Genomic DNA, 144,179 nt, shown 5'->3' on the forward strand with positions numbered 1-144,179 from the left:
TCGAATGAAGGCTTGTCATTTCAAAGAAAGAAGAGGAAACCAAAACCCAGGTAGTGAAACGAGCACACCAGCATGGGAGATGTGCATGTGTACAGTTTCAAGCAGCAGCTCTTTGTGGACACTTGGAAACAGCGCTGTGAAAAAATTTCGTACGAAGCGTCATTTGGCCAAAGTTGAAAGACCTTCCAAAACCAACCCTAAAGAACTTAGCCAAACAATGAATGTTGCAATGAGCTCCTGCAGGAAAGGTGCTTCTATGACACAACCCCCGAGCAGGTAGCTACATTCTGCACAGTACAAAACGCATATGAATTCCAGGCTGAAAACTCACTCCAGAAGGATGAAATGCATGTGTTTCTCTCTGAAAGAACACTCAGCCACCAGGCTTTTGCTTGCTCCTTCAAGGTCTTTGTAGAAACGTGTGTTTTCACTGCTGGAATACGTTTTGGGATTCATTGTTTCAATCTCTTGCAAGCTTCATGCTGTTTCTTACACAATGTGGAAATACAAGGAATATGTTTCCCAAATCACTTGAAAATCAGGAAAACGCACACTGCATCACTCTTGCTCAAACACGCTCTTTCACCTAATGCGTTGAGAACATTCAAGAAAGTAGAAAAGAAGGGCATTTTGCAGTGAATTTCAAACGGGCATGTACAAAAAGTCATTTCTATCGGTTGCAGAGTGCAAAAGCATGATTGACTTCATGTTCTCGAAGAAACCCTTACATTTCCAAGTGACCTGAATTAGGACTTTCCCAAAAAGATGTGTTTCCGTGTCTGTGGGGAATGGAGCTCTAAGTTGTGTATTTAGTATTGTAGAGTGATTCACTCTTCACAGGATACACAGGTTTATGAGAGCACCAACATGCTTAACACTGATACTGCTACAAGGTGTGTGTAGCATGGCGAATGAAGGCTTGTCATTTCAAAGAAAGAAGAGGAAACCAAAATCCAGGTAGTGAAACGAGCACACCAGTATGGGAGATGTGCATGTGTACAGTTTCAAGCAGCAGCTCTTTGTGGACACTTGGAAACAGCGCTGTGAAAAAATTTCGTACGAAGCGGGATTTGGCCAAAGTTGAAAGACCTTCCAAAACCAACCCTAAAGAACTTAGCCAAACAATGAATGTTGCAATGAGCTCCTGCAGGAAAGGTGCTTCTATGACACAACCCCCGAGCAGGTAGCTACATTCTGCACAGTACAAAACGCATATGAATTCCAGGCTGAAAACTCACTCCAGAAGGATGAAATGCATGTGTTTCTCTCTGAAAGAACACTCAGCCACCAGGCTTTTGCTTGCTCCTTCAAGGTCTTTGTAGAAACGTGTGTTTTCACTGCTGGAATACGTTTTGGGATTCATTGTTTCAATCTCTTGCAAGCTTCATGTTGTTTCTTACACAATGTGGAAATACAAGGAGTATGTTTCCCAAATCACTTGAAAATCAGGAAAACGCACACTGCATCACTCTTGCTCAAACACGCTCTTTCACCTAATGCGTTGAGAACATTCAAGAAAGTAGAAAAGAAGGGCATTTTGCAGTGAATTTCAAACGGGCATGTACAAAAAATCATTTCTATCGGTTGCAGAGTGCAAAAGCATGATTGACTTCATGTTCTCGAAGAAACCCTTACATTTCCAAGTGACCTGAATTAGGACTTTCCCAAAAAGATGTGTTTGCGTGTCTGTGGCGAATGGAGCTCTAAGTTGTGTATTCAGTGCTGGAGAGTGATACACTCTACACAGAATACACAGCGATTTGAGAGCACCAACATGCTTAACACTGATACTGCTACAAGGTGTGTGTAGCATGGCGAATGAAGGCTTGTCATTTCAAAGAAAGAAGAGGAAACCAAAATCCAGGTAGTGAAACGAGCACACCAGTATGGGAGATGTGCATGTGTACAGTTTCAAGCAGCAGCTCTTTGTGGACACTTGGAAACAGCGCTGTGAAAAAATTTCGTACGAAGCGGGATTTGGCCAAAGTTGAAAGACCTTCCAAAACCAACCCTAAAGAACTTAGCCAAACAATGAATGTTGCAATGAGCTCCTGCAGGAAAGGTGCTTCTATGACACAACCCCCGAGCAGGTAGCTACATTCTGCACAGTACAAAACGCATATGAATTCCAGGCTGAAAACTCACTCCAGAAGGATGAAATGCATGTGTTTCTCTCTGAAAGAACACTCAGCCACCAGGCTTTTGCTTGCTCCTTCAAGGTCTTTGTAGAAACGTGTGTTTTCACTGCTGGAATACGTTTTGGGATTCATTGTTTCAATCTCTTGCAAGCTTCATGTTGTTTCTTACACAATGTGGAAATACAAGGAGTATGTTTCCCAAATCACTTGAAAATCAGGAAAACGCACACTGCATCACTCTTGCTCAAACACGCTCTTTCACCTAATGCGTTGAGAACATTCAAGAAAGTAGAAAAGAAGGGCATTTTGCAGTGAATTTCAAACGGGCATGTACAAAAAGTCATTTCTATCGGTTGCAGAGTGCAAAAGCATGATTGACTTCATGTTCTCGAAGAAAACCTTACATTTCCAAGTGACCTGAATTAGGACTTTCCAAAAAAGATGTGTTTCCGTGTCTGTGGGGAATGGAGCTCTAAGTTGTGTATTTAGTATTGTCGAGTGATTCACTCTTCACAGGATACACAGCTTTATGAGAGCACCAACATGCTTAACACTGATACTGCTACAAGGTGTGTGTAGCATGTCGAATGAAGGCTTGTCATTTCAAAGAAAGAAGAGGAAACCAAAATCCAGGTAGTGAAACGAGCACACCAGTATGGGAGATGTGCATGTGTACAGTTTCAAGCAGCAGCTCTTTGTGGACACTTGGAAACAGCGCTGTGAAAAAATTTCGTACGAAGCGTCATTTGGCCAAAGTTGAAAGACCTTCCAAAATCAACCCTAAAGAACTTAGCCAAACAATGAATGTTGCAATGAGCTCCTGCAGGAAAGGTGCTTCTATGACACAACCCCCGAGCAGGTAGCTACATTCTGCACAGTACAAAACGCATATGAATTCCAGGCTGAAAACTCACTCCAGAAGGATGAAATGCATGTGTTTCTCTCTGAAAGAACACTCAGCCACCAGGCTTTTGCTTGCTCCTTCAAGGTCTTTGTAGAAACGTGTATTTTCACTGCTGGAATACGTTTTGGGATTCATTGTTTCAATCTCTTGCAAGCTTCATGTTGTTTCTTACACAATGTGGAAATACAAGGAATATGTTTCCCAAATCACTTGAAAATCAGGAAAACGCACACTGCATCACTCTTGCTCAAACACGCTCTTTCACCTAATGCGTTGAGAACATTCAAGAAAGTAGAAAAGAAGGGCATTTTGCAGTGAATTTCAAACGGGCATGTACAAAAAGTCATTTCTATCGGTTGCAGAGTGCAAAAGCATGATTGACTTCATGTTCTCGAAGAAACCCTTACATTTCCAAGTGACCTGAATTAGGACTTTCCCAAAAGATGTGTTTCCGTGTCTGTGGGGAATGGAGCTCTAAGTTGTGTATTTAGTATTGTAGAGTGATTCACTCTTCACAGGATACACAGCTTTATGAGAGCACCAACATGCTTAACACTGATACTGCTACAAGGTGTGTGTAGCATGGCGAATGAAGGCTTGTCATTTCAAAGAAAGAAGAGGAAACCAAAATCCAGGTAGTGAAACGAGCACACCAGTATGGGAGATGTGCATGTGTACAGTTTCAAGCAGCAGCTCTTTGTGGACACTTGGAAACAGCGCTGTGAAAAAATTTCGTACGAAGTGGGATTTGGCCAAAGTTGAAAGACCTTCCAAAACCAACCCCAAAGAACTTAGCCAAACAATGAATGTTGCAATGAGCTCCTGCAGGAAAGGTGCTTCTATGACACAACCCCCGAGCAGGTAGCTACATTCTGCACAGTACAAAACGCAGATGAATTCCAGGCTGAAAACTCACTCCAGAAGGATGAAATGCATGTGTTTCTCTCTGAAAGAACACTCAGCCACCAGGCTTTTGCTTGCTCCTTCAAGGTCTTTGTAGAAACATGTGTTTTCACTGCTGGAATACGTTTAGGGATTCATTGTTTCAACCTCTTGCAAGCTTCATGTTGTTTCTTACACAATGTGGAAATACAAGGAGTATGTTTCCCAAATCACTTGAAAATCAGGAAAACGCACACTGCATCACTCTTGCTCAAACACGCTCTTTCACCTAATGCGTTGAGAACATTCAAGAAAGTAGAAAAGAAGGGCATTTTGCAGTGAATTTCAGACGGGCATGTACAAAAAATCATTTCTATCGGTTGCAGAGTGCAAAAGCATGATTGACTTCATGTTCTCGAAGAAACCCTTACATTTCCAAGTGACCTGAATTAGGACTTTCCCAAAAAGATGTGTTTGCGTGTCTGTGGCGAATGGAGCTCTAAGTTGTGTATTCAGTGCTGGAGAGTGATACACTCTACACAGAATACACAGCGATTTGAGAGCACCAACATGCTTAACACTGATACTGCTACAAGGTGTGTGTAGCATGGCGAATGAAGGCTTGTCATTTCAAAGAAAGAAGAGGAAACCAAAATCCAGGTAGTGAAACGAGCACACCAGTATGGGAGATGTGCATGTGTACAGTTTCAAGCAGCAGCTCTTTGTGGACACTTGGAAACAGCGCTGTGAAAAAATTTCGTACGAAGCGGGATTTGGCCAAAGTTGAAAGACCTTCCAAAACCAACCCTAAAGAACTTAGCCAAACAATGAATGTTGCAATGAGCTCCTGCAGGAAAGGTGCTTCTATGACACAACCCCCGAGCAGGTAGCTACATTCTGCACAGTACAAAACGCAGATGAATTCCAGGCTGAAAACTCACTCCAGAAGGATGAAATGCATGTGTTTCTCTCTGAAAGAACACTCAGCCACCAGGCTTTTGCTTGCTCCTTCAAGGTCTTTGTAGAAACGTGTGTTTTCACTGCTGGAATACGTTTTGGGATTCATTGTTTCAATCTCTTGCAAGCTTCATGTTGTTTCTTACACAATGTGGAAATACAAGGAGTATGTTTCCCAAATCACTTGAAAATCAGGAAAACGCACACTGCATCACTCTTGCTCAAACACGCTCTTTCACCTAATGCGTTGAGAACATTCAAGAAAGTAGAAAAGAAGGGCATTTTGCAGTGAATTTCAAACGGGCATGTACAAAAAGTCATTTCTATCGGTTGCAGAGTGCAAAAGCATGATTGACTTCATGTTCTCGAAGAAACCCTTACATTTCCAAGTGACCTGAATTAGGACTTTCCCAGAAAGATGTGTTTCCGTGTCTGTGGCGAATGGAGCTCTAAGTTGTGTATTTAGTATTGTGGAGTGATTCACTCTTCACAGGATACACAGCGTTTTGAGAGCACCAACATGCTTAACACTGATACTGCTACAAGGTGTGTGTAGCATGTCGAATGAAGGCTTGTCATTTCAAAGAAAGAAGAGGAAACCAAAACCCAGGTAGTGAAACGAGCACACCAGCATGGGAGATGTGCATGTGTACAGTTTCAAGCAGCAGCTCTTTGTGGACACTTGGAAACAGCGCTGTGAAAAAATTTCGTACGAAGCGGGATTTGGCCAAAGTTGAAAGACCTTCCAAAACCAACCCTAAAGAACTTAGCCAAACAATGAATGTTGCAATGAGCTCCTGCAGGAAAGGTGCTTCTATGACACAACCCCCGAGCAGGTAGCTACATTCTGCACAGTACAAAACGCATATGAATTCCAGGCTGAAAACTCACTCCAGAAGGATGAAATGCATGTGTTTCTCTCTGAAAGAACACTCAGCCACCAGGCTTTTGCTTGCTCCTTCAAGGTCTTTGTAGAAACGTGTGTTTTCACTGCTGGAATACGTTTTGGGATTCATTGTTTCAATCTCTTGCAAGCTTCATGTTGTTTCTTACACAATGTGGAAATACAAGGAGTATGTTTCCCAAATCACTTGAAAATCAGGAAAACGCACACTGCATCACTCTTGCTCAAACACGCTCTTTCACCTAATGCGTTGAGAACATTCAAGAAAGTAGAAAAGAAGGGCATTTTGCAGTGAATTTCAAACGGGCATGTACAAAAAGTCATTTCTATCGGTTGCAGAGTGCAAAAGCATGATTGACTTCATGTTCTCGAAGAAACCCTTACATTTCCAAGTGACCTGAATTAGGACTTTCCCAGAAAGATGTGTTTCCGTGTCTGTGGCGAATGGAGCTCTAAGTTGTGTATTTAGTATTGTGGAGTGATTCACTCTTCACAGGATACACAGCGTTTTGAGAGCACCAACATGCTTAACACTGATACTGCTACAAGGTGTGTGTAGCATGTCGAATGAAGGCTTGTCATTTCAAAGAAAGAAGAGGAAACCAAAACCCAGGTAGTGAAACGAGCACACCAGCATGGGAGATGTGCATGTGTACAGTTTCAAGCAGCAGCTCTTTGTGGACACTTGGAAACAGCGCTGTGAAAAAATTTCGTACGAAGCGGGATTTGGCCAAAGTTGAAAGACCTTCCAAAACCAACCCTAAAGAACTTAGCCAAACAATGAATGTTGCAATGAGCTCCTGCAGGAAAGGTGCTTCTATGACACAACCCCCGAGCAGGTAGCTACATTCTGCACAGTACAAAACGCATATGAATTCCAGGCTGAAAACTCACTCCAGAAGGATGAAATGCATGTGTTTCTCTCTGAAAGAACACTCAGCCACCAGGCTTTTGCTTGCTCCTTCAAGGTCTTTGTAGAAACGTGTGTTTTCACTGCTGGAATACGTTTTGGGATTCATTGTTTCAATCTCTTGCAAGCTTCATGTTGTTTCTTACACAATGTGGAAATACAAGGAGTATGTTTCCCAAATCACTTGAAAATCAGGAAAACGCACACTGCATCACTCTTGCTCAAACACGCTCTTTCACCTAATGCGTTGAGAACATTCAAGAAAGTAGAAAAGAAGGGCATTTTGCAGTGAATTTCAAACGGGCATGTACAAAAAATCATTTCTATCGGTTGCAGAGTGCAAAAGCATGATTGACTTCATGTTCTCGAAGAAACCCTTACATTTCCAAGTGACCTGAATTAGGACTTTCCCAAAAAGATGTGTTTGCGTGTCTGTGGCGAATGGAGCTCTAAGTTGTGTATTCAGTGCTGGAGAGTGATACACTCTACACAGAATACACAGCGATTTGAGAGCACCAACATGCTTAACACTGATACTGCTACAAGGTGTGTGTAGCATGGCGAATGAAGGCTTGTCATTTCAAAGAAAGAAGAGGAAACCAAAATCCAGGTAGTGAAACGAGCACACCAGTATGGGAGATGTGCATGTGTACAGTTTCAAGCAGCAGCTCTTTGTGGACACTTGGAAACAGCGCTGTGAAAAAATTTCGTACGAAGCGGGATTTGGCCAAAGTTGAAAGACCTTCCAAAACCAACCCTAAAGAACTTAGCCAAACAATGAATGTTGCAATGAGCTCCTGCAGGAAAGGTGCTTCTATGACACAACCCCCGAGCAGGTAGCTACATTCTGCACAGTACAAAACGCATATGAATTCCAGGCTGAAAACTCACTCCAGAAGGATGAAATGCATGTGTTTCTCTCTGAAAGAACACTCAGCCACCAGGCTTTTGCTTGCTCCTTCAAGGTCTTTGTAGAAACGTGTGTTTTCACTGCTGGAATACGTTTTGGGATTCATTGTTTCAATCTCTTGCAAGCTTCATGTTGTTTCTTACACAATGTGGAAATACAAGGAGTATGTTTCCCAAATCACTTGAAAATCAGGAAAACGCACACTGCATCACTCTTGCTCAAACACGCTCTTTCACCTAATGCGTTGAGAACATTCAAGAAAGTAGAAAAGAAGGGCATTTTGCAGTGAATTTCAAACGGGCATGTACAAAAAGTCATTTCTATCGGTTGCAGAGTGCAAAAGCATGATTGACTTCATGTTCTCGAAGAAACCCTTACATTTCCAAGTGACCTGAATTAGGACTTTCCCAAAAAGATGTGTTTCCGTGTCTGTGGGGAATGGAGCTCTAAGTTGTGTATTTAGTATTGTAGAGTGATTCACTCTTCACAGGATACACAGGTTTATGAGAGCACCAACATGCTTAACACTGATACTGCTACAAGGTGTGTGTAGCATGGCGAATGAAGGCTTGTCATTTCAAAGAAAGAAGAGGAAACCAAAATCCAGGTAGTGAAACGAGCACACCAGTATGGGAGATGTGCATGTGTACAGTTTCAAGCAGCAGCTCTTTGTGGACACTTGGAAACAGCGCTGTGAAAAAATTTCGTACGAAGCGGGATTTGGCCAAAGTTGAAAGACCTTCCAAAACCAACCCTAAAGAACTTAGCCAAACAATGAATGTTGCAATGAGCTCCTGCAGGAAAGGTGCTTCTATGACACAACCCCCGAGCAGGTAGCTACATTCTGCACAGTACAAAACGCATATGAATTCCAGGCTGAAAACTCACTCCAGAAGGATGAAATGCATGTGTTTCTCTCTGAAAGAACACTCAGCCACCAGGCTTTTGCTTGCTCCTTCAAGGTCTTTGTAGAAACGTGTGTTTTCACTGCTGGAATACGTTTTGGGATTCATTGTTTCAATCTCTTGCAAGCTTCATGTTGTTTCTTACACAATGTGGAAATACAAGGAGTATGTATCCCAAATCACTTGAAAATCAGGAAAACGCACACTGCATCACTCTTGCTCAAACACGCTCTTTCACCTAATGCGTTGAGAACATTCAAGACAGTAGAAAAGAAGGGCATTTTGCAGTGAATTTCAAACGGGCATGTACAAAAAATCATTTCTATCGGTTGCAGAGTGCAAAAGCATGATTGACTTCATGTTCTCGAAGAAACCCTTACATTTCCAAGTGACCTGAATTAGGACTTTCCCAAAAAGATGTGTTTGCGTGTCTGTGGCGAATGGAGCTCTAAGTTGTGTATTCAGTGCTGGAGAGTGATACACTCTACACAGAATACACAGCGATTTGAGAGCACCAACATGCTTAACACTGATACTGCTACAAGGTGTGTGTAGCATGGCGAATGAAGGCTTGTCATTTCAAAGAAAGAAGAGGAAACCAAAATCCAGGTAGTGAAACGAGCACACCAGTATGGGAGATGTGCATGTGTACAGTTTCAAGCAGCAGCTCTTTGTGGACACTTGGAAACAGCGCTGTGAAAAAATTTCGTACGAAGCGGGATTTGGCCAAAGTTGAAAGACCTTCCAAAACCAACCCTAAAGAACTTAGCCAAACAATGAATGTTGCAATGAGCTCCTGCAGGAAAGGTGCTTCTATGACACAACCCCCGAGCAGGTAGCTACATTCTGCACAGTACAAAACGCATATGAATTCCAGGCTGAAAACACACTCCAGAAGGATGAAATGCATGTGTTTCTCTCTGAAAGAACACTCAGCCACCAGGCTTTTGCTTGCTCCTTCAAGGTCTTTGTAGAAACGTGTGTTTTCACTGCTGGAATACGTTTTGGGATTCATTGTTTCAATCTCTTGCAAGCTTCATGTTGTTTCTTACACAATGTGGAAATACAAGGAGTATGTTTCCCAAATCACTTGAAAATCAGGAAAACGCACACTGCATCACTCTTGCTCAAACACGCTCTTTCACCTAATGCGTTGAGAACATTCAAGAAAGTAGAAAAGAAGGGCATTTTGCAGTGAATTTCAAACGGGCATGTACAAAAAATCATTTCTATCGGTTGCAGAGTGCAAAAGCATGATTGACTTCATGTTCTCGAAGAAACCCTTACATTTCCAAGTGACCTGAATTAGGACTTTCCCAAAAAGATGTGTTTGCGTGTCTGTGGCGAATGGAGCTCTAAGTTGTGTATTCAGTGCTGGAGAGTGATACACTCTACACAGAATACACAGCGATTGGAGAGCACCAACATGCTTAACACTGATACTGCTACAAGGTGTGTGTAGCATGGCGAATGAAGGCTTGTCATTTCAAAGAAAGAAGAGGAAACCAAAATCCAGGTAGTGAAACGAGCACACCAGTATGGGAGATGTGCATGTGTACAGTTTCAAGCAGCAGCTCTTTGTGGACACTTGGAAACAGCGCTGTGAAAAAATTTCGTACGAAGCGGGATTTGGCCAAAGTTGAAAGACCTTCCAAAACCAACCCTAAAGAACTTAGCCAAACAATGAATGTTGCAATGAGCTCCTGCAGGAAAGGTGCTTCTATGACACAACCCCCGAGCAGGTAGCTACATTCTGCACAGTACAAAACGCAGATGAATTCCAGGCTGAAAACTCACTCCAGAAGGATGAAATGCATGTGTTTCTCTCTGAAAGAACACTCAGCCACCAGGCTTTTGCTTGCTCCTTCAAGGTCTTTGTAGAAACGTGTGTTTTCACTGCTGGAATACGTTTTGGGATTCATTGTTTCAATCTCTTGCAAGCTTCATGTTGTTTCTTACACAATGTGGAAATACAAGGAGTATGTTTCCCAAATCACTTGAAAATCAGGAAAACGCACACTGCATCACTCTTGCTCAAACACGCTCTTTCACCTAATGCGTTGAGAACATTCAAGAAAGTAGAAAAGAAGGGCATTTTGCAGTGAATTTCAAACGGGCATGTACAAAAAGTCATTTCTATCGGTTGCAGAGTGCAAAAGCATGATTGACTTCATGTTCTCGAAGAAACCCTTACATTTCCAAGTGACCTGAATTAGGACTTTCCCAAAAAGATGTGTTTCCGTGTCTGTGGGGAATGGAGCTCTAAGTTGTGTATTTAGTATTGTCGAGTGATTCACTCTTCACAGGATACACAGCTTTATGAGAGCACCAACATGCTTAACACTGATAGTGCTACAAGGTGTGTGTAGCATGGCGAATGAAGGCTTGTCATTTCAAAGAAAGAAGAGGAAACCAAAATCCAGGTAGTGAAACGAGCACACCAGTATGGGAGATGTGCATGTGTACAGTTTCAAGCAGCAGCTCTTTGTGGACACTTGGAAACAGCGCTGTGAAAAAATTTCGTACGAAGCGGGATTTGGCCAAAGTTGAAAGACCTTCCAAAACCAACCCTAAAGAACTTAGCCAAACAATGAATGTTGCAATGAGCTCCTGCAGGAAAGGTGCTTCTATGACACAACCCCCGAGCAGGTAGCTACATTCTGCACAGTACAAAACGCAGATGAATTCCAGGCTGAAAACTCAGTCCAGAAGGATGAAATGCATGTGTTTCTCTCTGAAAGAACACTCAGCCACCAGGCTTTTGCTTGCTCCTTCAAGGTCTTTGTAGAAACGTGTGTTTTCACTGCTGGAATACGTTTTGGGATTCATTGTTTCAATCTCTTGCAAGCTTCATGTTGTTTCTTACACAATGTGGAAATACAAGGAATATGTTTCCCAAATCACTTGAAAATCAGGAAAACGCACACTGCATCACTCTTGCTCAAACACGCTCTTTCACTTAATGCGTTGAGAACATATAAGAAAGTAGAAAAGAAGGGCATTTTGCAGTGAATTTCAAACGGGCATGTACAAAAAGTCATTTCTATCGGTTGCAGAGTGCAAAAGCATGATTGACTTCATGTTCTCGAAGAAACCCTTACATTTCCAAGTGACCTGAATTAGGACTTTCCCAAAAAGATGTGTTTCCGTGTCTGTGGCGAATGGAGCTCTAAGTTGTGTATTCAGTGCTGGAGAGTGATACACTCTACACAGAATACACAGCGATTTGAGAGCACCAACATGCTTAACACTGATACTGCTACAAGGTGTGTGTAGCATGGCGAATGAAGGCTTGTCATTTCAAAGAAAGAAGAGGAAACCAAAATCCAGGTAGTGAAACGAGCACACCAGTATGGGAGATGTGCATGTGTACAGTTTCAAGCAGCAGCTCTTTGTGGACACTTGGAAACAGCGCTGTGAAAAAATTTCGTACGAAGCGGGATTTGGCCAAAGTTGAAAGACCTTCCAAAACCAACCCTAAAGAACTTAGCCAAACAATGAATGTTGCAATGAGCTCCTACAGGAAAGGTGCTTCTATGACACAACCCCCGAGCAGGTAGCTACATTCTGCACAGTACAAAACGCAGATGAATTCCAAGCTGAAAACTCACTCCAGAAGGATGAAATGCATGTGTTTCTCTCTGAAAGAACACTCAGCCACCAGGCTTTTGCTTGCTCCTTCAAGGTCTTTGTAGAAACGTGTGTTTTCACTGCTGGAATACGTTTTGGGATTCATTGTTTCAATCTCTTGCAAGCTTCATGTTGTTTCTTACACAATGTGGAAATACAAGGAATATGTTTCCCAAATCACTTGAAAATCAGGAAAACGCACACTGCATCACTCTTGCTCAAACACGCTCTTTCAACTAATGCGTTGAGAACATACAAGAAAGTAGAAAAAAAGGGCATTTTGCAGTGAATTTCAAACGGGCATGTACAAAAAGTCATTTCTAGCGGTTGCAGAGTGCAAAAGCATGATTGACTTCATGTTCTCGAAGAAACCCTTACATTTCCAAGTGACCTGAATTAGGACTTTCCCAAAAAGATGTGTTTGCGTGTCTGTGGCGAATGGAGCTCTAAGTTGTGTATTTAGTATTGTCGAGTGATTCACTATTCACAGGATACACAGCGTATTGAGAGCACCAACGTGCTTAACACTGATACTGCTACAAGGTGTGTGTAGCATGGCGAATGAAGGCTTGTCATTTCAAAGAAAGAAGAGGAAACCGAAATCCAGGTAGTGAAACGAGCACACCAGTATGGGAGATGTGCATGTGTACAGTTTCAAGCAGCAGCTCTTTGTGGACACTTGGAAACAGCGCTGTGAAAAAATTTCGTACGAAGCGGGATTTGGAAAAAGTTGAAAGACCTTCCAAAACCAACCCTAAAGAACTTAGCCAAACAATGAATGTTGCAATGAGCTCCTGCAGGAAAGGTGCTTCTATGACACAACCCCCGAGCAGGTAGCTACATTCTGCACAGTACAAAACGCATATGAATTCCAGGCTGAAAACTCACTCCAGAAGGATGAAATGTATGTGTTTCTCTCTGAAAGAACACTCAGCCACCAGGCTTTTGCTTGCTCCTTCAAGGTCTTTGTAGAAACGTGTGTTTTCACTGCTGGAATACGTTTTGGGATTCATTGTTTCAATCTCTTGCAAGCTTCATGTTGTTTCTTACACAATGTGGAAGTACAAGGAGTATGTTTCCCAAATCACTTGAAAATCAGGAAAACGCACACTGCATCACTCTTGCTCAAACACGCTCTTTCACCTAATGCGTTGAGAACATTCAAGAAAGTAGAAAAGAAGGGCATTTTGCAGTGAATTTCAAACTGGCATGTACAAAAAGTCATTTCTATCGGTTGCAGAGTGCAAAAGCATGATTGACTTCATGTTCTCGAAGAAACCCTTACATTTCCAAGTGACCTGAATTAGGACTTTCCCAAAAAGATGTGTTTCCGTGTCTGTGGCGAATGGAGCTCTAAGTTGTGTATTTAGTATTGTCGAGTGATTCACTCTTCACAGGATACACAGCGTTTTGAGAGCACCAACATGCTTAACACTGATACTGCTACAAGGTGTGTGTAGCATGGCGAATGAAGGCTTGTCATTTCAAAGAAAGAAGAGGAAACCAAAATCCAGGTAGTGAAACGAGCACACCAGTATGGGAGATGTGCATGTGTACAGTTTCAAGCAGCAGCTCTTTGTGGACACTTGGAAACAGCGCTGTGAAAAAATTTCGTACGAAGCGGGATTTGGCCAAAGTTGAAAGACCTTCCAAAACCAACCCTAAAGAACTTAGCCAAACAATGAATGTTGCAATGAGCTCCTGCAGGAAAGGTGCTTCTATGACACAACCCCCGAGCAGGTAGCTACATTCTGCACAGTACAAAACGCAGATGAATTCCAGGCTGAAAACTCACTCCAGAAGGATGAAATGCATGTGTTTCTCTCTGAAAGAACACTCAGCCACCAGGCTTTTGCTTGCTCCTTCAAGGTCTTTGTAGAAACGTGTGTTTTCACTGCTGGAATACGTTTTGGGATTCATTGTTTCAATCTCTTGCAAGCTTCATGTTGTTTCTTACACAATGTGGAAATACAAGGAATATGTTTCCCAAATCACTTGAAAATCAGGAAAACGCACACTGCATCACTCTTGCTCAAACACGCTCTTTCACTTAATGCGTTGAGAACATATAAGAAAGTAAAAAAGAAGGGCATTTTGCAGTGAATTTCAAACGGGCATGTACAAAAAGTCATTTCTATCGGTTGCAGAGTGCAAAAGCATGATTGACTTCATGTTCTCGAAGAAACCCTTACATTTCCAAGTGACCTGAATTAGGACTTTCCCAAAAAGATGTGTTTGCGTGTCTGTGGCGAATGGAGCTCTAAGTTGTGTATTCAGTGCTGGAGAGTGATACACTCTACACAGAATACACAGCGATTTGAGAGCACCAACATGCTTAACACTGATACTGCTACAAGGTGTGTGTAGCATGGCGAATGAAGGCTTGTCATTTCAAAGAAAGAAGAGGAAACCAAAATCCAGGTAGTGAAACGAGCACACCAGTATGGGAGATGTGCATGTGTACAGTTTCAAGCAGCAGCTCTTTGTGGACACTTGGAAACAGCGCTGTGAAAAAATTTCGTACAAAGCGGGATTTGGCCAAAGTTGAAAGACCTTCCAAAACCAACCCTAAAGAACTTAGCCAAAGAATGAATGTTGCAATGAGCTCCTGCAGGAAAGGTGCTTCTATGACACAACCCCCGAGCAGGTAGCTACATTCTGCACAGTACAAAACGCATATGAATTCCAGGCTGAAAACTCACTCCAGAAGGATGAAATGCATGTGTTTCTCTCTGAAAGAACACTCAGCCACCAGGCTTTTGCTTGCTCCTTCAAGGTCTTTGTAGAAACGTGTGTTTTCACTGCTGGAATACGTTTTGGGATTCATTGTTTCAATCTCTTGCAAGCTTCATGTTGTTTCTTACACAATGTGGAAATACAAGGAGTATGTTTCCCAAATCACTTCAAAATCAGGAAAACGCACACTGCATCACTCTTGCTCAAACACGCTCTTTCACCTAATGCGTTGAGAACATTCAAGAAAGTAGAAAAGAAGGGCATTTTACAGTGAATTTCAAACTGGCATGTACAAAAAGTCATTTCTATCGGTTGCAGAGTGCAAAAGCATGATTGACTTCATGTTCTCGAAGAAACCCTTACATTTCCAAGTGACCTGAATTAGGACTTTCCCAAAAAGATGTGTTTCCGTGTCTGTCGGGAATGGAGCTCTAAGTTGTGTATTTAGTATTGTCGAGTGATTCACTCTTCACAGGATACACAGCGTTTTGAGAGCACCAACATGCTTAACACTGATACTGCTACAAGGTGTGTGTAGCATGGCGAATGAAGGCTTGTCATTTCAAAGAAAGAAGAGGAAACCAAAATCCAGGTAGTGAAACGAGCACACCAGTATGGGAGATGTGCATGTGTACAGTTTCAAGCAGCAGCTCTTTGTGGACACTTGGAAACAGCGCTGTGAAAAAATTTCGTACGAAGCGGGATTTGGCCAAAGTTGAAAGACCTTCCAAAACCAACCCTAAAGAACTTAGCCAAACAATGAATGTTGCAATGAGCTCCTGCAGGAAAGGTGCTTCTATGACACAACCCCCGAGCAGGTAGCTACATTCTGCACAGTACAAAACGCAGATGAATTCCAGGCTGAAAACTCACTCCAGAAGGATGAAATGCATGTGTTTCTCTCTGAAAGAACACTCAGCCACCAGGCTTTTGCTTGCTCCTTCAAGGTCTTTGTAGAAACGTGTGTTTTCACTGCTGGAATACGTTTTGGGATTCATTGTTTCAATCTCTTGCAAGCTTCATGTTGTTTCTTACACAATGTGCAAATACAAGGAATATGTTTCCCAAATCACTTGAAAATCAGGAAAACGCACACTGCATCACTCTTGCTCAAACACGCTCTTTCACCTAATGCGTTGAGAACATTCAAGAAAGTAGAAAAGAAGGGCATTTTGCAGTGAATTTCAAACTGGCATGTACAAAAAGTCATTTCTATCGGTTGCAGAGTGCAAAAGCATGATTGACTTCATGTTCTCGAAGAAACCCTTACATTTCCAAGTGACCTGAATTAGGACTTTCCCAAAAAGATGTGTTTCCGTGTCTGTCGGGAATGGAGCTCTAAGTTGTGTATTTAGTATTGTCGAGTGATTCACTCTTCACAGGATACACAGCGTTTTGAGAGCACCAACATGCTTAACACTGATACTGCTACAAGGTGTGTGTAGCATGGCGAATGAAGGCTTGTCATTTCAAAGAAAGAAGAGGAAACCAAAATCCAGGTAGTGAAACGAGCACACCAGTATGGGAGATGTGCATGTGTACAGTTTCAAGCAGCAGCTCTTTGTGGACACCTGGAAACAGCGCTGTGAAAAAATTTCGTACGAAGCGGGATTTGGCCAAAGTTGAAAGACCTTCCAAAACCAACCCTAAAGAACTTAGCCAAACAATGAATGTTGCAATGAGCTCCTGCAGGAAAGGTGCTTCTATGACACAACCCCCGAGCAGGTAGCTACATTCTGCACAGTACAAAACGCAGATGAATTCCAGGCTGAAAACTCACTCCAGAAGGATGAAATGCATGTGTTTCTCTCTGAAAGAACACTCAGCCACCAGACTTTTGCTTGCTCCTTCAAGGTCTTTGTAGAAACGTGTGTTTTCACTGCTGGAACACGTTTTGGGATTCATTGTTTCAATCTCTTGCAAGCTTCATGTTGTTTCTTACACAATGTGGAAATACAAGGAATATGTTTCCCAAATCACTTGAAAATCAGGAAAACGCACACTGCATCACTCTTGCTCAAACACACTCTTTCACCTAATGCGTTGAGAACATATAAGAAAGTAAAAAAGAAGGGCATTTTGCAGTGAATTTCAAACGGGCATGTACAAAAAGTCATTTCTATCGGTTGCAGAGTGCAAAAGCATGATTGACTTCATGTTCTCGAAGAAACCCTTACATTTCCAAGTGACCTGAATTAGGACTTTCCCAAAAAGATGTGTTTGCGTGTCTGTGGCGAACGGAGCTCTAAGTTGTGTATTTAGTATTGTAGAGTGATTCACTCTTCACAGGATACACAGCGTTTTGAGAGCACCAACATGCTTAACACTGATACTGCTACAAGGTGTGTGTAGCATGGCGAATGAAGGCTTGTCATTTCAAAGAAAGAAGAGGAAACCAAAATCCAGGTAGTGAAACGAGCACACCAGTATGGGAGATGTGCATGTGTACAGTTTCAAGCAGCAGCTCTTTGTGGACACTTGGAAACAGCGCTGTGAAAAAATTTCGTACGAAGCGGGACTTGGCCAAAGTTGAAAGACCTTCCAAAACCAACCCTAAAGAACTTAGCCAAACAATGAATGTTGCAATGAGCTCCTGCAGGAAAGGTGCTTCTATGACACAACCCCCGAGCAGGTAGCTACATTCTGCACAGTACAAAACGCATATGAATTCCAGGCTGAAAACTCACTCCAGAAGGATGAAATGCATGTGTTTCTCTCTGAAAGAACACTCAGCCACCAGGCTTTTGCTTGCTCCTTCAAGGTCTTTGTAGAAACGTGTGTTTTCACTGCTGGAATACGTTTTGGGATTCATTGTTTCAATCTCTTGCAAGCTTCATGTTGTTTCTTACACAATGTGGAAATACAAGGAGTATGTTTCCCAAATCACTTGAAAATCAGGAAAACGCACACTGCATCACTCTTGCTCAAACACGCACTTTCACCTAATGCGTTGAGAACATTCAAGAAAGTAGAAAAGAGGGGCATTTTGCAGTGAATTTCAAACGGGCATGTACAAAAAGTCATTTCTATCGGTTGCAGAGTGCAAAAGCATGATTGACTTCATGTTCTCGAAGAAACCCTTACATTTCCAAGTGACCTGAATTAGGACTTTCCCAAAAAGATGTGTTTCCGTGTCTGTGGCGAATGGAGCTCTAAGTTGTGTATTTAGTATTGTAGAGTGATTCACTCTTCACAGGATACACAGCGTTTTGAGAGCACCAACATGCTTAACACTGATACTGCTACAAGGTGTGTGTAGCATGGCGAATGAAGGCTTGTCATTTCAAAGAAAGAAGAGGAAACCAAAATCCAGGTAGTGAAACGAGCACACCAGTATGGGAGATGTGCATGTGTACAGTTTCAAGCAGCAGCTCTTTGTGGACACTTGGAAACAGCGCTGTGAAAAAATTTCGTACGAAGCGGGATTTGGCCAAAGTTGAAAGACCTTCCAAAACCAACCCTAAAGAACTTAGCCAAACAATGAATGTTGCAATGAGCTCCTGCAGGAAAGGTGCTTCTATGACACAACCCCCGAGCAGGTAGCTACATTCTGCACAGTACAAAACGCATATGAATTCCAGGCTGAAAACTCACTCCAGAAGGATGAAATGCATGTGTTTCTCTCTGAAAGAACACTCAGCCACCAGGCTTTTGCTTGCTCCTTCAAGGTCTTTGTAGAAACGTGTGTTTTCACTGCTGGAATACGTTTTGGGATTCATTGTTTCAATCTCTTGCAAGCTTCATGTTGTTTCTTACACAATGTGGAAATACAAGGATTATGTTTCCCAAATCACTTGAAAATCAGGAAAACGCACACTGCATCACTCTTGCTCAAACACGCTCTTTCACCTAATGCGTTGAGAACATTCAAGAAAGTAGAAAAGAAGGGCATTTTGCAGTGAATTTCAAACGGGCATGTACAAAAAGTCATTTCTATCGGTTGTAGAGTGCAAAAGCATGATTGACTTCATGTTCTCGAAGAAACCCTTACATTTCCAAGTGACCTGAATTAGGACTTTCCCAAAAAGATGTGTTTCCGTGTCTGTGGCGAATGGAGCTCTAAGTTGTGTATTTAGTATTGTAGAGTGATTCACTCTTCACAGGATACACAGCGTTTTGAGAGCACCAACATGCTTAACACTGATACTGCTACAAGGTGTGTGTAGCATGGCGAATGAAGGCTTGTCATTTCAAAGAAAGAAGAGGAAACCAAAATCCAGGTAGTGAAACGAGCACACCAGTATGGGAGATGTGCATGTGTACAGTTTCAAGCAGCAGCTCTTTGTGGACACTTGGAAACAGCGCTGTGAAAAAATTTCGTACGAAGCGGGATTTGGCCAAAGTTGAAAGACCTTCCAAAACCAACCCTAAAGAACTTAGCCAAACAATGAATGTTGCAATGAGCTCCTGCAGGAAAGGTGCTTCTATGACACAACCCCCGAGCAGGTAGCTACATTCTGCACAGTACAAAACGCATATGAATTCCAGGCTGAAAACTCACTCCAGAAGGATGAAATGCATGTGTTTCTCTCTGAAAGAACACTCAGCCACCAGGCTTTTGCTTGCTCCTTCAAGGTCTTTGTAGAAACGTGTGTTTTCACTGCTGGAATACGTTTTGGGATTCATTGTTTCAATCTCTTGCAAGCTTCATGTTGTTTCTTACACAATGTGGAAATACAAGGAATATGTTTCCCAAATCACTTGAAAATCAGGAAAACGCACACTGCATCACTCTTGCTCAAACACGCTCTTTCACCTAATGCGTTGAGAACATTCAAGAAAGTAGAAAAGAAGGGCATTTTGCAGTGAATTTCAAACGGGCATGTACAAAAAGTCATTTCTATCGGTTGCAGAGTGCAAAAGCATGATTGACTTCATGTTCTCGAAGAAACCCTTACATTTCCAAGTGACCTGAATTAGGACTTTCCCAAAAAGATGTGTTTCCGTGTCTGTGGGGAATGGAGCTCTAAGTTGTGTATTTAGTATTGTCGAGTGATTCACTCTTCACAGGATACACAGCGTTTTGAGAGCACCAACATGCTTAACACTGATACGGCTACAAGGTGTGTGTAGCATGGCGAATGAAGGCTTGTCATTTCAAAGAAAGAAGAGGAAACCAAAATCCAGGTAGTGAAACGAGCACACCAGTATGGGAGATGTGCATGTGTACAGTTTCAAGCAGCAGCTCTTTGTGGACACTTGGAAACAGCGCTGTGAAAAAATTTCGTACGAAGCGGGATTTGGCCAAAGTTGAAAGACCTTCCAAAACCAACCCTAAAGAACTTAGCCAAACAATGAATGTTGCAATGAGCTCCTGCAGGAAAGGTGCTTCTATGACACAACCCCCGAGCAGGTAGCTACATTCTGCACAGTACAAAACGCATATGTATTCCAGGCTGAAAACTCACTCCAGAAGGATGAAATGCATGTGTTTCTCTCTGAAAGAACACTCAGCCACCAGGCTTTTGCTTGCTCCTTCAAGGTCTTTGTAGAAACGTGTGTTTTCACTGCTGGAATACGTTTTGGGATTCATTGTTTCAATCTCTTGCAAGCTTCATGTTGTTTCTTACACAATGTGGAAATACAAGGAGTATGTTTCCCAAATCACTTGAAAATCAGGAAAACGCACACTGCATCACTCTTGCTCAAACACGCTCTTTCACCTAATGCGTTGAGAACATTCAAGAAAGTAGAAAAGAAGGGCATTTTGCAGTGAATTTCAAACGGGCATGTAGAAAAAGTCATTTCTATCGGTTGCAGAGTGCAAAAGCATGATTGACTTCATGTTCTCGAAGAAACCCTTACATTTCCAAGTGACCTGAATTAGGACTTTCACAAAAAGATGTGTTTCCGTGTCTGTGGGGAATGGAGCTCTAAGTTGTGTATTTAGTATTGTAGAGTGATTCACTCTTCACAGGATACACAGCTTTATGAGAGCACCAACATGCTGAACACTGATACTGCTACAAGGTGTGTGTAGCATGGCGAATGAAGGCTTGTCATTTCAAAGAAAGAAGAGGAAACCAAAATCCAGGTAGTGAAACGAGCACACCAGTATGGGAGATGTGCATGTGTACAGTTTCAAGCAGCAGCTCTTTGTGGACACTTGGAAACAGCGCTGTGAAAAAATTTCGTACGAAGCGGGATTTGGCCAAAGTTGAAAGACCTTCCAAAACCAACCCTAAAGAACTTAGCCAAACAATGAATGTTGCAATGAGCTCCTGCAGGAAAGGTGCTTCTATGACACAACCCCCGAGCAGGTAGCTACATTCTGCACAGTACAAAACGCATATGAATTCCAGGTTGAAAACTCACTCCAGAAGGATGAAATGCATGTGTTTTTCTCTGAAAGAACACTCAGCCACCAGGCTTTTGCTTGCTCCTTCAAGGTCTTTGTAGAAACGTGTGTTTTCACTGCTGGAATACGTTTTGGGATTCATTGTTTCAACCTCTTGCAAGCTTCATGTTGTTTCTTACACAATGTGGAAATACAAGGAGTATGTTTCCCAAATCACTTGAAAATCAGGAAAACGCACACTGCATCACTCTTGCTCAAACACGCTCTTTCACCTAATGCGTTGAGAACATACAAGAAAGTAGAAAAGAAGGGCATTTTGCAGTGAATTTCAAACGGGCATGTACAAAAAGTCATTTCTATCGGTTGCAGAGTGCAAAAGCATGATTGACTTCATGTTCTCGAAGAAACCCTTACATTTCCAAGTGACCTGAATTAGGACTTTCCCAAAAAGATGTGTTTGCTTGTCTGTGGCAAATGGAGCTCTAAGTTGTGTATTCAGTGCTGGAGAGTGATACACTCTACACAGAATACACAGCGATTTGAGAGCACCAACATGCTTAACACTGATACTGCTACAAGGTGTGTGTAGCATGGCGAATGAAGGCTTGTCATTTCAAAGAAAGAAGAGGAAACCAAAATCCAGGTAGTGAAACGAGCACACCAGTATGGGAGATGTGCATGTGTACAGTTTCAAGCAGCAGCTCTTTGTGGACACTTGGAAACAGCGCTGTGAAAAAATTTCGTACGAAGCGGGATTTGGCCAAAGTTGAAAGACCTTCCAAAACCAACCCTAAAGAACATAGCCAAACAATGAGTGTTGCAATGAGCTCCTGCAGGAAAGGTGCTTCTATGACACAACCCCCGAGCAGGTAGCTACATTCTGCACAGTACAAAACGCAGATGAATTCCAGGCTGAAAACTCACTCCAGAAGGATGAAATGCATGTGTTTCTCTCTGAAAGAACACTCAGCCACCAGGCTTTTGCTTGCTCCTTCAAGGTCTTTGTAGAAACGTGTGTTTTCACTGCTGGAATACGTTTTGGGATTCATTGTTTCAATCTCTTGCAAGCTTCATGTTGTTTCTTACACAATGTGGAAATACAAGGAGTATGTTTCCCAAATCACTTGAAAATCAGGAAAACGCACACTGCATCACTCTTGCTCAAACACGCTCTTTCACCTAATGCGTTGAGAACATTCAAGAAAGTAGAAAAGAAGGGCATTTTGCAGTGAATTTCAAACGGGCATGTAGAAAAAGTCATTTCTATCGGTTGCAGAGTGCAAAAGCATGATTGACTTCATGTTCTCGAAGAAACCCTTACATTTCCAAGTGACCTGAATTAGGACTTTCACAAAAAGATGTGTTTCCGTGTCTGTGGGGAATGGAGCTCTAAGTTGTGTATTTAGTATTGTAGAGTGATTCACTCTTCACAGGATACACAGCTTTATGAGAGCACCAACATGCTGAACACTGATACTGCTACAAGGTGTGTGTAGCATGGCGAATGAAGGCTTGTCATTTCAAAGAAAGAAGAGGAAACCAAAATCCAGGTAGTGAAACGAGCACACCAGTATGGGAGATGTGCATGTGTACAGTTTCAAGCAGCAGCTCTTTGTGGACACTTGGAAACAGCGCTGTGAAAAAATTTCGTACGAAGCGGGATTTGGCCAAAGTTGAAAGACCTTCCAAAACCAACCCTAAAGAACTTAGCCAAACAATGAATGTTGCAATGAGCTCCTGCAGGAAAGGTGCTTCTATGACACAACCCCCGAGCAGGTAGCTACATTCTGCACAGTACAAAACGCATATGAATTCCAGGTTGAAAACTCACTCCAGAAGGATGAAATGCATGTGTTTTTCTCTGAAAGAACACTCAGCCACCAGGCTTTTGCTTGCTCCTTCAAGGTCTTTGTAGAAACGTGTGTTTTCACTGCTGGAATACGTTTTGGGATTCATTGTTTCAACCTCTTGCAAGCTTCATGTTGTTTCTTACACAATGTGGAAATACAAGGAGTATGTTTCCCAAATCACTTGAAAATCAGGAAAACGCACACTGCATCACTCTTGCTCAAACACGCTCTTTCACCTAATGCGTTGAGAACATACAAGAAAGTAGAAAAGAAGGGCATTTTGCAGTGAATTTCAAACGGGCATGTACAAAAAGTCATTTCTATCGGTTGCAGAGTGCAAAAGCATGATTGACTTCATGTTCTCGAAGAAACCCTTACATTTCCAAGTGACCTGAATTAGGACTTTCCCAAAAAGATGTGTTTGCGTGTCTGTGGCGAATGGAGCTCTAAGTTGTGTATTCAGTGCTGGAGAGTGATACACTCTACACAGAATACACAGCGATTTGAGAGCACCAACATGCTTAACACTGATACTGCTACAAGGTGTGTGTAGCATGGCGAATGAAGGCTTGTCATTTCAAAGAAAGAAGAGGAAACCAAAATCCAGGTAGTGAAACGAGCACACCAGTATGGGAGATGTGCATGTGTACAGTTTCAAGCAGCAGCTCTTTGTGGACACTTGGAAACAGCGCTGTGAAAAAATTTCGTACGAAGCGGGATTTGGCCAAAGTTGAAAGACCTTCCAAAACCAACCCTAAAGAACTTAGCCAAACAATGAATGTTGCAATGAGCTCCTACAGGAAAGGTGCTTCTATGACACAACCCCCGAGCAGGTAGCTACATTCTGCACAGTACAAAACGCATATGAATTCCAGGCTGAAAACTCACTCCAGAAGGATGAAATGCATGTGTTTCTCTCTGAAAGAACACTCAGCCACCAGGCTTTTGCTTGCTCCTTCAAGGTCTTTGTAGAAACGTGTGTTTTCACTGCTGGAATACGTTTTGGGATTCATTGTTTCAATCTCTTGCAAGCTTCATGTTGTTTCTTACACAATGTGGAAATACAAGGAATATGTTTCCCAAATCACTTGAAAATCAGGAAAACGCACACTGCATCACTCTTGCTCAAACACGCTCTTTCAACTAATGCGTTGAGAACATACAAGAAAGTAGAAAAGAAGGGCATTTTGCAGTGAATTTCAAACGGGCATGTACAAAAAGTCATTTCTAGCGGTTGCAGAGTGCAAAAGCATGATTGACTTCATGTTCTCGAAGAAACCCTTACATTTCCAAGTGACCTGAATTAGGACTTTCCCAAAAAGATGTGTTTGCGTGTCTGTGGCGAATGGAGCTCTAAGTTGTGTATTTAGTATTGTCGAGTGATTCACTCTTCACAGGATACACAGCGTATTGAGAGCACCAACGTGCTTAACACTGATACTGCTACAAGGTGTGTGTAGCATGGCGAATGAAGGCTTGTCATTTCAAAGAAAGAAGAGGAAACCGAAATCCAGGTAGTGAAACGAGCACACCAGTATGGGAGATGTGCATGTGTACAGTTTCAAGCAGCAGCTCTTTGTGGACACTTGGAAACAGCGCTGTGAAAAAATTTCGTACGAAGCGGGATTTGGCCAAAGTTGAAAGACCTTCCAAAACCAACCCTAAAGAACTTAGCCAAACAATGAATGTTGCAATGAGCTCCTGCAGGAAAGGTGCTTCTATGACACAACCCCCGAGCAGGTAGCTACATTCTGCACAGTACAAAACGCATATGAATTCCAGGCTGAAAACTCACTCCAGAAGGATGAAATGCATGTGTTTCTCTCTGAAAGAACACTCAGCCACCAGGCTTTTGCTTGCTCCTTCAAGGTCTTTGTAGAAACGTGTGTTTTCACTGCTGGAATACGTTTTGGGATTCATTGTTTCAATCTCTTGCAAGCTTCATGTTGTTTCTTACACAATGTGGAAATACAAGGAGTATGTTTCCCAAATCACTTGAAAATCAGGAAAACGCACACTGCATCACTCTTGCTCAAACACGCTCTTTCACCTAATGCGTTGAGAACATTCAAGAAAGTAGAAAAGAAGGGCATTTTGCAGTGAATTTCAAACTGGCATGTACAAAAAGTCATTTCTATCGGTTGCAGAGTGCAAAAGCATGATTGACTTCATGTTCTCGAAGAAACCCTTACATTTCCAAGTGACCTGAATTAGGACTTTCCCAAAAAGATGTGTTTCCGTGTCTGTCGGGAATGGAGCTCTAAGTTGTGTATTTAGTATTGTCGAGTGATTCACTCTTCACAGGATACACAGCGTTTTGAGAGCACCAACATGCTTAACACTGATACTGCTACAAGGTGTGTGTAGCATGGCGAATGAAGGCTTGTCATTTCAAAGAAAGAAGAGGAAACCAAAATCCAGGTAGTGAAACGAGCACACCAGTATGGGAGATGTGCATGTGTACAGTTTCAAGCAGCAGCTCTTTGTGGACACTTGGAAACAGCGCTGTGAAAAAATTTCGTACGAAGCGGGATTTGGCCAAAGTTGAAAGACCTTCCAAAACCAACCCTAAAGAACTTAGCCAAACAATGAATGTTGCAATGAGCTCCTGCAGGAAAGGTGCTTCTATGACACAACCCCCGAGCAGGTAGCTACATTCTGCACAGTACAAAACGCATATGAATTCCAGGCTGAAAACTCACTCCAGAAGGATGAAATGCATGTGTTTCTCTCTGAAAGAACACTCAGCCACCAGGCTTTTGCTTGCTCCTTCAAGGTCTTTGTAGAAACGTGTGTTTTCACTGCTGGAATACGTTTTGGGATTCATTGTTTCAATCTCTTGCAAGCTTCATGTTGTTTCTTACACAATGTGGAAATACAAGGAATATGTTTCCCAAATCACTTGAAAATCAGGAAAACGCACACTGCATCACTCTTGCTCAAACACGCTCTTTCACCTAATGCGTTGAGAACATTCAAGAAAGTAGAAAAGAAGGGCATTTTGCAGTGAATTTCAAACGGGCATGTACAAAAAGTCATTTCTATCGGTTGCAGAGTGCAAAAGCATGATTGACTTCATGTTCTCGAAGAAACCCTTACATTTCCAAGTGACCAGAATTAGGACTTTCCCAAAAAGATGTGTTTCCGTGTCTGTGGGGAATGGAGCTCTAAGTTGTGTATTTAGTATTGTCGAGTGATTCACTCTTCACAGGATACACAGCGTTTTGAGAGCACCAACATGCTTAACACTGATACGGCTACAAGGTGTGTGTAGCATGGCGAATGAAGGCTTGTCATTTCAAAGAAAGAAGAGGAAACCAAAATCCAGGTAGTGAAACGAGCACACCAGTATGGGAGATGTGCATGTGTACAGTTTCAAGCAGCAGCTCTTTGTGGACACTTGGAAACAGCGCTGTGAAAAAATTTCGTACGAAGCGGGATTTGGCCAAAGTTGAAAGACCTTCCAAAACCAACCCTAAAGAACTTAGCCAAACAATGAATGTTGCAATGAGCTCCTGCAGGAAAGGTGCTTCTATGACACAACCCCCGAGCAGGTAGCTACATTCTGCACAGTACAAAACGCATATGTATTCCAGGCTGAAAACTCACTCCAGAAGGATGAAATGCATGTGTTTCTCTCTGAAAGAACACTCAGCCACCAGGCTTTTGCTTGCTCCTTCAAGGTCTTTGTAGAAACGTGTGTTTTCACTGCTGGAATACGTTTTGGGATTCATTGTTTCAATCTCTTGCAAGCTTCATGTTGTTTCTTACACAATGTGGAAATACAAGGAGTATGTTTCCCAAATCACTTGAAAATCAGGAAAACGCACACTGCATCACTCTTGCTCAAACACGCTCTTTCACCTAATGCGTTGAGAACATTCAAGAAAGTAGAAAAGAAGGGCATTTTGCAGTGAATTTCAAACGGGCATGTAGAAAAAGTCATTTCTATCGGTTGCAGAGTGCAAAAGCATGATTGACTTCATGTTCTCGAAGAAACCCTTACATTTCCAAGTGACCTGAATTAGGACTTTCACAAAAAGATGTGTTTCCGTGTCTGTGGGGAATGGAGCTCTAAGTTGTGTATTTAGTATTGTAGAGTGATTCACTCTTCACAGGATACACAGCTTTATGAGAGCACCAACATGCTGAACACTGATACTGCTACAAGGTGTGTGTAGCATGGCGAATGAAGGCTTGTCATTTCAAAGAAAGAAGAGGAAACCAAAATCCAGGTAGTGAAACGAGCACACCAGTATGGGAGATGTGCATGTGTACAGTTTCAAGCAGCAGCTCTTTGTGGACACTTGGAAACAGCGCTGTGAAAAAATTTCGTACGAAGCGGGATTTGGCCAAAGTTGAAAGACCTTCCAAAACCAACCCTAAAGAACTTAGCCAAACAATGAATGTTGCAATGAGCTCCTGCAGGAAAGGTGCTTCTATGACACAACCCCCGAGCAGGTAGCTACATTCTGCACAGTACAAAACGCATAGGAATTCCAGGTTGAAAACTCACTCCAGAAGGATGAAATGCATGTGTTTTTCTCTGAAAGAACACTCAGCCACCAGGCTTTTGCTTGCTCCTTCAAGGTCTTTGTAGAAACGTGTGTTTTCACTGCTGGAATACGTTTTGGGATTCATTGTTTCAACCTCTTGCAAGCTTCATGTTGTTTCTTACACAATGTGGAAATACAAGGAGTATGTTTCCCAAATCACTTGAAAATCAGGAAAACGCACACTGCATCACTCTTGCTCAAACACGCTCTTTCACCTAATGCGTTGAGAACATACAAGAAAGTAGAAAAGAAGGGCATTTTGCAGTGAATTTCAAACGGGCATGTACAAAAAGTCATTTCTATCGGTTGCAGAGTGCAAAAGCATGATTGACTTCATGTTCTCGAAGAAACCCTTACATTTCCAAGTGACCTGAATTAGGACTTTCCCAAAAAGATGTGTTTGCTTGTCTGTGGCGAATGGAGCTCTAAGTTGTGTATTCAGTGCTGGAGAGTGATACACTCTACACAGAATACACAGCGATTTGAGAGCACCAACATGCTTAACACTGATACTGCTACAAGGTGTGTGTAGCATGGCGAATGAAGGCTTGTCATTTCAAAGAAAGAAGAGGAAACCAAAATCCAGGTAGTGAAACGAGCACACCAGTATGGGAGATGTGCATGTGTACAGTTTCAAGCAGCAGCTCTTTGTGGACACTTGGAAACAGCGCTGTGAAAAAATTTCGTACGAAGCGGGATTTGGCCAAAGTTGAAAGACCTTCCAAAACCAACCCTAAAGAACATAGCCAAACAATGAGTGTTGCAATGAGCTCCTGCAGGAAAGGTGCTTCTATGACACAACCCCCGAGCAGGTAGCTACATTCTGCACAGTACAAAACGCAGATGAATTCCAGGCTGAAAACTCACTCCAGAAGGATGAAATGCATGTGTTTCTCTCTGAAAGAACACTCAGCCACCAGGCTTTTGCTTGCTCCTTCAAGGTCTTTGTAGAAACGTGTGTTTTCACTGCTGGAATACGTTTTGGGATTCATTGTTTCAATCTCTTGCAAGCTTCATGTTGTTTCTTACACAATGTGGAAATACAAGGAATATGTTTCCCAAATCACTTGAAAATCAGGAAAACGCACACTGCATCACTCTTGCTCAAACACGCTCTTTCACCTAATGCGTTGAGAACATATAAGAAAGTAAAAAAGAAGGGCATTTTGCAGTGAATTATAAACGGGCATGTACAAAAAGTCATTTCTATCGGTTGCAGAGTGCAAAAGCATGATTGACTTCATGTTCTCGAAGAAACCCTTACATTTCCAAGTGACCTGAATTAGGACTTTCCCAAAAAGATGTGTTTGCGTGTCTGTGGCGAATGGAGCTCTAAGTTGTGTATTCAGTGCTGGAGAGTGATACACTCTACACAGAATACACAGCGATTTGAGAGCACCAACATGCTTAACACTGATACTGCTACAAGGTGTGTGTAGCATGGCGAATGAAGGCTTGTCATTTCAAAGAAAGAAGAGGAAACCAAAATCCAGGTAGTGAAACGAGCACACCAGTATGGGAGATGTGCATGTGTACAGTTTCAAGCAGCAGCTCTTTGTGGACACTTGGAAACAGCGCTGTGAAAAAATTTCGTACGAAGCGGGATTTGGCCAAAGTTGAAAGACCTTCCAAAACCAACCCTAAAGAACTTAGCCAAACAATGAATGTTGCAATGAGCTCCTACAGGAAAGGTGCTTCTATGACACAACCCCCGAGCAGGTAGCTACATTCTGCACAGTACAAAACGCATATGAATTCCAGGCTGAAAACTCACTCCAGAAGGATGAAATGCATGTGTTTCTCTCTGAAAGAACACTCAGCCACCAGGCTTTTGCTTGCTCCTTCAAGGTCTTTGTAGAAACGTGTGTTTTCACTGCTGGAATACGTTTTGGGATTCATTGTTTCAATCTCTTGCAAGCTTCATGTTGTTTCTTACACAATGTGGAAATACAAGGAATATGTTTCCCAAATCACTTGAAAATCAGGAAAACGCACACTGCATCACTCTTGCTCAAACACGCTCTTTCAACTAATGCGTTGAGAACATACAAGAAAGTAGAAAAGAAGGGCATTTTGCAGTGAATTTCAAACGGGCATGTACAAAAAGTCATTTCTAGCGGTTGCAGAGTGCAAAAGCATGATTGACTTCATGTTCTCGAAGAAACCCTTACATTTCCAAGTGACCTGAATTAGGACTTTCCCAAAAAGATGTGTTTGCGTGTCTGTGGCGAATGGAGCTCTAAGTTGTGTATTTAGTATTGTCGAGTGATTCACTCTTCACAGGATACACAGCGTATTGAGAGCACCAACGTGCTTAACACTGATACTGCTACAAGGTGTGTGTAGCATGGCGAATGAAGGCTTGTCATTTCAAAGAAAGAAGAGGAAACCGAAATCCAGGTAGTGAAACGAGCACACCAGTATGGGAGATGTGCATGTGTACAGTTTCAAGCAGCAGCTCTTTGTGGACACTTGGAAACAGCGCTGTGAAAAAATTTCGTACGAAGCGGGATTTGGCCAAAGTTGAAAGACCTTCCAAAACCAACCCTAAAGAACTTAGCCAAACAATGAATGTTGCAATGAGCTCCTGCAGGAAAGGTGCTTCTATGACACAACCCCCGAGCAGGTAGCTACATTCTGCACAGTACAAAACGCATATGAATTCCAGGCTGAAAACTCACTCCAGAAGGATGAAATGCATGTGTTTCTCTCTGAAAGAACACTCAGCCACCAGGCTTTTGCTTGCTCCTTCAAGGTCTTTGTAGAAACGTGTGTTTTCACTGCTGGAATACGTTTTGGGATTCATTGTTTCAATCTCTTGCAAGCTTCATGTTGTTTCTTACACAATGTGGAAATACAAGGAGTATGTTTCCCAAATCACTTGAAAATCAGGAAAACGCACACTGCATCACTCTTGCTCAAACACGCTCTTTCACCTAATGCGTTGAGAACATTCAAGAAAGTAGAAAAGAAGGGCATTTTGCAGTGAATTTCAAACTGGCATGTACAAAAAGTCATTTCTATCGGTTGCAGAGTGCAAAAGCATGATTGACTTCATGTTCTCGAAGAAACCCTTACATTTCCAAGTGACCTGAATTAGGACTTTCCCAAAAAGATGTGTTTCCGTGTCTGTCGGGAATGGAGCTCTAAGTTGTGTATTTAGTATTGTCGAGTGATTCACTCTTCACAGGATACACAGCGTTTTGAGAGCACCAACATGCTTAACACTGATACTGCTACAAGGTGTGTGTAGCATGGCGAATGAAGGCTTGTCATTTCAAAGAAAGAAGAGGAAACCAAAATCCAGGTAGTGAAACGAGCACACCAGTATGGGAGATGTGCATGTGTACAGTTTCAAGCAGCAGCTCTTTGTGGACACCTGGAAACAGCGCTGTGAAAAAATTTCGTACGAAGCGGGATTTGGCCAAAGTTGAAAGACCTTCCAAAACCAACCCTAAAGAACTTAGCCAAACAATGAATGTTGCAATGAGCTCCTGCAGGAAAGGTGCTTCTATGACACAACCCCCGAGCAGGTAGCTACATTCTGCACAGTACAAAACGCAGATGAATTCCAGGCTGAAAACTCACTCCAGAAGGATGAAATGCATGTGTTTCTCTCTGAAAGAACACTCAGCCACCAGACTTTTGCTTGCTCCTTCAAGGTCGTTGTAGAAACGTGTGTTTTCACTGCTGGAATACGTTTTGGGATTCATTGTTTCAATCTCTTGCAAGCTTCATGTTGTTTCTTACACAATGTGGAAATACAAGGAATATGTTTCCCAAATCACTTGAAAATCAGGAAAACGCACACTGCATCACTCTTGCTCAAACACACTCTTTCACCTAATGCGTTGAGAACATATAAGAAAGTAAAAAAGAAGGGCATTTTGCAGTGAATTTCAAACGGGCATGTACAAAAAGTCATTTCTATCGGTTGCAGAGTGCAAAAGCATGATTGACTTCATGTTCTCGAAGAAACCCTTACATTTCCAAGTGACCTGAATTAGGACTTTCCCAAAAAGATGTGTTTGCGTGTCTGTGGCGAACGGAGCTCTAAGTTGTGTATTTAGTATTGTAGAGTGATTCACTCTTCACAGGATACACAGCGTTTTGAGAGCACCAACATACTTAACACTGATACTGCTACAAGGTGTGTGTAGCATGGCGAATGAAGGCTTGTCATTTCAAAGAAAGAAGAGGAAACCAAAATCCAGGTAGTGAAACGAGCACACCAGTATGGGAGATGTGCATGTGTACAGTTTCAAGCAGCAGCTCTTTGTGGACACTTGGAAACAGCGCTGTGAAAAAATTTCGTACGAAGCGGGATTTGGCCAAAGTTGAAAGACCTTCCAAAACCAACCCTAAAGAACTTAGCCAAACAATGAATGTTGCAATGAGCTCCTGCAGGAAAGGTGCTTCTATGACACAACCCCCGAGCAGGTAGCTACATTCTGCACAGTACAAAACGCATATGAATTCCAGGCTGAAAACTCACTCCAGAAGGATGAAATGCATGTGTTTCTCTCTGAAAGAACACTCAGCCACCAGGCTTTTGCTTGCTCCTTCAAGGTCTTTGTAGAAACGTGTGTTTTCACTGCTGGAATACGTTTTGGGATTCATTGTTTCAATCTCTTGCAAGCTTCATGTTGTTTCTTACACAATGTGGAAATACAAGGAGTATGTTTCCCAAATCACTTGAAAATCAGGAAAACGCACACTGCATCACTCTTGCTCAAACACGCTCTTTCACCTAATGCGTTGAGAACATTCAAGAAAGTAGAAAAGAAGGGCATTTTGCAGTGAATTTCAAACTGGCATGTACAAAAAGTCATTTCTATCGGTTGCAGAGTGCAAAAGCATGATTGACTTCATGTTCTCGAAGAAACCCTTACATTTCCAAGTGACCTGAATTAGGACTTTCCCAAAAAGATGTGTTTCCGTGTCTGTCGGGAATGGAGCTCTAAGTTGTGTATTTAGTATTGTCGAGTGATTCACTCTTCACAGGATACACAGCGTTTTGAGAGCACCAACATGCTTAACACTGATACTGCTACAAGGTGTGTGTAGCATGGCGAATGAAGGCTTGTCATTTCAAAGAAAGAAGAGGAAACCAAAATCCAGGTAGTGAAACGAGCACACCAGTATGGGAGATGTGCATGTGTACAGTTTCAAGCAGCAGCTCTTTGTGGACACCTGGAAACAGCGCTGTGAAAAAATTTCGTACGAAGCGGGATTTGGCCAAAGTTGAAAGACCTTCCAAAACCAACCCTAAAGAACTTAGCCAAACAATGAATGTTGCAATGAGCTCCTGCAGGAAAGGTGCTTCTATGACACAACCCCCGAGCAGGTAGCTACATTCTGCACAGTACAAAACGCAGATGAATTCCAGGCTGAAAACTCACTCCAGAAGGATGAAATGCATGTGTTTCTCTCTGAAAGAACACTCAGCCACCAGACTTTTGCTTGCTCCTTCAAGGTCGTTGTAGAAACGTGTGTTTTCACTGCTGGAATACGTTTTGGGATTCATTGTTTCAATCTCTTGCAAGCTTCATGTTGTTTCTTACACAATGTGGAAATACAAGGAATATGTTTCCCAAATCACTTGAAAATCAGGAAAACGCACACTGCATCACTCTTGCTCAAACACACTCTTTCACCTAATGCGTTGAGAACATATAAGAAAGTAAAAAAGAAGGGCATTTTGCAGTGAATTTCAAACGGGCATGTACAAAAAGTCATTTCTATCGGTTGCAGAGTGCAAAAGCATGATTGACTTCATGTTCTCGAAGAAACCCTTACATTTCCAAGTGACCTGAATTAGGACTTTCCCAAAAAGATGTGTTTGCGTGTCTGTGGCGAACGGAGCTCTAAGTTGTGTATTTAGTATTGTAGAGTGATTCACTCTTCACAGGATACACAGCGTTTTGAGAGCACCAACATGCTTAACACTGATACTGCTACAAGGTGTGTGTAGCATGGCGAATGAAGGCTTGTCATTTCAAAGAAAGAAGAGGAAACCAAAATCCAGGTAGTGAAACGAGCACACCAGTATGGGAGATGTGCATGTGTACAGTTTCAAGCAGCAGCTCTTTGTGGACACTTGGAAACAGCGCTGTGAAAAAATTTCGTACGAAGCGGGACTTGGCCAAAGTTAAAAGACCTTCCAAAACCAACCCTAAAGAACTTAGCCAAACAATGAATGTTGCAATGAGCTCCTGCAGGAAAGGTGCTTCTATGACACAACCCCCGAGCAGGTAGCTACATTCTGCACAGTACAAAACGCATATGAATTCCAGGCTGAAAACTCACTCCAGAAGGATGAAATGCATGTGTTTCTCTCTGAAAGAACACTCAGCCACCAGGCTTTTGCTTGCTCCTTCAAGGTCTTTGTAGAAACGTGTGTTTTCACTGCTGGAATACGTTTTGGGATTCATTGTTTCAATCTCTTGCAAGCTTCATGTTGTTTCTTACACAATGTGGAAATACAAGGAGTATGTTTCCCAAATCACTTGAAAATCAGGAAAACGCACACTGCATCACTCTTGCTCAAACACGCTCTTTCACCTAATGCGTTGAGAACATTCAAGAAAGTAGAAAAGAAGGGCATTTTGCAGTGAATTTCAAACGGGCATGTACAAAAAGTCATTTCTATCGGTTGTAGAGTGCAAAAGCATGATTGACTTCATGTTCTCGAAGAAACCCTTACATTTCCAAGTGACCTGAATTAGGACTTTCCCAAAAAGATGTGTTTCCGTGTCTGTGGGGAATGGAGCTCTAAGTTGTGTATTTAGTATTGTCGAGTGATTCACTCTTCACAGGATACACAGCGTTTTGAGAGCACCAACATGCTTAACACTGATACTGCTACAAGGTATGTGTAGCATGGCGAATGAAGGCTTGTCATTTCAAAGAAAGAAGAGGAAACCAAAATCCAGGTAGTGAAACGAGCACACCAGTATGGGAGATGTGCATGTGTACAGTTTCAAGCAGCAGCTCTTTGTGGACACTTGGAAACAGCGCTGTGAAAAAATTTCGTACGAAGCGGGATTTGGCCAAAGTTGAAAGACCTTCCAAAACCAACCCTAAAGAACTTAGCCAAACAATGAATGTTGCAATGAGCTCCTGCAGGAAAGGTGCTTCTATGACACAACCCCCGAGCAGGTAGCTACATTCTGCACAGTACAAAACGCATATGAATTCCAGGCTGAAAACTCACTCCAGAAGGATGAAATGCATGTGTTTCTCTCTGAAAGAACACTCAGCCACCAGGCTTTTGCTTGCTCCTTCAAGGTCTTTGTAGAAACGTGTGTTTTCACTGCTGGAATACGTTTTGGGATTCATTGTTTCAATCTCTTGCAAGCTTCATGTTGTTTCTTACACAATGTGGAAATACAAGGAGTATGTTTCCCAAATCACTTGAAAATCAGGAAAACGCACACTGCATCACTCTTGCTCAAACACGCTCTTTCACCTAATGCGTTGAGAACATTCAAGAAAGTAGAAAAGAAGGGCATTTTGCAGTGAATTTCAAACTGGCATGTACAAAAAGTCATTTCTATCGGTTGCAGAGTGCAAAAGCATGATTGACTTCATGTTCTCGAAGAAACCCTTACATTTCCAAGTGACCTGAATTAGGACTTTCCCAAAAAGATGTGTTTCCGTGTCTGTCGGGAATGGAGCTCTAAGTTGTGTATTTAGTATTGTCGAGTGATTCACTCTTCACAGGATACACAGCGTTTTGAGAGCACCAACATGCTTAACACTGATACTGCTACAAGGTGTGTGTAGCATGGCGAATGAAGGCTTGTCATTTCAAAGAAAGAAGAGGAAACCAAAATCCAGGTAGTGAAACGAGCACACCAGTATGGGAGATGTGCATGTGTACAGTTTCAAGCAGCAGCTCTTTGTGGACACCTGGAAACAGCGCTGTGAAAAAATTTCGTACGAAGCGGGATTTGGCCAAAGTTGAAAGACCTTCCAAAACCAACCCTAAAGAACTTAGCCAAACAATGAATGTTGCAATGAGCTCCTGCAGGAAAGGTGCTTCTATGACACAACCCCCGAGCAGGTAGCTACATTCTGCACAGTACAAAACGCAGATGAATTCCAGGCTGAAAACTCACTCCAGAAGGATGAAATGCATGTGTTTCTCTCTGAAAGAACACTCAGCCACCAGACTTTTGCTTGCTCCTTCAAGGTCTTTGTAGAAACGTGTGTTTTCACTGCTGGAATACGTTTTGGGATTCATTGTTTCAATCTCTTGCAAGCTTCATGTTGTTTCTTACACAATGTGGAAATACAAGGAATATGTTTCCCAAATCACTTGAAAATCAGGAAAACGCACACTGCATCACTCTTGCTCAAACACACTCTTTCACCTAATGCGTTGAGAACATATAAGAAAGTAAAAAAGAAGGGCATTTTGCAGTGAATTTCAAACGGGCATGTACAAAAAGTCATTTCTATCGGTTGCAGAGTGCAAAAGCATGATTGACTTCATGTTCTCGAAGAAACCCTTACATTTCCAAGTGACCTGAATTAGGACTTTCCCAAAAAGATGTGTTTGCGTGTCTGTGGCGAACGGAGCTCTAAGTTGTGTATTTAGTATTGTAGAGTGATTCACTCTTCACAGGATACACAGCGTTTTGAGAGCACCAACATGCTTAACACTGATACTGCTACAAGGTGTGTGTAGCATGGCGAATGAAGGCTTGTCATTTCAAAGAAAGAAGAGGAAACCAAAATCCAGGTAGTGAAACGAGCACACCAGTATGGGAGATGTGCATGTGTACAGTTTCAAGCAGCAGCTCTTTGTGGACACTTGGAAACAGCGCTGTGAAAAAATTTCGTACGAAGCGGGACTTGGCCAAAGTTGAAAGACCTTCCAAAACCAACCCTAAAGAACTTAGCCAAACAATGAATGTTGCAATGAGCTCCTGCAGGAAAGGTGCTTCTATGACACAACCCCCGAGCAGGTAGCTACATTCTGCACAGTACAAAACGCATATGAATTCCAGGCTGAAAACTCACTCCAGAAGGATGAAATGCATGTGTTTCTCTCTGAAAGAACACTCAGCCACCAGGCTTTTGCTTGCTCCTTCAAGGTCTTTGTAGAAACGTGTGTTTTCACTGCTGGAATACGTTTTGGGATTCATTGTTTCAATCTCTTGCAAGCTTCATGTTGTTTCTTACACAATGTGGAAATACAAGGAGTATGTTTCCCAAATCACTTGAAAATCAGGAAAACGCACACTGCATCACTCTTGCTCAAACACGCACTTTCACCTAATGCGTTGAGAACATTCAAGAAAGTAGAAAAGAGGGGCATTTTGCAGTGAATTTCAAACGGGCATGTACAAAAAGTCATTTCTATCGGTTGCAGAGTGCAAAAGCATGATTGACTTCATGTTCTCGAAGAAACCCTTACATTTCCAAGTGACCTGAATTAGGACTTTCCCAAAAAGATGTGTTTCCGTGTCTGTGGCGAATGGAGCTCTAAGTTGTGTATTTAGTATTGTAGAGTGATTCACTCTTCACAGGATACACAGCGTTTTGAGAGCACCAACATGCTTAACACTGATACTGCTACAAGGTGTGTGTAGCATGGCGAATGAAGGCTTGTCATTTCAAAGAAAGAAGAGGAAACCAAAATCCAGGTAGTGAAACGAGCACACCAGTATGGGAGATGTGCATGTGTACAGTTTCAAGCAGCAGCTCTTTGTGGACACTTGGAAACAGCGCTGTGAAAAAATTTCGTACGAAGCGGGATTTGGCCAAAGTTGAAAGACCTTCCAAAACCAACCCTAAAGAACTTAGCCAAACAATGAATGTTGCAATGAGCTCCTGCAGGAAAGGTGCTTCTATGACACAACCCCCGAGCAGGTAGCTACATTCTGCACAGTACAAAACGCATATGAATTCCAGGCTGAAAACTCACTCCAGAAGGATGAAATGCATGTGTTTCTCTCTGAAAGAACACTCAGCCACCAGGCTTTTGCTTGCTCCTTCAAGGTCTTTGTAGAAACGTGTGTTTTCACTGCTGGAATACGTTTTGGGATTCATTGTTTCAATCTCTTGCAAGCTTCATGTTGTTTCTTACACAATGTGGAAATACAAGGAGTATGTTTCCCAAATCACTTGGAAATCAGGAAAACGCACACTGCATCACTCTTGCTCAAACACGCTCTTTCACCTAATGCGTTGAGAACATTCAAGAAAGTAGAAAAGAAGGGCATTTTGCAGTGAATTTCAAACGGGCATGTACAAAAAATCATTTCTATCGGTTGCAGAGTGCAAAAGCATGATTGACTTCATGTTCTCGAAGAAACCCTTACATTTCCAAGTGACCTGAATTAGGACTTTCCCAAAAAGATGTGTTTGCGTGTCTGTGGCGAATGGAGCTCTAAGTTGTGTATTCAGTGCTGGAGAGTGATACACTCTACACAGAATACACAGCGATTTGAGAGCACCAACATGCTTAACACTGATACTGCTACAAGGTGTGTGTAGCATGGCGAATGAAGGCTTGTCATTTCAAAGAAAGAAGAGGAAACCAAAATCCAGGTAGTGAAACGAGCACACCAGTATGGGAGATGTGCATGTGTACAGTTTCAAGCAGCAGCTCTTTGTGGACACTTGGAAACAGCGCTGTGAAAAAATTTCGTACGAAGCGGGATTTGGCCAAAGTTGAAAGACCTTCCAAAACCAACCCTAAAGAACTTAGCCAAAGAATGAATGTTGCAATGAGCTCCTGCAGGAAAGGTGCTTCTATGACACAACCCCCGAGCAGGTAGCTACATTCTGCACAGTACAAAACGCATATGAATTCCAGGCTGAAATCTCACTCCAAAAGGATGAAATGCATGTTTTTCTCTCTGAAAGAACACTCAGCCACCAGGCTTTTGCCTGCTCCTTCAAGGTCTTTGTAGAAACGTGTGTTTTCACTGCTGGAATACGTTTTGGGATTCATTGTTTCAATCTCTTGCAAGCTTCATGTTGTTTCTTACACAATGTGGAAATACAAGGAGTATGTTTCCCAAATCACTTGAAAATCAGGAAAACGCACACTGCATCACTCTTGCTCAAACACGATCGTTCACCTAATGCGTTGAGAACATTCAAAAAAGTAGAAAAGAAGGGCATTTTGCAGTGAATTTCAGACGGGCATGTACAAAAAAACATTTCTATCGGTTGCAGAGTGCAAAAGCATGATTGACTTCATGTTCTCGAGGAAACCCTTACATTTCCAAGTGACCTGAATTAGGACTTTCCCAAAAAGATGTGTTTCCGTGTCTGTGGCGAATGGAGCTCTAAGTTGTGTATTCAGTGCTGGAGAGTGATACACTCTACACAGAAAACACAGCGATTTGAGAGCACCAACATGCTTAACACTGATACTGCTACAAGGTGTGTGTAGCATGGCGAATGAAGGCTTGTCATTTCAAAGAAAGAAGAGGAAACCAAAATCCAGGTAGTGAAACGAGCACACCAGCATGGGAGATGTGCATGTGTACAGTTTCAAGCAGCAGCTCTTTGTGGACACTTGGAAACAGCGCTGTGAAAAAATTTCGTACGAAGCGGGATTTGGCCAAAGTTGAAAGACCTTCCAAAACCAACCCTAAAGAACTTAGCCAAAGAATGAATGTTGCAATGAGCTCCTGCAGGAAAGGTGCTTCTATGACACAACCCCCGAGCAGGTAGCTACATTCTGCACAGTACAAAACGCAGATGAATTCCAGGCTGAAAACTCACTCCAGAAGGATGAAATGCATGTGTTTCTCTCTGAAAGAACACTCAGCCACCAGGCTTTTGCTTGCTCCTTCAAGGTCTTTGTAGAAACGTGTGTTTTCACTGCTGGAATACGTTTTGGGATTCATTGTTTCAATCTCTTGCAAGCTTCATGTTGTTTCTTACACAATGTGGAAATACAAGGAGTATGTTTCCCAAATCACTTGGAAATCAGGAAAACGCACACTGCATCACTCTTGCTCAAACACGCTCTTTCACCTAATGCGTTGAGAACATTCAAGAAAGTAGAAAAGAAGGGCATTTTGCAGTGAATTTCAAACGGGCATGTACAAAAAGTCATTTCTATCGGTTGCAGAGTGCAAAAGCATGATTGACTTCATGTTCTCGAAGAAACCCTTACATTTCCAAGTGACCTGAATTAGGACTTTCCCAAAAAGATGTGTTTCCGTGTCTGTGGGGAATGGAGCTCTAAGTTGTGTATTTAGTATTGTAGAGTGATTCACTCTTCACAGGATACACAGCTTTATGAGAGCACCAACATGCTTAACACTGATACTGCTACAAGGTGTGTGTAGCATGGCGAATGAAGGCTTGTCATTTCAAAGAAAGAAGAGGAAACCAAAATCCAGGTAGTGAAACGAGCACACCAGTATGGGAGATGTGCATGTGTACAGTTTCAAGCAGCAGCTCTTTGTGGACACTTGGAAACAGCGCTGTGAAAAAATTTCGTACGAAGCGGGATTTGGCCAAAGTTGAAAGTCCTTCCAAAACCAACCCTAAAGAACTTAGCCAAACAATGAATGTTGCAATGAGCTCCTGCAGGAAAGGTGCTTCTATGACACAACCCCCGAGCAGGTAGCTACATTCTGCACAGTACAAAACGCATATGAATTCCAGGCTGAAAACTCACTCCAGAAGGATGAAATGCATGTGTTTCTCTCTGAAAGAACACTCAGCCACCAGGCTTTTGCTTGCTCCTTCAAGGTCTTTGTAGAAACGTGTGTTTTCACTGCTGGAATACGTTTTGGGATTCATTGTTTCAATCTCTTGCAAGCTTCATGTTGTTTCTTACACAATGTGGAAATACAAGGAGTATGTTTCCCAAATCACTTGGAAATCAGGAAAACGCACACTGCATCACTCTTGCTCAAACACGCTCTTTCACCTAATGCGTTGAGAACATTCAAGAAAGTAGAAAAGAAGGGCATTTTGCAGTGAATTTCAAACGGGCATGTACAAAAAGTCATTTCTATCGGTTGCAGAGTGCAAAAGCATGATTGACTTCATGTTCTCGAAGAAACCCTTACATTTCCAAGTGACCTGAATTAGGACTTTCCCAAAAAGATGTGTTTCCGTGTCTGTGGGGAATGGAGCTCTAAGTTGTGTATTCAGTGCTGGAGAGTGATACACTCTACACAGAATACACAGCGATTTGAGAGCACCAACATGCTTAACACTGATACTGCTACAAGGTGTGTGTAGCATGGCGAATGAAGGCTTGTCATTTCAAAGAAAGAAGAGGAAACCAAAATCCAGGTAGTGAAACGAGCACACCAGTATGGGAGATGTGCATGTGTACAGTTTCAAGCAGCAGCTCTTTGTGGACACTTGGAAACAGCGCTGTGAAAAAATTTCGTACGAAGCGGGATTTGGCCAAAGTTGAAAGTCCTTCCAAAACCAACCCTAAAGAACTTAGCCAAACAATGAATGTTGCAATGAGCTCCTGCAGGAAAGGTGCTTCTATGACACAACCCCCGAGCAGGTAGCTACATTCTGCACAGTACAAAACGCATATGAATTCCAGGCTGAAAACTCACTCCAGAAGGATGAAATGCATGTGTTTCTCTCTGAAAGAACACTCAGCCACCAGGCTTTTGCTTGCTCCTTCAAGGTCTTTGTAGAAACGTGTGTTTTCACTGCTGGAATACGTTTTGGGATTCATTGTTTCAATCTCTTGCAAGCTTCATGTTGTTTCTTACACAATGTGGAAATACAAGGAGTATGTTTCCCAAATCACTTGAAAATCAGGAAAACGCACACTGCATCACTCTTGCTCAAACACGCTCTTTCACCTAATGCGTTGAGAACATTCAAGAAAGTAGAAAAGAAGGGCATTTTGCAGTGAATTTCAAACGAGCATGTACAAAAAATCATTTCTATCGGTTGCAGAGTGCAAAAGCATGATTGACTTCATGTTCTCGAAGAAACCCTTACATTTCCAAGTGACCTGAATTAGGACTTTCCCAAAAAGATGTGTTTCCGTGTCTGTGGCGAATGGAGCTCTGAGTTGTGTATTCAGTGCTGGAGAGTGATACACTCTACACAGAATACACAGCGATTTGAGAGCACCAACATGCTTAACACTGATACTGCTACAAGGTGTGTGTAGCATGGCGAATGAAGGCTTGTCATTTCAAAGAAAGAAGAGGAAACCAAAATCCAGGTAGAGAAACGAGCACACCAGTATGGGAGATGTGCATGTGTACAGTTTCAAGCAGCAGCTCTTTGTGGACACTTGGAAACAGCGCTGTGAAAAAATTTCGTACGAAGCGGGATTTGGCCAAAGTTGAAAGACCTTCCAAAACCAACCCTAAAGAACTTAGCCAAAGAATGAATGTTGCAATGAGCTCCTGCAGGAAAGGTGCTTCTATGACACAACCCCCGAGCAGGTAGCTACATTCTGCACAGTACAAAACGCATATGAATTCCAGGCTGAAAACTCACTCCAGAAGGATGAAATGCATGTGTTTCTCTCTGAAAGAACACTCAGCCACCAGGCTTTTGCTTGCTCCTTCAAGGTCTTTGTAGAAACGTGTGTTTTCACTGCTGGAATACGTTTTGGGATTCATTGTTTCAATCTCTTGCAAGCTTCATGTTGTTTCTTACACAATGTGGAAATACAAGGAGTATGTTTCCCAAATCACTTGGAAATCAGGAAAACGCACACTGCATCACTCTTGCTCAAACACGCTCTTTCACCTAATGCGTTGAGAACATTCAAGAAAGTAGAAAAGAAGGGCATTTTGCAGTGAATTTCAAACGGGCATGTACAAAAAATCATTTCTATCGGTTGCAGAGTGCAAAAGCATGATTGACTTCATGTTCTCGAAGAAACCCTTACATTTCCAAGTGACCTGAATTAGGACTTTCCCAAAAAGATGTGTTTGCGTGTCTGTGGCGAATGGAGCTCTAAGTTGTGTATTCAGTGCTGGAGAGTGATACACTCTACACAGAATACACAGCGATTTGAGAGCACCAACATGCTTAACACTGATACTGCTACAAGGTGTGTGTAGCATGGCGAATGAAGGCTTGTCATTTCAAAGAAAGAAGAGGAAACCAAAATCCAGGTAGTGAAACGAGCACACCAGTATGGGAGATGTGCATGTGTACAGTTTCAAGCAGCAGCTCTTTGTGGACACTTGGAAACAGCGCTGTGAAAAAATTTCGTACGAAGCGGGATTTGGACAAAGTTGAAAGACCTTCCAAAACCAACCCTAAAGAACTTAGCCAAAGAATGAATGTTGCAATGAGCTCCTGCAGGAAAGGTGCTTCTATGACACAACCCCCGAGCAGGTAGCTACATTCTGCACAGTACAAAACGCATATGAATTCCAGGCTGAAAACTCACTCCAGAAGGATGAAATGCATATGTTTCTCTCTGAAAGAACACTCAGCCACCAGGCTTTTGCTTGCTCCTTCAAGGTCTTTGTAGAAACGTGTGTTTTCACTGCTGGAATACGTTTTGGGATTCATTGTTTCAATCTCTTGCAAGCTTCATGTTGTTTCTTACACAATGTGGAAATACAAGGAGTATGTTTCCCAAATCACTTGAAAATCAGGAAAACGCACACTGCATCACTCTTGCTCAAACACGCTCTTTCACCTAATGCGTTGAGAACATTCAAGAAAGTAGAAAAGAAGGGCATTTTGCAGTGAATTTCAAACGAGCATGTACAAAAAATCATTTCTATCGGTTGCAGAGTGCAAAAGCATGATTGACTTCATGTTCTCGAAGAAACCCTTACATTTCCAAGTGACCTGAATTAGGACTTTCCCAAAAAGATGTGTTTCCGTGTCTGTGGCGAATGGAGCTCTGAGTTGTGTATTCAGTGCTGGAGAGTGATACACTCTACACAGAATACACAGCGATTTGAGAGCACCAACATGCTTAACACTGATACTGCTACAAGGTGTGTGTAGCATGGCGAATGAAGGCTTGTCATTTCAAAGAAAGAAGAGGAAACCAAAATCCAGGTAGAGAAACGAGCACACCAGTATGGGAGATGTGCATGTGTACAGTTTCAAGCAGCAGCTCTTTGTGGACACTTGGAAACAGCGCTGTGAAAAAATTTCGTACGAAGCGGGATTTGGCCAAAGTTGAAAGACCTTCCAAAACCAACCCTAAAGAACTTAGCCAAAGAATGAATGTTGCAATGAGCTCCTGCAGGAAAGGTGCTTCTATGACACAACCCCCGAGCAGGTAGCTACATTCTGCACAGTACAAAACGCATATGAATTCCAGGCTGAAAACTCACTCCAGAAGGATGAAATGCATGTGTTTCTCTCTGAAAGAACACTCAGCCACCAGGCTTTTGCTTGCTCCTTCAAGGTCTTTGTAGAAACGTGTGTTTTCACTGCTGGAATACGTTTTGGGATTCATTGTTTCAATCTCTTGCAAGCTTCATGTTGTTTCTTACACAATGTGGAAATACAAGGAGTATGTTTCCCAAATCACTTGGAAATCAGGAAAACGCACACTGCATCACTCTTGCTCAAACACGCTCTTTCACCTAATGCGTTGAGAACATTCAAGAAAGTAGAAAAGAAGGGCATTTTGCAGTGAATTTCAAACGGGCATGTACAAAAAATCATTTCTATCGGTTGCAGAGTGCAAAAGCATGATTGACTTCATGTTCTCGAAGAAACCCTTACATTTCCAAGTGACCTGAATTAGGACTTTCCCAAAAAGATGTGTTTGCGTGTCTGTGGCGAATGGAGCTCTAAGTTGTGTATTCAGTGCTGGAGAGTGATACACTCTACACAGAATACACAGCGATTTGAGAGCACCAACATGCTTAACACTGATACTGCTACAAGGTGTGTGTAGCATGGCGAATGAAGGCTTGTCATTTCAAAGAAAGAAGAGGAAACCAAAATCCAGGTAGTGAAACGAGCACACCAGTATGGGAGATGTGCATGTGTACAGTTTCAAGCAGCAGCTCTTTGTGGACACTTGGAAACAGCGCTGTGAAAAAATTTCGTACGAAGCGGGATTTGGCCAAAGTTGAAAGACCTTCCAAAACCAACCCTAAAGAACTTAGCCAAAGAGTGAATGTTGCAATGAGCTCCTGCAGGAAAGGTGCTTCTATGACACAACCCCCGAGCAGGTAGCTACATTCTGCACAGTACAAAACGCATATGAATTCCAGGCTGAAAACTCACTCCAAAAGGATGAAATGCATGTTTTTCTCTCTGAAAGAACACTCAGCCACCAGGCTTTTGCCTGCTCCTTCAAGGTCTTTGTAGAAACGTGTGTTTTCACTGCTGGAATACGTTTTGGGATTCATTGTTTCAATCTCTTGCAAGCTTCATGTTGTTTCTTACACAATGTGGAAATACAAGGAGTATGTTTCCCAAATCACTTGAAAATCAGGAAAACGCACACTGCATCACTCTTGCTCAAACACGCTCTTTCACCTAATGCGTTGAGAACATTCAAGAAAGTAGAAAAGAAGGGCATTTTGCAGTGAATTTCAGACGGGCATGTACAAAAAAACATTTCTATCGGTTGCAGAGTGCAAAAGCATGATTGACTTCATGTTCTCGAGGAAACCCTTACATTTCCAAGTGACCTGAATTAGGACTTTCCCAAAAAGATGTGTTTCCGTGTCTGTGGCGAATGGAGCTCTAAGTTGTTATTCAGTGCTGGAGAGTGATACACTCTACACAGAAAACACAGCGATTTGAGAGCACCAACATGCTTAACACTGATACTGCTACAAGGTGTGTGTAGCATGGCGAATGAAGGCTTGTCATTTCAAAGAAAGAAGAGGAAACCAAAATCCAGGTAGTGAAACGAGCACACCAGCATGGGAGATGTGCATGTGTACAGTTTCAAGCAGCAGCTCTTTGTGGACACTTGGAAACAGCGCTGTGAAAAAATTTCGTACGAAGCGGGATTTGGCCAAAGTTGAAAGACCTTCCAAAACCAACCCTAAAGAACTTAGCCAAAGAATGAATGTTGCAATGAGCTCCTGCAGGAAAGGTGCTTCTATGACACAACCCCCGAGCAGGTAGCTACATTCTGCACAGTACAAAACGCAGATGAATTCCAGGCTGAAAACTCACTCCAGAAGGATGAAATGCATGTGTTTCTCTCTGAAAGAACACTCAGCCACCAGGCTTTTGCTTGCTCCTTCAAGGTCTTTGTAGAAACGTGTGTTTTCACTGCTGGAATACGTTTTGGGATTCATTGTTTCAATCTCTTGCAAGCTTCATGTTGTTTCTTACACAATGTGGAAATACAAGGAGTATGTTTCCCAAATCACTTGGAAATCAGGAAAACGCACACTGCATCACTCTTGCTCAAACACGCTCTTTCACCTAATGCGTTGAGAACATTCAAGAAAGTAGAAAAGAAGGGCATTTTGCAGTGAATTTCAAACGGGCATGTACAAAAAGTCATTTCTATCGGTTGCAGAGTGCAAAAGCATGATTGACTTCATGTTCTCGAAGAAACCCTTACATTTCCAAGTGACCTGAATTAGGACTTTCCCAAAAAGATGTGTTTCCGTGTCTGTGGGGAATGGAGCTCTAAGTTGTGTATTTAGTATTGTAGAGTGATTCACTCTTCACAGGATACACAGCTTTATGAGAGCACCAACATGCTTAACACTGATACTGCTACAAGGTGTGTGTAGCATGGCGAATGAAGGCTTGTCATTTCAAAGAAAGAAGAGGAAACCAAAATCCAGGTAGTGAAACGAGCACACCAGTATGGGAGATGTGCATGTGTACAGTTTCAAGCAGCAGCTCTTTGTGGACACTTGGAAACAGCGCTGTGAAAAAATTTCGTACGAAGCGGGATTTGGCCAAAGTTGAAAGACCTTCCAAAACCAACCCTAAAGAACTTAGCCAAACAATGAATGTTGCAATGAGCTCCTGCAGGAAAGGTGCTTCTATGACACAACCCCCGAGCAGGTAGCTACATTCTGCACAGTACAAAACGCATATGAATTCCAGGCTGAAAACTCACTCCAGAAGGATGAAATGCATGTGTTTCTCTCTGAAAGAACACTCAGCCACCAGGCTTTTGCTTGCTCCTTCAAGGTCTTTGTAGAAACGTGTGTTTTCACTGCTGGAATACGTTTTGGGATTCATTGTTTCAATCTCTTGCAAGCTTCATGTTGTTTCTTACACAATGTGGAAATACAAGGAGTATGTTTCCCAAATCACTTGGAAATCAGGAAAACGCACACTGCATCACTCTTGCTCAAACACGCTCTTTCACCTAATGCATTGAGAACATTCAAGAAAGTAGAAAAGAAGGGCATTTTGCAGTGAATTTCAAACGGGCATGTACAAAAAGTCATTTCTATCGGTTGCAGAGTGCAAAAGCATGATTGACTTCATGTTCTCGAAGAAACCCTTACATTTCCAAGTGACCTGAATTAGGACTTTCCCAAAAAGATGTGTTTCCGTGTCTGTGGGGAATGGAGCTCTAAGTTGTGTATTTAGTATTGTAGAGTGATTCACTCTTCACAGGATACACAGCTTTATGAGAGCACCAACATGCTTAACACTGATACTGCTACAAGGTGTGTGTAGCATGGCGAATGAAGGCTTGTCATTTCAAAGAAAGAAGAGGAAACCAAAATCCAGGTAGTGAAACGAGCACACCAGTATGGGAGATGTGCATGTGTACAGTTTCAAGCAGCAGCTCTTTGTGGACACTTGGAAACAGCGCTGTGAAAAAATTTCGTACGAAGCGGGATTTGGCCAAAGTTGAAAGACCTTCCAAAACCAACCCTAAAGAACTTAGCCAAACAATGAATGTTGCAATGAGCTCCTGCAGGAAAGGTGCTTCTATGACACAACCCCCGAGCAGGTAGCTACATTCTGCACAGTACAAAACGCATATGAATTCCAGGCTGAAAACTCACTCCAGAAGGATGAAATGCATGTTTTTCTCTCTGAAAGAACACTCAGCCACCAGGCTTTTGCCTGCTCCTTCAAGGTCTTTGTAGAAACGTGTGTTTCCACTGCTGGAATTCGTTTAGGGATTCATTGTTTCAACCTCTTGCAAGCTTCATGATGTTTCTTACACAATGTGGAAATACAAGGAGTATGTTTCCCAAATCACTTGAAAATCAGGAAAACGCACACTGCATCACTCTTGCTCAAACACGCTCTTTCACCTAATGCGTTGAGAACATTCAAGAAAGTAGAAAAGAAGGGCATTTTGCAGTGAATTTCAGACGGGCATGTACAAAAAATCATTTCTATCGGTTGCAGAGTGCAAAAGCACGATTGACTTCATGTTCTCGAAGAAACCCTTACATTTCCAAGTGACCTGAATTAGGACTTTCCCAAAAAGATGTGTTTCCGTGTCTGTGGCGAATGGAGCTCTAAGTTGTGTATTCAGTGCTGGAGAGTGATACACTCTACACAGAATACACAGCGATTTGAGAGCACCAACATGCTTAACACTGATACTGCTACAAGGTGTGTGTAGCATGGCGAATGAAGGCTTGTCATTTCAAAGAAAGAAGAGGAAACCAAAATCCAGGTAGTGAAACGAGCACACCAGTATGGGAGATGTGCATGTGTACAGTTTCAAGCAGCAGCTCTTTGTGGACACTTGGAAACAGCGCTGTGAAAAAATTTCGTACGAAGCGGGATTTGGACAAAGTTGAAAGACCTTCCAAAACCAACCCTAAAGAACTTAGCCAAAGAATGAATGTTGCAATGAGCTCCTGCAGGAAAGGTGCTTCTATGACACAACCCCCGAGCAGGTAGCTACATTCTGCACAGTACAAAACGCATATGAATTCCAGGCTGAAAACTCACTCCAGAAGGATGAAATGCATATGTTTCTCTCTGAAAGAACACTCAGCCACCAGGCTTTTGCTTGCTCCTTCAAGGTCTTTGTAGAAACGTGTGTTTTCACTGCTGGAATACGTTTTGGGATTCATTGTTTCAATCTCTTGCAAGCTTCATGTTGTTTCTTACACAATGTGGAAATACAAGGAGTATGTTTCCCAAATCACTTGAAAATCAGGAAAACGCACACTGCATCACTCTTGCTCAAACACGCTCTTTCACCTAATGCGTTGAGAACATTCAAGAAAGTAGAAAAGAAGGGCATTTTGCAGTGAATTTCAAACGAGCATGTACAAAAAATCATTTCTATCGGTTGCAGAGTGCAAAAGCATGATTGACTTCATGTTCTCGAAGAAACCCTTACATTTCCAAGTGACCTGAATTAGGACTTTCCCAAAAAGATGTGTTTCCGTGTCTGTGGCGAATGGAGCTCTGAGTTGTGTATTCAGTGCTGGAGAGTGATACACTCTACACAGAATACACAGCGATTTGAGAGCACCAACATGCTTAACACTGATACTGCTACAAGGTGTGTGTAGCATGGCGAATGAAGGCTTGTCATTTCAAAGAAAGAAGAGGAAACCAAAATCCAGGTAGAGAAACGAGCACACCAGTATGGGAGATGTGCATGTGTACAGTTTCAAGCAGCAGCTCTTTGTGGACACTTGGAAACAGCGCTGTGAAAAAATTTCGTACGAAGCGGGATTTGGCCAAAGTTGAAAGACCTTCCAAAACCAACCCTAAAGAACTTAGCCAAAGAATGAATGTTGCAATGAGCTCCTGCAGGAAAGGTGCTTCTATGACACAACCCCCGAGCAGGTAGCTACATTCTGCACAGTACAAAACGCATATGAATTCCAGGCTGAAAACTCACTCCAGAAGGATGAAATGCATGTGTTTCTCTCTGAAAGAACACTCAGCCACCAGGCTTTTGCTTGCTCCTTCAAGGTCTTTGTAGAAACGTGTGTTTTCACTGCTGGAATACGTTTTGGGATTCATTGTTTCAATCTCTTGCAAGCTTCATGTTGTTTCTTACACAATGTGGAAATACAAGGAGTATGTTTCCCAAATCACTTGGAAATCAGGAAAACGCACACTGCATCACTCTTGCTCAAACACGCTCTTTCACCTAATGCGTTGAGAACATTCAAGAAAGTAGAAAAGAAGGGCATTTTGCAGTGAATTTCAAACGGGCATGTACAAAAAATCATTTCTATCGGTTGCAGAGTGCAAAAGCATGATTGACTTCATGTTCTCGAAGAAACCCTTACATTTCCAAGTGACCTGAATTAGGACTTTCCCAAAAAGATGTGTTTGCGTGTCTGTGGCGAATGGAGCTCTAAGTTGTGTATTCAGTGCTGGAGAGTGATACACTCTACACAGAATACACAGCGATTTGAGAGCACCAACATGCTTAACACTGATACTGCTACAAGGTGTGTGTAGCATGGCGAATGAAGGCTTGTCATTTCAAAGAAAGAAGAGGAAACCAAAATCCAGGTAGTGAAACGAGCACACCAGTATGGGAGATGTGCATGTGTACAGTTTCAAGCAGCAGCTCTTTGTGGACACTTGGAAACAGCGCTGTGAAAAAATTTCGTACGAAGCGGGATTTGGCCAAAGTTGAAAGACCTTCCAAAACCAACCCTAAAGAACTTAGCCAAAGAGTGAATGTTGCAATGAGCTCCTGCAGGAAAGGTGCTTCTATGACACAACCCCCGAGCAGGTAGCTACATTCTGCACAGTACAAAACGCATATGAATTCCAGGCTGAAAACTCACTCCAAAAGGATGAAATGCATGTTTTTCTCTCTGAAAGAACACTCAGCCACCAGGCTTTTGCCTGCTCCTTCAAGGTCTTTGTAGAAACGTGTGTTTTCACTGCTGGAATACGTTTTGGGATTCATTGTTTCAATCTCTTGCAAGCTTCATGTTGTTTCTTACACAATGTGGAAATACAAGGAGTATGTTTCCCAAATCACTTGAAAATCAGGAAAACGCACACTGCATCACTCTTGCTCAAACACGCTCTTTCACCTAATGCGTTGAGAACATTCAAGAAAGTAGAAAAGAAGGGCATTTTGCAGTGAATTTCAGACGGGCATGTACAAAAAAACATTTCTATCGGTTGCAGAGTGCAAAAGCATGATTGACTTCATGTTCTCGAGGAAACCCTTACATTTCCAAGTGACCTGAATTAGGACTTTCCCAAAAAGATGTGTTTCCGTGTCTGTGGCGAATGGAGCTCTAAGTTGTTATTCAGTGCTGGAGAGTGATACACTCTACACAGAAAACACAGCGATTTGAGAGCACCAACATGCTTAACACTGATACTGCTACAAGGTGTGTGTAGCATGGCGAATGAAGGCTTGTCATTTCAAAGAAAGAAGAGGAAACCAAAATCCAGGTAGTGAAACGAGCACACCAGCATGGGAGATGTGCATGTGTACAGTTTCAAGCAGCAGCTCTTTGTGGACACTTGGAAACAGCGCTGTGAAAAAATTTCGTACGAAGCGGGATTTGGCCAAAGTTGAAAGACCTTCCAAAACCAACCCTAAAGAACTTAGCCAAAGAATGAATGTTGCAATGAGCTCCTGCAGGAAAGGTGCTTCTATGACACAACCCCCGAGCAGGTAGCTACATTCTGCACAGTACAAAACGCAGATGAATTCCAGGCTGAAAACTCACTCCAGAAGGATGAAATGCATGTGTTTCTCTCTGAAAGAACACTCAGCCACCAGGCTTTTGCTTGCTCCTTCAAGGTCTTTGTAGAAACGTGTGTTTTCACTGCTGGAATACGTTTTGGGATTCATTGTTTCAATCTCTTGCAAGCTTCATGTTGTTTCTTACACAATGTGGAAATACAAGGAGTATGTTTCCCAAATCACTTGGAAATCAGGAAAACGCACACTGCATCACTCTTGCTCAAACACGCTCTTTCACCTAATGCGTTGAGAACATTCAAGAAAGTAGAAAAGAAGGGCATTTTGCAGTGAATTTCAAACGGGCATGTACAAAAAGTCATTTCTATCGGTTGCAGAGTGCAAAAGCATGATTGACTTCATGTTCTCGAAGAAACCCTTACATTTCCAAGTGACCTGAATTAGGACTTTCCCAAAAAGATGTGTTTCCGTGTCTGTGGGGAATGGAGCTCTAAGTTGTGTATTTAGTATTGTAGAGTGATTCACTCTTCACAGGATACACAGCTTTATGAGAGCACCAACATGCTTAACACTGATACTGCTACAAGGTGTGTGTAGCATGGCGAATGAAGGCTTGTCATTTCAAAGAAAGAAGAGGAAACCAAAATCCAGGTAGTGAAACGAGCACACCAGTATGGGAGATGTGCATGTGTACAGTTTCAAGCAGCAGCTCTTTGTGGACACTTGGAAACAGCGCTGTGAAAAAATTTCGTACGAAGCGGGATTTGGCCAAAGTTGAAAGACCTTCCAAAACCAACCCTAAAGAACTTAGCCAAACAATGAATGTTGCAATGAGCTCCTGCAGGAAAGGTGCTTCTATGACACAACCCCCGAGCAGGTAGCTACATTCTGCACAGTACAAAACGCATATGAATTCCAGGCTGAAAACTCACTCCAGAAGGATGAAATGCATGTGTTTCTCTCTGAAAGAACACTCAGCCACCAGGCTTTTGCTTGCTCCTTCAAGGTCTTTGTAGAAACGTGTGTTTTCACTGCTGGAATACGTTTTGGGATTCATTGTTTCAATCTCTTGCAAGCTTCATGTTGTTTCTTACACAATGTGGAAATACAAGGAGTATGTTTCCCAAATCACTTGGAAATCAGGAAAACGCACACTGCATCACTCTTGCTCAAACACGCTCTTTCACCTAATGCATTGAGAACATTCAAGAAAGTAGAAAAGAAGGGCATTTTGCAGTGAATTTCAAACGGGCATGTACAAAAAGTCATTTCTATCGGTTGCAGAGTGCAAAAGCATGATTGACTTCATGTTCTCGAAGAAACCCTTACATTTCCAAGTGACCTGAATTAGGACTTTCCCAAAAAGATGTGTTTCCGTGTCTGTGGGGAATGGAGCTCTAAGTTGTGTATTTAGTATTGTAGAGTGATTCACTCTTCACAGGATACACAGCTTTATGAGAGCACCAACATGCTTAACACTGATACTGCTACAAGGTGTGTGTAGCATGGCGAATGAAGGCTTGTCATTTCAAAGAAAGAAGAGGAAACCAAAATCCAGGTAGTGAAACGAGCACACCAGTATGGGAGATGTGCATGTGTACAGTTTCAAGCAGCAGCTCTTTGTGGACACTTGGAAACAGCGCTGTGAAAAAATTTCGTACGAAGCGGGATTTGGCCAAAGTTGAAAGACCTTCCAAAACCAACCCTAAAGAACTTAGCCAAACAATGAATGTTGCAATGAGCTCCTGCAGGAAAGGTGCTTCTATGACACAACCCCCGAGCAGGTAGCTACATTCTGCACAGTACAAAACGCATATGAATTCCAGGCTGAAAACTCACTCCAGAAGGATGAAATGCATGTTTTTCTCTCTGAAAGAACACTCAGCCACCAGGCTTTTGCCTGCTCCTTCAAGGTCTTTGTAGAAACGTGTGTTTCCACTGCTGGAATTCGTTTAGGGATTCATTGTTTCAACCTCTTGCAAGCTTCATGATGTTTCTTACACAATGTGGAAATACAAGGAGTATGTTTCCCAAATCACTTGAAAATCAGGAAAACGCACACTGCATCACTCTTGCTCAAACACGCTCTTTCACCTAATGCGTTGAGAACATTCAAGAAAGTAGAAAAGAAGGGCATTTTGCAGTGAATTTCAGACGGGCATGTACAAAAAATCATTTCTATCGGTTGCAGAGTGCAAAAGCACGATTGACTTCATGTTCTCGAAGAAACCCTTACATTTCCAAGTGACCTGAATTAGGACTTTCCCAAAAAGATGTGTTTCCGTGTCTGTGGCGAATGGAGCTCTAAGTTGTGTATTCAGTGCTGGAGAGTGATACACTCTACACAGAATACACAGCGATTTGAGAGCACCAACATGCTTAACACTGATACTGCTACAAGGTGTGTGTAGCATGGCGAATGAAGGCTTGTCATTTCAAAGAAAGAAGAGGAAACCAAAATCCAGGTAGTGAAAGGAGCACACCAGTATGGGAGATGTGCATGTGTACAGTTTCAAGCAGCAGCTCTTTGTGGACACTTGGAAACAGCGCTGTGAAAAAATTTCGTACGAAGCGGGATTTGGCCAAAGTTGAAAGACCTTCCAAAACCACCCTAAAGAACTTAGCCAAACAATGAATGTTGCAATGAGCTCCTGCAGGAAAGGTGCTTCTATGACACAACCCCCGAGCAGGTAGCTACATTCTGCACAGTACAAAACGCATATGAATTCCAGGCTGAAAACTCACTCCAGAAGGATGAAATGCATATGTTTCTCTCTGAAAGAACACTCAGCCACCAGGCTTTTGCTTGCTCCTTCAAGGTCTTTGTAGAAACGTGTGTTTTCTCTGCTGGAATACGTTTTGGGATTCATTGTTTCAATCTCTTGCAAGCTTCATGTTGTTTCTTACACAATGTGGAAATACAAGGAGTATGTTTCCCAAATCACTTGAAAATCAGGAAAACGCACACTGCATCACTCTTGCTCAAACACGCTCTTTCACCTAATGCGTTGAGAACATTCAAGAAAGTAGAAAAGAAGGGCATTTTGCAGTGAATTTCAAACGGGCATGTACAAACAATCATTTCTATCGGTTGCAGAGTGCAAAAGCACGATTGACTTCATGTTCTCGAAGAAACCCTTACATTTCCAAGTGACCTGAATTAGGACTTTCCCAAAAAGATGTGTTTCCGTGTCTGTGGCGAATGGAGCTCTGAGTTGTGTATTCAGTGCTGGAGAGTGATACACTCTACACAGAATACACAGCGATTTGAGAGCACCAACATGCTTAACACTGATACTGCTACAAGGTGTGTGTAGCATGGCGAATGAAGGCTTGTCATTTCAAAGAAAGAAGAGGAAACCAAAATCCAGGTAGTGAAACAAGCACACCAGTATGGGAGATGTGCATGTGTACAGTTTCAAGCAGCAGCTCTTTGTGGACACTTGGAAACAGCGCTGTGAAAAAATTTCGTACGAAGCGGGATTTGGCCAAAGTTGAAAGACCTTCCAAAACCAACCCTAAAGAACTTAGCCAAAGAATGAATGTTGCAATGAGCTCCTGCAGGAAAGGTGCTTCTATGACACAACCCCCGAGCAGGTAGCTACATTCTGCACAGTACAAAACGCATATGAATTCCAGGCTGAAAACTCACTCCAGAAGGATGAAATGCATGTGTTTCTCTCTGAAAGAACACTCAGCCACCAGGCTTTTGCTTGCTCCTTCAAGGTCTTTGTAGAAACGTGTGTTTTCACTGCTGGAATACGTTTTGGGATTCATTGTTTCAATCTCTTGCAAGCTTCATGTTGTTTCTTACACAATGTGGAAATACAAGGAGTATGTTTCCCAAATCACTTGGAAATCAGGAAAACGCACACTGCATCACTCTTGCTCAAACACGCTCTTTCACCTAATGCGTTGAGAACATTCAAGAAAGTAGAAAAGAAGGGCATTTTGCAGTGAATTTCAAACGGGCATGTACAAAAAGTCATTTCTATCGGTTGCAGAGTGCAAAAGCATGATTGACTTCATGTTCTCGAAGAAACCCTTACATTTCCAAGTGACCTGAATTAGGACTTTCCCAAAAAGATGTGTTTCCGTGTCTGTGGGGAATGGAGCTCTAAGTTGTGTATTTAGTATTGTAGAGTGATTCACTCTTCACAGGATACACAGCTTTATGAGAGCACCAACATGCTTAACACTGATACTGCTACAAGGTGTGTGTAGCATGGCGAATGAAGGCTTGTCATTTCAAAGAAAGAAGAGGAAACCAAAATCCAGGTAGTGAAACGAGCACACCAGTATGGGAGATGTGCATGTGTACAGTTTCAAGCAGCAGCTCTTTGTGGACACTTGGAAACAGCGCTGTGAAAAAATTTCGTACGAAGCGGGATTTGGCCAAAGTTGAAAGACCTTCCAAAACCAACCCTAAAGAACTTAGCCAAACAATGAATGTTGCAATGAGCTCCTGCAGGAAAGGTGCTTCTATGACACAACCCCCGAGCAGGTAGCTACATTCTGCACAGTACAAAACGCATATGAATTCCAGGCTGAAAACTCACTCCAGAAGGATGAAATGCATGTGTTTCTCTCTGAAAGAACACTCAGCCACCAGGCTTTTGCTTGCTCCTTCAAGGTCTTTGTAGAAACGTGTGTTTCCACTGCTGGAATTCGTTTAGGGATTCATTGTTTCAACCTCTTGCAAGCTTCATGATGTTTCTTACACAATGTGGAAATACAAGGAGTATGTTTCCCAAATCACTTGAAAATCAGGAAAACGCACACTGCATCACTCTTGCTCAAACACGCTCTTTCACCTAATGCGTTGAGAACATTCAAGAAAGTAGAAAAGAAGGGCATTTTGCAGTGAATTTCAGACGGGCATGTACAAAAAATCATTTCTATCGGTTGCAGAGTGCAAAAGCACGATTGACTTCATGTTCTCGAAGAAACCCTTACATTTCCAAGTGACCTGAATTAGGACTTTCCCAAAAAGATGTGTTTCCGTGTCTGTGGCGAATGGAGCTCTAAGTTGTGTATTCAGTGCTGGAGAGTGATACACTCTACACAGAATACACAGCGATTTGAGAGCACCAACATGCTTAACACTGATACTGCTACAAGGTGTGTGTAGCATGGCGAATGAAGGCTTGTCATTTCAAAGAAAGAAGAGGAAACCAAAATCCAGGTAGTGAAAGGAGCACACCAGTATGGGAGATGTGCATGTGTACAGTTTCAAGCAGCAGCTCTTTGTGGACACTTGGAAACAGCGCTGTGAAAAAATTTCGTACGAAGCGGGATTTGGCCAAAGTTGAAAGACCTTCCAAAACCACCCTAAAGAACTTAGCCAAACAATGAATGTTGCAATGAGCTCCTGCAGGAAAGGTGCTTCTATGACACAACCCCCGAGCAGGTAGCTACATTCTGCACAGTACAAAACGCATATGAATTCCAGGCTGAAAACTCACTCCAGAAGGATGAAATGCATGTGTTTCTCTCTGAAAGAACACTCAGCCACCAGGCTTTTGCTTGCTCCTTCAAGGTCTTTGTAGAAACGTGTGTTTTCACTGCTGGAATACGTTTTGGGATTCATTGTTTCAATCTCTTGCAAGCTTCATGTTGTTTCTTACACAATGTGGAAATACAAGGAGTATGTTTCCCAAATCACTTGAAAATCAGGAAAACGCACACTGCATCACTCTTGCTCAAACACGCTCTTTCACCTAATGCGTTGAGAACATTCAAGAAAGTAGAAAAGAAGGGCATTTTGCAGTGAATTTCAAACGGGCATGTACAAAAAATCATTTCTATCGGTTGCAGAGTGCAAAAGCACGATTGACTTCATGTTCTCGAAGAAACCCTTACATTTCCAAGTGACCTGAATTAGGACTTTCCCAAAAAGATGTGTTTCCGTGTCTGTGGCGAATGGAGCTCTGAGTTGTGTATTCAGTGCTGGAGAGTGATACACTCTACACAGAATACACAGCGATTTGAGAGCACCAACATGCTTAACACTGATACTGCTACAAGGTGTGTGTAGCATGGCGAATGAAGGCTTGTCATTTCAAAGAAAGAAGAGGAAACCAAAATCCAGGTAGTGAAACGAGCACACCAGTATGGGAGATGTGCATGTGTACAGTTTCAAGCAGCAGCTCTTTGTGGACACTTGGAAACAGCGCTGTGAAAAAATTTCGTACGAAGCGGGATTTGGCCAAAGTTGAAAGACCTTCCAAAACCAACCCTAAAGAACTTAGCCAAAGAATGAATGTTGCAATGAGCTCCTGCAGGAAAGGTGCTTCTATGACACAACCCCCGAGCAGGTAGCTACATTCTGCACAGTACAAAACGCATATGAATTCCAGGCTGAAAACTCACTCCAGAAGGATGAAATGCATGTGTTTCTCTCTGAAAGAACACTCAGCCACCAGGCTTTTGCTTGCTCCTTCAAGGTCTTTGTAGAAACGTGTGTTTTCACTGCTGGAATACGTTTTGGGATTCATTGTTTCAATCTCTTGCAAGCTTCATGTTGTTTCTTACACAATGTGGAAATACAAGGAGTATGTTTCCCAAATCACTTGGAAATCAGGAAAACGCACACTGCATCACTCTTGCTCAAACACGCTCTTTCACCTAATGCGTTGAGAACATTCAAGAAAGTAGAAAAGAAGGGCATTTTGCAGTGAATTTCAAACGGGCATGTACAAAAAATCATTTCTATCGGTTGCAGAGTGCAAAAGCATGATTGACTTCATGTTCTCGAAGAAACCCTTACATTTCCAAGTGACCTGAATTAGGACTTTCCCAAAAAGATGTGTTTGCGTGTCTGTGGCGAATGGAGCTCTAAGTTGTGTATTCAGTGCTGGAGAGTGATACACTCTACACAGAATACACAGCGATTTGAGAGCACCAACATGCTTAACACTGATACTGCTACAAGGTGTGTGTAGCATGGCGAATGAAGGCTTGTCATTTCAAAGAAAGAAGAGGAAACCAAAATCCAGGTAGTGAAACGAGCACACCAGTATGGGAGATGTGCATGTGTACAGTTTCAAGCAGCAGCTCTTTGTGGACACTTGGAAACAGCGCTGTGAAAAAATTTCGTACGAAGCGGGATTTGGCCAAAGTTGAAAGACCTTCCAAAACCAACCCTAAAGAACTTAGCCAAACAATGAATGTTGCAATGAGCTCCTGCAGGAAAGGTGCTTCTATGACACAACCCCCGAGCAGGTAGCTACATTCTGCACAGTACAAAACGCAGATGAACTCCAGGCTGAAAACTCACTCCAGAAGGATGAAATGCATGTGTTTCTCTCTGAAAGAACACTCAGCCACCAGGCTTTTGCCTGCTCCTTCAAGGTCTTTGTAGAAACGTGTGTTTTCACTGCTGGAATACGTTTTGGGATTCATTGTTTCAATCTCTTGCAAGCTTCATGTTGTTTCTTACACAATGTGGAAATACAAGGAGTATGTTTCCCAAATCACTTGAAAATCAGGAAAACGCACACTGCATCACTCTTGCTCAAACGCGCTCTTTCACCTAATGCGTTGAGAACATTCAAGAAAGTAGAAAAGAAGGGCATTTTGCAGTGAATTTCAGACGGGCATGTACAAAAAAACATTTCTATCGGTTGCAGAGTGCAAAAGCATGATTGACTTCATGTTCTCGAGGAAACCCTTACATTTCCAAGTGACCTGAATTAGGACTTTCCCAAAAAGATGTGTTTCCGTGTCTGTGGCGAATGGAGCTCTAAGTTGTGTATTCAGTGCTGGAGAGTGATACACTCTACACAGAATACACAGCGATTTGAGAGCACCAACATGCTTAACACTGATACTGCTACAAGGTGTGTGTAGCATGGCGAATGAAGGCTTGTCATTTCAAAGAAAGAAGAGGAAACCAAAATCCAGGTAGTGAAACGAGCACACCAGTATGGGAGATGTGCATGTGTACAGTTTCAAGCAGCAGCTCTTTGTGGACACTTGGAAACAGCGCTGTGAAAAAATTTCGTACGAAGCGGGATTTGGCCAAAGTTGAAAGACCTTCCAAAACCAACCCTAAAGAACTTAGCCAAACAATGAATGTTGCAATGAGCTCCTGCAGGAAAGGTGCTTCTATGACACAACCCCCGAGCAGGTAGCTACATTCTGCACAGTACAAAACGCATATGAATTCCAGGCTGAAAACTCACTCCAAAAGGATGAAATGCATGTTTTTCTCTCTGAAAGAACACTCAGCCACCAGGCTTTTGCCTGCTCCTTCAAGGTCTTTGTAGAAACGTGTGTTTTCACTGCTGGAATACGTTTTGGGATTCATTGTTTCAATCTCTTGCAAGCTTCATGTTGTTTCTTACACAATGTGGAAATACAAGGAGTATGTTTCCCAAATCACTTGAAAATCAGGAAAACGCACACTGCATCACTCTTGCTCAAACACTCTCTTTCACCTAATGTGTTGAGAACATTCAAGAAAGTAGAAAAGAAGGGCATTTTGCAGTGAATTTCAGACGGGCATGTACAAAAAAACATTTCTATCGGTTGCAGTGTGCAAAAGCATGATTGACTTCATGTTCTCGAGGAAACCCTTACATTTCCAAGTGACCTGAATTAGGACTTTCCCAAAAAGATGTGTTTGCGTGTCTGTGGCGAATGGAGCTCTAAGTTGTGTATTCAGTGCTGGAGAGTGATACACTCTACACAGAATACACAGCGATTTGAGAGCACCAACATGCTTAACACTGATACTGCTACAAGGTGTGTGTAGCATGGCGAATGAAGGCTTGTCATTTCAAAGAAAGAAGAGGAAACCAAAATCCAGGTAGTGAAACGAGCACACCAGTATGGGAGATGTGCATGTGTACAGTTTCAAGCAGCAGCTCTTTGTGGACACTTGGAAACAGCGCTGTGAAAAAATTTCGTACGAAGCGGGATTTGGCCAAAGTTGAAAGACCTTCCAAAACCAACCCTAAAGAACTTAGCCAAAGAATGAATGTTGCAATGAGCTCCTGCAGGAAAGGTGCTTCTATGACACAACCCCCGAGCAGGTAGCTACATTCTGCACAGTACAAAACGCAGATGAATTCCAGGCTGAAAACTCACTCCAGAAGGATGAAATGCATGTGTTTCTCTCTGAAAGAACACTCAGCCACCAGGCTTTTGCTTGCTCCTTCAAGGTCTTTGTAGAAACGTGTGTTTTCACTGCTGGAATACGTTTTGGGATTCATTGTTTCAACCTCTTGCAAGCTTCATGTTGTTTCTTACACAATGTGGAAATACAAGGAGTATGTTTCCCAAATCACTTGAAAATCAGGAAAACGCACACTGCATCACTCTTGCTCAAACACGCTCTTTCACCTAATGCGTTGAGAACATTCAAGAAAGTATCAAAGAAGGGCATTTTGCAGTGAATTTCAGACGGGCATGTACAAAAAATCATTTCTATCGGTTGCAGAGTGCAAAAGCATGATTGACTTCATGTTCTCGAAGAAACCCTTACATTTCCAAGTGACCTGAATTAGGACTTTCCCAAAAAGATGTGTTTCCGTGTCTGTGGCGAATGGAGCTCTAAGTTGTGTATTCAGTGCTGGAGAGTGATACACTCTACACAGAATACACAGCGATTTGAGAGCACCGACATGCTTAACACTGATACTGCTACAAGGTGTGTGTAGCATGGCGAATGAAGGCTTGTCATTTCAAAGAAAGAAGAGGAAACCAAAATCCAGGTAGTGAAACGAGCACACCAGTATGGGAGATGTGCATGTGTACAGTTTCAAGCAGCAGCTCTTTGTGGACACTTGGAAACAGCGCTGTGAAAAAATTTCGTACGAAGCGGGATTTGGCCAAAGTTGAAAGACCTTCCAAAACCAACCCTAAAGAACTTAGCCAAACAATGAATGTTGCAATGAGCTCCTGCAGGAAAGGTGCTTCTATGACACAACCCCCGAGCAGGTAGCTACATTCTGCACAGTACAAAACGCATATGAATTCCAGGCTGAAAACTCACTCCAGAAGGATGAAATGCATGTGTTTCTCTCTGAAAGAACACTCAGCCACCAGGCTTTTGCTTGCTCCTTCAAGGTCTTTATAGAAACGTGTGTTTTCACTGCTGGAATACGTTTTGGGATTCATTGTTTCAATCTCTTGCAAGCTTCATGTTGTTTCTTACACAATGTGGAAATACAAGGAGTATGTTTCCCAAATCACTTGAAAATCAGGAAAACGCACACTGCATCACTCTTGCTCAAACACGCTCTTTCACCTAATGCGTTGAGAACATTCAAGAAAGTAGAAAAGAAGGGCATTTTGTAGTGAATTTCAAACGGGCATGTACAAAAAGTCATTTCTATCGGTTGCAGAGTGCAAAAGCATGATTGACTTCATGTTCCCGAAGAAACCCTTACATTTCCAAGTGACCTGAATTAGGACTTTCCCAAAGAGATGTGTTTCCGTGTCTGTGGCGAATGGAGCTCTAAGTTGTGTATTCAGTGCTGGAGAGTGATACACTCTACACAGGATACACAGCGATTTGAGAGCACCAACATGCTTAACACTGATACTGCTACAAGGTGTGTGTAGCATGGCGAATGAAGGCTTGTCATTTCAAAGAAAGAAGAGGAAACCAAAATCCAGGTAGTGAAACGAGCACACCAGTATGGGAGATGTGCATGTGTACAGTTTCAAGCAGCAGCTCTTTGTGGACACTTGGAAACAGCGCTGTGAAAAAATTTCGTACGAAGCGGGATTTGGCCAAAGTTGAAAGACCTTCCAAAACCAACCCTAAAGAACTTAGCCAAACAATGAATGTTGCAATGAGCTCCTGCAGGAAAGGTGCTTCTATGACACAACCCCCGAGCAGGTAGCTACATTCTGCACAGTACAAAACGCATATGAATTCCAGGCTGAAAACTCACTCCAGAAGGATGAAATGCATGTGTTTCTCTCTGAAAGAACACTCAGCCACCAGGCTTTTGCTTGCTCCTTCAAGGTCTTTGTAGAAACGTGTGTTTTCACTGCTGGAATACGTTTTGGGATTCATTGTTTCAATCTCTTGCAAGCTTCATGTTGTTTCTTACAAAATGTGGAAATACAAGGAATATGTTTCCCAAATCACTTGAAAATCAGGAAAACGCACACTGCATCACTCTTGCTCAAACACGCTCTTTCACCTAATGCGTTGAGAACATTCAAGAAAGTAGAAAAGAAGGGCATTTTGCAGTGAATTTCAAACGGGCATGTACAAAAAGTCATTTCTATCGGTTGCAGAGTGCAAAAGCATGATTGACTTCATGTTCTCGAAGAAACCCTTACATTTCCAAGTGACCTGAATTAGGACTTTCCCAAAAAGATGTGTTTCCGTGTCTGTGGCGAATGGAGCTCTAAGTTGTGTATTTAGTATTGTAGAGTGATTCACTCTTCACAGGATACACAGCGTTTTGAGAGCACCAACATGCTTAACACTGATACGGCTACAAGGTGTGTGTACCATGGCGAATGAAGGCTTGTCATTTCAAAGAAAGAAGAGGAAACCAAAATCCAGGTAGTGAAACGAGCACACCAGTATGGGAGATGTGCATGTGTACAGTTTCAAGCAGCAGCTCTTTGTGGACACTTGGAAACAGCGCTGTGAAAAAATTTCGTACGAAGCGGGATTTGGCCAAAGTTGAAAGACCTTCCAAAACCAACCCTAAAGAACTTAGCCAAACAATGAATGTTGCAATGAGCTCCTGCAGGAAAGGTGCTTCTATGACACAACCCCCGAGCAGGTAGCTACATTCTGCACAGTACAAAACGCATATGAATTCCAGGCTGAAAACTCACTCCAGAAGGATGAAATGCATGTGTTTCTCTCTGAAAGAACACTCAGCCACCAGGCTTTTGCTTGCTCCTTCAAGGTCTTTGTAGAAACGTGTGTTTTCACTGCTGGAATACGTTTTGGGATTCATTGTTTCAATCTCTTGCAAGCTTCATGTTGTTTCTTACACAATGTGGAAATACAAGGAGTATGTTTCCCAAATCACTTGAAAATCAGGAAAACGCACACTGCATCACTCTTGCTCAAACACGCTCTTTCACCTAATGCGTTGAGAACATTCAAGAAAGTAGAAAAGAAGGGCATTTTGTAGTGAATTTCAAACGGGCATGTACAAAAAGTCATTTCTATCGGTTGCAGAGTGCAAAAGCATGATTGACTTCATGTTCTCGAAGAAACCCTTACATTTCCAAGTGACCTGAATTAGGACTTTCCCAGAAAGATGTGTTTCCGTGTCTGTGGCGAATGGAGCTCTAAGTTGTGTATTTAGTATTGTCGAGTGATTCACTCTTTACAGGATACACAGCGTTTTGAGAGCACCAACATGCTTAACACTGATACTGCTACAAGGTGTGTGTAGCATGGCGAATGAAGGCTTGTCATTTCAAAGAAAGAAGAGGAAACCAAAATCCAGGTAGTGAAACGAGCACACCAGCATGGGAGATGTGCATGTGTACAGTTTCAAGCAGCAGCTCTTTGTGGACACTTGGAAACAGCGCTGTGAAAAAATTTCGTACGAAGCGGGATTTGACCAAAGTTGAAAGACCTTCCAAAACCAACCCTAAAGAACTTAGCCAAACAATGAATGTTGCAATGAGCTCCTGCAGGAAAGGTGCTTCTATGACACAACCCCCGAGCAGGTAGCTACATTCTGCACAGTACAAAACGCATATGAATTCCAGGCTGAAAACTCACTCCAGAAGGATGAAATGCCTGTGTTTCTCTCTGAAAGAACACTCAGCCACCAGGCTTTTGCTTGCTCCTTCAAGGTCTTTGTAGAAACGTGTGTTTTCACTGCTGGAATACGTTTTGGGATTCATTGTTTCAATCTCTTGCAAGCTTCATGTTGTTTCTTACACAATGTGGAAATACAAGGAATATGTTTCCCAAATCACTTGAAAATCAGGAAAACGCACACTGCATCACTCTTGCTCAAACACGCTCTTTCACCTAATGCGTTGAGAACATTCAAGAAAGTAGAAAAGAAGGGCATTTTGCAGTGAATTTCAAACGGGCATGTACAAAAAGTCATTTCTATCGGTTGCAGAGTGCAAAAGCATGATTGACTTCATGTTCTCGAAGAAACCCTTACATTTCCAAGTGACCTGAATTAGGACTTTCCCAAAGAGATGTGTTTCCGTGTCTGTGGCGAATGGAGCTCTAAGTTGTGTATTCAGTGCTGGAGAGTGATACACTCTACACAGGATACACAGCGATTTGAGAGCACCAACATGCTTAACACTGATACTGCTACAAGGTGTGTGTAGCATGGCGAATGAAGGCTTGTCATTTCAAAGAAAGAAGAGGAAACCAAAATCCAGGTAGTGAAACGAGCACACCAGTATGGGAGATGTGCATGTGTACAGTTTCAAGCAGCAGCTCTTTGTGGACACTTGGAAACAGCGCTGTGAAAAAATTTCGTACAAAGCGGGATTTGGCCAAAGTTGAAAGACCTTCCAAAACCAACCCTAAAGAACTTAGCCAAACAATGAATGTTGCAATGAGCTCCTGCAGGAAAGGTGCTTCTATGACACAACCCCCGAGCAGGTAGCTACATTCTGCACAGTACAAAACGCAGATGAATTCCAGGCTGAAAACTCACTCCAGAAGGATGAAATGCATGTGTTTCTCTCTGAAAGAACACTCAGCCACCAGGCTTTTGCTTGCTCCTTCAAGGTCTTTGTAGAAACGTGTGTTTTCACTGCTGGAATACGTTTTGGGATTCATTGTTTCAACCTCTTGCAAGCTTCATGTTGTTTCTTACACAATGTGGAAATACAAGGAGTATGTTTCCCAAATCACTTGAAAATCAGGAAAACGCACACTGCATCACTCTTGCTCAAACACGCTCTTTCACCTAATGCGTTGAGAACATTCAAGAAAGTAGAAAAGAAGGGCATTTTGCAGTGAATTTCAGACGGGCATGTACAAAAAATCATTTCTATCGGTTGCAGAGTGCAAAAGCATGATTGACTTCATGTTCTCGAAGAAACCCTTACATTTCCAAGTGACCTGAATTAGGACTTTCCCAAAAAGATGTGTTTGCGTGTCTGTGGCGAATGGAGCTCTAAGTTGTGTATTCAGTGCTGGAGAGTGATACACTCTACACAGAATACACAGCGATTTGAGAGCACCAACATGCTTAACACTGATACTGCTACAAGGTGTGTGTAGCATGGCGAATGAAGGCTTGTCATTTCAAAGAAAGAAGAGGAAACCAAAATCCAGGTAGTGAAACGAGCACACCAGTATGGGAGATGTGCATGTGTACAGTTTCAAGCAGCAGCTCTTTGTGGACACTTGGAAACAGCGCTGTGAAAAAATTTCGTACGAAGCGGGATTTGGCCAAAGTTGAAAGACCTTCCAAAACCAACCCTAAAGAACTTAGCCAAACAATGAATGTTGCAATGAGCTCCTGCAGGAAAGGTGCTTCTATGACACAACCCCCGAGCAGGTAGCTACATTCTGCACAGTACAAAACGCATATGAATTCCAGGCTGAAAACTCACTCCAGAAGGATGAAATGCCTGTGTTTCTCTCTGAAAGAACACTCAGCCACCAGGCTTTTGCTTGCTCCTTCAAGGTCTTTGTAGAAACGTGTGTTTTCACTGCTGGAATACGTTTTGGGATTCATTGTTTCAATCTCTTGCAAGCTTCATGTTGTTTCTTACACAATGTGGAAATACAAGGAATATGTTTCCCAAATCACTTGAAAATCAGGAAAACGCACACTGCATCACTCTTGCTCAAACACGCTCTTTCACCTAATGCGTTGAGAACATTCAAGAAAGTAGAAAAGAAGGGCATTTTGCAGTGAATTTCAAACGGGCATGTACAAAAAGTCATTTCTATCGGTTGCAGAGTGCAAAAGCATGATTGACTTCATGTTCTCGAAGAAACCCTTACATTTCCAAGTGACCTGAATTAGGACTTTCCCAAAAAGATGTGTTTCCGTGTCTGTGGGGAATTGAGCTCTAAGTTGTGTATTTAGTATTGTCGAGTGATTCACTCTTCACAGGATACACAGCGTTTTGAGAGCACCAACGTGCTTAACACTGATACTGCTACAAGGTGTGTGTAGCATGGCGAATGAAGGCTTGTCATTTCAAAGAAAGAAGTGGAAACCGAAATCCAGGTAGTGAAATGAGCACACCAGTATGGGAGATGTGCATGTGTACAGTTTCAAGCAGCAGCTCTTTGTGGACACTTGGAAACAGCGCTGTGAAAAAATTTCGTACGAAGCGGGATTTGGCCAAAGTTGAAAGACCTTCCAAAACCAACCCTAAAGAACTTAGCCAAACAATGAATGTTGCAATGAGCTCCTGCAGGAAAGGTGCTTCTATGACACAACCCCCGAGCAGGTAGCTACATTCTGCACAGTACAAAACGCATATGAATTCCAGGCTGAAAACTCACTCCAGAAGGATGAAATGCATGTGTTTCTCTCTGAAAGAACACTCAGCCACCAGGCTTTTGCTTGCTCCTTCAAGGTCTTTGTAGAAACGTGTGTTTTCACTGCTGGAATACGTTTTGGGATTCATTGTTTCAATCTCTTGCAAACTTCATGTTGTTTCTTACACAATGTGGAAATACAAGGAGTATGTTTCCCAAATCACTTGGAAATCAGGAAAACGCACACTGCATCACTCTTGCTCAAACACGCTCTTTCACCTAATGAGTTGAGAACATTCAAGAAAGTAGAAAAGAAGGGCATTTTGCAGTGAATTTCAAACGGGCATGTACAAAAAGTCATTTCTATCGGTTGCAGAGTGCAAAAGCATGATTGACTTCATGTTCTCGAAGAAACCCTTACATTTCCAAGTGACCTGAATTAGGACTTTCCCAAAAAGATGTGTTTCCGTGTCTGTGGCGAATGGAGCTCTAAGTTGTGTATTTAGTATTGTAGAGTGATTCACTCTTCACAGGATACACAGCGTTTTGAGAGCACCAACATGCTTAACACTGATACGGCTACAAGGTGTGTGTACCATGGCGAATGAAGGCTTGTCATTTCAAAGAAAGAAGAGGAAACCAAAATCCAGGTAGTGAAACGAGCACACCAGTATGGGAGATGTGCATGTGTACAGTTTCAAGCAGCAGCTCTTTGTGGACACTTGGAAACAGCGCTGTGAAAAAATTTCGTACGAAGCGGGATTTGGCCAAAGTTGAAAGACCTTCCAAAACCAACCCTAAAGAACTTAGCCAAACAATGAATGTTGCAATGAGCTCCTGCAGGAAAGGTGCTTCTATGACACAACCCCCGAGCAGGTAGCTACATTCTGCACAGTACAAAACGCATATGAATTCCAGGCTGAAAACTCACTCCAGAAGGATGAAATGCCTGTGTTTCTCTCTGAAAGAACACTCAGCCACCAGGCTTTTGCTTGCTCCTTCAAGGTCTTTGTAGAAACGTGTGTTTTCACTGCTGGAATACGTTTTGGGATTCATTGTTTCAATCTCTTGCAAGCTTCATGTTGTTTCTTACACAATGTGGAAATACAAGGAATATGTTTCCCAAATCACTTGAAAATCAGGAAAACGCACACTGCATCACTCTTGCTCAAACACGCTCTTTCACCTAATGCGTTGAGAACATTCAAGAAAGTAGAAAAGAAGGGCATTTTGCAGTGAATTTCAAACGGGCATGTACAAAAAGTCATTTCTATCGGTTGCAGAGTGCAAAAGCATGATTGACTTCATGTTCTCGAAGAAACCCTTACATTTCCAAGTGACCTGAATTAGGACTTTCCCAAAAAGATGTGTTTCCGTGTCTGTGGCGAATGGAGCTCTAAGTTGTGTATTCAGTGCTGGAGAGTGATACACTCTACACAGGATACACAGCGATTTGAGAGCACCAACATGCTTAACACTGATACTGCTACAAGGTGTGTGTAGCATGGCGAATGAAGGCTTGTCATTTCAAAGAAAGAAGAGGAAACCAAAATCCAGGTAGTGAAACGAGCACACCAGTATGGGAGATGTGCATGTGTACAGTTTCAAGCAGCAGCTCTTTGTGGACACTTGGAAACAGCGCTGTGAAAAAATTTCGTACAAAGCGGGATTTGGCCAAAGTTGAAAGACCTTCCAAAACCAACCCTAAAGAACTTAGCCAAACAATGAATGTTGCAATGAGCTCCTGCAGGAAAGGTGCTTCTATGACACAACCCCCGAGCAGGTAGCTACATTCTGCACAGTACAAAACGCAGATGAATTCCAGGCTGAAAACTCACTCCAGAAGGATGAAATGCATGTGTTTCTCACTGAAAGAACACTCAGCCACCAGGCTTTTGCTTGCTCCTTCAAGGTCTTTGTAGAAACGTGTGTTTTCACTGCTGGAATACGTTTTGGGATTCATTGTTTCAACCTCTTGCAAGCTTCATGTTGTTTCTTACACAATGTGGAAATACAAGGAGTATGTTTCCCAAATCACTTGAAAATCAGGAAAACGCACACTGCATCACTCTTGCTCAAACACGCTCTTTCACCTAATGCGTTGAGAACATTCAAGAAAGTAGAAAAGGAGGGCATTTTGCAGTGAATTTCAGACGGGCATGTACAAAAAATCATTTCTATCGGTTGCAGAGTGCAAAAGCATGATTGACTTCATGTTCTCGAAGAAACCCTTACATTTCCAAGTGACCTGAATTAGGACTTTCCCAAAAAGATGTGTTTGCGTGTCTGTGGCGAATGGAGCTCTAAGTTGTGTATTCAGTGCTGGAGAGTGATACACTCTACACAGAATACACAGCGATTTGAGAGCACCAACATGCTTAACACTGATACTGCTACAAGGTGTGTGTAGCATGGCGAATGAAGGCTTGTCATTTCAAAGAAAGAAGAGGAAACCAAAATCCAGGTAGTGAAACGAGCACACCAGTATGGGAGATGTGCATGTGTACAGTTTCAAGCAGCAGCTCTTTGTGGACACTTGGAAACAGCGCTGTGAAAAAATTTCGTACGAAGCGGGATTTGGCCAAAGTTGAAAGACCTTCCAAAACCAACCCTAAAGAACTTAGCCAAACAATGAATGTTGCAATGAGCTCCTGCAGGAAAGGTGCTTCTATGACACAACCCCCGAGCAGGTAGCTACATTCTGCACAGTACAAAACGCATATGAATTCCAGGCTGAAAACTCACTCCAGAAGGATGAAATGCATGTGTTTCTCTCTGAAAGAACACTCAGCCACCAGGCTTTTGCTTGCTCCTTCAAGGTCTTTGTAGAAACGTGTGTTTTCACTGCTGGAATACGTTTTGGGATTCATTGTTTCAATCTCTTGCAAACTTCATGTTGTTTCTTACACAATGTGGAAATACAAGGAGTATGTTTCCCAAATCACTTGGAAATCAGGAAAACGCACACTGCATCACTCTTGCTCAAACACGCTCTTTCACCTAATGAGTTGAGAACATTCAAGAAAGTAGAAAAGAAGGGCATTTTGCAGTGAATTTCAAACGGGCATGTACAAAAAGTCATTTCTATCGGTTGCAGAGTGCAAAAGCATGATTGACTTCATGTTCTCGAAGAAACCCTTACATTTCCAAGTGACCTGAATTAGGACTTTCCCAAAAAGATGTGTTTCCGTGTCTGTGGCGAATGGAGCTCTAAGTTGTGTATTTAGTATTGTAGAGTGATTCACTCTTCACAGGATACACAGCGTTTTGAGAGCACCAACATGCTTAACACTGATACGGCTACAAGGTGTGTGTACCATGGCGAATGAAGGCTTGTCATTTCAAAGAAAGAAGAGGAAACCAAAATCCAGGTAGTGAAACGAGCACACCAGTATGGGAGATGTGCATGTGTACAGTTTCAAGCAGCAGCTCTTTGTGGACACTTGGAAACAGCGCTGTGAAAAAATTTCGTACGAAGCGGGATTTGGCCAAAGTTGAAAGACCTTCCAAAACCAACCCTAAAGAACTTAGCCAAACAATGAATGTTGCAATGAGCTCCTGCAGGAAAGGTGCTTCTATGACACAACCCCCGAGCAGGTAGCTACATTCTGCACAGTACAAAACGCATATGAATTCCAGGCTGAAAACTCACTCCAGAAGGATGAAATGCCTGTGTTTCTCTCTGAAAGAACACTCAGCCACCAGGCTTTTGCTTGCTCCTTCAAGGTCTTTGTAGAAACGTGTGTTTTCACTGCTGGAATACGTTTTGGGATTCATTGTTTCAATCTCTTGCAAGCTTCATGTTGTTTCTTACACAATGTGGAAATACAAGGAATATGTTTCCCAAATCACTTGAAAATCAGGAAAACGCACACTGCATCACTCTTGCTCAAACACGCTCTTTCACCTAATGCGTTGAGAACATTCAAGAAAGTAGAAAAGAAGGGCATTTTGCAGTGAATTTCAAACGGGCATGTACAAAAAGTCATTTCTATCGGTTGCAGAGTGCAAAAGCATGATTGACTTCATGTTCTCGAAGAAACCCTTACATTTCCAAGTGACCTGAATTAGGACTTTCCCAAAAAGATGTGTTTCCGTGTCTGTGGCGAATGGAGCTCTAAGTTGTGTATTCAGTGCTGGAGAGTGATACACTCTACACAGGATACACAGCGATTTGAGAGCACCAACATGCTTAACACTGATACTGCTACAAGGTGTGTGTAGCATGGCGAATGAAGGCTTGTCATTTCAAAGAAAGAAGAGGAAACCAAAATCCAGGTAGTGAAACGAGCACACCAGTATGGGAGATGTGCATGTGTACAGTTTCAAGCAGCAGCTCTTTGTGGACACTTGGAAACAGCGCTGTGAAAAAATTTCGTACAAAGCGGGATTTGGCCAAAGTTGAAAGACCTTCCAAAACCAACCCTAAAGAACTTAGCCAAACAATGAATGTTGCAATGAGCTCCTGCAGGAAAGGTGCTTCTATGACACAACCCCCGAGCAGGTAGCTACATTCTGCACAGTACAAAACGCAGATGAATTCCAGGCTGAAAACTCACTCCAGAAGGATGAAATGCATGTGTTTCTCACTGAAAGAACACTCAGCCACCAGGCTTTTGCTTGCTCCTTCAAGGTCTTTGTAGAAACGTGTGTTTTCACTGCTGGAATACGTTTTGGGATTCATTGTTTCAACCTCTTGCAAGCTTCATGTTGTTTCTTACACAATGTGGAAATACAAGGAGTATGTTTCCCAAATCACTTGAAAATCAGGAAAACGCACACTGCATCACTCTTGCTCAAACACGCTCTTTCACCTAATGCGTTGAGAACATTCAAGAAAGTAGAAAAGGAGGGCATTTTGCAGTGAATTTCAGACGGGCATGTACAAAAAATCATTTCTATCGGTTGCAGAGTGCAAAAGCATGATTGACTTCATGTTCTCGAAGAAACCCTTACATTTCCAAGTGACCTGAATTAGGACTTTCCCAAAAAGATGTGTTTGCGTGTCTGTGGCGAATGGAGCTCTAAGTTGTGTATTCAGTGCTGGAGAGTGATACACTCTACACAGAATACACAGCGATTTGAGAGCACCAACATGCTTAACACTGATACTGCTACAAGGTGTGTGTAGCATGGCGAATGAAGGCTTGTCATTTCAAAGAAAGAAGAGGAAACCAAAATCCAGGTAGTGAAACGAGCACACCAGTATGGGAGATGTGCATGTGTACAGTTTCAAGCAGCAGCTCTTTGTGGACACTTGGAAACAGCGCTGTGAAAAAATTTCGTACGAAGCGGGATTTGGCCAAAGTTGAAAGACCTTCCAAAACCAACCCTAAAGAACTTAGCCAAACAATGAATGTTGCAATGAGCTCCTGCAGGAAAGGTGCTTCTATGACACAACCCCCGAGCAGGTAGCTACATTCTGCACAGTACAAAACGCATATGAATTCCAGGCTGAAAACTCACTCCAGAAGGATGAAATGCATGTGTTTCTCTCTGAAAGAACACTCAGCCACCAGGCTTTTGCTTGCTCCTTCAAGGTCTTTATAGAGACGTGTGTTTTCACTGCTGGAATACGTTTTGGGATTCATTGTTTCAATCTCTTGCAAGCTTCATGTTGTTTCTTACACAATGTGGAAATACAAGGAGTATGTTTCCCAAATCACTTGAAAATCAGGAAAACGCACACTGCATCACTCTTGCTCAAACACGCTCTTTCACCTAATGCGTTGAGAACATTCAAGAAAGTAGAAAAGAAGGGCATTTTGTAGTGAATTTCAAACGGGCATGTACAAAAAGTCATTACTATCGGTTGCAGAGTGCAAAAGCATGATTGACTTCATGTTCTCGAAGAAACCCTTACATTTCCAAGTGACCTGAATTAGGACTTTCCCAAAAAGATGTGTTTCCGTGTCTGTGGGGAATTGAGCTCTAAGTTGTGTATTTAGTATTGTCGAGTGATTCACTCTTCACAGGATACACAGCGTTTTGAGAGCACCAACGTGCTTAACACTGATACTGCTACAAGGTGTGTGTAGCATGGCGAATGAAGGCTTGTCATTTCAAAGAAAGAAGAGGAAACCGAAATCCAGGTAGTGAAATGAGCACACCAGTATGGGAGATGTGCATGTGTACAGTTTCAAGCAGCAGCTCTTTGTGGACACTTGGAAACAGCGCTGTGAAAAAATTTCGTACGAAGCGGGATTTGGCCAAAGTTGAAAGACCTTCCAAAACCAACCCTAAAGAACTTAGCCAAACAATGAATGTTGCAATGAGCTCCTGCAGGAAAGGTGCTTCTATGACACAACCCCCGAGCAGGTAGCTACATTCTGCACAGTACAAAACGCATATGAATTCCAGGCTGAAAACTCACTCCAGAAGGATGAAATGCATGTGTTTCTCTCTGAAAGAACACTCAGCCACCAGGCTTTTGCTTGCTCCTTCAAGGTCTTTGTAGAAACGTGTGTTTTCACTGCTGGAATACGTTTTGGGATTCATTGTTTCAATCTCTTGCAAACTTCATGTTGTTTCTTACACAATGTGGAAATACAAGGAGTATGTTTCCCAAATCACTTGGAAATCAGGAAAACGCACACTGCATCACTCTTGCTCAAACACGCTCTTTCACCTAATGCGTTGAGAACATTCAAGAAAGTAGAAAAGAAGGGCATTTTGCAGTGAATTTCAAACGGGCATGTACAAAAAGTCATTTCTATCGGTTGCAGAGTGCAAAAGCATGATTGACTTCATGTTCTCGAAGAAACCCTTACATTTCCAAGTGACCTGAATTAGGACTTTCCCAAAAAGATGTGTTTCCGTGTCTGTGGGGAATGGAGCTCTAAGTTGTGTATTTAGTATTGTAGAGTGATTCACTCTTCACAGGATACACAGCTTTATGAGAGCACCAACATGCTTAACACTGATACTGCTACAAGGTGTGTGTAGCATGGCGAATGAAGGCTTGTCATTTCAAAGAAAGAAGAGGAAACCAAAATCCAGGTAGTGAAACGAGCACACCAGTATGGGAGATGTGCATGTGTACAGTTTCAAGCAGCAGCTCTTTGTGGACACTTGGAAACAGCGCTGTGAAAAAATTTCGTACGAAGCGGGATTTGGCCAAAGTTGAAAGACCTTCCAAAACCAACCCTAAAGAACTTAGCCAAACAATGAATGTTGCAATGAGCTCCTGCAGGAAAGGTGCTTCTATGACACAACCCCCGAGCAGGTAGCTACATTCTGCACAGTACAAAACGCATATGAATTCCAGGCTGAAAACTCACTCCAGAAGGATGAAATGCATGTGTTTCTCTCTGAAAGAACACTCAGCCACCAGGCTTTTGCTTGCTCCTTCAAGGTCTTTGTAGAAACGTGTGTTTTCACTGCTGGAATACGTTTTGGGATTCATTGTTTCAATCTCTTGCAAGCTTCATGTTGTTTCTTACACAATGTGGAAATACAAGGAATATGTTTCCCAAATCACTTGAAAATCAGGAAAACGCACACTGCATCACTCTTGCTCAAACACGCTCTTTCACCTAATGCGTTGAGAACATTCAAGAAAGTAGAAAAGAAGGGCATTTTGCAGTGAATTTCAAACGGGCATGTACAAAAAGTCATTTCTATCGGTTGCAGAGTGCAAAAGCATGATTGACTTCATGTTCTCGAAGAAACCCTTACATTTCCAAGTGACCTGAATTAGGACTTTCCCAAAAAGATGTGTTTCCGTGTCTGTGGCGAATGGAGCTCTAAGTTGTGTATTCAGTGCTGGAGAGTGATACACTCTACACAGGATACACAGCGATTTGAGAGCACCAACATGCTTAACACTGATACTGCTACAAGGTGTGTGTAGCATGGCGAATGAAGGCTTGTCATTTCAAAGAAAGAAGAGGAAACCAAAATCCAGGTAGTGAAACGAGCACACCAGTATGGGAGATGTGCATGTGTACAGTTTCAAGCAGCAGCTCTTTGTGGACACTTGGAAACAGCGCTGTGAAAAAATTTCGTACAAAGCGGGATTTGGCCAAAGTTGAAAGACCTTCCAAAACCAACCCTAAAGAACTTAGCCAAACAATGAATGTTGCAATGAGCTCCTGCAGGAAAGGTGCTTCTATGACACAACCCCCGAGCAGGTAGCTACATTCTGCACAGTACAAAACGCAGATGAATTCCAGGCTGAAAACTCACTCCAGAAGGATGAAATGCATGTGTTTCTCTCTGAAAGAACACTCAGCCACCAGGCTTTTGCTTGCTCCTTCAAGGTCTTTATAGAAACGTGTGTTTTCACTGCTGGAATACGTTTTGGGATTCATTGTTTCAATCTCTTGCAAGCTTCATGTTGTTTCTTACACAATGTGGAAATACAAGGAGTATGTTTCCCAAATCACTTGAAAATCAGGAAAACGCACACTGCATCACTCTTGCTCAAACACGCTCTTTCACCTAATGCGTTGAGAACATTCAAGAAAGTAGAAAAGAAGGGCATTTTGTAGTGAATTTCAAACGGGCATGTACAAAAAGTCATTTCTATCGGTTGCAGAGTGCAAAAGCATGATTGACTTCATGTTCTCGAAGAAACCCTTACATTTCCAAGTGACCTGAATTAGGACTTTCCCAAAAAGATGTGTTTCCGTGTCTGTGGGGAATGGAGCTCTAAGTTGTGTATTTAGTATTGTCGAGTGATTCACTCTTCACAGGATACACAGCGTTTTGAGAGCACCAACGTGCTTAACACTGATACTGCTACAAGGTGTGTGTAGCATGGCGAATGAAGGCTTGTCATTTCAAAGAAAGAAGAGGAAACCGAAATCCAGGTAGTGAAATGAGCACACCAGTATGGGAGATGTGCATGTGTACAGTTTCAAGCAGCAGCTCTTTGTGGACACTTGGAAACAGCGCTGTGAAAAAATTTCGTACGAAGCGGGATTTGGCCAAAGTTGAAAGACCTTCCAAAACCAACCCTAAAGAACTTAGCCAAACAATGAATGTTGCAATGAGCTCCTGCAGGAAAGGTGCTTCTATGACACAACCCCCGAGCAGGTAGCTACATTCTGCACAGTACAAAACGCATATGAATTCCAGGCTGAAAACTCACTCCAGAAGGATGAAATGCATGTGTTTCTCTCTGAAAGAACACTCAGCCACCAGGCTTTTGCTTGCTCCTTCAAGGTCTTTGTAGAAACGTGTGTTTTCACTGCTGGAATACGCTTTGGGATTCATTGTTTCAATCTCTTGCAAACTTCATGTTGTTTCTTACACAATGTGGAAATACAAGGAGTATGTTTCCCAAATCACTTGGAAATCAGGAAAACGCACACTGCATCACTCTTGCTCAAACACGCTCTTTCACCTAATGAGTTGAGAACATTCAAGAAAGTAGAAAAGAAGGGCATTTTGCAGTGAATTTCAAACGGGCATGTACAAAAAGTCATTTCTATCGGTTGCAGAGTGCAAAAGCATGATTGACTTCATGTTCTCGAAGAAACCCTTACATTTCCAAGTGACCTGAATTAGGACTTTCCCAAAAAGATGTGTTTCCGTGTCTGTGGCGAATGGAGCTCTAAGTTGTGTATTTAGTATTGTCGAGTGATTCACTCTTCACAGGATACACAGCGTATTGAGAGCACCAACATGCTTAACACTGATACGGCTACAAGGTGTGTGTACCATGGCGAATGAAGGCTTGTCATTTCAAAGAAAGAAGAGGAAACCAAAATCCAGGTAGTGAAACGAGCACACCAGTATGGGAGATGTGCATGTGTACAGTTTCAAGCAGCAGCTCTTTGTGGACAGTTGGAAACAGCGCTGTGAAAAAATTTCGTACGAAGCGGGATTTGGCCAAAGTTGAAAGACCTTCCAAAACCAACCCTAAAGAACTTAGCCAAACAATGAATGTTGCAATGAGCTCCTGCAGGAAAGGTGCTTCTATGACACAACCCCCGAGCAGGTAGCTACATTCTGCACAGTACAAAACGCATATGAATTCCAGGCTGAAAACTCACTCCAGAAGGATGAAATGCATGTGTTTCTCTCTGAAAGAACACTCAGCCACCAGGCTTTTGCTTGCTCCTTCAAGGTCTTTGTAGAAACGTGTGTTTTCACTGCTGGAATACGTTTTGGGATTCATTGTTTCAATCTCTTGCAAGCTTCATGTTGTTTCTTACACAATGTGGAAATACAAGGAGTATGTTTCCCAAATCACTTGAAAATCAGGAAAACGCACACTGCATCACTCTTGCTCAAACACGCTCTTTCACCTAATGCGTTGAGAACATTCAAGAAAGTAGAAAAGAAGGGCATTTTGTAGTGAATTTCAAACGGGCATGTACAAAAAGTCATTTCTATCGGTTGCAGAGTGCAAAAGCATGATTGACTTCATGTTCTCGAAGAAACCCTTACATTTCCAAGTGACCTGAATTAGGACTTTCCCAGAAAGATGTGTTTCCGTGTCTGTGGCGAATGGAGCTCTAAGTTGTGTATTTAGTATTGTCGAGTGATTCACTCTTTACAGGATACACAGCGTTTTGAGAGCACCAACATGCTTAACACTGATACTGCTACAAGGTGTGTGTAGCATGGCAAATGAAGGCTTGTCATTTCAAAGAAAGAAGAGGAAACCAAAATGCAGGTAGTGAAACGAGCACACCAGCATGGGAGATGTGCATGTGTACAGTTTCAAGCAGCAGCTCTTTGTGGACACTTGGAAACAGCGCTGTGAAAAAATTTCGTACGAAGCGGGATTTGGCCAAAGTTGAAAGACCTTCCAAAACCAACCCTAAAGAACTTAGCCAAACAATGAATGTTGCAATGAGCTCCTGCAGGAAAGGTGCTTCTATGACACAACCCCCGAGCAGGTAGCTACATTCTGCACAGTACAAAACGCATATGAATTCCAGGCTGAAAACTCACTCAAGAAGGATGAAATGCCTGTGTTTCTCTCTGAAAGAACACTCAGCCACCAGGCTTTTGCTTGCTCCTTCAAGGTCTTTGTAGAAACGTGTGTTTTCACTGCTGGAATACGTTTTGGGATTCATTGTTTCAATCTCTTGCAAGCTTCATGTTGTTTCTTACACAATGTGGAAATACAAGGAGTATGTTTCCCAAATCACTTGGAAATCAGGAAAACGCACACTGCATCACTCTTGCTCAAACACGCTCTTTCACCTAATGCGTTGAGAACATTCAAGAAAGTAGAAAAGAAGGGCATTTTGCAGTGAATTTCAAACGGGCATGTACAAAAAATCATTTCTATCGGTTGCAGAGTGCAAAAGCATGATTGACTTCATGTTCTCGAAGAAACCCTTACATTTCCAAGTGACCTGAATTAGGACTTTCCCAAAAAGATGTGTTTGCGTGTCTGTGGCGAATGGAGCTCTAAGTTGTGTATTCAGTGCTGGAGAGTGATACACTCTACACAGAATACACAGCGATTTGAGAGCACCAACATGCTTAACACTGATACTGCTACAAGGTGTGTGTAGCATGGCGAATGAAGGCTTGTCATTTCAAAGAAAGAAGAGGAAACCAAAATCCAGGTAGTGAAACGAGCACACCAGTATGGGAGATGTGCATGTGTACAGTTTCAAGCAGCAGCTCTTTGTGGACACTTGGAAACAGCGCTGTGAAAAAATTTCGTACGAAGCGGGATTTGGCCAAAGTTGAAAGACCTTCCAAAACCAACCCTAAAGAACTTAGCCAAACAATGAATGTTGCAATGAGCTCCTGCAGGAAAGGTGCTTCTATGACACAACCCCCGAGCAGGTAGCTACATTCTGCACAGTACAAAACGCAGATGAACTCCAGGCTGAAAACTCACTCCAGAAGGATGAAATGCATGTGTTTCTCTCTGAAAGAACACTCAGCCACCAGGCTTTTGCCTGCTCCTTCAAGGTCTTTGTAGAAACGTGTGTTTTCACTGCTGGAATACGTTTTGGGATTCATTGTTTCAATCTCTTGCAAGCTTCATGTTGTTTCTTACACAATGTGGAAATACAAGGAGTATGTTTCCCAAATCACTTGAAAATCAGGAAAACGCACACTGCATCACTCTTGCTCAAACGCGCTCTTTCACCTAATGCGTTGAGAACATTCAAGAAAGTAGAAAAGAAGGGCATTTTGCAGTGAATTTCAGACGGGCATGTACAAAAAAACATTTCTATCGGTTGCAGAGTGCAAAAGCATGATTGACTTCATGTTCTCGAGGAAACCCTTACATTTCCAAGTGACCTGAATTAGGACTTTCCCAAAAAGATGTGTTTCCGTGTCTGTGGCGAATGGAGCTCTAAGTTGTGTATTCAGTGCTGGAGAGTGATACACTCTACACAGAATACACAGCGATTTGAGAGCACCAACATGCTTAACACTGATACTGCTACAAGGTGTGTGTAGCATGGCGAATGAAGGCTTGTCATTTCAAAGAAAGAAGAGGAAACCAAAATCCAGGTAGTGAAACGAGCACACCAGTATGGGAGATGTGCATGTGTACAGTTTCAAGCAGCAGCTCTTTGTGGACACTTGGAAACAGCGCTGTGAAAAAATTTCGTACGAAGCGGGATTTGGCCAAAGTTGAAAGACCTTCCAAAACCAACCCTAAAGAACTTAGCCAAACAATGAATGTTGCAATGAGCTCCTGCAGGAAAGGTGCTTCTATGACACAACCCCCGAGCAGGTAGCTACATTCTGCACAGTACAAAACGCATATGAATTCCAGGCTGAAAACTCACTCCAAAAGGATGAAATGCATGTTTTTCTCTCTGAAAGAACACTCAGCCACCAGGCTTTTGCCTGCTCCTTCAAGGTCTTTGTAGAAACGTGTGTTTTCACTGCTGGAATACGTTTTGGGATTCATTGTTTCAATCTCTTGCAAGCTTCATGTTGTTTCTTACACAATGTGGAAATACAAGGAGTATGTTTCCCAAATCACTTGAAAATCAGGAAAACGCACACTGCATCACTCTTGCTCAAACACTCTCTTTCACCTAATGTGTTGAGAACATTCAAGAAAGTAGAAAAGAAGGGCATTTTGCAGTGAATTTCAGACGGGCATGTACAAAAAAACATTTCTATCGGTTGCAGTGTGCAAAAGCATGATTGACTTCATGTTCTCGAGGAAACCCTTACATTTCCAAGTGACCTGAATTAGGACTTTCCCAAAAAGATGTGTTTGCGTGTCTGTGGCGAATGGAGCTCTAAGTTGTGTATTCAGTGCTGGAGAGTGATACACTCTACACAGAATACACAGCGATTTGAGAGCACCAACATGCTTAACACTGATACTGCTACAAGGTGTGTGTAGCATGGCGAATGAAGGCTTGTCATTTCAAAGAAAGAAGAGGAAACCAAAATCCAGGTAGTGAAACGAGCACACCAGTATGGGAGATGTGCATGTGTACAGTTTCAAGCAGCAGCTCTTTGTGGACACTTGGAAACAGCGCTGTGAAAAAATTTCGTACGAAGCGGGATTTGGCCAAAGTTGAAAGACCTTCCAAAACCAACCCTAAAGAACTTAGCCAAAGAATGAATGTTGCAATGAGCTCCTGCAGGAAAGGTGCTTCTATGACACAACCCCCGAGCAGGTAGCTACATTCTGCACAGTACAAAACGCAGATGAATTCCAGGCTGAAAACTCACTCCAGAAGGATGAAATGCATGTGTTTCTCTCTGAAAGAACACTCAGCCACCAGGCTTTTGCTTGCTCCTTCAAGGTCTTTGTAGAAACGTGTGTTTTCACTGCTGGAATACGTTTTGGGATTCATTGTTTCAACCTCTTGCAAGCTTCATGTTGTTTCTTACACAATGTGGAAATACAAGGAGTATGTTTCCCAAATCACTTGAAAATCAGGAAAACGCACACTGCATCACTCTTGCTCAAACACGCTCTTTCACCTAATGCGTTGAGAACATTCAAGAAAGTAGAAAAGAAGGGCATTTTGCAGTGAATTTCAGACGGGCATGTACAAAAAATCATTTCTATCGGTTGCAGAGTGCAAAAGCATGATTGACTTCATGTTCTCGAAGAAACCCTTACATTTCCAAGTGACCTGAATTAGGACTTTCCCAAAAAGATGTGTTTCCGTGTCTGTGGCGAATGGAGCTCTAAGTTGTGTATTCAGTGCTGGAGAGTGATACACTCTACACAGAATACACAGCGATTTGAGAGCACCGACATGCTTAACACTGATACTGCTACAAGGTGTGTGTAGCATGGCGAATGAAGGCTTGTCATTTCAAAGAAAGAAGAGGAAACCAAAATCCAGGTAGTGAAACGAGCACACCAGTATGGGAGATGTGCATGTGTACAGTTTCAAGCAGCAGCTCTTTGTGGACACTTGGAAACAGCGCTGTGAAAAAATTTCGTACGAAGCGGGATTTGGCCAAAGTTGAAAGACCTTCCAAAACCAACCCTAAAGAACTTAGCCAAACAATGAATGTTGCAATGAGCTCCTGCAGGAAAGGTGCTTCTATGACACAACCCCCGAGCAGGTAGCTACATTCTGCACAGTACAAAACGCATATGAATTCCAGGCTGAAAACTCACTCCAGAAGGATGAAATGCATGTGTTTCTCTCTGAAAGAACACTCAGCCACCAGGCTTTTGCTTGCTCCTTCAAGGTCTTTATAGAAACGTGTGTTTTCACTGCTGGAATACGTTTTGGGATTCATTGTTTCAATCTCTTGCAAGCTTCATGTTGTTTCTTACACAATGTGGAAATACAAGGAGTATGTTTCCCAAATCACTTGAAAATCAGGAAAACGCACACTGCATCACTCTTGCTCAAACACGCTCTTTCACCTAATGCGTTGAGAACATTCAAGAAAGTAGAAAAGAAGGGCATTTTGTAGTGAATTTCAAACGGGCATGTACAAAAAGTCATTTCTATCGGTTGCAGAGTGCAAAAGCATGATTGACTTCATGTTCCCGAAGAAACCCTTACATTTCCAAGTGACCTGAATTAGGACTTTCCCAAAGAGATGTGTTTCCGTGTCTGTGGCGAATGGAGCTCTAAGTTGTGTATTCAGTGCTGGAGAGTGATACACTCTACACAGGATACACAGCGATTTGAGAGCACCAACATGCTTAACACTGATACTGCTACAAGGTGTGTGTAGCATGGCGAATGAAGGCTTGTCATTTCAAAGAAAGAAGAGGAAACCAAAATCCAGGTAGTGAAACGAGCACACCAGTATGGGAGATGTGCATGTGTACAGTTTCAAGCAGCAGCTCTTTGTGGACACTTGGAAACAGCGCTGTGAAAAAATTTCGTACGAAGCGGGATTTGGCCAAAGTTGAAAGACCTTCCAAAACCAACCCTAAAGAACTTAGCCAAACAATGAATGTTGCAATGAGCTCCTGCAGGAAAGGTGCTTCTATGACACAACCCCCGAGCAGGTAGCTACATTCTGCACAGTACAAAACGCATATGAATTCCAGGCTGAAAACTCACTCCAGAAGGATGAAATGCATGTGTTTCTCTCTGAAAGAACACTCAGCCACCAGGCTTTTGCTTGCTCCTTCAAGGTCTTTGTAGAAACGTGTGTTTTCACTGCTGGAATACGTTTTGGGATTCATTGTTTCAATCTCTTGCAAGCTTCATGTTGTTTCTTACAAAATGTGGAAATACAAGGAATATGTTTCCCAAATCACTTGAAAATCAGGAAAACGCACACTGCATCACTCTTGCTCAAACACGCTCTTTCACCTAATGCGTTGAGAACATTCAAGAAAGTAGAAAAGAAGGGCATTTTGCAGTGAATTTCAAACGGGCATGTACAAAAAGTCATTTCTATCGGTTGCAGAGTGCAAAAGCATGATTGACTTCATGTTCTCGAAGAAACCCTTACATTTCCAAGTGACCTGAATTAGGACTTTCCCAAAAAGATGTGTTTCCGTGTCTGTGGCGAATGGAGCTCTAAGTTGTGTATTTAGTATTGTAGAGTGATTCACTCTTCACAGGATACACAGCGTTTTGAGAGCACCAACATGCTTAACACTGATACGGCTACAAGGTGTGTGTACCATGGCGAATGAAGGCTTGTCATTTCAAAGAAAGAAGAGGAAACCAAAATCCAGGTAGTGAAACGAGCACACCAGTATGGGAGATGTGCATGTGTACAGTTTCAAGCAGCAGCTCTTTGTGGACACTTGGAAACAGCGCTGTGAAAAAATTTCGTACGAAGCGGGATTTGGCCAAAGTTGAAAGACCTTCCAAAACCAACCCTAAAGAACTTAGCCAAACAATGAATGTTGCAATGAGCTCCTGCAGGAAAGGTGCTTCTATGACACAACCCCCGAGCAGGTAGCTACATTCTGCACAGTACAAAACGCATATGAATTCCAGGCTGAAAACTCACTCCAGAAGGATGAAATGCATGTGTTTCTCTCTGAAAGAACACTCAGCCACCAGGCTTTTGCTTGCTCCTTCAAGGTCTTTGTAGAAACGTGTGTTTTCACTGCTGGAATACGTTTTGGGATTCATTGTTTCAATCTCTTGCAAGCTTCATGTTGTTTCTTACACAATGTGGAAATACAAGGAGTATGTTTCCCAAATCACTTGAAAATCAGGAAAACGCACACTGCATCACTCTTGCTCAAACACGCTCTTTCACCTAATGCGTTGAGAACATTCAAGAAAGTAGAAAAGAAGGGCATTTTGTAGTGAATTTCAAACGGGCATGTACAAAAAGTCATTTCTATCGGTTGCAGAGTGCAAAAGCATGATTGACTTCATGTTCTCGAAGAAACCCTTACATTTCCAAGTGACCTGAATTAGGACTTTCCCAGAAAGATGTGTTTCCGTGTCTGTGGCGAATGGAGCTCTAAGTTGTGTATTTAGTATTGTCGAGTGATTCACTCTTTACAGGATACACAGCGTTTTGAGAGCACCAACATGCTTAACACTGATACTGCTACAAGGTGTGTGTAGCATGGCGAATGAAGGCTTGTCATTTCAAAGAAAGAAGAGGAAACCAAAATCCAGGTAGTGAAACGAGCACACCAGCATGGGAGATGTGCATGTGTACAGTTTCAAGCAGCAGCTCTTTGTGGACACTTGGAAACAGCGCTGTGAAAAAATTTCGTACGAAGCGGGATTTGACCAAAGTTGAAAGACCTTCCAAAACCAACCCTAAAGAACTTAGCCAAACAATGAATGTTGCAATGAGCTCCTGCAGGAAAGGTGCTTCTATGACACAACCCCCGAGCAGGTAGCTACATTCTGCACAGTACAAAACGCATATGAATTCCAGGCTGAAAACTCACTCCAGAAGGATGAAATGCCTGTGTTTCTCTCTGAAAGAACACTCAGCCACCAGGCTTTTGCTTGCTCCTTCAAGGTCTTTGTAGAAACGTGTGTTTTCACTGCTGGAATACGTTTTGGGATTCATTGTTTCAATCTCTTGCAAGCTTCATGTTGTTTCTTACACAATGTGGAAATACAAGGAATATGTTTCCCAAATCACTTGAAAATCAGGAAAACGCACACTGCATCACTCTTGCTCAAACACGCTCTTTCACCTAATGCGTTGAGAACATTCAAGAAAGTAGAAAAGAAGGGCATTTTGCAGTGAATTTCAAACGGGCATGTACAAAAAGTCATTTCTATCGGTTGCAGAGTGCAAAAGCATGATTGACTTCATGTTCTCGAAGAAACCCTTACATTTCCAAGTGACCTGAATTAGGACTTTCCCAAAGAGATGTGTTTCCGTGTCTGTGGCGAATGGAGCTCTAAGTTGTGTATTCAGTGCTGGAGAGTGATACACTCTACACAGGATACACAGCGATTTGAGAGCACCAACATGCTTAACACTGATACTGCTACAAGGTGTGTGTAGCATGGCGAATGAAGGCTTGTCATTTCAAAGAAAGAAGAGGAAACCAAAATCCAGGTAGTGAAACGAGCACACCAGTATGGGAGATGTGCATGTGTACAGTTTCAAGCAGCAGCTCTTTGTGGACACTTGGAAACAGCGCTGTGAAAAAATTTCGTACAAAGCGGGATTTGGCCAAAGTTGAAAGACCTTCCAAAACCAACCCTAAAGAACTTAGCCAAACAATGAATGTTGCAATGAGCTCCTGCAGGAAAGGTGCTTCTATGACACAACCCCCGAGCAGGTAGCTACATTCTGCACAGTACAAAACGCAGATGAATTCCAGGCTGAAAACTCACTCCAGAAGGATGAAATGCATGTGTTTCTCTCTGAAAGAACACTCAGCCACCAGGCTTTTGCTTGCTCCTTCAAGGTCTTTGTAGAAACGTGTGTTTTCACTGCTGGAATACGTTTTGGGATTCATTGTTTCAACCTCTTGCAAGCTTCATGTTGTTTCTTACACAATGTGGAAATACAAGGAGTATGTTTCCCAAATCACTTGAAAATCAGGAAAACGCACACTGCATCACTCTTGCTCAAACACGCTCTTTCACCTAATGCGTTGAGAACATTCAAGAAAGTAGAAAAGAAGGGCATTTTGCAGTGAATTTCAGACGGGCATGTACAAAAAATCATTTCTATCGGTTGCAGAGTGCAAAAGCATGATTGACTTCATGTTCTCGAAGAAACCCTTACATTTCCAAGTGACCTGAATTAGGACTTTCCCAAAAAGATGTGTTTGCGTGTCTGTGGCGAATGGAGCTCTAAGTTGTGTATTCAGTGCTGGAGAGTGATACACTCTACACAGAATACACAGCGATTTGAGAGCACCAACATGCTTAACACTGATACTGCTACAAGGTGTGTGTAGCATGGCGAATGAAGGCTTGTCATTTCAAAGAAAGAAGAGGAAACCAAAATCCAGGTAGTGAAACGAGCACACCAGTATGGGAGATGTGCATGTGTACAGTTTCAAGCAGCAGCTCTTTGTGGACACTTGGAAACAGCGCTGTGAAAAAATTTCGTACGAAGCGGGATTTGGCCAAAGTTGAAAGACCTTCCAAAACCAACCCTAAAGAACTTAGCCAAACAATGAATGTTGCAATGAGCTCCTGCAGGAAAGGTGCTTCTATGACACAACCCCCGAGCAGGTAGCTACATTCTGCACAGTACAAAACGCATATGAATTCCAGGCTGAAAACTCACTCCAGAAGGATGAAATGCCTGTGTTTCTCTCTGAAAGAACACTCAGCCACCAGGCTTTTGCTTGCTCCTTCAAGGTCTTTGTAGAAACGTGTGTTTTCACTGCTGGAATACGTTTTGGGATTCATTGTTTCAATCTCTTGCAAGCTTCATGTTGTTTCTTACACAATGTGGAAATACAAGGAATATGTTTCCCAAATCACTTGAAAATCAGGAAAACGCACACTGCATCACTCTTGCTCAAACACGCTCTTTCACCTAATGCGTTGAGAACATTCAAGAAAGTAGAAAAGAAGGGCATTTTGCAGTGAATTTCAAACGGGCATGTACAAAAAGTCATTTCTATCGGTTGCAGAGTGCAAAAGCATGATTGACTTCATGTTCTCGAAGAAACCCTTACATTTCCAAGTGACCTGAATTAGGACTTTCCCAAAAAGATGTGTTTCCGTGTCTGTGGGGAATTGAGCTCTAAGTTGTGTATTTAGTATTGTCGAGTGATTCACTCTTCACAGGATACACAGCGTTTTGAGAGCACCAACGTGCTTAACACTGATACTGCTACAAGGTGTGTGTAGCATGGCGAATGAAGGCTTGTCATTTCAAAGAAAGAAGTGGAAACCGAAATCCAGGTAGTGAAATGAGCACACCAGTATGGGAGATGTGCATGTGTACAGTTTCAAGCAGCAGCTCTTTGTGGACACTTGGAAACAGCGCTGTGAAAAAATTTCGTACGAAGCGGGATTTGGCCAAAGTTGAAAGACCTTCCAAAACCAACCCTAAAGAACTTAGCCAAACAATGAATGTTGCAATGAGCTCCTGCAGGAAAGGTGCTTCTATGACACAACCCCCGAGCAGGTAGCTACATTCTGCACAGTACAAAACGCATATGAATTCCAGGCTGAAAACTCACTCCAGAAGGATGAAATGCATGTGTTTCTCTCTGAAAGAACACTCAGCCACCAGGCTTTTGCTTGCTCCTTCAAGGTCTTTGTAGAAACGTGTGTTTTCACTGCTGGAATACGTTTTGGGATTCATTGTTTCAATCTCTTGCAAACTTCATGTTGTTTCTTACACAATGTGGAAATACAAGGAGTATGTTTCCCAAATCACTTGGAAATCAGGAAAACGCACACTGCATCACTCTTGCTCAAACACGCTCTTTCACCTAATGAGTTGAGAACATTCAAGAAAGTAGAAAAGAAGGGCATTTTGCAGTGAATTTCAAACGGGCATGTACAAAAAGTCATTTCTATCGGTTGCAGAGTGCAAAAGCATGATTGACTTCATGTTCTCGAAGAAACCCTTACATTTCCAAGTGACCTGAATTAGGACTTTCCCAAAAAGATGTGTTTCCGTGTCTGTGGCGAATGGAGCTCTAAGTTGTGTATTTAGTATTGTAGAGTGATTCACTCTTCACAGGATACACAGCGTTTTGAGAGCACCAACATGCTTAACACTGATACGGCTACAAGGTGTGTGTACCATGGCGAATGAAGGCTTGTCATTTCAAAGAAAGAAGAGGAAACCAAAATCCAGGTAGTGAAACGAGCACACCAGTATGGGAGATGTGCATGTGTACAGTTTCAAGCAGCAGCTCTTTGTGGACACTTGGAAACAGCGCTGTGAAAAAATTTCGTACGAAGCGGGATTTGGCCAAAGTTGAAAGACCTTCCAAAACCAACCCTAAAGAACTTAGCCAAACAATGAATGTTGCAATGAGCTCCTGCAGGAAAGGTGCTTCTATGACACAACCCCCGAGCAGGTAGCTACATTCTGCACAGTACAAAACGCATATGAATTCCAGGCTGAAAACTCACTCCAGAAGGATGAAATGCCTGTGTTTCTCTCTGAAAGAACACTCAGCCACCAGGCTTTTGCTTGCTCCTTCAAGGTCTTTGTAGAAACGTGTGTTTTCACTGCTGGAATACGTTTTGGGATTCATTGTTTCAATCTCTTGCAAGCTTCATGTTGTTTCTTACACAATGTGGAAATACAAGGAATATGTTTCCCAAATCACTTGAAAATCAGGAAAACGCACACTGCATCACTCTTGCTCAAACACGCTCTTTCACCTAATGCGTTGAGAACATTCAAGAAAGTAGAAAAGAAGGGCATTTTGCAGTGAATTTCAAACGGGCATGTACAAAAAGTCATTTCTATCGGTTGCAGAGTGCAAAAGCATGATTGACTTCATGTTCTCGAAGAAACCCTTACATTTCCAAGTGACCTGAATTAGGACTTTCCCAAAAAGATGTGTTTCCGTGTCTGTGGCGAATGGAGCTCTAAGTTGTGTATTCAGTGCTGGAGAGTGATACACTCTACACAGGATACACAGCGATTTGAGAGCACCAACATGCTTAACACTGATACTGCTACAAGGTGTGTGTAGCATGGCGAATGAAGGCTTGTCATTTCAAAGAAAGAAGAGGAAACCAAAATCCAGGTAGTGAAACGAGCACACCAGTATGGGAGATGTGCATGTGTACAGTTTCAAGCAGCAGCTCTTTGTGGACACTTGGAAACAGCGCTGTGAAAAAATTTCGTACAAAGCGGGATTTGGCCAAAGTTGAAAGACCTTCCAAAACCAACCCTAAAGAACTTAGCCAAACAATGAATGTTGCAATGAGCTCCTGCAGGAAAGGTGCTTCTATGACACAACCCCCGAGCAGGTAGCTACATTCTGCACAGTACAAAACGCAGATGAATTCCAGGCTGAAAACTCACTCCAGAAGGATGAAATGCAAGTGTTTCTCACTGAAAGAACACTCAGCCACCAGGCTTTTGCTTGCTCCTTCAAGGTCTTTGTAGAAACGTGTGTTTTCACTGCTGGAATACGTTTTGGGATTCATTGTTTCAACCTCTTGCAAGCTTCATGTTGTTTCTTACACAATGTGGAAATACAAGGAGTATGTTTCCCAAATCACTTGAAAATCAGGAAAACGCACACTGCATCACTCTTGCTCAAACACGCTCTTTCACCTAATGCGTTGAGAACATTCAAGAAAGTAGAAAAGGAGGGCATTTTGCAGTGAATTTCAGACGGGCATGTACAAAAAATCATTTCTATCGGTTGCAGAGTGCAAAAGCATGATTGACTTCATGTTCTCGAAGAAACCCTTACATTTCCAAGTGACCTGAATTAGGACTTTCCCAAAAAGATGTGTTTGCGTGTCTGTGGCGAATGGAGCTCTAAGTTGTGTATTCAGTGCTGGAGAGTGATACACTCTACACAGAATACACAGCGATTTGAGAGCACCAACATGCTTAACACTGATACTGCTACAAGGTGTGTGTAGCATGGCGAATGAAGGCTTGTCATTTCAAAGAAAGAAGAGGAAACCAAAATCCAGGTAGTGAAACGAGCACACCAGTATGGGAGATGTGCATGTGTACAGTTTCAAGCAGCAGCTCTTTGTGGACACTTGGAAACAGCGCTGTGAAAAAATTTCGTACGAAGCGGGATTTGGCCAAAGTTGAAAGACCTTCCAAAACCAACCCTAAAGAACTTAGCCAAACAATGAATGTTGCAATGAGCTCCTGCAGGAAAGGTGCTTCTATGACACAACCCCCGAGCAGGTAGCTACATTCTGCACAGTACAAAACGCATATGAATTCCAGGCTGAAAACTCACTCCAGAAGGATGAAATGCATGTGTTTCTCTCTGAAAGAACACTCAGCCACCAGGCTTTTGCTTGCTCCTTCAAGGTCTTTATAGAGACGTGTGTTTTCACTGCTGGAATACGTTTTGGGATTCATTGTTTCAATCTCTTGCAAGCTTCATGTTGTTTCTTACACAATGTGGAAATACAAGGAGTATGTTTCCCAAATCACTTGAAAATCAGGAAAACGCACACTGCATCACTCTTGCTCAAACACGCTCTTTCACCTAATGCGTTGAGAACATTCAAGAAAGTAGAAAAGAAGGGCATTTTGTAGTGAATTTCAAACGGGCATGTACAAAAAGTCATTACTATCGGTTGCAGAGTGCAAAAGCATGATTGACTTCATGTTCTCGAAGAAACCCTTACATTTCCAAGTGACCTGAATTAGGACTTTCCCAAAAAGATGTGTTTCCGTGTCTGTGGGGAATTGAGCTCTAAGTTGTGTATTTAGTATTGTCGAGTGATTCACTCTTCACAGGATACACAGCGTTTTGAGAGCACCAACGTGCTTAACACTGATACTGCTACAAGGTGTGTGTAGCATGGCGAATGAAGGCTTGTCATTTCAAAGAAAGAAGAGGAAACCGAAATCCAGGTAGTGAAATGAGCACACCAGTATGGGAGATGTGCATGTGTACAGTTTCAAGCAGCAGCTCTTTGTGGACACTTGGAAACAGCGCTGTGAAAAAATTTCGTACGAAGCGGGATTTGGCCAAAGTTGAAAGACCTTCCAAAACCAACCCTAAAGAACTTAGCCAAACAATGAATGTTGCAATGAGCTCCTGCAGGAAAGGTGCTTCTATGACACAACCCCCGAGCAGGTAGCTACATTCTGCACAGTACAAAACGCATATGAATTCCAGGCTGAAAACTCACTCCAGAAGGATGAAATGCATGTGTTTCTCTCTGAAAGAACACTCAGCCACCAGGCTTTTGCTTGCTCCTTCAAGGTCTTTGTAGAAACGTGTGTTTTCACTGCTGGAATACGTTTTGGGATTCATTGTTTCAATCTCTTGCAAACTTCATGTTGTTTCTTACACAATGTGGAAATACAAGGAGTATGTTTCCCAAATCACTTGGAAATCAGGAAAACGCACACTGCATCACTCTTGCTCAAACACGCTCTTTCACCTAATGCGTTGAGAACATTCAAGAAAGTAGAAAAGAAGGGCATTTTGCAGTGAATTTCAAACGGGCATGTACAAAAAGTCATTTCTATCGGTTGCAGAGTGCAAAAGCATGATTGACTTCATGTTCTCGAAGAAACCCTTACATTTCCAAGTGACCTGAATTAGGACTTTCCCAAAAAGATGTGTTTCCGTGTCTGTGGGGAATGGAGCTCTAAGTTGTGTATTTAGTATTGTAGAGTGATTCACTCTTCACAGGATACACAGCTTTATGAGAGCACCAACATGCTTAACACTGATACTGCTACAAGGTGTGTGTAGCATGGCGAATGAAGGCTTGTCATTTCAAAGAAAGAAGAGGAAACCAAAATCCAGGTAGTGAAACGAGCACACCAGTATGGGAGATGTGCATGTGTACAGTTTCAAGCAGCAGCTCTTTGTGGACACTTGGAAACAGCGCTGTGAAAAAATTTCGTACGAAGCGGGATTTGGCCAAAGTTGAAAGACCTTCCAAAACCAACCCTAAAGAACTTAGCCAAACAATGAATGTTGCAATGAGCTCCTGCAGGAAAGGTGCTTCTATGACACAACCCCCGAGCAGGTAGCTACATTCTGCACAGTACAAAACGCATATGAATTCCAGGCTGAAAACTCACTCCAGAAGGATGAAATGCATGTGTTTCTCTCTGAAAGAACACTCAGCCACCAGGCTTTTGCTTGCTCCTTCAAGGTCTTTGTAGAAACGTGTGTTTTCACTGCTGGAATACGTTTTGGGATTCATTGTTTCAATCTCTTGCAAGCTTCATGTTGTTTCTTACACAATGTGGAAATACAAGGAATATGTTTCCCAAATCACTTGAAAATCAGGAAAACGCACACTGCATCACTCTTGCTCAAACACGCTCTTTCACCTAATGCGTTGAGAACATTCAAGAAAGTAGAAAAGAAGGGCATTTTGCAGTGAATTTCAAACGGGCATGTACAAAAAGTCATTTCTATCGGTTGCAGAGTGCAAAAGCATGATTGACTTCATGTTCTCGAAGAAACCCTTACATTTCCAAGTGACCTGAATTAGGACTTTCCCAAAAAGATGTGTTTCCGTGTCTGTGGCGAATGGAGCTCTAAGTTGTGTATTCAGTGCTGGAGAGTGATACACTCTACACAGGATACACAGCGATTTGAGAGCACCAACATGCTTAACACTGATACTGCTACAAGGTGTGTGTAGCATGGCGAATGAAGGCTTGTCATTTCAAAGAAAGAAGAGGAAACCAAAATCCAGGTAGTGAAACGAGCACACCAGTATGGGAGATGTGCATGTGTACAGTTTCAAGCAGCAGCTCTTTGTGGACACTTGGAAACAGCGCTGTGAAAAAATTTCGTACAAAGCGGGATTTGGCCAAAGTTGAAAGACCTTCCAAAACCAACCCTAAAGAACTTAGCCAAACAATGAATGTTGCAATGAGCTCCTGCAGGAAAGGTGCTTCTATGACACAACCCCCGAGCAGGTAGCTACATTCTGCACAGTACAAAACGCAGATGAATTCCAGGCTGAAAACTCACTCCAGAAGGATGAAATGCATGTGTTTCTCTCTGAAAGAACACTCAGCCACCAGGCTTTTGCTTGCTCCTTCAAGGTCTTTATAGAAACGTGTGTTTTCACTGCTGGAATACGTTTTGGGATTCATTGTTTCAATCTCTTGCAAGCTTCATGTTGTTTCTTACACAATGTGGAAATACAAGGAGTATGTTTCCCAAATCACTTGAAAATCAGGAAAACGCACACTGCATCACTCTTGCTCAAACACGCTCTTTCACCTAATGCGTTGAGAACATTCAAGAAAGTAGAAAAGAAGGGCATTTTGTAGTGAATTTCAAACGGGCATGTACAAAAAGTCATTTCTATCGGTTGCAGAGTGCAAAAGCATGATTGACTTCATGTTCTCGAAGAAACCCTTACATTTCCAAGTGACCTGAATTAGGACTTTCCCAAAAAGATGTGTTTCCGTGTCTGTGGGGAATGGAGCTCTAAGTTGTGTATTTAGTATTGTCGAGTGATTCACTCTTCACAGGATACACAGCGTTTTGAGAGCACCAACGTGCTTAACACTGATACTGCTACAAGGTGTGTGTAGCATGGCGAATGAAGGCTTGTCATTTCAAAGAAAGAAGAGGAAACCGAAATCCAGGTAGTGAAATGAGCACACCAGTATGGGAGATGTGCATGTGTACAGTTTCAAGCAGCAGCTCTTTGTGGACACTTGGAAACAGCGCTGTGAAAAAATTTCGTACGAAGCGGGATTTGGCCAAAGTTGAAAGACCTTCCAAAACCAACCCTAAAGAACTTAGCCAAACAATGAATGTTGCAATGAGCTCCTGCAGGAAAGGTGCTTCTATGACACAACCCCCGAGCAGGTAGCTACATTCTGCACAGTACAAAACGCATATGAATTCCAGGCTGAAAACTCACTCCAGAAGGATGAAATGCATGTGTTTCTCTCTGAAAGAACACTCAGCCACCAGGCTTTTGCTTGCTCCTTCAAGGTCTTTGTAGAAACGTGTGTTTTCACTGCTGGAATACGCTTTGGGATTCATTGTTTCAATCTCTTGCAAACTTCATGTTGTTTCTTACACAATGTGGAAATACAAGGAGTATGTTTCCCAAATCACTTGGAAATCAGGAAAACGCACACTGCATCACTCTTGCTCAAACACGCTCTTTCACCTAATGAGTTGAGAACATTCAAGAAAGTAGAAAAGAAGGGCATTTTGCAGTGAATTTCAAACGGGCATGTACAAAAAGTCATTTCTATCGGTTGCAGAGTGCAAAAGCATGATTGACTTCATGTTCTCGAAGAAACCCTTACATTTCCAAGTGACCTGAATTAGGACTTTCCCAAAAAGATGTGTTTCCGTGTCTGTGGCGAATGGAGCTCTAAGTTGTGTATTTAGTATTGTCGAGTGATTCACTCTTCACAGGATACACAGCGTATTGAGAGCACCAACATGCTTAACACTGATACGGCTACAAGGTGTGTGTACCATGGCGAATGAAGGCTTGTCATTTCAAAGAAAGAAGAGGAAACCAAAATCCAGGTAGTGAAACGAGCACACCAGTATGGGAGATGTGCATGTGTACAGTTTCAAGCAGCAGCTCTTTGTGGACAGTTGGAAACAGCGCTGTGAAAAAATTTCGTACGAAGCGGGATTTGGCCAAAGTTGAAAGACCTTCCAAAACCAACCCTAAAGAACTTAGCCAAACAATGAATGTTGCAATGAGCTCCTGCAGGAAAGGTGCTTCTATGACACAACCCCCGAGCAGGTAGCTACATTCTGCACAGTACAAAACGCATATGAATTCCAGGCTGAAAACTCACTCCAGAAGGATGAAATGCATGTGTTTCTCTCTGAAAGAACACTCAGCCACCAGGCTTTTGCTTGCTCCTTCAAGGTCTTTGTAGAAACGTGTGTTTTCACTGCTGGAATACGTTTTGGGATTCATTGTTTCAATCTCTTGCAAGCTTCATGTTGTTTCTTACACAATGTGGAAATACAAGGAGTATGTTTCCCAAATCACTTGAAAATCAGGAAAACGCACACTGCATCACTCTTGCTCAAACACGCTCTTTCACCTAATGCGTTGAGAACATTCAAGAAAGTAGAAAAGAAGGGCATTTTGTAGTGAATTTCAAACGGGCATGTACAAAAAGTCATTTCTATCGGTTGCAGAGTGCAAAAGCATGATTGACTTCATGTTCTCGAAGAAACCCTTACATTTCCAAGTGACCTGAATTAGGACTTTCCCAGAAAGATGTGTTTCCGTGTCTGTGGCGAATGGAGCTCTAAGTTGTGTATTTAGTATTGTCGAGTGATTCACTCTTTACAGGATACACAGCGTTTTGAGAGCACCAACATGCTTAACACTGATACTGCTACAAGGTGTGTGTAGCATGGCAAATGAAGGCTTGTCATTTCAAAGAAAGAAGAGGAAACCAAAATGCAGGTAGTGAAACGAGCACACCAGCATGGGAGATGTGCATGTGTACAGTTTCAAGCAGCAGCTCTTTGTGGACACTTGGAAACAGCGCTGTGAAAAAATTTCGTACGAAGCGGGATTTGGCCAAAGTTGAAAGACCTTCCAAAACCAACCCTAAAGAACTTAGCCAAACAATGAATGTTGCAATGAGCTCCTGCAGGAAAGGTGCTTCTATGACACAACCCCCGAGCAGGTAGCTACATTCTGCACAGTACAAAACGCATATGAATTCCAGGCTGAAAACTCACTCAAGAAGGATGAAATGCCTGTGTTTCTCTCTGAAAGAACACTCAGCCACCAGGCTTTTGCTTGCTCCTTCAAGGTCTTTGTAGAAACGTGTGTTTTCACTGCTGGAATACGTTTTGGGATTCATTGTTTCAATCTCTTGCAAGCTTCATGTTGTTTCTTACACAATGTGGAAATACAAGGAATATGTTTCCCAAATCACTTGAAAATCAGGAAAACGCACACTGCATCACTCTTGCTCAAACACGCTCTTTCACCTAATGCGTTGAGAACATTCAAGAAAGTAGAAAAGAAGAGCATTTTGCAGTGAATTTCAAACGGGCATGTACAAAAAGTCATTTCTATCGGTTGCAGAGTGCAAAAGCATGATTGACTTCATGTTCTCGAAGAAACCCTTACATTTCCAAGTGACCTGAATTAGGACTTTCCCAAAAAGATGTGTTTCCGTGTCTGTGGCGAATGGAGCTCTAAGTTGTGTATTCAGTGCTGGAGAGTGATACACTCTACACAGGATACACAGCGATTTGAGAGCACCAACATGCTTAACACTGATACTGCTACAAGGTGTGTGTAGCATGGCGAATGAAGGCTTGTCATTTCAAAGAAAGAAGAGGAAACCAAAATCCAGGTAGTGAAACGAGCACACCAGTATGGGAGATGTGCATGTGTACAGTTTCAAGCAGCAGCTCTTTGTGGACACTTGGAAACAGCGCTGTGAAAAAATTTCGTACAAAGCGGGATTTGGCCAAAGTTGAAAGACCTTCCAAAACCAACCCTAAAGAACTTAGCCAAACAATGAATGTTGCAATGAGCTCCTGCAGGAAAGGTGCTTCTATGACACAACCCCCGAGCAGGTAGCTACATTCTGCACAGTACAAAACGCAGATGAATTCCAGGCTGAAAACTCACTCCAGAAGGATGAAATGCATGTGTTTCTCTCTGAAAGAACACTCAGCCACCAGGCTTTTGCTTGCTCCTTCAAGGTCTTTATAGAAACGTGTGTTTTCACTGCTGGAATACGTTTTGGGATTCATTGTTTCAATCTCTTGCAAGCTTCATGTTGTTTCTTACACAATGTGGAAATACAAGGAGTATGTTTCCCAAATCACTTGAAAATCAGGAAAACGCACACTGCATCACTCTTGCTCAAACACGCTCTTTCACCTAATGCGTTGAGAACATTCAAGAAAGTAGAAAAGAAGGGCATTTTGTAGTGAATTTCAAACGGGCATGTACAAAAAGTCATTTCTATCGGTTGCAGAGTGCAAAAGCATGATTGACTTCATGTTCTCGAAGAAACCCTTACATTTCCAAGTGACCTGAATTAGGACTTTCCCAAAAAGATGTGTTTCCGTGTCTGTGGGGAATGGAGCTCTAAGTTGTGTATTTAGTATTGTCGAGTGATTCACTCTTCACAGGATACACAGCGTTTTGAGAGCACCAACGTGCTTAACACTGATACTGCTACAAGGTGTGTGTAGCATGGCGAATGAAGGCTTGTCATTTCAAAGAAAGAAGAGGAAACCGAAATCCAGGTAGTGAAATGAGCACACCAGTATGGGAGATGTGCATGTGTACAGTTTCAAGCAGCAGCTCTTTGTGGACACTTGGAAACAGCGCTGTGAAAAAATTTCGTACGAAGCGGGATTTGGCCAAAGTTGAAAGACCTTCCAAAACCAACCCTAAAGAACTTAGCCAAACAATGAATGTTGCAATGAGCTCCTGCAGGAAAGGTGCTTCTATGACACAACCCCCGAGCAGGTAGCTACATTCTGCACAGTACAAAACGCATATGAATTCCAGGCTGAAAACTCACTCCAGAAGGATGAAATGCATGTGTTTCTCTCTGAAAGAACACTCAGCCACCAGGCTTTTGCTTGCTCCTTCAAGGTCTTTGTAGAAACGTGTGTTTTCACTGCTGGAATACGCTTTGGGATTCATTGTTTCAATCTCTTGCAAACTTCATGTTGTTTCTTACACAATGTGGAAATACAAGGAGTATGTTTCCCAAATCACTTGGAAATCAGGAAAACGCACACTGCATCACTCTTGCTCAAACACGCTCTTTCACCTAATGAGTTGAGAACATTCAAGAAAGTAGAAAAGAAGGGCATTTTGCAGTGAATTTCAAACGGGCATGTACAAAAAGTCATTTCTATCGGTTGCAGAGTGCAAAAGCATGATTGACTTCATGTTCTCGAATAAACCCTTACATTTCCAAGTGACCTGAATTAGGACTTTCCCAAAAAGATGTGTTTCCGTGTCTGTGGCGAATGGAGCTCTAAGTTGTGTATTTAGTATTGTCGAGTGATTCACTCTTCACAGGATACACAGCGTATTGAGAGCACCAACATGCTTAACACTGATACGGCTACAAGGTGTGTGTACCATGGCGAATGAAGGCTTGTCATTTCAAAGAAAGAAGAGGAAACCAAAATCCAGGTAGTGAAACGAGCACACCAGTATGGGAGATGTGCATGTGTACAGTTTCAAGCAGCAGCTCTTTGTGGACACTTGGAAACAGCGCTGTGAAAAAATTTCGTACGAAGCGGGATTTGGCCAAAGTTGAAAGACCTTCCAAAACCAACCCTAAAGAACTTAGCCAAACAATGAATGTTGCAATGAGCTCCTGCAGGAAAGGTGCTTCTATGACACAACCCCCGAGCAGGTAGCTACATTCTGCACAGTACAAAACGCATATGAATTCCAGGCTGAAAACTCACTCCAGAAGGATGAAATGCATGTGTTTCTCTCTGAAAGAACACTCAGCCACCAGGCTTTTGCTTGCTCCTTCAAGGTCTTTGTAGAAACGTGTGTTTTCACTGCTGGAATACGTTTTGGGATTCATTGTTTCAATCTCTTGCAAGCTTCATGTTGTTTCTTACACAATGTGGAAATACAAGGAGTATGTTTCCCAAATCACTTGAAAATCAGGAAAACGCACACTGCATCACTCTTGCTCAAACACGCTCTTTCACCTAATGCGTTGAGAACATTCAAGAAAGTAGAAAAGAAGGGCATTTTGTAGTGAATTTCAAACGGGCATGTACAAAAAGTCATTTCTATCGGTTGCAGAGTGCAAAAGCATGATTGACTTCATGTTCTCGAAGAAACCCTTACATTTCCAAGTGACCTGAATTAGGACTTTCCCAGAAAGATGTGTTTCCGTGTCTGTGGCGAATGGAGCTCTAAGTTGTGTATTTAGTATTGTCGAGTGATTCACTCTTTACAGGATACACAGCGTTTTGAGAGCACCAACATGCTTAACACTGATACTGCTACAAGGTGTGTGTAGCATGGCAAATGAAGGCTTGTCATTTCAAAGAAAGAAGAGGAAACCAAAATGCAGGTAGTGAAACGAGCACACCAGCATGGGAGATGTGCATGTGTACAGTTTCAAGCAGCAGCTCTTTGTGGACACTTGGAAACAGCGCTGTGAAAAAATTTCGTACGAAGCGGGATTTGGCCAAAGTTGAAAGACCTTCCAAAACCAACCCTAAAGAACTTAGCCAAACAATGAATGTTGCAATGAGCTCCTGCAGGAAAGGTGCTTCTATGACACAACCCCCGAGCAGGTAGCTACATTCTGCACAGTACAAAACGCATATGAATTCCAGGCTGAAAACTCACTCAAGAAGGATGAAATGCCTGTGTTTCTCTCTGAAAGAACACTCAGCCACCAGGCTTTTGCTTGCTCCTTCAAGGTCTTTGTAGAAACGTGTGTTTTCACTGCTGGAATACGTTTTGGGATTCATTGTTTCAATCTCTTGCAAGCTTCATGTTGTTTCTTACACAATGTGGAAATACAAGGAATATGTTTCCCAAATCACTTGAAAATCAGGAAAACGCACACTGCATCACTCTTGCTCAAACACGCTCTTTCACCTAATGCGTTGAGAACATTCAAGAAAGTAGAAAAGAAGGGCATTTTGCAGTGAATTTCAAACGGGCATGTACAAAAAGTCATTTCTATCGGTTGCAGAGTGCAAAAGCATGATTGACTTCATGTTCTCGAAGAAACCCTTACATTTCCAAGTGACCTGAATTAGGACTTTCCCAAAAAGATGTGTTTCCGTGTCTGTGGGGAATGGAGCTCTAAGTTGTGTATTTAGTATTGTCGAGTGATTCACTCTTCACAGGATACACAGCGTTTTGAGAGCACCAACGTGCTTAACACTGATACTGCTACAAGGTGTGTGTAGCATGGCGAATGAAGGCTTGTCATTTCAAAGAAAGAAGAGGAAACCGAAATCCAGGTAGTGAAATGAGCACACCAGTATGGGAGATGTGCATGTGTACAGTTTCAAGCAGCAGCTCTTTGTGGACACTTGGAAACAGCGCTGTGAAAAAATTTCGTACGAAGCGGGATTTGGCCAAAGATGAAAGACCTTCCAAAACCAACCCTAAAGAACTTAGCCAAACAATGAATGTTGCAATGAGCTCCTGCAGGAAAGGTGCTTCTATGACACAACCCCCGAGCAGGTAGCTACATTCTGCACAGTACAAAACGCATATGAATTCCAGGCTGAAAACTCACTCCAGAAGGATGAAATGCATGTGTTTCTCTCTGAAAGAACACTCAGCCACCAGGCTTTTGCTTGCTCCTTCAAGGTCTTTGTAGAAACGTGTGTTTTCACTGCTGGAATACGTTTTGGGATTCATTGTTTCAATCTCTTGCAAACTTCATGTTGTTTCTTACACAATGTGGAAATACAAGGAGTATGTTTCCCAAATCACTTGAAAATCAGGAAAACGCACACTGCATCACTCTTGCTCAAACACGCTCTTTCACCTAATGAGTTGAGAACATTCAAGAAAGTAGAAAAGAAGGGCATTTTGCAGTGAATTTCAAACGGGCATGTACAAAAAGTCATTTCTATCGGTTGCAGAGTGCAAAAGCATGATTGACTTCATGTTCTCGAAGAAACCCTTACATTTCCAAGTGACCTGAATTAGGACTTTCCCAAAAAGATGTGTTTGCGTGTCTGTGGCGAATGGAGCTCTAAGTTGTGTATTCAGTGCTGGAGAGTGATACACTCTACACAGAATACACAGCGATTTGAGAGCACCAACATGCTTAACACTGATACTGCTACAAGGTGTGTGTAGCATGGCGAATGAAGGCTTGTCATTTCAAAGAAAGAAGAGGAAACCAAAATCCAGGTAGTGAAACGAGCACACCAGTATGGGAGATGTGCATGTGTACAGTTTCAAGCAGCAGCTCTTTGTGGACACTTGGAAACAGCGCTGTGAAAAAATTTCGTACGAAGCGGGATTTGGCCAAAGTTGAAAGACCTTCCAAAACCAACCCTAAAGAACTTAGCCAAAGAATGAATGTTGCAATGAGCTCCTGCAGGAAAGGTGCTTCTATGACACAACCCCCGAGCAGGTAGCTACATTCTGCACAGTACAAAACGCATATGAATTCCAGGCTGAAAACTCACTCCAGAAGGATGAAATGCATGTGTTTCTCTCTGAAAGAACACTCAGCCACCAGGCTTTTGCTTGCTCCTTCAAGGTCTTTGTAGAAACGTGTGTTTTCACTGCTGGAATACGTTTTGGGATTCATTGTTTCAATCTCTTGCAAGCTTCATGTTGTTTCTTACACAATGTGGAAATACAAGGAGTATGTTTCCCAAATCACTTGAAAATCAGGAAAACGCACACTGCATCACTCTTGCTCAAACACGCTCTTTCACCTAATGCGTTGAGAACATTCAAGAAAGTAGAAAAGAAGGGCATTTTGCAGTGAATTTCAGACGGGCATGTACAAAAAATCATTTCTATCGGTTGCAGAGTGCAAAAGCATGATTGACTTCATGTTCTCGAGGAAACCCTTACATTTCCAAGTGACCTGAATTAGGACTTTCCCAAAAAGATGTGTTTCCGTGTCTGTGGCGAATGGAGCTCTAAGTTGTGTATTCAGTGCTGGAGAGTGATACACTCTACACAGAATACACAGCGATTTGAGAGCACCAACATGCTTAACACTGATACTGCTAAAAGGTGTGTGTAGCATGGCGAATGAAGGCTTGTCATTTCAAAGAAAGAAGAGGAAACCAAAATCCAGGTAGTGAAACGAGCACACCAGTATGGGAGATGTGCATGTGTACAGTTTCAAGCAGCAGCTCTTTGTGGACACTTGGAAACAGCGCTGTGAAAAAATTTCGTACGAAGCGGGATTTGGCCAAAGTTGAAAGACCTTCCAAAACCAACCCTAAAGAACTTAGCCAAAGAATGAATGTTGCAATGAGCTCCTGCAGGCAAGGTGCTTCTATGACACAACCCCCGAGCAGGTACCTACATTCTGCACAGTACAAAACGCATATGAATTCCAGGCTGAAAACTCACTCCAAAAGGATGAAATGCATGTGTTTCTCTCTGAAAGAACACTCAGCCACCAGGCTTTTGCTTGCTCCTTCAAGGTCTTTGTAGAAACGTGTGTTTTCACTGCTGGAATACGTTTTGGGATTCATTGTTTCAATCTCTTGCAAGCTTCATGTTGTTTCTTACACAATGTGGAAATACAAGGAGTATGTTTCCCAAATCACTTGAAAATCAGGAAAACGCACACTGCATCACTCTTGCTCAAACACGCTCTTTCACCTAATGCGTTGAGAACATTCAAGAAAGTAGAAAAGAAGGGCATTTTGCAGTGAATTTCAAACGGGCATGTACAAAAAATCATTTCTATCGGTTGCAGAGTGCAAAAGCATGATTGACTTCATGTTCTCGAAGAAACCCTTACATTTCCAAGTGACCTGAATTAGGACTTTCCCAAAAAGATGTGTTTCCGTGTCTGTGGCGAATGGAGCTCTGAGTTGTGTATTCAGTGCTGGAGAGTGATACACTCTACACAGAATACACAGCAATTTGAGAGCACCAACATGCTTAACACTGATACTGCTACAAGGTGTGTGTAGCATGGCGAATGAAGGCTTGTCATTTCAAAGAAAGAAGAGGAAACCAAAATCCAGGTAGTGAAACGAGCACACCAGTATGGGAGATGTGCATGTGTACAGTTTCAAGCAGCAGCTCTTTGTGGACACTTGGAAACAGCGCTGTGAAAAAATTTCGTACGAAGCGGGATTTGGCCAAAGTTGAAAGACCTTCCAAAACCAACCCTAAAGAACTTAGCCAAAGAATGAATGTTGCAATGAGCTCCTGCAGGAAAGGTGCTTCTATGACACAACCCCCGAGCAGGTAGCTACATTCTGCACAGTACAAAACGCATATGAATTCCAGGCTGAAAACTCACTCCAGAAGGATGAAATGCATGTGTTTCTCTCTGAAAGAACACTCAGCCACCAGGCTTTTGCTTGCTCCTTCAAGGTCTTTGTAGAAACGTGTGTTTTCACTGCTGGAATACGTTTTGGGATTCATTGTTTCAATCTCTTGCAAGCTTCATGTTGTTTCTTACACAATGTGGAAATACAAGGAGTATGTTTCGCAAATCACTTGGAAATCAGGAAAACGCACACTGCATCACTCTTGCTCAAACACGCTCTTTCACCTAATGCGTTGAGAACATTCAAGAAAGTAGAAAAGAAGGGCATTTTGCAGTGAATTTCAAACGGGCATGTACAAAAAATCATTTCTATCGGTTGCAGAGTGCAAAAGCATGATTGACTTCATGTTCTCGAAGAAACCCTTACATTTCCAAGTGACCTGAATTAGGACTTTCCCAAAAAGATGTGTTTGCGTGTCTGTGGCGAATGGAGCTCTAAGTTGTGTATTCAGTGCTGGAGAGTGATACACTCTACACAGAATACACAGCGATTTGAGAGCACCAACATGCTTAACACTGATACTGCTACAAGGTGTGTGTAGCATGGCGAATGAAGGCTTGTCATTTCAAAGAAAGAAGAGGAAACCAAAATCCAGGTAGTGAAACGAGCACACCAGTATGGGAGATGTGCATGTGTACAGTTTCAAGCAGCAGCTCTTTGTGGACACTTGGAAACAGCGCTGTGAAAAAATTTCGTACGAAGCGGGATTTGGCCAAAGTTGAAAGACCTTCCAAAACCAACCCTAAAGAACTTAGCCAAAGAATGAATGTTGCTATGAGCTCCTGCAGGAAAGGTGCTTCTATGACACAACCCCCGAGCAGGTAGCTACATTCTGCACAGTACAAAACGCATATGAATTCCAGGCTGAAAACTCACTCCAGAAGGATGAAATGCATATGTTTCTCTCTGAAAGAACACTCAGCCACCAGGCTTTTGCTTGCTCCTTCAAGGTCTTTGTAGAAACGTGTGTTTTCACTGCTGGAATACGTTTTGGGATTCATTGTTTCAATCTCTTGCAAGCTTCATGTTGTTTCTTACACAATGTGGAAATACAAGGAGTATGTTTCCCAAATCACTTGAAAATCAGGAAAACGCACACTGCATCACTCTTGCTCAAACACGCTCTTTCACCTAATGCGTTGAGAACATTCAAGAAAGTAGAAAAGAAGGGCATTTTGCAGTGAATTTCAGACGGGCATGTACAAAAAATCATTTCTATCGGTTGCAGAGTGCAAAAGCATGATTGACTTCATGTTCTCGAGGAAACCCTTACATTTCCAAGTGACCTGAATTAGGACTTTCCCAAAAAGATGTGTTTCCGTGTCTGTGGCGAATGGAGCTCTAAGTTGTGTATTCAGTGCTGGAGAGTGATACACTCTACACAGAATACACAGCGATTTGAGAGCACCAACATGCTTAACACTGATACTGCTAAAAGGTGTGTGTAGCATGGCGAATGAAGGCTTGTCATTTCAAAGAAAGAAGAGGAAACCAAAATCCAGGTAGTGAAACGAGCACACCAGTATGGGAGATGTGCATGTGTACAGTTTCAAGCAGCAGCTCTTTGTGGACACTTGGAAACAGCGCTGTGAAAAAATTTCGTACGAAGCGGGATTTGGCCAAAGTTGAAAGACCTTCCAAAACCAACCCTAAAGAACTTAGCCAAAGAATGAATGTTGCAATGAGCTCCTGCAGGCAAGGTGCTTCTATGACACAACCCCCGAGCAGGTAGCTACATTCTGCACAGTACAAAACGCATATGAATTCCAGGCTGAAAACTCACTCCAAAAGGATGAAATGCATGTGTTTCTCTCTGAAAGAACACTCAGCCACCAGGCTTTTGCTTGCTCCTTCAAGGTCTTTGTAGAAACGTGTGTTTTCACTGCTGGAATACGTTTTGGGATTCATTGTTTCAATCTCTTGCAAGCTTCATGTTGTTTCTTACACAATGTGGAAATACAAGGAGTATGTTTCCCAAATCACTTGAAAATCAGGAAAACGCACACTGCATCACTCTTGCTCAAACACGCTCTTTCACCTAATGCGTTGAGAACATTCAAGAAAGTAGAAAAGAAGGGCATTTTGCAGTGAATTTCAAACGGGCATGTACAAAAAATCATTTCTATCGGTTGCAGAGTGCAAAAGCATGATTGACTTCATGTTCTCGAAGAAACCCTTACATTTCCAAGTGACCTGAATTAGGACTTTCCCAAAAAGATGTGTTTGCGTGTCTGTGGCGAATGGAGCTCTAAGTTGTGTATTCAGTGCTGGAGAGTGATACACTCTACACAGAATACACAGCGATTTGAGAGCACCAACATGCTTAACACTGATACTGCTACAAGGTGTGTGTAGCATGGCGAATGAAGGCTTGTCATTTCAAAGAAAGAAGAGGAAACCAAAATCCAGGTAGTGAAACGAGCACACCAGTATGGGAGATGTGCATGTGTACAGTTTCAAGCAGCAGCTCTTTGTGGACACTTGGAAACAGCGCTGTGAAAAAATTTCGTACGAAGCGGGATTTGGCCAAAGTTGAAAGACCTTCCAAAACCAACCCTAAAGAACTTAGCCAAACAATGAATGTTGCAATGAGCTCCTGCAGGAAAGGTGCTTCTATGACACAACCCCCGAGCAGGTAGCTACATTCTGCACAGTACAAAACGCATATGAATTCCAGGCTGAAAACTCACTCCAAAAGGATGAAATGCATGTTTTTCTTTCTGAAAGAACACTCAGCCACCAGGCTTTTGCCTGCTCCTTCAAGGTCTTTGTAGAAACGTGTGTTTTCACTGCTGGAATACGTTTTGGGATTCATTGTTTCAATCTCTTGCAAGCTTCATGTTGTTTCTTACACAATGTGGAAATACAAGGAGTATGTTTCCCAAATCACTTGAAAATCAGGAAAACGCACACTGCATCACTCTTGCTCAAACACGCTCTTTCACCTAATGCGTTGAGAACATTCAAGAAAGTAGAAAAGAAGGGCATTTTGCAGTGAATTTCAAACGGGCATGTACAAAAAGTCATTTCTATCGGTTGCAGAGTGCAAAAGCATGATTGACTTCATGTTCTCGAAGAAACCCTTACATTTCCAAGTGACCTGAATTAGGACTTTCCCAAAAAGATGTGTTTCCGTGTCTGTGGCGAATGGAGCTCTAAGTTGTGTATTTAGTATTGTAGAGTGATTCACTCTTCACAGGATACACAGCGTTTTGAGAGCACCAACATGCTTAACACTGATACTGCTACAAGGTGTGTGTAGCATGGCGAATGATGGCTTGTCATTTCAAAGAAAGAAGAGGAAACCAAAATCCAGGTAGTGAAACGAGCACACCAGTATGGGAGATGTGCATGTGTACAATTTCAAGCAGCAGCTCTTTGTGGACAGTTGGAAACAGCGCTGTGAAAAAATTTCGTACGAAGCGGGATTTGGCCAAAGTTGAAAGACCTTCCAAAACCAACCCTAAAGAACTTAGCCAAACAATGAATGTTGCAATGAGCTCCTGCAGGAAAGGTGCTTCTATGACACAACCCCCGAGCAGGTAGCTACATTCTGCACAGTACAAAACGCATATGAATTCCAGGCTGAAAACTCACTCCAGAAGGATGAAATGCATGTGTTTCTCTCTGAAAGAACACTCAGCCACCAGGCTTTTGGTTGCTCCTTCAAGGTCTTTGTAGAAACGTGTGTTTTCACTGCTGGAATACGTTTTGGGATTCATTGTTTCAATCTCTTGCAAGCTTCATGTTGTTTCTTACACAATGTGGAAATACAAGGAGTATGTTTCCCAAATCACTTGAAAATCAGGAAAACGCACAATGCATCACTCTTGCTCAAACACGCTCTTTCACTTAATGCGTTGAGAACATTCAAGAAAGTAGAAAAGAAGGGCATTTTGCAGTGAATTTCAAACTGGCATGTACAAAAAGTCATTTCTATCGGTTGCAGAGTGCAAAAGCATGATTGACTTCATGTTCTCGAAGAAACCCTTACATTTCCAAGTGACCTGAATTAGGACTTTCCCAAAAAGATGTGTTTGCGTGTCTGTGGCGAATGGAGCTCTAAGTTGTGTATTCAGTGCTGGAGAGTGATACACTCTACACAGAATACACAGCGATTTGAGAGCACCAACATGCTTAACACTGATACTGCTACAAGGTGTGTGTAGCATGGCGAATGAAGGCTTGTCATTTCAAAGAAAGAAGAGGAAACCAAAATCCAGGTAGTGAAACGAGCACACCAGTATGGGAGATGTGCATGTGTACAGTTTCAAGCAGCAGCTCTTTGTGGACACTTGGAAACAGCGCTGTGAAAAAATTTCGTACGAAGCGGGATTTGGCCAAAGTTGAAAGACCTTCCAAAACCAACCCTAAAGAACTTAGCCAAACAATGAATGTTGCAATGAGCTCCTGCAGGAAAGGTGCTTCTATGACACAACCCCCGAGCAGGTAGCTACATTCTGCACAGTACAAAACGCAGATGAACTCCAGGCTGAAAACTCACTCCAGAAGGATGAAATGCATGTGTTTCTCTCTGAAAGAACACTCAGCCACCAGGCTTTTGCCTGCTCCTTCAAGGTCTTTGTAGAAACGTGTGTTTTCACTGCTGGAATACGTTTTGGGATTCATTGTTTCAATCTCTTGCAAGCTTCATGTTGTTTCTTACACAATGTGGAAATACAAGGAGTATGTTTCCCAAATCACTTGAAAATCAGGAAAACGCACACTGCATCACTCTTGCTCAAACGCGCTCTTTCACCTAATGCGTTGAGAACATTCAAGAAAGTAGAAAAGAAGGGCATTTTGCAGTGAATTTCAGACGGGCATGTACAAAAAAACATTTCTATCGGTTGCAGAGTGCAAAAGCATGATTGACTTCATGTTCTCGAGGAAACCCTTACATTTCCAAGTGACCTGAATTAGGACTTTCCCAAAAAGATGTGTTTCCGTGTCTGTGGCGAATGGAGCTCTAAGTTGTGTATTCAGTGCTGGAGAGTGATACACTCTACACAGAATACACAGCGATTTGAGAGCACCAACATGCTTAACACTGATACTGCTACAAGGTGTGTGTAGCATGGCGAATGAAGGCTTGTCATTTCAAAGAAAGAAGAGGAAACCAAAATCCAGGTAGTGAAACGAGCACACCAGTATGGGAGATGTGCATGTGTACAGTTTCAAGCAGCAGCTCTTTGTGGACACTTGGAAACAGCGCTGTGAAAAAATTTCGTACGAAGCGGGATTTGGCCAAAGTTGAAAGACCTTCCAAAACCAACCCTAAAGAACTTAGCCAAACAATGAATGTTGCAATGAGCTCCTGCAGGAAAGGTGCTTCTATGACACAACCCCCGAGCAGGTAGCTACATTCTGCACAGTACAAAACGCATATGAATTCCAGGCTGAAAACTCACTCCAAAAGGATGAAATGCATGTTTTTCTCTCTGAAAGAACACTCAGCCACCAGGCTTTTGCCTGCTCCTTCAAGGTCTTTGTAGAAACGTGTGTTTTCACTGCTGGAATACGTTTTGGGATTCATTGTTTCAATCTCTTGCAAGCTTCATGTTGTTTCTTACACAATGTGGAAATACAAGGAGTATGTTTCCCAAATCACTTGAAAATCAGGAAAACGCACACTGCATCACTCTTGCTCAAACACTCTCTTTCACCTAATGTGTTGAGAACATTCAAGAAAGTAGAAAAGAAGGGCATTTTGCAGTGAATTTCAGACGGGCATGTACAAAAAAACATTTCTATCGGTTGCAGTGTGCAAAAGCATGATTGACTTCATGTTCTCGAGGAAACCCTTACATTTCCAAGTGACCTGAATTAGGACTTTCCCAAAAAGATGTGTTTGCGTGTCTGTGGCGAATGGAGCTCTAAGTTGTGTATTCAGTGCTGGAGAGTGATACACTCTACACAGAATACACAGCGATTTGAGAGCACCAACATGCTTAACACTGATACTGCTACAAGGTGTGTGTAGCATGGCGAATGAAGGCTTGTCATTTCAAAGAAAGAAGAGGAAACCAAAATCCAGGTAGTGAAACGAGCACACCAGTATGGGAGATGTGCATGTGTACAGTTTCAAGCAGCAGCTCTTTGTGGACACTTGGAAACAGCGCTGTGAAAAAATTTCGTACGAAGCGGGATTTGGCCAAAGTTGAAAGACCTTCCAAAACCAACCCTAAAGAACTTAGCCAAAGAATGAATGTTGCAATGAGCTCCTGCAGGAAAGGTGCTTCTATGACACAACCCCCGAGCAGGTAGCTACATTCTGCACAGTACAAAACGCAGATGAATTCCAGGCTGAAAACTCACTCCAGAAGGATGAAATGCATGTGTTTCTCTCTGAAAGAACACTCAGCCACCAGGCTTTTGCTTGCTCCTTCAAGGTCTTTGTAGAAACGTGTGTTTTCACTGCTGGAATACGTTTTGGGATTCATTGTTTCAACCTCTTGCAAGCTTCATGTTGTTTCTTACACAATGTGGAAATACAAGGAGTATGTTTCCCAAATCACTTGAAAATCAGGAAAACGCACACTGCATCACTCTTGCTCAAACACGCTCTTTCACCTAATGCGTTGAGAACATTCAAGAAAGTATCAAAGAAGGGCATTTTGCAGTGAATTTCAGACGGGCATGTACAAAAAATCATTTCTATCGGTTGCAGAGTGCAAAAGCATGATTGACTTCATGTTCTCGAAGAAACCCTTACATTTCCAAGTGACCTGAATTAGGACTTTCCCAAAAAGATGTGTTTCCGTGTCTGTGGCGAATGGAGCTCTAAGTTGTGTATTCAGTGCTGGAGAGTGATACACTCTACACAGAATACACAGCGATTTGAGAGCACCGACATGCTTAACACTGATACTGCTACAAGGTGTGTGTAGCATGGCGAATGAAGGCTTGTCATTTCAAAGAAAGAAGAGGAAACCAAAATCCAGGTAGTGAAACGAGCACACCAGTATGGGAGATGTGCATGTGTACAGTTTCAAGCAGCAGCTCTTTGTGGACACTTGGAAACAGCGCTGTGAAAAAATTTCGTACGAAGCGGGATTTGGCCAAAGTTGAAAGACCTTCCAAAACCAACCCTAAAGAACTTAGCCAAACAATGAATGTTGCAATGAGCTCCTGCAGGAAAGGTGCTTCTATGACACAACCCCCGAGCAGGTAGCTACATTCTGCACAGTACAAAACGCATATGAATTCCAGGCTGAAAACTCACTCCAGAAGGATGAAATGCATGTGTTTCTCTCTGAAAGAACACTCAGCCACCAGGCTTTTGCTTGCTCCTTCAAGGTCTTTATAGAAACGTGTGTTTTCACTGCTGGAATACGTTTTGGGATTCATTGTTTCAATCTCTTGCAAGCTTCATGTTGTTTCTTACACAATGTGGAAATACAAGGAGTATGTTTCCCAAATCACTTGAAAATCAGGAAAACGCACACTGCATCACTCTTGCTCAAACACGCTCTTTCACCTAATGCGTTGAGAACATTCAAGAAAGTAGAAAAGAAGGGCATTTTGTAGTGAATTTCAAACGGGCATGTACAAAAAGTCATTTCTATCGGTTGCAGAGTGCAAAAGCATGATTGACTTCATGTTCCCGAAGAAACCCTTACATTTCCAAGTGACCTGAATTAGGACTTTCCCAAAGAGATGTGTTTCCGTGTCTGTGGCGAATGGAGCTCTAAGTTGTGTATTCAGTGCTGGAGAGTGATACACTCTACACAGGATACACAGCGATTTGAGAGCACCAACATGCTTAACACTGATACTGCTACAAGGTGTGTGTAGCATGGCGAATGAAGGCTTGTCATTTCAAAGAAAGAAGAGGAAACCAAAATCCAGGTAGTGAAACGAGCACACCAGTATGGGAGATGTGCATGTGTACAGTTTCAAGCAGCAGCTCTTTGTGGACACTTGGAAACAGCGCTGTGAAAAAATTTCGTACGAAGCGGGATTTGGCCAAAGTTGAAAGACCTTCCAAAACCAACCCTAAAGAACTTAGCCAAACAATGAATGTTGCAATGAGCTCCTGCAGGAAAGGTGCTTCTATGACACAACCCCCGAGCAGGTAGCTACATTCTGCACAGTACAAAACGCATATGAATTCCAGGCTGAAAACTCACTCCAGAAGGATGAAATGCATGTGTTTCTCTCTGAAAGAACACTCAGCCACCAGGCTTTTGCTTGCTCCTTCAAGGTCTTTGTAGAAACGTGTGTTTTCACTGCTGGAATACGTTTTGGGATTCATTGTTTCAATCTCTTGCAAGCTTCATGTTGTTTCTTACAAAATGTGGAAATACAAGGAATATGTTTCCCAAATCACTTGAAAATCAGGAAAACGCACACTGCATCACTCTTGCTCAAACACGCTCTTTCACCTAATGCGTTGAGAACATTCAAGAAAGTAGAAAAGAAGGGCATTTTGCAGTGAATTTCAAACGGGCATGTACAAAAAGTCATTTCTATCGGTTGCAGAGTGCAAAAGCATGATTGACTTCATGTTCTCGAAGAAACCCTTACATTTCCAAGTGACCTGAATTAGGACTTTCCCAAAAAGATGTGTTTCCGTGTCTGTGGCGAATGGAGCTCTAAGTTGTGTATTTAGTATTGTAGAGTGATTCACTCTTCACAGGATACACAGCGTTTTGAGAGCACCAACATGCTTAACACTGATACGGCTACAAGGTGTGTGTACCATGGCGAATGAAGGCTTGTCATTTCAAAGAAAGAAGAGGAAACCAAAATCCAGGTAGTGAAACGAGCACACCAGTATGGGAGATGTGCATGTGTACAGTTTCAAGCAGCAGCTCTTTGTGGACACTTGGAAACAGCGCTGTGAAAAAATTTCGTACGAAGCGGGATTTGGCCAAAGTTGAAAGACCTTCCAAAACCAACCCTAAAGAACTTAGCCAAACAATGAATGTTGCAATGAGCTCCTGCAGGAAAGGTGCTTCTATGACACAACCCCCGAGCAGGTAGCTACATTCTGCACAGTACAAAACGCATATGAATTCCAGGCTGAAAACTCACTCCAGAAGGATGAAATGCATGTGTTTCTCTCTGAAAGAACACTCAGCCACCAGGCTTTTGCTTGCTCCTTCAAGGTCTTTGTAGAAACGTGTGTTTTCACTGCTGGAATACGTTTTGGGATTCATTGTTTCAATCTCTTGCAAGCTTCATGTTGTTTCTTACACAATGTGGAAATACAAGGAGTATGTTTCCCAAATCACTTGAAAATCAGGAAAACGCACACTGCATCACTCTTGCTCAAACACGCTCTTTCACCTAATGCGTTGAGAACATTCAAGAAAGTAGAAAAGAAGGGCATTTTGTAGTGAATTTCAAACGGGCATGTACAAAAAGTCATTTCTATCGGTTGCAGAGTGCAAAAGCATGATTGACTTCATGTTCTCGAAGAAACCCTTACATTTCCAAGTGACCTGAATTAGGACTTTCCCAGAAAGATGTGTTTCCGTGTCTGTGGCGAATGGAGCTCTAAGTTGTGTATTTAGTATTGTCGAGTGATTCACTCTTTACAGGATACACAGCGTTTTGAGAGCACCAACATGCTTAACACTGATACTGCTACAAGGTGTGTGTAGCATGGCGAATGAAGGCTTGTCATTTCAAAGAAAGAAGAGGAAACCAAAATCCAGGTAGTGAAACGAGCACACCAGCATGGGAGATGTGCATGTGTACAGTTTCAAGCAGCAGCTCTTTGTGGACACTTGGAAACAGCGCTGTGAAAAAATTTCGTACGAAGCGGGATTTGACCAAAGTTGAAAGACCTTCCAAAACCAACCCTAAAGAACTTAGCCAAACAATGAATGTTGCAATGAGCTCCTGCAGGAAAGGTGCTTCTATGACACAACCCCCGAGCAGGTAGCTACATTCTGCACAGTACAAAACGCATATGAATTCCAGGCTGAAAACTCACTCCAGAAGGATGAAATGCCTGTGTTTCTCTCTGAAAGAACACTCAGCCACCAGGCTTTTGCTTGCTCCTTCAAGGTCTTTGTAGAAACGTGTGTTTTCACTGCTGGAATACGTTTTGGGATTCATTGTTTCAATCTCTTGCAAGCTTCATGTTGTTTCTTACACAATGTGGAAATACAAGGAATATGTTTCCCAAATCACTTGAAAATCAGGAAAACGCACACTGCATCACTCTTGCTCAAACACGCTCTTTCACCTAATGCGTTGAGAACATTCAAGAAAGTAGAAAAGAAGGGCATTTTGCAGTGAATTTCAAACGGGCATGTACAAAAAGTCATTTCTATCGGTTGCAGAGTGCAAAAGCATGATTGACTTCATGTTCTCGAAGAAACCCTTACATTTCCAAGTGACCTGAATTAGGACTTTCCCAAAGAGATGTGTTTCCGTGTCTGTGGCGAATGGAGCTCTAAGTTGTGTATTCAGTGCTGGAGAGTGATACACTCTACACAGGATACACAGCGATTTGAGAGCACCAACATGCTTAACACTGATACTGCTACAAGGTGTGTGTAGCATGGCGAATGAAGGCTTGTCATTTCAAAGAAAGAAGAGGAAACCAAAATCCAGGTAGTGAAACGAGCACACCAGTATGGGAGATGTGCATGTGTACAGTTTCAAGCAGCAGCTCTTTGTGGACACTTGGAAACAGCGCTGTGAAAAAATTTCGTACAAAGCGGGATTTGGCCAAAGTTGAAAGACCTTCCAAAACCAACCCTAAAGAACTTAGCCAAACAATGAATGTTGCAATGAGCTCCTGCAGGAAAGGTGCTTCTATGACACAACCCCCGAGCAGGTAGCTACATTCTGCACAGTACAAAACGCAGATGAATTCCAGGCTGAAAACTCACTCCAGAAGGATGAAATGCATGTGTTTCTCTCTGAAAGAACACTCAGCCACCAGGCTTTTGCTTGCTCCTTCAAGGTCTTTGTAGAAACGTGTGTTTTCACTGCTGGAATACGTTTTGGGATTCATTGTTTCAACCTCTTGCAAGCTTCATGTTGTTTCTTACACAATGTGGAAATACAAGGAGTATGTTTCCCAAATCACTTGAAAATCAGGAAAACGCACACTGCATCACTCTTGCTCAAACACGCTCTTTCACCTAATGCGTTGAGAACATTCAAGAAAGTAGAAAAGAAGGGCATTTTGCAGTGAATTTCAGACGGGCATGTACAAAAAATCATTTCTATCGGTTGCAGAGTGCAAAAGCATGATTGACTTCATGTTCTCGAAGAAACCCTTACATTTCCAAGTGACCTGAATTAGGACTTTCCCAAAAAGATGTGTTTGCGTGTCTGTGGCGAATGGAGCTCTAAGTTGTGTATTCAGTGCTGGAGAGTGATACACTCTACACAGAATACACAGCGATTTGAGAGCACCAACATGCTTAACACTGATACTGCTACAAGGTGTGTGTAGCATGGCGAATGAAGGCTTGTCATTTCAAAGAAAGAAGAGGAAACCAAAATCCAGGTAGTGAAACGAGCACACCAGTATGGGAGATGTGCATGTGTACAGTTTCAAGCAGCAGCTCTTTGTGGACACTTGGAAACAGCGCTGTGAAAAAATTTCGTACGAAGCGGGATTTGGCCAAAGTTGAAAGACCTTCCAAAACCAACCCTAAAGAACTTAGCCAAACAATGAATGTTGCAATGAGCTCCTGCAGGAAAGGTGCTTCTATGACACAACCCCCGAGCAGGTAGCTACATTCTGCACAGTACAAAACGCATATGAATTCCAGGCTGAAAACTCACTCCAGAAGGATGAAATGCCTGTGTTTCTCTCTGAAAGAACACTCAGCCACCAGGCTTTTGCTTGCTCCTTCAAGGTCTTTGTAGAAACGTGTGTTTTCACTGCTGGAATACGTTTTGGGATTCATTGTTTCAATCTCTTGCAAGCTTCATGTTGTTTCTTACACAATGTGGAAATACAAGGAATATGTTTCCCAAATCACTTGAAAATCAGGAAAACGCACACTGCATCACTCTTGCTCAAACACGCTCTTTCACCTAATGCGTTGAGAACATTCAAGAAAGTAGAAAAGAAGGGCATTTTGCAGTGAATTTCAAACGGGCATGTACAAAAAGTCATTTCTATCGGTTGCAGAGTGCAAAAGCATGATTGACTTCATGTTCTCGAAGAAACCCTTACATTTCCAAGTGACCTGAATTAGGACTTTCCCAAAAAGATGTGTTTCCGTGTCTGTGGGGAATTGAGCTCTAAGTTGTGTATTTAGTATTGTCGAGTGATTCACTCTTCACAGGATACACAGCGTTTTGAGAGCACCAACGTGCTTAACACTGATACTGCTACAAGGTGTGTGTAGCATGGCGAATGAAGGCTTGTCATTTCAAAGAAAGAAGTGGAAACCGAAATCCAGGTAGTGAAATGAGCACACCAGTATGGGAGATGTGCATGTGTACAGTTTCAAGCAGCAGCTCTTTGTGGACACTTGGAAACAGCGCTGTGAAAAAATTTCGTACGAAGCGGGATTTGGCCAAAGTTGAAAGACCTTCCAAAACCAACCCTAAAGAACTTAGCCAAACAATGAATGTTGCAATGAGCTCCTGCAGGAAAGGTGCTTCTATGACACAACCCCCGAGCAGGTAGCTACATTCTGCACAGTACAAAACGCATATGAATTCCAGGCTGAAAACTCACTCCAGAAGGATGAAATGCATGTGTTTCTCTCTGAAAGAACACTCAGCCACCAGGCTTTTGCTTGCTCCTTCAAGGTCTTTGTAGAAACGTGTGTTTTCACTGCTGGAATACGTTTTGGGATTCATTGTTTCAATCTCTTGCAAACTTCATGTTGTTTCTTACACAATGTGGAAATACAAGGAGTATGTTTCCCAAATCACTTGGAAATCAGGAAAACGCACACTGCATCACTCTTGCTCAAACACGCTCTTTCACCTAATGAGTTGAGAACATTCAAGAAAGTAGAAAAGAAGGGCATTTTGCAGTGAATTTCAAACGGGCATGTACAAAAAGTCATTTCTATCGGTTGCAGAGTGCAAAAGCATGATTGACTTCATGTTCTCGAAGAAACCCTTACATTTCCAAGTGACCTGAATTAGGACTTTCCCAAAAAGATGTGTTTCCGTGTCTGTGGCGAATGGAGCTCTAAGTTGTGTATTTAGTATTGTAGAGTGATTCACTCTTCACAGGATACACAGCGTTTTGAGAGCACCAACATGCTTAACACTGATACGGCTACAAGGTGTGTGTACCATGGCGAATGAAGGCTTGTCATTTCAAAGAAAGAAGAGGAAACCAAAATCCAGGTAGTGAAACGAGCACACCAGTATGGGAGATGTGCATGTGTACAGTTTCAAGCAGCAGCTCTTTGTGGACACTTGGAAACAGCGCTGTGAAAAAATTTCGTACGAAGCGGGATTTGGCCAAAGTTGAAAGACCTTCCAAAACCAACCCTAAAGAACTTAGCCAAACAATGAATGTTGCAATGAGCTCCTGCAGGAAAGGTGCTTCTATGACACAACCCCCGAGCAGGTAGCTACATTCTGCACAGTACAAAACGCATATGAATTCCAGGCTGAAAACTCACTCCAGAAGGATGAAATGCCTGTGTTTCTCTCTGAAAGAACACTCAGCCACCAGGCTTTTGCTTGCTCCTTCAAGGTCTTTGTAGAAACGTGTGTTTTCACTGCTGGAATACGTTTTGGGATTCATTGTTTCAATCTCTTGCAAGCTTCATGTTGTTTCTTACACAATGTGGAAATACAAGGAATATGTTTCCCAAATCACTTGAAAATCAGGAAAACGCACACTGCATCACTCTTGCTCAAACACGCTCTTTCACCTAATGCGTTGAGAACATTCAAGAAAGTAGAAAAGAAGGGCATTTTGCAGTGAATTTCAAACGGGCATGTACAAAAAGTCATTTCTATCGGTTGCAGAGTGCAAAAGCATGATTGACTTCATGTTCTCGAAGAAACCCTTACATTTCCAAGTGACCTGAATTAGGACTTTCCCAAAAAGATGTGTTTCCGTGTCTGTGGCGAATGGAGCTCTAAGTTGTGTATTCAGTGCTGGAGAGTGATACACTCTACACAGGATACACAGCGATTTGAGAGCACCAACATGCTTAACACTGATACTGCTACAAGGTGTGTGTAGCATGGCGAATGAAGGCTTGTCATTTCAAAGAAAGAAGAGGAAACCAAAATCCAGGTAGTGAAACGAGCACACCAGTATGGGAGATGTGCATGTGTACAGTTTCAAGCAGCAGCTCTTTGTGGACACTTGGAAACAGCGCTGTGAAAAAATTTCGTACAAAGCGGGATTTGGCCAAAGTTGAAAGACCTTCCAAAACCAACCCTAAAGAACTTAGCCAAACAATGAATGTTGCAATGAGCTCCTGCAGGAAAGGTGCTTCTATGACACAACCCCCGAGCAGGTAGCTACATTCTGCACAGTACAAAACGCAGATGAATTCCAGGCTGAAAACTCACTCCAGAAGGATGAAATGCAAGTGTTTCTCACTGAAAGAACACTCAGCCACCAGGCTTTTGCTTGCTCCTTCAAGGTCTTTGTAGAAACGTGTGTTTTCACTGCTGGAATACGTTTTGGGATTCATTGTTTCAACCTCTTGCAAGCTTCATGTTGTTTCTTACACAATGTGGAAATACAAGGAGTATGTTTCCCAAATCACTTGAAAATCAGGAAAACGCACACTGCATCACTCTTGCTCAAACACGCTCTTTCACCTAATGCGTTGAGAACATTCAAGAAAGTAGAAAAGGAGGGCATTTTGCAGTGAATTTCAGACGGGCATGTACAAAAAATCATTTCTATCGGTTGCAGAGTGCAAAAGCATGATTGACTTCATGTTCTCGAAGAAACCCTTACATTTCCAAGTGACCTGAATTAGGACTTTCCCAAAAAGATGTGTTTGCGTGTCTGTGGCGAATGGAGCTCTAAGTTGTGTATTCAGTGCTGGAGAGTGATACACTCTACACAGAATACACAGCGATTTGAGAGCACCAACATGCTTAACACTGATACTGCTACAAGGTGTGTGTAGCATGGCGAATGAAGGCTTGTCATTTCAAAGAAAGAAGAGGAAACCAAAATCCAGGTAGTGAAACGAGCACACCAGTATGGGAGATGTGCATGTGTACAGTTTCAAGCAGCAGCTCTTTGTGGACACTTGGAAACAGCGCTGTGAAAAAATTTCGTACGAAGCGGGATTTGGCCAAAGTTGAAAGACCTTCCAAAACCAACCCTAAAGAACTTAGCCAAACAATGAATGTTGCAATGAGCTCCTGCAGGAAAGGTGCTTCTATGACACAACCCCCGAGCAGGTAGCTACATTCTGCACAGTACAAAACGCATATGAATTCCAGGCTGAAAACTCACTCCAGAAGGATGAAATGCATGTGTTTCTCTCTGAAAGAACACTCAGCCACCAGGCTTTTGCTTGCTCCTTCAAGGTCTTTATAGAGACGTGTGTTTTCACTGCTGGAATACGTTTTGGGATTCATTGTTTCAATCTCTTGCAAGCTTCATGTTGTTTCTTACACAATGTGGAAATACAAGGAGTATGTTTCCCAAATCACTTGAAAATCAGGAAAACGCACACTGCATCACTCTTGCTCAAACACGCTCTTTCACCTAATGCGTTGAGAACATTCAAGAAAGTAGAAAAGAAGGGCATTTTGTAGTGAATTTCAAACGGGCATGTACAAAAAGTCATTACTATCGGTTGCAGAGTGCAAAAGCATGATTGACTTCATGTTCTCGAAGAAACCCTTACATTTCCAAGTGACCTGAATTAGGACTTTCCCAAAAAGATGTGTTTCCGTGTCTGTGGGGAATTGAGCTCTAAGTTGTGTATTTAGTATTGTCGAGTGATTCACTCTTCACAGGATACACAGCGTTTTGAGAGCACCAACGTGCTTAACACTGATACTGCTACAAGGTGTGTGTAGCATGGCGAATGAAGGCTTGTCATTTCAAAGAAAGAAGAGGAAACCGAAATCCAGGTAGTGAAATGAGCACACCAGTATGGGAGATGTGCATGTGTACAGTTTCAAGCAGCAGCTCTTTGTGGACACTTGGAAACAGCGCTGTGAAAAAATTTCGTACGAAGCGGGATTTGGCCAAAGTTGAAAGACCTTCCAAAACCAACCCTAAAGAACTTAGCCAAACAATGAATGTTGCAATGAGCTCCTGCAGGAAAGGTGCTTCTATGACACAACCCCCGAGCAGGTAGCTACATTCTGCACAGTACAAAACGCATATGAATTCCAGGCTGAAAACTCACTCCAGAAGGATGAAATGCATGTGTTTCTCTCTGAAAGAACACTCAGCCACCAGGCTTTTGCTTGCTCCTTCAAGGTCTTTGTAGAAACGTGTGTTTTCACTGCTGGAATACGTTTTGGGATTCATTGTTTCAATCTCTTGCAAACTTCATGTTGTTTCTTACACAATGTGGAAATACAAGGAGTATGTTTCCCAAATCACTTGGAAATCAGGAAAACGCACACTGCATCACTCTTGCTCAAACACGCTCTTTCACCTAATGCGTTGAGAACATTCAAGAAAGTAGAAAAGAAGGGCATTTTGCAGTGAATTTCAAACGGGCATGTACAAAAAGTCATTTCTATCGGTTGCAGAGTGCAAAAGCATGATTGACTTCATGTTCTCGAAGAAACCCTTACATTTCCAAGTGACCTGAATTAGGACTTTCCCAAAAAGATGTGTTTCCGTGTCTGTGGGGAATGGAGCTCTAAGTTGTGTATTTAGTATTGTAGAGTGATTCACTCTTCACAGGATACACAGCTTTATGAGAGCACCAACATGCTTAACACTGATACTGCTACAAGGTGTGTGTAGCATGGCGAATGAAGGCTTGTCATTTCAAAGAAAGAAGAGGAAACCAAAATCCAGGTAGTGAAACGAGCACACCAGTATGGGAGATGTGCATGTGTACAGTTTCAAGCAGCAGCTCTTTGTGGACACTTGGAAACAGCGCTGTGAAAAAATTTCGTACGAAGCGGGATTTGGCCAAAGTTGAAAGACCTTCCAAAACCAACCCTAAAGAACTTAGCCAAACAATGAATGTTGCAATGAGCTCCTGCAGGAAAGGTGCTTCTATGACACAACCCCCGAGCAGGTAGCTACATTCTGCACAGTACAAAACGCATATGAATTCCAGGCTGAAAACTCACTCCAGAAGGATGAAATGCATGTGTTTCTCTCTGAAAGAACACTCAGCCACCAGGCTTTTGCTTGCTCCTTCAAGGTCTTTGTAGAAACGTGTGTTTTCACTGCTGGAATACGTTTTGGGATTCATTGTTTCAATCTCTTGCAAGCTTCATGTTGTTTCTTACACAATGTGGAAATACAAGGAATATGTTTCCCAAATCACTTGAAAATCAGGAAAACGCACACTGCATCACTCTTGCTCAAACACGCTCTTTCACCTAATGCGTTGAGAACATTCAAGAAAGTAGAAAAGAAGGGCATTTTGCAGTGAATTTCAAACGGGCATGTACAAAAAGTCATTTCTATCGGTTGCAGAGTGCAAAAGCATGATTGACTTCATGTTCTCGAAGAAACCCTTACATTTCCAAGTGACCTGAATTAGGACTTTCCCAAAAAGATGTGTTTCCGTGTCTGTGGCGAATGGAGCTCTAAGTTGTGTATTCAGTGCTGGAGAGTGATACACTCTACACAGGATACACAGCGATTTGAGAGCACCAACATGCTTAACACTGATACTGCTACAAGGTGTGTGTAGCATGGCGAATGAAGGCTTGTCATTTCAAAGAAAGAAGAGGAAACCAAAATCCAGGTAGTGAAACGAGCACACCAGTATGGGAGATGTGCATGTGTACAGTTTCAAGCAGCAGCTCTTTGTGGACACTTGGAAACAGCGCTGTGAAAAAATTTCGTACAAAGCGGGATTTGGCCAAAGTTGAAAGACCTTCCAAAACCAACCCTAAAGAACTTAGCCAAACAATGAATGTTGCAATGAGCTCCTGCAGGAAAGGTGCTTCTATGACACAACCCCCGAGCAGGTAGCTACATTCTGCACAGTACAAAACGCAGATGAATTCCAGGCTGAAAACTCACTCCAGAAGGATGAAATGCATGTGTTTCTCTCTGAAAGAACACTCAGCCACCAGGCTTTTGCTTGCTCCTTCAAGGTCTTTATAGAAACGTGTGTTTTCACTGCTGGAATACGTTTTGGGATTCATTGTTTCAATCTCTTGCAAGCTTCATGTTGTTTCTTACACAATGTGGAAATACAAGGAGTATGTTTCCCAAATCACTTGAAAATCAGGAAAACGCACACTGCATCACTCTTGCTCAAACACGCTCTTTCACCTAATGCGTTGAGAACATTCAAGAAAGTAGAAAAGAAGGGCATTTTGTAGTGAATTTCAAACGGGCATGTACAAAAAGTCATTTCTATCGGTTGCAGAGTGCAAAAGCATGATTGACTTCATGTTCTCGAAGAAACCCTTACATTTCCAAGTGACCTGAATTAGGACTTTCCCAAAAAGATGTGTTTCCGTGTCTGTGGGGAATGGAGCTCTAAGTTGTGTATTTAGTATTGTCGAGTGATTCACTCTTCACAGGATACACAGCGTTTTGAGAGCACCAACGTGCTTAACACTGATACTGCTACAAGGTGTGTGTAGCATGGCGAATGAAGGCTTGTCATTTCAAAGAAAGAAGAGGAAACCGAAATCCAGGTAGTGAAATGAGCACACCAGTATGGGAGATGTGCATGTGTACAGTTTCAAGCAGCAGCTCTTTGTGGACACTTGGAAACAGCGCTGTGAAAAAATTTCGTACGAAGCGGGATTTGGCCAAAGTTGAAAGACCTTCCAAAACCAACCCTAAAGAACTTAGCCAAACAATGAATGTTGCAATGAGCTCCTGCAGGAAAGGTGCTTCTATGACACAACCCCCGAGCAGGTAGCTACATTCTGCACAGTACAAAACGCATATGAATTCCAGGCTGAAAACTCACTCCAGAAGGATGAAATGCATGTGTTTCTCTCTGAAAGAACACTCAGCCACCAGGCTTTTGCTTGCTCCTTCAAGGTCTTTGTAGAAACGTGTGTTTTCACTGCTGGAATACGCTTTGGGATTCATTGTTTCAATCTCTTGCAAACTTCATGTTGTTTCTTACACAATGTGGAAATACAAGGAGTATGTTTCCCAAATCACTTGGAAATCAGGAAAACGCACACTGCATCACTCTTGCTCAAACACGCTCTTTCACCTAATGAGTTGAGAACATTCAAGAAAGTAGAAAAGAAGGGCATTTTGCAGTGAATTTCAAACGGGCATGTACAAAAAGTCATTTCTATCGGTTGCAGAGTGCAAAAGCATGATTGACTTCATGTTCTCGAAGAAACCCTTACATTTCCAAGTGACCTGAATTAGGACTTTCCCAAAAAGATGTGTTTCCGTGTCTGTGGCGAATGGAGCTCTAAGTTGTGTATTTAGTATTGTCGAGTGATTCACTCTTCACAGGATACACAGCGTATTGAGAGCACCAACATGCTTAACACTGATACGGCTACAAGGTGTGTGTACCATGGCGAATGAAGGCTTGTCATTTCAAAGAAAGAAGAGGAAACCAAAATCCAGGTAGTGAAACGAGCACACCAGTATGGGAGATGTGCATGTGTACAGTTTCAAGCAGCAGCTCTTTGTGGACAGTTGGAAACAGCGCTGTGAAAAAATTTCGTACGAAGCGGGATTTGGCCAAAGTTGAAAGACCTTCCAAAACCAACCCTAAAGAACTTAGCCAAACAATGAATGTTGCAATGAGCTCCTGCAGGAAAGGTGCTTCTATGACACAACCCCCGAGCAGGTAGCTACATTCTGCACAGTACAAAACGCATATGAATTCCAGGCTGAAAACTCACTCCAGAAGGATGAAATGCATGTGTTTCTCTCTGAAAGAACACTCAGCCACCAGGCTTTTGCTTGCTCCTTCAAGGTCTTTGTAGAAACGTGTGTTTTCACTGCTGGAATACGTTTTGGGATTCATTGTTTCAATCTCTTGCAAGCTTCATGTTGTTTCTTACACAATGTGGAAATACAAGGAGTATGTTTCCCAAATCACTTGAAAATCAGGAAAACGCACACTGCATCACTCTTGCTCAAACACGCTCTTTCACCTAATGCGTTGAGAACATTCAAGAAAGTAGAAAAGAAGGGCATTTTGTAGTGAATTTCAAACGGGCATGTACAAAAAGTCATTTCTATCGGTTGCAGAGTGCAAAAGCATGATTGACTTCATGTTCTCGAAGAAACCCTTACATTTCCAAGTGACCTGAATTAGGACTTTCCCAGAAAGATGTGTTTCCGTGTCTGTGGCGAATGGAGCTCTAAGTTGTGTATTTAGTATTGTCGAGTGATTCACTCTTTACAGGATACACAGCGTTTTGAGAGCACCAACATGCTTAACACTGATACTGCTACAAGGTGTGTGTAGCATGGCAAATGAAGGCTTGTCATTTCAAAGAAAGAAGAGGAAACCAAAATGCAGGTAGTGAAACGAGCACACCAGCATGGGAGATGTGCATGTGTACAGTTTCAAGCAGCAGCTCTTTGTGGACACTTGGAAACAGCGCTGTGAAAAAATTTCGTACGAAGCGGGATTTGGCCAAAGTTGAAAGACCTTCCAAAACCAACCCTAAAGAACTTAGCCAAACAATGAATGTTGCAATGAGCTCCTGCAGGAAAGGTGCTTCTATGACACAACCCCCGAGCAGGTAGCTACATTCTGCACAGTACAAAACGCATATGAATTCCAGGCTGAAAACTCACTCAAGAAGGATGAAATGCCTGTGTTTCTCTCTGAAAGAACACTCAGCCACCAGGCTTTTGCTTGCTCCTTCAAGGTCTTTGTAGAAACGTGTGTTTTCACTGCTGGAATACGTTTTGGGATTCATTGTTTCAATCTCTTGCAAGCTTCATGTTGTTTCTTACACAATGTGGAAATACAAGGAATATGTTTCCCAAATCACTTGAAAATCAGGAAAACGCACACTGCATCACTCTTGCTCAAACACGCTCTTTCACCTAATGCGTTGAGAACATTCAAGAAAGTAGAAAAGAAGAGCATTTTGCAGTGAATTTCAAACGGGCATGTACAAAAAGTCATTTCTATCGGTTGCAGAGTGCAAAAGCATGATTGACTTCATGTTCTCGAAGAAACCCTTACATTTCCAAGTGACCTGAATTAGGACTTTCCCAAAAAGATGTGTTTCCGTGTCTGTGGCGAATGGAGCTCTAAGTTGTGTATTCAGTGCTGGAGAGTGATACACTCTACACAGGATACACAGCGATTTGAGAGCACCAACATGCTTAACACTGATACTGCTACAAGGTGTGTGTAGCATGGCGAATGAAGGCTTGTCATTTCAAAGAAAGAAGAGGAAACCAAAATCCAGGTAGTGAAACGAGCACACCAGTATGGGAGATGTGCATGTGTACAGTTTCAAGCAGCAGCTCTTTGTGGACACTTGGAAACAGCGCTGTGAAAAAATTTCGTACAAAGCGGGATTTGGCCAAAGTTGAAAGACCTTCCAAAACCAACCCTAAAGAACTTAGCCAAACAATGAATGTTGCAATGAGCTCCTGCAGGAAAGGTGCTTCTATGACACAACCCCCGAGCAGGTAGCTACATTCTGCACAGTACAAAACGCAGATGAATTCCAGGCTGAAAACTCACTCCAGAAGGATGAAATGCATGTGTTTCTCTCTGAAAGAACACTCAGCCACCAGGCTTTTGCTTGCTCCTTCAAGGTCTTTATAGAAACGTGTGTTTTCACTGCTGGAATACGTTTTGGGATTCATTGTTTCAATCTCTTGCAAGCTTCATGTTGTTTCTTACACAATGTGGAAATACAAGGAGTATGTTTCCCAAATCACTTGAAAATCAGGAAAACGCACACTGCATCACTCTTGCTCAAACACGCTCTTTCACCTAATGCGTTGAGAACATTCAAGAAAGTAGAAAAGAAGGGCATTTTGTAGTGAATTTCAAACGGGCATGTACAAAAAGTCATTTCTATCGGTTGCAGAGTGCAAAAGCATGATTGACTTCATGTTCTCGAAGAAACCCTTACATTTCCAAGTGACCTGAATTAGGACTTTCCCAAAAAGATGTGTTTCCGTGTCTGTGGGGAATGGAGCTCTAAGTTGTGTATTTAGTATTGTCGAGTGATTCACTCTTCACAGGATACACAGCGTTTTGAGAGCACCAACGTGCTTAACACTGATACTGCTACAAGGTGTGTGTAGCATGGCGAATGAAGGCTTGTCATTTCAAAGAAAGAAGAGGAAACCGAAATCCAGGTAGTGAAATGAGCACACCAGTATGGGAGATGTGCATGTGTACAGTTTCAAGCAGCAGCTCTTTGTGGACACTTGGAAACAGCGCTGTGAAAAAATTTCGTACGAAGCGGGATTTGGCCAAAGTTGAAAGACCTTCCAAAACCAACCCTAAAGAACTTAGCCAAACAATGAATGTTGCAATGAGCTCCTGCAGGAAAGGTGCTTCTATGACACAACCCCCGAGCAGGTAGCTACATTCTGCACAGTACAAAACGCATATGAATTCCAGGCTGAAAACTCACTCCAGAAGGATGAAATGCATGTGTTTCTCTCTGAAAGAACACTCAGCCACCAGGCTTTTGCTTGCTCCTTCAAGGTCTTTGTAGAAACGTGTGTTTTCACTGCTGGAATACGCTTTGGGATTCATTGTTTCAATCTCTTGCAAACTTCATGTTGTTTCTTACACAATGTGGAAATACAAGGAGTATGTTTCCCAAATCACTTGGAAATCAGGAAAACGCACACTGCATCACTCTTGCTCAAACACGCTCTTTCACCTAATGAGTTGAGAACATTCAAGAAAGTAGAAAAGAAGGGCATTTTGCAGTGAATTTCAAACGGGCATGTACAAAAAGTCATTTCTATCGGTTGCAGAGTGCAAAAGCATGATTGACTTCATGTTCTCGAATAAACCCTTACATTTCCAAGTGACCTGAATTAGGACTTTCCCAAAAAGATGTGTTTCCGTGTCTGTGGCGAATGGAGCTCTAAGTTGTGTATTTAGTATTGTCGAGTGATTCACTCTTCACAGGATACACAGCGTATTGAGAGCACCAACATGCTTAACACTGATACGGCTACAAGGTGTGTGTACCATGGCGAATGAAGGCTTGTCATTTCAAAGAAAGAAGAGGAAACCAAAATCCAGGTAGTGAAACGAGCACACCAGTATGGGAGATGTGCATGTGTACAGTTTCAAGCAGCAGCTCTTTGTGGACACTTGGAAACAGCGCTGTGAAAAAATTTCGTACGAAGCGGGATTTGGCCAAAGTTGAAAGACCTTCCAAAACCAACCCTAAAGAACTTAGCCAAACAATGAATGTTGCAATGAGCTCCTGCAGGAAAGGTGCTTCTATGACACAACCCCCGAGCAGGTAGCTACATTCTGCACAGTACAAAACGCATATGAATTCCAGGCTGAAAACTCACTCCAGAAGGATGAAATGCATGTGTTTCTCTCTGAAAGAACACTCAGCCACCAGGCTTTTGCTTGCTCCTTCAAGGTCTTTGTAGAAACGTGTGTTTTCACTGCTGGAATACGTTTTGGGATTCATTGTTTCAATCTCTTGCAAGCTTCATGTTGTTTCTTACACAATGTGGAAATACAAGGAGTATGTTTCCCAAATCACTTGAAAATCAGGAAAACGCACACTGCATCACTCTTGCTCAAACACGCTCTTTCACCTAATGCGTTGAGAACATTCAAGAAAGTAGAAAAGAAGGGCATTTTGTAGTGAATTTCAAACGGGCATGTACAAAAAGTCATTTCTATCGGTTGCAGAGTGCAAAAGCATGATTGACTTCATGTTCTCGAAGAAACCCTTACATTTCCAAGTGACCTGAATTAGGACTTTCCCAGAAAGATGTGTTTCCGTGTCTGTGGCGAATGGAGCTCTAAGTTGTGTATTTAGTATTGTCGAGTGATTCACTCTTTACAGGATACACAGCGTTTTGAGAGCACCAACATGCTTAACACTGATACTGCTACAAGGTGTGTGTAGCATGGCAAATGAAGGCTTGTCATTTCAAAGAAAGAAGAGGAAACCAAAATGCAGGTAGTGAAACGAGCACACCAGCATGGGAGATGTGCATGTGTACAGTTTCAAGCAGCAGCTCTTTGTGGACACTTGGAAACAGCGCTGTGAAAAAATTTCGTACGAAGCGGGATTTGGCCAAAGTTGAAAGACCTTCCAAAACCAACCCTAAAGAACTTAGCCAAACAATGAATGTTGCAATGAGCTCCTGCAGGAAAGGTGCTTCTATGACACAACCCCCGAGCAGGTAGCTACATTCTGCACAGTACAAAACGCATATGAATTCCAGGCTGAAAACTCACTCAAGAAGGATGAAATGCCTGTGTTTCTCTCTGAAAGAACACTCAGCCACCAGGCTTTTGCTTGCTCCTTCAAGGTCTTTGTAGAAACGTGTGTTTTCACTGCTGGAATACGTTTTGGGATTCATTGTTTCAATCTCTTGCAAGCTTCATGTTGTTTCTTACACAATGTGGAAATACAAGGAATATGTTTCCCAAATCACTTGAAAATCAGGAAAACGCACACTGCATCACTCTTGCTCAAACACGCTCTTTCACCTAATGCGTTGAGAACATTCAAGAAAGTAGAAAAGAAGGGCATTTTGCAGTGAATTTCAAACGGGCATGTACAAAAAGTCATTTCTATCGGTTGCAGAGTGCAAAAGCATGATTGACTTCATGTTCTCGAAGAAACCCTTACATTTCCAAGTGACCTGAATTAGGACTTTCCCAAAAAGATGTGTTTCCGTGTCTGTGGGGAATGGAGCTCTAAGTTGTGTATTTAGTATTGTCGAGTGATTCACTCTTCACAGGATACACAGCGTTTTGAGAGCACCAACGTGCTTAACACTGATACTGCTACAAGGTGTGTGTAGCATGGCGAATGAAGGCTTGTCATTTCAAAGAAAGAAGAGGAAACCGAAATCCAGGTAGTGAAATGAGCACACCAGTATGGGAGATGTGCATGTGTACAGTTTCAAGCAGCAGCTCTTTGTGGACACTTGGAAACAGCGCTGTGAAAAAATTTCGTACGAAGCGGGATTTGGCCAAAGATGAAAGACCTTCCAAAACCAACCCTAAAGAACTTAGCCAAACAATGAATGTTGCAATGAGCTCCTGCAGGAAAGGTGCTTCTATGACACAACCCCCGAGCAGGTAGCTACATTCTGCACAGTACAAAACGCATATGAATTCCAGGCTGAAAACTCACTCCAGAAGGATGAAATGCATGTGTTTCTCTCTGAAAGAACACTCAGCCACCAGGCTTTTGCTTGCTCCTTCAAGGTCTTTGTAGAAACGTGTGTTTTCACTGCTGGAATACGTTTTGGGATTCATTGTTTCAATCTCTTGCAAACTTCATGTTGTTTCTTACACAATGTGGAAATACAAGGAGTATGTTTCCCAAATCACTTGAAAATCAGGAAAACGCACACTGCATCACTCTTGCTCAAACACGCTCTTTCACCTAATGAGTTGAGAACATTCAAGAAAGTAGAAAAGAAGGGCATTTTGCAGTGAATTTCAAACGGGCATGTACAAAAAGTCATTTCTATCGGTTGCAGAGTGCAAAAGCATGATTGACTTCATGTTCTCGAAGAAACCCTTACATTTCCAAGTGACCTGAATTAGGACTTTCCCAAAAAGATGTGTTTGCGTGTCTGTGGCGAATGGAGCTCTAAGTTGTGTATTCAGTGCTGGAGAGTGATACACTCTACACAGAATACACAGCGATTTGAGAGCACCAACATGCTTAACACTGATACTGCTACAAGGTGTGTGTAGCATGGCGAATGAAGGCTTGTCATTTCAAAGAAAGAAGAGGAAACCAAAATCCAGGTAGTGAAACGAGCACACCAGTATGGGAGATGTGCATGTGTACAGTTTCAAGCAGCAGCTCTTTGTGGACACTTGGAAACAGCGCTGTGAAAAAATTTCGTACGAAGCGGGATTTGGCCAAAGTTGAAAGACCTTCCAAAACCAACCCTAAAGAACTTAGCCAAAGAATGAATGTTGCAATGAGCTCCTGCAGGAAAGGTGCTTCTATGACACAACCCCCGAGCAGGTAGCTACATTCTGCACAGTACAAAACGCATATGAATTCCAGGCTGAAAACTCACTCCAGAAGGATGAAATGCATGTGTTTCTCTCTGAAAGAACACTCAGCCACCAGGCTTTTGCTTGCTCCTTCAAGGTCTTTGTAGAAACGTGTGTTTTCACTGCTGGAATACGTTTTGGGATTCATTGTTTCAATCTCTTGCAAGCTTCATGTTGTTTCTTACACAATGTGGAAATACAAGGAGTATGTTTCCCAAATCACTTGAAAATCAGGAAAACGCACACTGCATCACTCTTGCTCAAACACGCTCTTTCACCTAATGCGTTGAGAACATTCAAGAAAGTAGAAAAGAAGGGCATTTTGCAGTGAATTTCAGACGGGCATGTACAAAAAATCATTTCTATCGGTTGCAGAGTGCAAAAGCATGATTGACTTCATGTTCTCGAGGAAACCCTTACATTTCCAAGTGACCTGAATTAGGACTTTCCCAAAAAGATGTGTTTCCGTGTCTGTGGCGAATGGAGCTCTAAGTTGTGTATTCAGTGCTGGAGAGTGATACACTCTACACAGAATACACAGCGATTTGAGAGCACCAACATGCTTAACACTGATACTGCTAAAAGGTGTGTGTAGCATGGCGAATGAAGGCTTGTCATTTCAAAGAAAGAAGAGGAAACCAAAATCCAGGTAGTGAAACGAGCACACCAGTATGGGAGATGTGCATGTGTACAGTTTCAAGCAGCAGCTCTTTGTGGACACTTGGAAACAGCGCTGTGAAAAAATTTCGTACGAAGCGGGATTTGGCCAAAGTTGAAAGACCTTCCAAAACCAACCCTAAAGAACTTAGCCAAAGAATGAATGTTGCAATGAGCTCCTGCAGGCAAGGTGCTTCTATGACACAACCCCCGAGCAGGTACCTACATTCTGCACAGTACAAAACGCATATGAATTCCAGGCTGAAAACTCACTCCAAAAGGATGAAATGCATGTGTTTCTCTCTGAAAGAACACTCAGCCACCAGGCTTTTGCTTGCTCCTTCAAGGTCTTTGTAGAAACGTGTGTTTTCACTGCTGGAATACGTTTTGGGATTCATTGTTTCAATCTCTTGCAAGCTTCATGTTGTTTCTTACACAATGTGGAAATACAAGGAGTATGTTTCCCAAATCACTTGAAAATCAGGAAAACGCACACTGCATCACTCTTGCTCAAACACGCTCTTTCACCTAATGCGTTGAGAACATTCAAGAAAGTAGAAAAGAAGGGCATTTTGCAGTGAATTTCAAACGGGCATGTACAAAAAATCATTTCTATCGGTTGCAGAGTGCAAAAGCATGATTGACTTCATGTTCTCGAAGAAACCCTTACATTTCCAAGTGACCTGAATTAGGACTTTCCCAAAAAGATGTGTTTCCGTGTCTGTGGCGAATGGAGCTCTGAGTTGTGTATTCAGTGCTGGAGAGTGATACACTCTACACAGAATACACAGCAATTTGAGAGCACCAACATGCTTAACACTGATACTGCTACAAGGTGTGTGTAGCATGGCGAATGAAGGCTTGTCATTTCAAAGAAAGAAGAGGAAACCAAAATCCAGGTAGTGAAACGAGCACACCAGTATGGGAGATGTGCATGTGTACAGTTTCAAGCAGCAGCTCTTTGTGGACACTTGGAAACAGCGCTGTGAAAAAATTTCGTACGAAGCGGGATTTGGCCAAAGTTGAAAGACCTTCCAAAACCAACCCTAAAGAACTTAGCCAAAGAATGAATGTTGCAATGAGCTCCTGCAGGAAAGGTGCTTCTATGACACAACCCCCGAGCAGGTAGCTACATTCTGCACAGTACAAAACGCATATGAATTCCAGGCTGAAAACTCACTCCAGAAGGATGAAATGCATGTGTTTCTCTCTGAAAGAACACTCAGCCACCAGGCTTTTGCTTGCTCCTTCAAGGTCTTTGTAGAAACGTGTGTTTTCACTGCTGGAATACGTTTTGGGATTCATTGTTTCAATCTCTTGCAAGCTTCATGTTGTTTCTTACACAATGTGGAAATACAAGGAGTATGTTTCCCAAATCACTTGGAAATCAGGAAAACGCACACTGCATCACTCTTGCTCAAACACGCTCTTTCACCTAATGCGTTGAGAACATTCAAGAAAGTAGAAAAGAAGGGCATTTTGCAGTGAATTTCAAACGGGCATGTACAAAAAATCATTTCTATCGGTTGCAGAGTGCAAAAGCATGATTGACTTCATGTTCTCGAAGAAACCCTTACATTTCCAAGTGACCTGAATTAGGACTTTCCCAAAAAGATGTGTTTGCGTGTCTGTGGCGAATGGAGCTCTAAGTTGTGTATTCAGTGCTGGAGAGTGATACACTCTACACAGAATACACAGCGATTTGAGAGCACCAACATGCTTAACACTGATACTGCTACAAGGTGTGTGTAGCATGGCGAATGAAGGCTTGTCATTTCAAAGAAAGAAGAGGAAACCAAAATCCAGGTAGTGAAACGAGCACACCAGTATGGGAGATGTGCATGTGTACAGTTTCAAGCAGCAGCTCTTTGTGGACACTTGGAAACAGCGCTGTGAAAAAATTTCGTACGAAGCGGGATTTGGCCAAAGTTGAAAGACCTTCCAAAACCAACCCTAAAGAACTTAGCCAAAGAATGAATGTTGCTATGAGCTCCTGCAGGAAAGGTGCTTCTATGACACAACCCCCGAGCAGGTAGCTACATTCTGCACAGTACAAAACGCATATGAATTCCAGGCTGAAAACTCACTCCAGAAGGATGAAATGCATATGTTTCTCTCTGAAAGAACACTCAGCCACCAGGCTTTTGCTTGCTCCTTCAAGGTCTTTGTAGAAACGTGTGTTTTCACTGCTGGAATACGTTTTGGGATTCATTGTTTCAATCTCTTGCAAGCTTCATGTTGTTTCTTACACAATGTGGAAATACAAGGAGTATGTTTCCCAAATCACTTGAAAATCAGGAAAACGCACACTGCATCACTCTTGCTCAAACACGCTCTTTCACCTAATGCGTTGAGAACATTCAAGAAAGTAGAAAAGAAGGGCATTTTGCAGTGAATTTCAGACGGGCATGTACAAAAAATCATTTCTATCGGTTGCAGAGTGCAAAAGCATGATTGACTTCATGTTCTCGAGGAAACCCTTACATTTCCAAGTGACCTGAATTAGGACTTTCCCAAAAAGATGTGTTTCCGTGTCTGTGGCGAATGGAGCTCTAAGTTGTGTATTCAGTGCTGGAGAGTGATACACTCTACACAGAATACACAGCGATTTGAGAGCACCAACATGCTTAACACTGATACTGCTAAAAGGTGTGTGTAGCATGGCGAATGAAGGCTTGTCATTTCAAAGAAAGAAGAGGAAACCAAAATCCAGGTAGTGAAACGAGCACACCAGTATGGGAGATGTGCATGTGTACAGTTTCAAGCAGCAGCTCTTTGTGGACACTTGGAAACAGCGCTGTGAAAAAATTTCGTACGAAGCGGGATTTGGCCAAAGTTGAAAGACCTTCCAAAACCAACCCTAAAGAACTTAGCCAAACAATGAATGTTGCAATGAGCTCCTGCAGGAAAGGTGCTTCTATGACACAACCCCCGAGCAGGTAGCTACATTCTGCACAGTACAAAACGCATATGAATTCCAGGCTGAAAACTCACTCCAAAAGGATGAAATGCATGTTTTTCTTTCTGAAAGAACACTCAGCCACCAGGCTTTTGCCTGCTCCTTCAAGGTCTTTGTAGAAACGTGTGTTTTCACTGCTGGAATACGTTTTGGGATTCATTGTTTCAATCTCTTGCAAGCTTCATGTTGTTTCTTACACAATGTGGAAATACAAGGAGTATGTTTCCCAAATCACTTGAAAATCAGGAAAACGCACACTGCATCACTCTTGCTCAAACACGCTCTTTCACCTAATGCGTTGAGAACATTCAAGAAAGTAGAAAAGAAGGGCATTTTGCAGTGAATTTCAAACGGGCATGTACAAAAAGTCATTTCTATCGGTTGCAGAGTGCAAAAGCATGATTGACTTCATGTTCTCGAAGAAACCCTTACATTTCCAAGTGACCTGAATTAGGACTTTCCCAAAAAGATGTGTTTCCGTGTCTGTGGCGAATGGAGCTCTAAGTTGTGTATTTAGTATTGTAGAGTGATTCACTCTTCACAGGATACACAGCGTTTTGAGAGCACCAACATGCTTAACACTGATACTGCTACAAGGTGTGTGTAGCATGGCGAATGATGGCTTGTCATTTCAAAGAAAGAAGAGGAAACCAAAATCCAGGTAGTGAAACGAGCACACCAGTATGGGAGATGTGCATGTGTACAATTTCAAGCAGCAGCTCTTTGTGGACAGTTGGAAACAGCGCTGTGAAAAAATTTCGTACGAAGCGGGATTTGGCCAAAGTTGAAAGACCTTCCAAAACCAACCCTAAAGAACTTAGCCAAACAATGAATGTTGCAATGAGCTCCTGCAGGAAAGGTGCTTCTATGACACAACCCCCGAGCAGGTAGCTACATTCTGCACAGTACAAAACGCATATGAATTCCAGGCTGAAAACTCACTCCAGAAGGATGAAATGCATGTGTTTCTCTCTGAAAGAACACTCAGCCACCAGGCTTTTGGTTGCTCCTTCAAGGTCTTTGTAGAAACGTGTGTTTTCACTGCTGGAATACGTTTTGGGATTCATTGTTTCAATCTCTTGCAAGCTTCATGTTGTTTCTTACACAATGTGGAAATACAAGGAGTATGTTTCCCAAATCACTTGAAAATCAGGAAAACGCACAATGCATCACTCTTGCTCAAACACGCTCTTTCACTTAATGCGTTGAGAACATTCAAGAAAGTAGAAAAGAAGGGCATTTTGCAGTGAATTTCAAACTGGCATGTACAAAAAGTCATTTCTATCGGTTGCAGAGTGCAAAAGCATGATTGACTTCATGTTCTCGAAGAAACCCTTACATTTCCAAGTGACCTGAATTAGGACTTTCCCAAAAAGATGTGTTTCCGTGTCTGTGGCGAATGGAGCTCTAAGTTGTGTATTTAGTATTGTCGAGTGATTCACTCTTCACAGGATACACAGCGTTTTGAGAGCACCAACATGCTTAACACTGATACTGCTACAAGGTGTGTGTAGCATGGCGAATGAAGGCTTGTCATTTCAAAGAAAGAAGAGGAAACCAAAATCCAGGTAGTGAAACGAGCACACCAGTATGGGAGATGTGCATGTGTACAGTTTCAAGCAGCAGCTCTTTGTGGACACTTGGAAACAGCGCTGTGAAAAAATTTCGTACGAAGCGGGATTTGGCCAAAGTTGAAAGACCTTCCAAAACCAACCCTAAAGAACTTAGCCAAACAATGAATGTTGCAATGAGCTCCTGCAGGAAAGGTGCTTCTATGACACAACCCCCGAGCAGGTAGCTACATTCTGCACAGTACAAAACGCAGATGAATTCCAGGCTGAAAACTCACTCCAGAAGGATGAAATGCATGTGTTTCTCTCTGAAAGAACACTCAGCCACCAGGCTTTTGCTTGCTCCTTCAAGGTCTTTGTAGAAACGTGTGTTTTCACTGCTGGAATACGTTTTGGGATTCATTGTTTCAATCTCTTGCAAGCTTCATGTTGTTTCTTACACAATGTGGAAATACAAGGAGTATGTTTCCCAAATCACTTGAAAATCAGGAAAACGCACACTGCATCACTCTTGCTCAAACACGCTCTTTCACTTAATGCGTTGAGAACATTCAAGAAAGTAGAAAAGAAGGGCATTTTGCAGTGAATTTCAAACTGGCATGTACAAAAAGTCATTTCTATCGGTTGCAGAGTGCAAAAGCATGATTGACTTCATGTTCTCGAAGAAACCCTTACATTTCCAAGTGACCTGAATTAGGACTTTCCCAAAAAGATGTGTTTCCGTGTCTGTGGCGAATGGAGCTCTAAGTTGTGTATTTAGTATTGTCGAGTGATTCACTCTTCACAGGATACACAGCGTTTTGAGAGCACCAACATGCTTAACACTGATACTGCTACAAGGTGTGTGTAGCATGGCGAATGAAGGCTTGTCATTTCAAAGAAAGAAGAGGAAACCAAAATCCAGGTAGTGAAACGAGCACACCAGTATGGGAGATGTGCATGTGTACAGTTTCAAGCAGCAGCTCTTTGTGGACACTTGGAAACAGCGCTGTGAAAAAATTTCGTACGAAGCGGGATTTGGCCAAAGTTGAAAGACCTTCCAAAACCAACCCTAAAGAACTTAGCCAAACAATGAATGTTGCAATGAGCACCTGCAGGAATGGTGCTTCTATGACACAACCCCCGAGCAGGTAGCTACATTCTGCACAGTACAAAACGCATATGAATTGCAGGCTGAAAACGCACTCCAGAAGGATGAAATGCATGTGTTTCTCTCTGAAAGAACACTCAGCCACCAGGCTTTTGGTTGCTCCTTCAAGGTCTTTGTAGAAACGTGTGTTTTCACTGCTGGAATACGTTTTGGGATTCATTGTTTCAATCTCTTGCAAGCTTCATGTTGTTTCTTACACAATGTGGAAATACAAGGAGTATGTTTCCCAAATCACTTGAAAATCAGGAAAACGCACACTGCATCACTCTTGCTCAAACACGCTCTTTCACCTAATGCGTTGAGAACATTCAAGAAAGTAGAAAAGAAGGGCATTTAGCAGTGAATTTCAAACGGGCATGTACAAAAAGTCATTTCTATCGGTTGCAGAGTGCAAAAGCATGATTGACTTCATGTTCTCGAAGAAACCCTTACATTTCCAAGTGACCTGAATTAGGACTTTCCCAGAAAGATGTGTTTCCCTGTCTGTGGCGAATGGAGCTCTAAGTTGTGTATTTAGTATTGTCGAGTGATTCACTCTTCACAGGATACACAGCGTTTTGAGAACACCAACATGCTTAACACTGATACTGCTACAAGGTGTGTGTAGCATGGCGAATGAAGGCTTGTCATTTCAAAGAAAGAAGAGGAAACCAAAATCCAGGTAGTGAAACGAGCACACCAGTATGGGAGATGTGCATGTGTACAGTTTCAAGCAGCAGCTCTTTGTGGACACTTGGAAACAGCGCTGTGAAAAAATTTCGTACGAAGCGGGATTTGGCCAAAGTTGAAAGACCTTCCAAAACCAACCCTAAAGAACTTAGCCAAACAATGAATGTTGCAATGAGCTCCTGCAGGAAAGGTGCTTCTATGACACAACCCCCGAGCAGGTAGCTACATTCTGCACAGTACAAAACGCATATGAATTCCAGGCTGAAAACTCACTCCAGAAGGATGAAATGCATGTGTTTCTCTCTGAAAGAACACTCAGCCACCAGGCTTTTGCTTGCTCCTTCAAGGTCTTTGTAGAAACGTGTGTTTTCACTGCTGGAATACGTTTTGGGATTCATTGTTTCAATCTCTTGCAAGCTTCATGTTGTTTCTTACACAATGTGGAAATACAAGGAGTATGTTTCCCAAATCACTTGAAAATCAGGAAAACGCACACTGCATCACTCTTGCTCAAACACGCTCTTTCACCTAATGCGTTGAGAACATTCAAGAAAGTAGAAAAGAAGGGCATTTTGCAGTGAATTTCAAACGGGCATGTACAAAAAGTCATTTCTATCGGTTGCAGAGTGCAAAAGCATGATTGACTTCATGTTCTCGAAGAAACCCTTACATTTCCAAGTGACCTGAATTAGGACTTTCCCAAAAAGATGTATTTCCGTGTCTGTGGGGAATGGAGCTCTAAGTTGTGTATTTAGTATTGTAGAGTGATTCACTCTTCACAGGATACACAGCGTTTTGAGAGCACCAACGTGCTTAACACTGATACTGCTACAAGGTGTGTGTAGCATGGCGAATGAAGGCTTGTCATTTCAAAGAAGGAAGAGGAAACTGAAATCCAGGTAGTGAAACGAGCACACCAGTATGGGAGATGTGCATGTGTACAGTTTCAAGCAGCAGCTCTTTGTGGACACTTGGAAACAGCGCTGTGAAAAAATTTCGTACGAAGCGGGATTTTGCCAAAGTTGAAAGACCTTCCAAAACCAACCCTAAAGAACTTAGCCAAACAATGAATGTTGCAATGAGCTCCTGCAGGAAAGGTGCTTCTATGACACAACCCCCGAGCAGGTAGCTACATTCTGCACAGTACAAAACGCATATGAATTCCAGGCTGAAAACTCACTCCAGAAGGATGAAATGCATGTGTTTCTCTCTGAAAGAACACTCAGCCACCAGGCTTTTGCTTGCTCCTTCAAGGTCTTTGTAGAAACGTGTGTTTTCACTGCTGGAATACGTTTTGGGATTCATTGTTTCAATCTCTTGCAAGCTTCATGTTGTTTCTTACACAATGTGGAAATACAAGGAGTATGTTTCCCAAATCACTTGAAAATCAGGAAAACGCACACTGCATCACTCTTGCTCAAACACGCTCTTTCACCTAATGCGTTGAGAACATTCAAGAAAGTAGAAAAGAAGGGCATTTTGCAGTGAATTTCAAACGGGCATGTACAAAAAGTCATTTCTATCGGTTGCAGAGTGCAAAAGCATGATTGACTTCATGTTCTCGAAGAAACCCTTACATTTCCAAGTGACCTGAATTAGGACTTTCCCAAAAAGATGTGTTTCCGTGTCTGTGGCGAATGGAGCTCTAAGTTGTGTATTTAGTATTGTCGAGTGATTCACTCTTCACAGGATACACAGCGTTTTGAGAGCACCAACATGCTTAACACTGATACTGCTACAAGGTGTGTGTAGCATGGCGAATGAAGGCTTGTCATTTCAAAGAAAGAAGAGGAAACCAAAATCCAGGTAGTGAAACGAGCACACCAGTATGGGAGATGTGCATGTGTACAGTTTCAAGCAGCAGCTCTTTGTGGACACTTGGAAACAGCGCTGTGAAAAAATTTCGTACGAAGCGGGATTTGGCCAAAGTTGAAAGACCTTCCAAAACCAACCCTAAAGAACTTAGCCAAACAATGAATGTTGCAATGAGCTCCTGCAGGAAAGGTGCTTCTATGACACAACCCCCGAGCAGGTAGCTACATTCTGCACAGTACAAAACGCAGATGAATTCCAGGCTGAAAACTCACTCCAGAAGGATGAAATGCATGTGTTTCTCTCTGAAAGAACACTCAGCCACCAGGCTTTTGCTTGCTCCTTCAAGGTCTTTGTAGAAACGTGTGTTTTCACTGCTGGAATACGTTTTGGGATTCATTGTTTCAATCTCTTGCAAGCTTCATGTTGTTTCTTACACAATGTGGAAATACAAGGAGTATGTTTCCCAAATCACTTGAAAATCAGGAAAACGCACACTGCATCACTCTTGCTCAAACACGCTCTTTCACCTAATGCGTTGAGAACATTCAAGAAAGTAGAAAAGAAGGGCATTTTGCAGTGAATTTCAAACGGGCATGTACAAAAAGTCATTTCTATCGGTTGCAGAGTGCAAAAGCATGATTGACTTCATGTTCTCGAAGAAACCCTTACATTTCCAAGTGACCTGAATTAGGACTTTCCCAAAAAGATGTATTTCCGTGTCTGTGGGGAATGGAGCTCTAAGTTGTGTATTTAGTATTGTAGAGTGATTCACTCTTCACAGGATACACAGCGTTTTGAGAGCACCAACATGCTTAACACTGATACTGCTACAAGGTGTGTGTAGCATGGCGAATGAAGGCTTGTCATTTCAAAGAAAGAAGAGGAAACCAAAATCCAGGTAGTGAAACGAGCACACCAGTATGGGAGATGTGCATGTGTACAGTTTCAAGCAGCAGCTCTTTGTGGACACTTGGAAACAGCGCTGTGAAAAAATTTCGTACGAAGCGGGATTTGGCCAAAGTTGAAAGACCTTCCAAAAAAACCCTAAAGAACTTAGCCAAACAATGAATGTTGCAATGAGCTCCTGCAGGAAAGGTGCTTCTATGACACAACCCCCGAGCAGGTAGCTACATTCTGCACAGTACAAAACGCAGATGAATTCCAGGCTGAAAACTCACTCCAGAAGGATGAAATGCATGTGTTTCTCTCTGAAAGAACACTCAGCCACCAGGCTTTTGCTTGCTCCTTCAAGGTCTTTGTAGAAACGTGTGTTTTCACTGCTGGAATACGTTTTGGGATTCATTGTTTCAATCTCTTGCAAGCTTCATGTTGTTTCTTACACAATGTGGAAATACAAGGAGTATGTTTCCCAAATCACTTGAAAATCAGGAAAACGCACACTGCATCACTCTTGCTCAAACACGCTCTTTCACCTAATGCGTTGAGAACATTCAAGAAAGTAGAAAAGAAGGGCATTTTGCAGTGAATTTCAAACGGGCATGTACAAAAAGTCATTTCTATCGGTTGCAGAGTGCAAAAGCATGATTGACTTCATGTTCTCGAAGAAACCCTTACATTTCCAAGTGACCTGAATTAGGACTTTCCCAAAAAGATGTATTTCCGTGTCTGTGGGGAATGGAGCTCTAAGTTGTGTATTTAGTATTGTAGAGTGATTCACTCTTCACAGGATACACAGCGTTTTGAGAGCACCAACATGCTTAACACTGATACTGCTACAAGGTGTGTGTAGCATGGCGAATGAAGGCTTGTCATTTCAAAGAAAGAAGAGGAAACCAAAATCCAGGTAGTGAAACGAGCACACCAGTATGGGAGATGTGCATGTGTACAGTTTCAAGCAGCAGCTCTTTGTGGACACTTGGAAACAGCGCTGTGAAAAAATTTCGTACGAAGCGGGATTTGGCCAAAGTTGAAAGACCTTCCAAAAAAACCCTAAAGAACTTAGCCAAACAATGAATGTTGCAATGAGCTCCTGCAGGAAAGGTGCTTCTATGACACAACCCCCAAGCAGGTAGCTACATTCTGCACAGTACAAAACGCAGATGAATTCCAGGCTGAAAACTCACTCCAGAAGGATGAAATGCATGTGTTTCTCTCTGAAAGAACACTCAGCCACCAGGCTTTTGCTTGCTCCTTCAAGGTCTTTGTAGAAACGTGTGTTTTCACTGCTGGAATACGTTTTGGGATTCATTGTTTCAATCTCTTGCAAGCTTCATGTTGTTTCTTACACAATGTGGAAATACAAGGAGTATGTTTCCCAAATCACTTGAAAATCAGGAAAACGCACACTGCATCACTCTTGCTCAAACACGCTCTTTCACCTAATGCGTTGAGAACATTCAAGAAAGTAGAAAAGAAGGGCATTTTGCAGTGAATTTCAAACGGGCATGTACAAAAAGTCATTTCTATCGGTTGCAGAGTGCAAAAGCATGATTGACTTCATGTTCTCGAAGAAACCCTTACATTTCCAAGTGACCTGAATTAGGACTTTCCCAAAAAGATGTATTTCCGTGTCTGTGGGGAATGGAGCTCTAAGTTGTGTATTTAGTATTGTAGAGTGATTCACTCTTCACAGGATACACAGCGTTTTGAGAGCACCAACGTGCTTAACACTGATACTGCTACAAGGTGTGTGTAGCATGGCGAATGAAGGCTTGTCATTTCAAAGAAGGAAGAGGAAACTGAAATCCAGGTAGTGAAACGAGCACACCAGTATGGGAGATGTGCATGTGTACAGTTTCAAGCAGCAGCTCTTTGTGGACACTTGGAAACAGCGCTGTGAAAAAATTTCGTACGAAGCGGGATTTGGCCAAAGTTGAAAGACCTTCCAAAACCAACCCTAAAGAACTTAGCCAAACAATGAATGTTGCAATGAGCTCCTGCAGGAAAGGTGCTTCTATGACACAACCCCCGAGCAGGTAGCTACATTCTGCACAGTACAAAACGCATATGAATTCCAGGCTGAAAACTCACTCCAGAAGGATGAAATGCATGTGTTTCTCTCTGAAAGAACACTCAGCCACCAGGCTTTTGCTTGCTCCTTCAAGGTCTTTGTAGAAACGTGTGTTTTCACTGCTGGAATACGTTTTGGGATTCATTGTTTCAATCTCTTGCAAGCTTCATGTTGTTTCTTACACAATGTGGAAATACAAGGAGTATGTTTCCCAAATCACTTGAAAATCAGGAAAACGCACACTGCATCACTCTTGCTCAAACACGCTCTTTCACTTAATGCGTTGAGAACATTCAAGAAAGTAGAAAAGAAGGGCATTTTGCAGTGAATTTCAAACGGGCATGTACAAAAAGTCATTTCTATCGGTTGCAGAGTGCAAAAGCATGATTGACTTCATGTTCTCGAAGAAACCCTTACATTTCCAAGTGACCTGAATTAGGACTTTCCCAAAAAGATGTGTTTCCGTGTCTGTGGCGAATGGAGCTCTAAGTTGTGTATTTAGTATTGTCGAGTGATTCACTCTTCACAGGATACACAGCGTTTTGAGAGCACCAACATGCTTAACACTGATACTGCTACAAGGTGTGTGTAGCATGGCGAATGAAGGCTTGTCATTTCAAAGAAAGAAGAGGAAACCAAAATCCAGGTAGTGAAACGAGCACACCAGTATGGGAGATGTGCATGTGTACAGTTTCAAGCAGCAGCTCTTTGTGGACACTTGGAAACAGCGCTGTGAAAAAATTTCGTACGAAGCGGGATTTGGCCAAAGTTGAAAGACCTTCCAAAACCAACCCTAAAGAACTTAGCCAAACAATGAATGTTGCAATGAGCTCCTGCAGGAAAGGTGCTTCTATGACACAACCCCCGAGCAGGTAGCTACATTCTGCACAGTACAAAACGCAGATGAATTCCAGGCTGAAAACTCACTCCAGAAGGATGAAATGCATGTGTTTCTCTCTGAAAGAACACTCAGCCACCAGGCTTTTGCTTGCTCCTTCAAGGTCTTTGTAGAAACGTGTGTTTTCACTGCTGGAATACGTTTTGGGATTCATTGTTTCAATCTCTTGCAAGCTTCATGTTGTTTCTTACACAATGTGGAAATACAAGGAGTATGTTTCCCAAATCACTTGAAAATCAGGAAAACGCACACTGCATCACTCTTGCTCAAACACGCTCTTTCACCTAATGCGTTGAGAACATTCAAGAAAGTAGAAAAGAAGGGCATTTTGCAGTGAATTTCAAACGGGCATGTACAAAAAGTCATTTCTATCGGTTGCAGAGTGCAAAAGCATGATTGACTTCATGTTCTCGAAGAAACCCTTACATTTCCAAGTGACCTGAATTAGGACTTTCCCAAAAAGATGTATTTCCGTGTCTGTGGGGAATGGAGCTCTAAGTTGTGTATTTAGTATTGTAGAGTGATTCACTCTTCACAGGATACACAGCGTTTTGAGAGCACCAACGTGCTTAACACTGATACTGCTACAAGGTGTGTGTAGCATGGCGAATGAAGGCTTGTCATTTCAAAGAAGGAAGAGGAAACTGAAATCCAGGTAGTGAAACGAGCACACCAGTATGGGAGATGTGCATGTGTACAGTTTCAAGCAGCAGCTCTTTGTGGACACTTGGAAACAGCGCTGTGAAAAAATTTCGTACGAAGCGGGATTTGGCCAAAGTTGAAAGACCTTCCAAAACCAACCCTAAAGAACTTAGCCAAAGAATGAATGTTGCAATGAGCTCCTGCAGGAAAGGTGCTTCTATGACACAACCCCCGAGCAGGTAGCTACATTCTGCACAGTACAAAACGCATATGAATTCCAGGCTGAAAACTCACTCCAGAAGGATGAAATGCATGTGTTTCTCTCTGAAAGAACACTCAGCCACCAGGCTTTTGCTTGCTCCTTCAAGGTCTTTGTAGAAACGTGTGTTTTCACTGCTGGAATACGTTTTGGGATTCATTGTTTCAATCTCTTGCAAGCTTCATGTTGTTTCTTACACAATGTGGAAATACAAGGAGTATGTTTCCCAAATCACTTGAAAATCAGGAAAACGCACACTGCATCACTCTTGCTCAAACACGCTCTTTCACCTAATGCGTTGAGAACATTCAAGAAAGTAGAAAAGAAGGGCATTTTGCAGTGAATTTCAAACGGGCATGTACAAAAAGTCATTTCTATCGGTTGCAGAGTGCAAAAGCATGATTGACTTCATGTTCTCGAAGAAACCCTTACATTTCCAAGTGACCTGAATTAGGACTTTCCCAAAAAGATGTATTTCCGTGTCTGTGGGGAATGGAGCTCTAAGTTGTGTATTTAGTATTGTAGAGTGATTCACTCTTCACAGGATACACAGCGTTTTGAGAGCACCAACATGCTTAACACTGATACTGCTACAAGGTGTGTGTAGCATGGCGAATGAAGGCTTGTCATTTCAAAGAAAGAAGAGGAAACCAAAATCCAGGTAGTGAAACGAGCACACCAGTATGGGAGATGTGCATGTGTACAGTTTCAAGCAGCAGCTCTTTGTGGACACTTGGAAACAGCGCTGTGAAAAAATTTCGTACGAAGCGGGATTTGGCCAAAGTTGAAAGACCTTCCAAAACCAACCCTAAAGAACTTAGCCAAACAATGAATGTTGCAATGAGCTCCTGCAGGAAAGGTGCTTCTATGACACAAGCCCCGAGCAGGTAGCTACATTCTGCACAGTACAAAACGCAGATGAATTCCAGGCTGAAAACTCACTCCAGAAGGATGAAATGCATGTGTTTCTCTCTGAAAGAACACTCAGCCACCAGGCTTTTGCTTGCTCCTTCAAGGTCTTTGTAGAAACGTGTGTTTTCACTGCTGGAATACGTTTTGGGATTCATTGTTTCAATCTCTTGCAAGCTTCATGTTGTTTCTTACACAATGTGGAAATACAAGGAGTATGTTTCCCAAATCACTTGAAAATCAGGAAAACGCACACTGCATCACTCTTGCTCAAACACGCTCTTTCACCTAATGCGTTGAGAACATTCAAGAAAGTAGAAAAGAAGGGCATTTTGCAGTGAATTTCAAACGGGCATGTACAAAAAGTCATTTCTATCGGTTGCAGAGTGCAAAAGCATGATTGACTTCATGTTCTCGAAGAAACCCTTACATTTCCAAGTGACCTGAATTAGGACTTTCCCAAAAAGATGTATTTCCGTGTCTGTGGGGAATGGAGCTCTAAGTTGTGTATTTAGTATTGTAGAGTGATTCGCTCTTCACAGGATACACAGCGTTTTGAGAGCACCAACGTGCTTAACACTGATACTGCTACAAGGTGTGTGTAGCATGGCGAATGAAGGCTTGTCATTTCAAAGAAGGAAGAGGAAACTGAAATCCAGGTAGTGAAACGAGCACACCAGTATGGGAGATGTGCATGTGTACAGTTTCAAGCAGCAGCTCTTTGTGGACACTTGGAAACAGCGCTGTGAAAAAATTTCGTACGAAGCGGGATTTGGCCAAAGTTGAAAGACCTTCCAAAACCAACCCTAAAGAACTTAGCCAAACAATGAATGTTGCAATGAGCTCCTGCAGGAAAGGTGCTTCTATGACACAACCCCCGAGCAGGTAGCTACATTCTGCACAGTACAAAACGCATATGAATTCCAGGCTGAAAACTCACTCCAGAAGGATGAAATGCATGTGTTTCTCTCTGAAAGAACACTCAGCCACCAGGCTTTTGCTTGCTCCTTCAAGGTCTTTGTAGAAACGTGTGTTTTCACTGCTGGAATACGTTTTGGGATTCATTGTTTCAATCTCTTGCAAGCTTCATGTTGTTTCTTACACAATGTGGAAATACAAGGAGTATGTTTCCCAAATCACTTGAAAATCAGGAAAACGCACACTGCATCACTCTTGCTCAAACACGCTCTTTCACCTAATGCGTTGAGAACATTCAAGAAAGTAGAAAAGAAGGGCATTTTGCAGTGAATTTCAAACGGGCATGTACAAAAAGTCATTTCTATCGGTTGCAGAGTGCAAAAGCATGATTGACTTCATGTTCTCGAAGAAACCCTTACATTTCCAAGTGACCTGAATTAGGACTTTCCCAAAAAGATGTATTTCCGTGTCTGTGGGGAATGGAGCTCTAAGTTGTGTATTTAGTATTGTAGAGTGATTCACTCTTCACAGGATACACAGCGTTTTGAGAGCACCAACATGCTTAACACTG

This window comes from Miniopterus schreibersii (genome assembly GCF_964146895.1).
Source record: "Miniopterus schreibersii genome assembly, chromosome: 22".
NCBI classification, from domain to species: Eukaryota; Metazoa; Chordata; class Mammalia; order Chiroptera; family Miniopteridae; genus Miniopterus; species Miniopterus schreibersii.